This window comes from Delphinapterus leucas, chromosome 19 (genome assembly GCF_059928025.1).
Source record: "Delphinapterus leucas isolate spDelLeu-1000000601 "Yukka" chromosome 19, BTC_Dleu_Yukka2, whole genome shotgun sequence".
Lineage (NCBI taxonomy): Eukaryota > Metazoa > Chordata > Mammalia > Artiodactyla > Monodontidae > Delphinapterus > Delphinapterus leucas.
This window is the reverse complement of record NC_143147.1, coordinates 43,421,167-43,561,620: the sequence shown is the minus strand read 5'-3', so window position 1 is coordinate 43,561,620 and position 140,454 is coordinate 43,421,167. Positions and strand designations below refer to the sequence as shown.

Below are 140,454 nucleotides of genomic sequence, written 5' to 3'. Positions count from 1 at the left end.
TGCTGCCACTCCCGACAGCTGCAGGGCCAGCCGGGAACAGCCCCTGTGCCCCCCCCTTGCTGTCTTTTATCATCATTTGCCACGAAACGGAGCCCAGGAGGATGGTGATAAATAAGGGCCACTTAAAATACGAGACAATCACTCTGACTTTGGGGAATATTTCTTCTGTGGAGCAGCTGGTGCCGCCTCTGTCCTCGTGGAAAGGGGTCCCAGGGGCCGCCAGCCCCTGCCCAGCTTCCTCAGGCTTCCTCAGTCTCCCTCCTATCTACTCCCTCCCCCACCTCTGCCCCAGCAGCTCTGGTCTTGGAGGGTTTGGGAAGCCTAGAAAGTGGGGTAGAGGGGGGTCCACCCCAAAGGCCACTGCAGGCAAGGCAAGGTGGCCCTCAGTTTGCCCTTCTTGGGTGCTCTGTGGAAGATTGGGTGTCAGACTGAGAGGGGATTGGAGGCTACAGAGCCTCCACCCTGTGGGGTTCCCCTTCTAATTCCCTCTCCCTTCTAAGCTCCGGTGAGGAGACGGACAGTTGGGGTGGCTCCAGAGAACTGACACACGTGGACACACAACCCAGTCACACAATTTTCAACACCTACTATGTGCCAAGCCCTAAGACAAAGACACAAAGACACACATCCTGTGAAGAGAGAACAATGTACACGCACTATACTTGCTACATAAAGACACAAGCAGAAGTGCAAAAACACTTGCATATAAGACTTGTTCTGGGAAGAGATGAATTCTGGGAAGAGAAGGAGGAAGAGAAAGGGATTGAAGGAGCCCAGAAAAGGAAAGAAATATTTAAAAATACAAAAACATGGATGTGAAGGATGAGCAACGGCACCAGGATAGATGGAGCCCCTAGGTGGGAGGGAGGGGTGGGACTAGGGGTGGAGGACCGCCCCATATGGGAGTACAGGTTGTTCACTGCCCAAGGGGGCCGGCGACGGCTAAAGTCCAGCCTTCGTTCTACTTGCCAAGACACACCTGGTATGAGGCCGTGTCCACCAGGAGGAAGGAGGCCTTTGATTGTTCACAGAAAGCGCCTTCCACCAGTCTTGCCCTGTACCCACAGGGCTGGGCCCTCCCGAGGGGTCACCTTTTCCTAATTCTTACAGAGGCACCTCATGGGCTAGCCAGGACCTGAGGGAGGGGCTCTTCAACTGTGTGTAGGAGACATTATTTCCTTAAAAATGAAAAAAGAAAGGAAAAAGAGGAAGGGAAATAGAAATTGAGACAGAGGAGAAAAAGGAAGGGAAAGAGAAAGAGGGAGAGAAGGGAAGGAAAAAAGAAAGAAGAGGAAGAAGGGGGGGATCAAACCATGGAGGCTTTTCTAATCAAAGGACTTGTCACTGTCACTCTGCTAGTTGAGATGCCAGGACGGATTTGGGTCCGCCAGCATTCAGGGTTGGGGGCGAGGAGTGAATCAGGATTAACAGGTCACACACACACATACACACACACCCATCCCCTGCCCACCCTGTCTCCCTTCTCAGCCCATCCCAGGTGGCCAGGGACCTGTCATGTCTCATTTCCTTCTCCCAGAACTAGTGATGAGAGCTGGGGAGAGGTAGGGGGAGCCCCCCGGAGCTGACCTTTGCACCTTCAATTTCCCTCCCAAGCTCCTCAGCCGTCGGCTACGGGCGCGCTGACACCCTCATATCCATGACCCCCCAACACACACAAAGCCGTGTCAGCCCCCAACAGGGGCTGTCTGGGAGAAGGTAGGGCAGGGCAGAGCTGGCATCCTTTATCTGGGACTTTCAACCCCCGAGCTTCCCCAGATGGGTGCTCTGGGGCCACCCACAGACCCCCCAGAGCTTCAGATCTTTGATCCCCCCCTCGACACCCCCTGACACCCCAATACCCTCCCCCCACCAGTCTTCCCAAACATTCTCCAAGTCTCTGAAACACCTTTAGGGCTTGCCCCCGCTGTGGAAGGGAAAGTGGAGGAGAGCCGACCCTTACTGAGTACCCACTGGGTGCCAGGGACCCTGAGCCCCGGCTGTATCATTTGATGCTCACAAGAGCTCTTTGAGTTTTAACTCAGAATCTCCAATTTATAGATGGGAAAGCCTCACAGCTTCCCCAGGAAGCAGGACAAGCAACCCTGGTCTCTCGACTTAAATCCTGCTCTTTCCACTACAGCATCAAGACACTTTCCTTGAAATCTCTCTCTACCCAGTCTTCTCAGTTTGATCCTTGAGGGCCTAACCTGTGCCAGGCACTGTGCTAAACAAGTTACCTCATTCAACCTCACACTCACCCATAAGGAGGAGCTATTAGTATCCCCATTCCACAGATGAGGAAATCGAGGCTCAGAGAGGTTGAGCGACTTGCCCAAGGTTACACAGCATGGGAATGGCAGAGCCACGACTCAAACTGGGTCTCCTGCCACCTAATGAATACGCTTTGCCAAATATGATGATAACATGAATTCTGCCACTACTGCCTGCAGCCCGGGGCCAGCAGCCGGGACTCCCAATACAGGTCCCTCCACTCCCCAGGGCCAGCAGAGAGAGATTAAAGAGTCGAGGGTGGGGTGCTCGGACCTCGGCAGACAAAGAGGAAGGAGGTATCAGGGTCGAGCACTACGCGTCCTCTATCTTCCCTGGAGCGCCGGCCCCATTGTCCCCACAAGTGCCCTCAGATTGTCAGAGCCAGAGCCTCATCTGGCCCTCAGAATATATGGCCACGGAATAATATGACGGTTGGGGGAGGAGGGGTGGGAGCCTCGGGTGGAGGGGCAAATGAAGAAGGATCCACACAGCCCCCAGAAGAAAACTTAATAGTCTGGGGGCTCCCTTGGGTCCTTCTCATTAAAAAAAAAAAAATCTCTATTTAAATGCAAATTTGTGCTGGAGCTGGAATGGATTGGCGGGAGGCAGAGAAGCATCCAGACGCTGATACAGACCAGCCATTGGACCTGCTCCCCAAGCTCGCCTTGCAATCTGGGGCCCTGTGCCCAGAAGTTAGCTCCATCCCCAAAGATCACACACCCCCCACCTCCCAGGGAAGCCTGGTTCAGCTTAACCCCTCACCACCTCGCTGTCTCTGTGTCTGTCTGTCTGTCTGACACACACACACACACACACACTCCCTCTAAGCTCTAAATAGAAATGTGTCGCGCACAGGGAATTACACCCAATATCTTATAATAACCTAAAATGGAATATAATCTACAAAAAAATGGAATCACTATGCTGTACTCCTGAAACTAACACAATATTGTATATCAACTTCAATTAAAAAAAAAAAAAAGAAAGACGTGTCATGGGGGTGAGGGTGGCAAGCTGTCAGCCTAGATTACAGTTTTCCTCCTAAATCCAGGAACGGGGTAGGGGGTCTTACACCCCTCCACCCCTCCTCCACACACCTTCCTCCAAGGAAAGAACTTCGGTGTGAAGAGAAGGAGGAGAACCTAACACAATACTCTTTTTTTTTTTTTTTTTCCGGTACGCGGGCCTCTGGCTCGTGGGCCCAGTCGCTCTGCGGCATGTGGGATCTTCCCGGACCGGGGCACGAACCCGATGCACGTATCCCCTGCATCGGCAGGCGGACTCTCAACCACTGCGCCACCAGGGAAGCCCCACAATACTCTTGTACCTAGTTTTGGCCCACTCCTCTATTTCTCCTACGGCTCCCCAAACTAGAAAGCCTTGAATCTCTCTCTCTCTCTCTCTCTCTCTCTGTCTCTCTCACACACACACACACACACACACACACACACACACACACACACCAGGTTTCCAGCTAGACAATAGAAGACAAACCCAATCCTCAAATCCAATTCTTCTGGGAAATGCAGACATGGGGTGGGGGATGGGGAGTTGGCAGCTGGGACCCACACCTGCCCAGCACCCACATCCTGTCCCCATCCACCTCCCACGGAGGGGGAGATCCCTCTGCTCCCCCAGCTTCAACATACCCCTCATCCTGAGCTCTACCCCCCCACCCCCGCCTCTCCAAGCCCATTACCTCCAGGGATAATTATGTGGGTGATTCGCTGGCCATGGAGAGCTCTTCAGCAGCATTAACTCAGGATGAGGGAGGGAGAGGAGGGTTGCCCCTGGCTACCACCCTGCTCTCCCCTCTTCCTCCCCACTAACCACTGAGGGTATTAATTTAGGGGGAGATAAGGAGATGCTATGTAAATCCATCTAGAACACATATACCTGACTGCAAACTTTTTTACTTCCATTTCTGGCTTTGTCAGGGGAAACTGAGTCAAGAGCCTCGCCCTAGGGGAGGCACAGGTGTCCTCGGGGTAGAAAATCTCCAATATTCTCTACCAGCATCGCCTCCTCTGCAGCCTCCCTCTTCCACCTTCCTGCTTCTCCCCGTCTGCCACCCCATCCCCTCAGCCTTTGCTCCGTTGCTGCTCCAAGTTGGCTGGGATGAGCTGTCCTTGCCATGACACTGCATGGAGATGCGCAGGGAAGAAAGGTTCAGGATTGGGGTGGGGGCACCCAGGAGACCCCGTACAGCTTCCCAGCCAGACCCAGATTTCAGGCTTATCTGGTCACGCCCTTGACAGTCAGCTATTGAGGGGAGAGCCATGGTCAGTCCACCCACTGCCTACTTTCCCGTGCTTGTGGCCCACACTGGGCTCTCCTCTGGACACCATGGGGCTCTTGATGTGGGGAGGAAAGGCCTCTGGGACCAAGAGTGGTCAGAGGAAGTGTGGGTACCTTGAGTTCACGAGACAGAGCAGGGGTTGGAGGTCAGGGATGGGGAGAGACCCCTCCTGCCTCCTTCTGAGAAAAAAACCTGAGTGAGAGATAAGCAAACAAGCACGAGGAGAGGAGGACTTACAGAGAGCTGGGGCCGGTAGATCTTCTACTGAGAGAGAGCAGGGCCCAGAGAGGGGAAGGAAGGAGTTGCCTTAAGTTACACAGAGTCACAGCTGGGAGAAGGCTGGAACCTGGTCTCTTGACTCTGAAACCACAGGCTGACTTCAGTTTGATGGAAAGAGTTTTATGTATACAGTTTGCACACCCACGAGTGCCAGCAGTGCCCACCACGTGCAAAAGCCTGCATGCATTCGTTCACACAGTTGAGTTGGCGTCTGCATGTGGCGGTTTGTCTACCTACACATTTGCGATGTTTGTGGGTGTGAGCATGTCTGCGCACGTGGGGCTGGCTCACATGCGCATGTGCGTGCAGGAGGGCAAGGCACATGCCCGCGCCTGCGGGTTGAAGAGCAGCGGCTTCCGCGGTCCCACCGGCAGGGGTCCCTGTGCGCAGAGCTTCTCCCAGGGCTGTCCCCGGGAGCCGGCTGGGCCTGGGCAGACTAACCCAGCCTCAAGCCTGCGCGGACCTCTGCGGTTCAGCTGCTTCCTTCCAGAGGACCCTCCTGGAGGCCGGACTGCTCTTCCGAGCTCATGATATGATGGTAGAAACAATTAAGTGAAAGAGATGGCTAATACCCAAAGGAAAACATTTCTAGATATGATATTACAGCCTCTACCTCAAAAATAGGACTTTACCATGAGGAAAGACAGTTTATTAGAGGACACATTTTTTAATTTAATTATATAATCTTTGGGGTTTTTCTTTAAAGTGGTATGGAGTGGGGGAGGGGCTGAGATGTTGAAATCAATTCTTTGCCTTTCCTGTGTGCACGCCGACCACCCGGACACAGCGCACGGGTGTAAGTGAGGAGGTGACTGTGGAAGTTCTGGGAACGGGGCAGACCCAAATCTATCCTAGAGCCCCCAGTAAAACACTGAGCCGGCTTCAGGAAACGCTGGGAAGTGAGGTCATAGGCCAAGTCCACGGCCACCTTGGGGGACAGCGAGAGCCCAGGCCTAACACAGGCGCTCCATCTCACCCGCCACATCAGGCCATGGCACACTCCTCCTGCCCTCTGCCTGACACGCCCATACACACAGACTCACACACGCACTCACACACACACAGAAACTTACACCGCGCAGGAAACAGGCAGGCCAGGCAGACACCCAAATCAGACCCCCACCCCTTAAATAGTCCCAGGAGAAGGAAAATAAAGCTCCTCCTCTTGACCGTCAACAGGCTCATTGGCTTTGGGCAAGTTGCTGACCCCGCCCAGGCTTCAGTTTCCCCATCTTTGGGGAGGCAGTTAAGATGGTTTCTAAGAGTCTTCCCAGCTTTAACTCCCCTGCCTTAAATCACCATCCTTGGTACATGCCTCCTTCCTCCTGGGCTTTCCCAAGTGGTAAGTAGCAGGCTCTGGTGTCAGGCAGTCATCAGCTTCAATCCCCACCCACCACTTGCTCAATTTGTGACCCAAGGCAAGCGACCGTGTGTCTCCATGGCACCATTCGCCCGATTGGAAAGTGGGGAGAGCAACTATGCTATAAGATGTCAGCCAAACCTTCTGTCTACGGTAAGTGTGGGACTCAGGGTCTCCGTCATGCTCATTAGTCCCCAGGGGAAACCATGAAAGGCCCATGAATGCTCCGTAGGGATGAATCCAGCAAATGCTGGCAGGAAGTAGACAAATGAACAGGGTCGCCCTCTTTGGGGACCTCATTCCCCTCTTCATTCTACTGCCCAGCTGTGGCCTCTTCCACCCTCAACCCCATGACTGCTGACCTTTCCTCCCCACCCCGCCCCCCGCCGGCCAACCCTAACCACCCCCTCCATCGTCCATCCCCCTCCCCAGGTCCAGGGTCCTCAAGGCACAGAAACTTAGGTGCCTGTGTCTTCAGGCCAAAGTGCCGGGTGCTGCCCAGATGGGGCGGCCCCAGGCAGCAGGGCAGCAGCAAATCTCCCCACTTAGGTACTAATGTAGGAAGTCCCATCAACACACAGTGAAACGGGGCGTAATTTTTGCAGAAAACAATGCAGGTGATGTATGCCCGAGACTGGCACACAATAAAACTGTAGTGGAACGCAGGAAAAATGCGCCTAGTCAAAACAATAAAATCAGCACAAATACACCCATGTCAAGCAAATAAATCTCCCAATCCAAACATTTTACAGCACGCGCACCACAAAGAGGAAGGTGGAGAAGTGTGTATGTCTGCGCGGTTCGAGTTTTTCCCAGAAATCTCTGGGGGAAATAAAACGACCACCCCCTCCATAATAAATAAATAAATAAATACACAGGACTTGGGGGCTGGTTTGCATTTCTGGCCTCAGATGACACGTCAACCGGCGAGGCGACTGGGAGATGGAGGCCCCCAAATTACCATTCATCTGGCCTTGTTGTGGAAATTTTCAAGGGATTTGCAGTAATTATATGACAAAATGCTTGCAAATCTCACTCATTGCTGAACAGAAACAGGCGGGTCAGGGATTGAACACTTTCAGCGGGGTAATTTGTAAATGTCAATCAGGCAACAGGGCACAGAGAGAGAGAGAGGAGAGAGAAAGGGGCCAGGAAAATACTGTAGTAACCTCAGTGTAAGAGGCTTCTTCACCCTCCTGGAACCCGGGAATGAAAGGCCCAGGCCAGAGGCAAGGCAGGAGGATTGGGGGAGGGGAACGGGGGAGGGGAATGGGGGAGGGGAGGAGGAGGAGAAAGAAGAAGATGGGAAAGGAAGGAGGAAAGCGACAGAGCCCAGAAACAGACACAAAAAAGAGGCTGGGATGAGAGGGGAGGGGGGGTTGTGGATGGAGAATGAAGAGAGTGAATCAGGAAAAACAGTTTAAATAAAACCAGGGGAGATTAAATTAACTGATACATACATTCCAAGAGGTAGGTCGCGGGAGCAGCCATAAATACCAGCTCCCTATCTCCCCTGCTCAAGACAGCGGGGAGAGCAAAATAAAATTAAAAGATGTAACAATAAAAATTACAAATGCATCTTGAGGGCCCTGTACCCGAGGTCTGTAATGGAGGCCCCTAGCAGGGTGAGCCTGGGGCACAGCCTTCACTCAAGACAGGGGAACTTCAAGGTGGGAGCCGGAGGAACATTTTATTTTCTGTGTGGCTGGTCATGCTGTGTCTCCTATTTCGTCTGGCACTTGAGGAGTGCCCACTGCATGCACGTTAAGGACCTGAAGGGTGGTGGTGACTGCCATGACAACGGATTTGGCACTTTATAAGGTTTTTCCTGGTCATTGCCACCCCTTGAGGGAACTGGGTTTTTATTCCACCTATTTTATAGGTGAGGAAACTGAGGCTTGGAGAGGCTGTGATTTGGCTCAAGATGACTTGCTAGCTAACAAGCAGAGCATGGATTTGAACCCAGGCTCCCTGACTCACACCCTTCCCACCACTCCTTCAGGGAGCTTGTTCCTGCCAGTTTTATTTGAGAAATTGAACACACTTTCTGAGCAGACACCTGTCACACCACCACCGTGCCACGTGAGTGGTAAACCTGACGGGTTGTAAACTGAACAAGATAGCATCCTCTGAAGCAGAAGTGTCCAACTCTCCAGATTCCAAGGATCTTTTTTAGCATCCCAAAGTTACTCGACACTCCACCAACCCAGGCACTCGCAAGCGCACTAGTGGTTTCTACTTCTAAACATCTGTAAATTGAGAAAAGTGCCCAATGACCCAACGCTACAATAAATGCAAGCACACTTTTAAAGGAATTTAATTTTTCATCACCATATTCTTGGGAAAGAATTAAAACACAGACAAGACAGAGTCGCTATTGGTGGCAATGGGAGGCACACTTGGGGGTCAGAAGAGCCCCTTGCAAGAACTACAGGGTTCCTTTCCAACCAGGGTCCACAGCCTCAGGGGTCCAGGAGCCTCTGAATGGGACGGGGCCTTTAAGCAACAGGGTCTGGAGGTTATGGGTTGGCAAAGTCAGCCCAGGAAGACTCCCTGCGGGGGCAGATCCTAAGAAGGGCTGGGAAGGAAAGCAGTGTGGCAGCACCAAGGTGACATGGGGCAAGAGGTGGGAGGGAGGAGAGTAGGATGACCACAGCACTCTGGCCCTACAGCCACCAAAGGCTGCAATTTACACTTTTGTTATGATCTCCAAATGGGGTTATGTTGACAGCCACAGGGCCACTCCAGCAGTGTTGAAATGTGTTTCTCTTACAGCTTTAAACCGGAGTCTCATCTGCCTGCACTGCCGGGAGTGCACCATTCACTCCTCAGAGGAGCAGCAAAGGCTCTCAGGCTCCTACCGTGTGCCAAGCACCGCTCTAGAGGCTGCAGCTACAGCAGGGAACAAAACTGGGGACAAAAAGCCTGCTGTGTGGAGCTTATCTTACATTCACAGTTTTCTCAGTCTTGAAATGATTTTGTGAGAGGCACAATTATACGCATTGTCTTTTGTGAGTTAAAAGTGTTAACTTGTGGAATGTAAATCAGATGACACTTCTGCGATCCTTTCTGGCATTTCTTCCTTTTCAAATGTATTGGAACCTCAGAAATAGAAGAGGCCAATAGGGAGAGTCTGAGCAGGGCAGGGGACTAGCACTCAAAGGCATCCATCTAACAAAGAGTAGCTGCTACCCTCCTGGATGTCAGAGGTGGCCAGGGTGACACAGACACTTGGGGGAAGGCACTGGTACCCACCAACCTCTCCACCCACAGCTGACCCACCTCTTCTTCTGCCTTCCCATCCCTTCCCTCAACCAAGATCCTGGTTCTGGAATTGAGAACCCCTACTCTGATTGGTTCATCCTCCAGACTATTTGCTCTTCCTACCCACCACCTCCCAACAGAAAGGATTCCTGGAGACGGAAGGCATCAGGAAAATTTGCAAATAATCCACTTAGCTTTGACTGCATGGATGAGGTCACTACAAACTATAAAAGCCTTGAGTCTCTCCACCCCAGCGCAGCCGCATGTTGTGCAAACCTGAGCAAATGTTTTAATCTCATTGCGCCTCTGTTGCCTCATCTGTAAAATGGAGATAAATACTAACAGCTGCTCTAGCAGGGCTGTTGTGAAGATTAAAGGACATAATGCATGTGCTCTGTAAATGTTAACTACTATGATTATTGTCTCCCTCTGAGGTTCTTAACAGGACATAAAATCTGGGGGCAGGAGGGAAACTGGGGGCAAAGCTAAAGAGTGTCCAAAGCTCTTGCTAGGAATCAGCAGAGAGCAGTAGAAAGAGGCCGCGATTGGGAGTAAGGAGATGTGGCTCTGCCTGTCCCTAGTTCTGTAACGGCCCCTCTCTGAGTCTCAGTTTCCCCATCTGTTCAATGAAGAGGTTGGACATCTGGGCTGGAAGTGTCTCTGGCTCTAGGAATTAGTGTTGGAAAGAATGAGAGAGGGCCCAGGATAAGTCCACATCAGACGCAGTACATGACCAAAGGTGGGACGACTCTGGATGGGGCTTTGTCTCTCTGGCAGATTCTCTTGGAAATCTCAGGTCTCAGAGGAGTAAATTAAGCCAAGATGACCCCACAGACCCATCACCACGACCACCAGTCAGCAAAATGCTGACTGCCTGAGGGGTGCAGGGGATGGGGAGGGTGGCACCCTACCTGCTCACCTGCCGTCTTGGAATCTGGTACCTGCTCCTGTCATTAGCTCCACCCTCAGCTGGATTTAATGAATCTGAGAAAAATTATGAAGTCCCATAAAGCCACAAGTATCATAAAAAGTATAATAAAATTGAGAAAAGCTATTAAGTTATAAATACAACCAAGGCATGCAACATCACTCAGTCGGGGAGGAAGTAGCTATAAAATAAAGTCATTCCACAAGTGACTAAATCTCTTAATTCACAAGGCACAGGCTTCCCTTTATGGCGCCCAACTCGATTGTCCCCGCCAGGAGTTTATGTAACAGGAACTTTCCTTGGCAGAGAACGGTGGGTGGGAAAACAAAGAAAAAGAGACCGGATAACAGAATAACAGAGAGTGGGAGGGAAGGAGAGAACCGAGGCGGCCGGGAAGACCTAGGTGGAGTCCTGGGAAGTAGGAAGCCCTGCGGAGTCCGCACTGTGCGGTGCGGCCGTCTCTAGATCCCCAATCCCCCACTAGAGATCAATACTTCGCCAAGTAGCCAAGGTGAAAGAAAAGGAAAGGAAAAAGAAAGGAAAAGAAAAGAAGAAACAGCACGGGAGGGAAGGTTGTAGCTGGTGTTTTGATTTGTGGGCTCCGAGGACCTCTTGATTCCGGCTGGGGGCCCCAATCCCACCCATCCTCTTGGTTCGGCGGTCCTCAGGACCAGAGCAGCACCCCGGGTCGCCCGGGACCAGCGCCCCACCCCACCCCCGCCTCCCCCGGCGCCCAGTCCCCCGGGCGCATCTCCCCAAGGCGTCCCCCAGCCCAGAGCCGCCCCCGCTCTATGAATATTCATAGCTGTAATTAGAGAGCGCGCCTGGCGCCCATTATGGTTATTGTGCGTCCAATAAAAACAAACACGCTAATAAGCAGCTTTAATGCGGGGTGGGCAGCGCGAGTGGTGAGGACCCGAGCGCACCCTTCGTGGCCCGGAGTAGGAGGGGGGAGCAGGAAGAGGGCGCTGGGGGTGGGGGCAGCGACCCCCCTGAGAGGGGGCGACAGGGGAAGGAGAGGGGGAGCAAAGGAGACCGAAGGGCGAGGGGCGAGAGCCGAGGCACCCGGGCAGTGGAGCGCGCCAGTGGAAGCCGAGAGGGTGCCCTAGGGGGCGCCCTAAGGGACGTCGTCCCGGGCGGGCGGGACGCTGGCTGCTTTCACACAGCGGAGAGAATGGGACACTCTCACATTCGGCGAGGGAGTCTGGGCATCGAGGAGGGGCTCCTGAAACACCGGGCAGTTGGGGGTACACAGGCCCCGCCCCAGGATGGGATGCGGACGCGGCGGGTACGCCCTGGGCCCGGCCTCATTGGACCCGTTGGTTCCAAAAGACCTAGCTTTTTTTTTTTCCTCATTTAGTCTTTTTTCTTTTTAATATAATTTTATTTATTTTTTTATACATCAGGTTCTTATTAGTTATCGCTTTTATACATATTAGTGTATACATGTCAATCCCAATCTCCCAGTTCATCCCACCACCACCACCACCACCACCACCACCACTTTCCCCCCTTGGTGTCCATCAAAAGGCCTTGCATTTTTAAAGATTTTTGCAGATAGCCCAGGGCCTAAGGCTCCCCAGGCCTGGTCCTCCTGGGAAGCGGGACCCACTCCTGGGAAGGGTGGGAAGGAAAGCCTGGAGCGCTCTGGGCCTTGGCCCGGGACTGGGCGGTATTGGAGGCGGGCTGCGGAAACAGTGGGGAAGAGGGGGCAGTGGGTTCCAGGAAGGGAAGGCAGCCCTGGTGAGGAGCCAGTGACAGGGCAGGATGTAGAAATGAGAGGGATCTAAAGACGACCGAGTCACCTACTGGGTGCCCTTAATCAGTAGAAAAGGGGCGGGGGTAGAGGGTAGGGAGCCCTATTCACCGGGCAGAACTGCACCATCCAGTGATGCTCTGGGGATCCCTGAGGGCCAGCAATACAACCACTTTACCAGCCGAGAAAGTGAGAGGTTAAGGAAGGGTCCACGGTCACGCTCCCGGCAAGTAGCTTAGATGGGAAGGACGGTGAGAAGCACGAGTACTCTGACCTCTTGTTAGCCCTCGAGTCCACCATAACCTGGACATGGCACACACAGTATGTGCTGCGTTAATGTTTGTTCAAGGAATGAAAGAAGGTAGAGACAGACTGGACACACGGGGCTTGACGTGGGAAGATGGAGAGGGAGGGAACAATCGAGAAGAGAGATGGGGGATGAAGCCCAGACCAGTGGTCCTCAAGTTTAGCACGATCAGATTCAAATAAGGATTTCTTATGTTTATGCACACAGAAATTTTTGAACAGAAGTTTCATAGCATTATTATGATAGCCAAAAAGTGGCAACAACACAAATGTCCATCAAGTGGTGAATGGATAAACAAAATACGGCATATCCATACAATGGAATACTGTTCAGCAATAAAAGGACTGAACTGCTTTTACACTGTTACAACACGGATGAACCTGGAAAACAGTATACTAAGTGAAAGAAGCCAATCACAAAGGATCACATGTTATATGAAAGTAGATTAGTAGTTGCCCAGGGCTTGGGGGTGGGGGGGAGGGGAATTAACTGTAAACAGACATGATGGATCTCATTGGGGTGGTAGAAATGTTCTATAACTGGGTTGTGGTGATGGTTGCACGGCTCCATAAATTTACTAAAAAAAAAATCATTGAATAGCATGCTTTCAAAGGGTGGGTTTTATGGTATGTGAATTATACCTCAATAAAGTTGTTTTGTAAAAACACAGAGAGCTGAAGCCTACCCGCAGAGTTTCTGATTCAGTAGTTCTGGGATGGTTGGAGAATCTGAATCTGTACTAAGTTCCTTGGCGATGCTGATGCTGCTGGTCCTGGGGACCACAGTGGGAGGACCACTGGCCTAGAGGTGAAAGGCCAAAGCCAAGAAGGGGAGGGGCCTGTTAAAAAAAACCCAACAACACCACCACCTTGGGGACCACCTCTTCACGGCCACCCGCCCACCCAGCACAACCCCAGCGGATAACCGGGAGGGGCTGTCATGGGCGGCAGGGAGCCTGCTGTTCTACGCGCCTTGCAGACGTTCCTCCGCAGCAGACAGCGGCAGAGTTAATTTCAAGGCAGCCTCTCCACCCTCGGCCGAAATTGGCAGCGTACATAGGAACCGCTGTTTATTTGCCACTTACCTCTGTCTCGTTCCGCTTAAATACTGAGGGGAAACCGGAGCCATTAGGGTCAGAAGAAAATTACAAACACGCAGCGTCGCTGTGGGTGGGTGAAAATGATATTAGAGATTTGGGGGGGGGGTTGAAAAAATAAATAGAGGAAGGAAGGAGGGAGGGTGGGGAGAGGAGGGGAAGCTGCCTTGCACCAACAGAGCATGAAATAAAATAAAATTAAAATTAAATAAAGATCTGTTTGGTGGGTGGGGAATCTTCGTCCCGGGAAGCATGGGTGGAGTTTGGGGGAGGGGAGAATTCTGGGCCGAGGAGACTAAGTTCTGATTTCTGTTTTCTGGGCTGATTGGACCAGTTCAGCGTAATCCTTTTTCTCTGGGTCACCAGGAAACGGGCCCAGGGAGGGGACAAAAGCCAGAAACAACCATCGCCTCCACCTTGGGGTAACCGTCCTCACCTCTGTGGATTCTACGCTTCTCTCCTCCGGGGCTTCACACCCTGAGGCGGCCCCCTTCTCCCCCAGCGGCCCCCACCCCCTGGCGGCATTAATTGGAGGCCAGAGCAGCACCACATTTATTACCTCCCCTCCCGCTCCGCACTAAATCTTGTGGCAATGCTTCTGAAAGTCAATAAAACGAGAAGGAAGATGCGATAAAATTAAGGTGGAAAGTGTGATGGGGAGAGGAAATGGGAATCTTCTTTTTAATTTAGCTTTAATTTTAATTTTTTGTCACCTCTCCAAACAGCCTGCGTGCTGCCGAAGTGGGCTGGGGGCTGAGGGTTGGGGGAGGGGCTGGCCTGGCTTTCTAAGGTCGGGAGGAAGCTGCGCTCTAGGCTGGGTCTTGGCGGGGACTGGCTACATGTTGTAGGAGCCACTGCTGGAAGCAGGCAGGAAGTGGGGTTGGGGGAAGCTCGCCAAAGTCTTACCCAGGAGGCGCTCCCTTCTCTGTGCTCCCAGAGCACCCTGTCCGTACCTAAGGGCTTCCTGCAGCTGATTTTGTGCTCCCTGAGAGCAGGTCCTGGGTCTCAGTGATTTCAGTCATCCCCTTACCCCGTACCTGACACATAACAGGAGTCGTATAGTGAGGGTGACGACGGTGATGATGATGTTAGCTAAGAGTTACTGAGCACTATGTTCCAGCATTGTTCTAAGCACAATTTACATTTACAATTTCATCTTATTCCTCCCATCAACGTTATGAGATAGGGACCGTTATAATAGCCCCATTTTACAGATAAGGAGATTGAGGACAGAGAGGTGAAGCCCTTTGTCCATGGTCACAAAGCGTGTTGGTAGCAGGAGTGTTATTCAGGAAACAGATGTGGATAATTCTCATTTATCAAGTGGATGAATAAATGAGTGAATGAACATTTCGGAAGAATACTGACAAAGCCACAAGTATGGAAGTGCCAATGGTCCTGTAGCCCCACACACACACACTCAGTCTATGAACACTGGGTGTGCCGAGCATGGCAGAGGCAGAGGCAGCCGGCCTCTGAGCTCTATGGAGCTGAGGCTTCTTGGGGTCCGTGGGCAAGCCCTTGAGCTCAGGTCAACACTCGCTATCATGTGATTTCTTTCCCATTTTTAGGAAGGGTGAAATCACACTCAATCCCTCATCTCTATCAAACCAGAAGATGTTCTCTTCACAGAAGTCCAGCCATGAGACAGAGGGTCTATGGCTCCAGCTGTAAGCTCTTCCCAAGAACAGGGCCCCCGAGGCAGCAGCATCATTGACCCTCCTCTACCCTGGCACCAGCCAGGTGTCTAGAAGGTCCACAGCAGGACCCAGTGTAGCCTATCAGAGGAAGTCGGAGTGCAGAACTGAAGGCTCTAAGGATGCTAGAGACTGCCAGGTGCAGCTCGGCAATTTACACGTGAGGAAAGTCAGCCCCGAGGAGAGGACGGACTTCCCTCAGTTTACACAGGTGGTCCCCCCTCTATACCCAGAGGTTTGCTCTGTCTCTTTCCATTTGATGGGAGCCCCGGAGTCAATATTCTTCCACATCCCAAGTGGGCTTGTGTCTCAGGTCTTGGTGATAGCCCTCCAGGAGGCGGGTGGGAGGTAAGGGCTGTTTCCTCTACATACAGATGGCGAAGCTGAGGCTCTGAGGGACAAATGTCTCCAGGACCACATAATAACACTGGCATCAATACCCGATGGAGGATTCTGGCTGTTGTCTATCCTCAACTGAGTATGAAAGAAAACTATGTTTTCAGAAGATACTTTCCTCCATCAAGCCCAGGTTCTGAAGCAGCCCTGCCCCCATCTTGCCCCACTTCCCCATCCACTGGGCCCACTGAGTGACCCTGCCCCACCCCTGTACCACCCTCCTGTAGCTCTGAAGAACCCCAGCCTCTCCAACTGGAGGAGGCTGGAAAGGATGGGCTTCTTGTCTAATGGGCCCCCCCTTGCCCAAAATATATTTCCCTCATGAAAAAAGCATACTTTCAAAGCCTATTTGACAGCATGGAAAGTTCAGAAGTATTTGTAAGTTAAAAAAAAAATCAAGTTATCAAATATTGTGCAGAGTATAATCCTATTTATGTTTTGTTCTACATGTAGCTTGTGGCTATATTTGTGCATACATAGAAGACTGGAAGGATGTACACCGAGATATTTATAGTGCTTTTGTTTCCTTCCTTAATATTTCTGTATTTTCCAAATTTTCTGCTGAGAACGTTTTAAGTGAATTTTGGAATTTGCCTTATTAGCTTCAATTTTTTTAAATATTGATACACCCTAAGCTTGCTGGCTCTGTGGCCTCACAAGCAGCAACAAAGAACAGATCACGTGTGTGTGTGTGTGTGTGTGTGTGTGTGTGTGTGTGTGTTCGGGGGTCCCAACTCCCCCACCCTCTCCCAGTGACTGCTATTCATCATAACCAGGACAATTAACCATCCCTTATTATTCACACGTCATGATTACTAATCACCCTTATTAATATCCATGCTTTGCAAAACCAGGAGGCAGCTTGGCTCGGAGGCTAGAACTCCACAGGAGTCCAATTCTGACCCCAGGCACGTCCCTTCCTGCTCTGTGCCTTCACCTCCCCCTGAATTGGGATGATCTGCCCCTTCCTCATCCCTCTGCAGTGACCAATGCCCTCTGCTTCCCTCCTTTGCCAGCTCATAAGAGCCTCACACCCTGGGAGGGCCATCTAAGTTCCCAAACCCATTCACCACCTGAACCACCGACCTCCCTTCCACTGGAACTGAAATAAGGGTCTCTTCCTGTAGCTGATTCCACTTTCTCATACTACCTACTTTGTTCATAAAATGTATGCTCTACCCCAAACGTGTAGACGTGTTACGGCTAAAGCCTGAGCTTTATGGTTCTACCACTTACCCATGCTCGGGCTCTAAGTCTCACTACCTGTTTGGGGAAATGCATTAGCAGTTCCGTGTTAATCCGGCTATTGATGACCTTGGCTATTTGGCTAACATTCAATTCCCCGGCCAATGTTTGAGGCAGATTTATTCTCTGGGTCACTTCAGCTCTTGGTTTTTGATGCGGTGGTGGCTACGTAGTGATGAAGTAATCCAGACCGTGCCGTGTGTGCACATACGGAATTTACACTGCACCAGTATACCGGCTCCCAAAGGGGTGGTGTAACCTATTCTGGGTGGAGGTGAATCTAAATCCACCACAAGAGGTGCTTGGATCCTTCTCTGCATCGATCATGCTCTGAGTCAAGATACCAAGGACTGACAACCAGTGCGACCCCAACTGGGAGGCAGAGCCAGGGTGCCCCACCTGAGCCTAGTCATGGAACATACTGGGGATGAAGGCGACAGTGCAAGTAATTTGAGCAAAATACTCACGGCAGCTGCATTTATTACAGTAAGAAATTAGACATCCCTCACATACCCAACAAACGAGGGAGTGACCAAACCAGGTGATGATCCATCAACATGATGGGACACCATGTGGTCATTAAAATGACAAGACAGTGGGCTCTGCCACCCTGAAGATATCTGCATGAGTGGATGTTAGGTGAAAGCAGGAAATCCAGAGGGAGTGAGCCCTGCACCAGCGCAGGGGAGAACTGGGTTCAAATCCGACCTCATCGGTTAATGCTGTTCATAAGCCTCGGTTGTTGCATTTGTAAAAGGTGATCCGCGCCCCTGCTCGCGGTGTCGTGGGAGGGTTAAATCAGGTCCCAAACCTCCAGACCTTTCAGGTAACAAAAAACACCCCCGAAGGAAGTAAAAATCCAGAAAGAACTGACCAGAATGTGACCGTTTAGAAATTAAAGTTCTTGGAATTCCCTGGTGGTCCAGTGGTTAGGACGCTGCACTCTCACTGCCTAGGGCCCAGGTTCAATCCCTGGTCCCTGGCTGTGGAACTAAGGTCCCACAAGCCTCACAGCGTGGCCAAAAAAAAAAAAATTAAAGTTCTTTAGATCCTTTTTGGAGTAAGTCCATTTAAGAAAAAAACACAGAAAAAAAAAAAGAATGAAAAAAGACAGGACATGGTTTGGGAGGAGGGGCTCTGGAGCTTTGAAGTTTCCCTGTGGGGGACTGGAGGCCCATGAAGGATGGGCTGGGCTCTGGAAGAAAGGAGGGAGAGAGAAGTGTGGCCTCCCCACCCACCCCCTGGGCCCCCAAAGAGGACCAAAGCCACACTCAGTGGCTGGGCATGAGCAATCCCAAGCTCCGTCTAAAATGAGAAGGAACAAAAAATCATCTCCACCCCGTGCAGCTCTCAGGAAGCACCAAGGAGCCTAAGGAGCCACCTGGGAGACAGGGGAGAGAGAGGCAGAGAGAGGGAGGGAGCTAGAGCCGGAAGCAGGGAAGGAAAAGGGCCCAGCGCATCCTCCGGTAGCCCACGTTCTGCCTCCTGCCTGCTGTCCGTTAGGGACAGGCTCTGCCAGCCTGCTCCAGAACAAGAAATAAAAAAGCAGCTCTGGGCTTCCCTGGTGGCGCAGTGGTTGAGAGTCTGCCTGCTGATGCAGGGGACGCGGGTTCGTGCCCCGGTCCGGGAAGATCCCACATGCCGCGGAGCAGCTGGGCCCGTTACGAGGCGGGGGCGGGGGGAGCAGCTCTGCCAGCTGGCCACCGCCTCCTCCCCCTCCTTCTTCCGTCTCTGCTGCCCAAACACCATCTTCTTCCTTGGGTATCCATTTAAAGAACGAAGAGGGTAGCGAGCCTGGATTAAGGTAAATCACTCGACCTGAGTATTTCTGGTAGAGAAACAGGGTCCTCCCTGATGTGTATCTGCCCTGGTGGCCCAAGGAAGAAATGTGGCCCCGGCCATCTCCAATGCTAGGCTGTCCCTCCGTATTATCTGAGGACAGCTTGGGGACCACCTGTTCCTCCCCCCCATCTCCCTCCTGCACCACCTTCTTTCTTCAAGGAGTGGGAATGGGTTTAAAGACACAATGTGAAGCTGAAGGAGACGAGGACAGAGAAGGGAAACGGATGTTCTTCGGGAGACATGTTCCTTCACTGTTGTTTTTTAAGCCTCCATTCTGGAGGGAAAGGGGAAAAAAAGGAGGCGGGTCACCTTGACGGAGCAGATTCCTCAAATGCAGGGATTTGACAGAACAGTTTAGTAAGTATCCGAATAATTCAGCCTCCTACTCTCTTCCCAAAGCATTCCGCTTCTGTTTTAATAATCCAGGAACTGGGGACAACGCCCTTTCAGCTTCATCTCACTAGCCCTCTGCCCTAGGAAAGCAGCCTACTTTGCAGTTTGGTGGATGTGTTCCCAGCTTTTCAACCTCTAGGCCTCTGCCCACGCTAATTCCCTCTGCCAGGCACCCCTTCCTTCTCCACCAGCTGGAGTTTCATAGCACTCCCTCCTTCACAAGGCCAGGTAATCTCCCAACCAGAAAAGTCCTTTTTCTTCTCTGCCATCTCAGAAAGGAAACACACTCTGGGATTTTCCGCTGCTCACACCCGACCCCCCAACTGAATGGCATCTTGCTCATTCCCCACGATGCCTTTCACCTAATCAATCCATCAATGAGCTAAGAAAAGTAATTGGGGCAGGGGGATGGGAAGCCACAAAATTGCCCAAATCCCAGTTAACTGACCCCATCAGCGAAGCTTGGATTCACAGTCTAAGGCACGTCACACAGGTTACCCCCTGAAAGTTGCATCTCCCCCTTACGGAGTAGATCCTACTGCCATCCCACCTTGCCCAGCAGGTAAAGGATTGGAACCCGGACTGGCTGACCCCAACATCCATGTTCTTCCTACTCTACCACACTGCCTCTTACAGCTCATTTCCTGGGGGAGAGGGAGCTGCCCCCAATCCTAATTCTCTCAGATGGGAGACTCCTCTCCCAGTTCTTTGCTTCTTCGGCCCCATCCAAGCTGAACCCTGACCAACTCCAGCACTCAGCCAGCTGTTGGGCAGGCGGGGTGGGCGGGGGTTCAGGAGCCCCCAGCACTAACAGCAGTAATGGAAGTGACCAGGCGCCTTCTCATCGGCACAAGGAGCTGGGAGGTGCAAACATCAAAAACCTCTGGGATAGAGCCGCACTGTATTATTGATATGTACCCCTCGGTCATTCTATAGTTTGGCAGCAAGAATTAGGCCTGGAGGGAGAAGTTAGTGGGCGGAGGGGGAGGTTCACTCAGAAGAGGATGCTCACAGAGTGGGGAGAGGACCCCCTGACCTCGGCAGACAGGCCCGCCAGGCCCCAGCCCAGAGCTGGGGCGGGGAGAGGGGTTCATCCTAACTCAGTCTCTGAGATTTCTCTCTTGACTTCCCTAGGCCTTTGGAGAAATGCTGCAATTCTGGCCCTCATCTCTACATCTCCACCCGCACCTCAGTCCCAGCCCCAAGGCTCCAGGAACAGATGTCCTGACACGAACTGCCAGGTACCACGCAGCCATCTGATGGCTTACCTGAGCTCCGGTGGCCTGCAGGATAGATAGAGCACAAATGCTGGGGTCTCTGATACACCCACCCACATACACACACACACAGTTTAAACAGACCCTTCCGGGCTTCCCTGGTGGCACAGTGGTTAAGAATCTGCCTCCCAATGCAGGGGAGACAGGTTCGAGCCCTGGTCCAGGAAGATCCCACACGCCGCGGAGGAACTAAGCCCGTGCACCACAACTACTGAGCCTGCGCTATAGAGCCCGTGAGCCACAACTACTGAGCCCTCATGCCACAACTACTGAAGCCTGCGTGCCTAGAGCCCGTGCTCCTCAGCAAGAGAAGCCACCGCAATGAGAAGCCCGCGCACCACAACGAAGAGTAGCCCCGGCTCACCACAACTAGAGAAAGCCCACGTGAAGCAACAAAGACCCATAAATAATAAACAAACTGACCCTTTCCCATGCATTATCTTAATTGGTTTAAACCTCACAACAGGGTCCTGGGAGGTGGGCAGAGCAGATGTTTTGAACCCATTTCTTAGATGAGGAAGGTTCAGGGAAGGTAAGCAATTGAATCCAGGTCACACTCTCCAGAGCTAGTGACCATGATAATACCGACAATCCCACAGTCGTTCGTATTCATTCAGTGCCCGGCCTGGTGCTCAGCACTTTCCAGGCATCTGACGTTCACACAGTCCCATGGGGAAGATGTTATTATTATCCCCATCTCCCCATTTCACAGATGATGAAACAGGCACTTAGAGATGTTAGGCATTTGGGGGAAGCCACTTGGAGCCAAGCCCCAAGCCGCCTGACTCCATGGGCCCTCCCCAGGGTGGGTCCCCTGAATCCCTAGCACCTGTGACAGTGCGTGGCCCACTAAGGGCCACTGAACATTTGCAGCATGTTCATTGACTGAATAAGTCTGCCCCCACTGCCCTTGCCCTTGGCTTCTCCGCCAGGACCGTTCCTGCCCTCTCTCCTGGCTCCTTGCACGGCTCCAGCCAGACTGTGACGCATCTCCCCCAGGAGGTTAGGGTCACAGAACCCATAGGCCCCCCCAGGGCGGCTGGGAAGTTGATCCGCCACCTCCCTCTCCACACCTACCAGCTTTCAGGGATTTGTGGTTTGATCCAATGGCTCCCCCTTGCCTCAGTTTCCCCACCTGTGCCAGAGCTGAGGAAAGGAGGCAACCAGACTACCAGAAAGGAGGCCCCTTTACTTCCTTCTACCCCAAGGGGGATTGCTGGGGATCCCCTTTCTCGCTAGATCCCACAGAGCCCCAGACACGCAGTGAGGGGCCTGCAAGGGGAGAGACACAGGACAGGTATGTGGAGCAGTCAGGCCCAGCTCTAAGGTGTGCATTCCTAAACAGGCAAGATGCTAAAATCTGCGGGCAGGGGTCTCTCGGGGGCGGTCCCCCGAGGGGTAAGGTTTGAAGGCCCCTTTGGAACACTGCCAACTCCAGCTGCCTCCAACCCCAGGCGTTAATCAACCAACATCACTGAGAATTTACTGGGCCTTCAGACAAGGAAAGGATGCAAGTTGCCACTCCTGCAAACCGACAGCCAAGAGGGACAGCTCACCCGGGCACACTGAGCGCCTCTGTGTGCACAATCTCGTTTAAACTTCCTAACAACTGTGAGAATCATGCCCATTTCACAAAGAATGAAGCAGAGGTCTCAGTGGCCTGCCCCCAGTCCCACGGCTAGGACACAGCTAAACAGAGACCTTTGAATTCAAGGTCTTTGGTCTTGTGCCTGCAACTTGCCCTGGGAGCAAAGCTGTTACCTTGCCAAGGCTTCCTTTTTTTTTTTTTTTAAATATAAAATTATTTATTTATTTATGGCTGTGTTGGGTCTTTGTTGCTGCTCACAGGCTTTCTCTAGTTGCAAAGAGCAGGGGCTACTCTTCATTACAGTGCGTGGGCTTTTCATCGCAGTGGCTTCTCTTGCTGCAGAGCACGGGCTCTAGACGCACAGGCTTCAGTAGTTGCAGCACACGGGCTCAGTAGTTGTGGCGTACGGGCTTAGTTGCTCCGCGGCATGTGGGATCTTCCCAGACCAGGGCTCGAACCCGTGTCCCCTGCATTGGTCGGCGGATTCTCAACCACTGCACCACCAGGAATGTCTTCTCAAGGCTTCCTTTCATAGAGGCTGGAGGCCTTAAACATACTGCTTCTTCCCCAGCATCTTACCTGCCCTGGGCTCCAACGGCAAGTAAGGTGAGCAAACCCCACCTCCAGGTGGGCCCTGGGTTTAGAACCCTGGGCTTTAGTGGTCAATGACAGGACACCCAGCTCAGGGTCCCCCCTAGATGGCTGGGCTCCTCCAGCCTCACCCCCTGACCTCCATCCCCACACAGCACCTCTGGTCTCTCTGTCCCTCCCACTGCCACTGTTCCAGTCTCTACCGGTTGGGACCCCGTGGATGACCAGGAGTCACGAGTGGGAGGGACAATGCTCCTGACCCCGAGGCTGGCTTCTGACTTCTCCAGTGCCCCTCGCTTAGCCCTAACACCAGCGTCAGGTCCAGTGTGACCTGTTTCCCCCTCAAAGTCACTCCTGGCAGGCCCTCAGGCCACAGCACAGCCAGGAGCTCCGAGGATTGACCGATGTCAGAGCGCCACCTAGTGTGCCCGGCGGGCGCCCCGGCCTCGACCTGGCCCTGTCCTGTCTATTCACTTTGTCTGGAGCAGGGGCTTTCATGGGGCAGGGGTGAAGACCAGGAAGGGTCTCTACCCTGGGACTCATTTCCCAAGGGCCTCAAATCCAGCCTGCTGACATTCTGTCCTGTGACACTATTCCTCCGGTCACAGAGAGACCCCAGAGCCTAGTGAGGATGGTCCCCCTCACAATTCGAAAGTTTGCCCCATCACAGGAGAGCACTGCCCGCAAAGCCCTGATCTAATAATTACTGTAAAGCTTTAAGTGAGCTTTCCAATAGCCTAATCACGTTGCATTATTTTGTGTTCATTGGTGAAAAGTACTAGCCACCATTTTGGTAACCCCTCTTTATTTTGAACAAGAGCGTCACATAATGAACAGTGTATGGAAACCGTGTTCCACCTCTCTCTCTCTCTCTGTCTCTGTCTCTGTCTCTGTCTCTGTCTCTGTCTCTCTCGCTGATAAAGTCGAACGAGCACTGAGCATGGGCAGGGAGGTCAAGCAAATTTGGGTTTGAAGCCTTGCTCCATACCAGCTGTGTGACCTTGAAAAATTCACTTAAACTTTCTGAGCCTTACTCTTCTCACCTGTGAAATGGGGTTGTAATGAGCTTCATGTGAGATGACAAACCTGAGGCATTCGCCAGCGTCAGCCACTTACCAGAGGCTCAGTACTGGCCAGTCTCGTCTTCCTCATCTCCCACGGGGACTCAGCACCTCGAGCTGGGTCCCCGCCATTTTCTTGGTCTCAGAGCACGTGTCACATGCATGTTGCATCTCTGTTTTCTGTGGATGTGTCCATCTCTGCAGCCCGGTGGCAAGCCAATGGTGTGTATCGACCAGCAGCTGAACTGAATGTCCCCAGGCCAAACGGCCACACCTGTGAGGACAGCCCATTCTCCAGTCCAGGGGCAAGACCAACCCAGATTTCCAGCGCTGTCCAAACAAACATTTCCTCTCCCAGGGCCTCAGTCTTCTCCCCTGTGAAGCGGTACTGAAGCTCCTGGCTTGATAAGGAATAAAGAGGACATATTTGGAGGTACTTGTAAAGCGTGTAACACCCAGCAGACCCTCCATAAGTAGAATTTATTATGCTGATAGCTGGGAGGCCCGGTTGGTGTTCAAAGCTATGTCGAAGGAAAACAGAAAGAGCCGTGTCATCTCAATTCTGCAACAGAGACATCGGGGCAAGGAGGCTGAGGGCAAGCTAGGGAGGGTGAGAGATGCTTAAAACAGGAAAAATCAGAACCAAGTCAGGGTCTGGGCCAACAACTTATCTACAAATAAGGTGTCCCACAGGCCAGGGGTAACTGAGTCCGGGAGGCCTCTCTTTCCCCCAGGCTGGGAATGGGGAATGGGCCAAAGCAGGGTGGGGGACAAGGGGGCGAACAGCCTCTTTATTAACACAATTATTTTATTTGCTGAAAGGTAATCATCCTGGCCCGAGTTGGCATGGCAACGGAGGCCTACCACTTCCAGCAGCTGCAAGGGCTGGAGGTTCCTGAGGAAGGGTCCCCCCAGACCTCTCTTCTCCCCCCAGAGAAGGGCTGAACGAGACCTGCAGGTGTTTGCTCTTCCCCCTCCCAGCTCCAGTGACAAACCAAGAGTCCCTGGGAGAACATCCCAGTGCGGGTTCACAGGGGGTCCATCCTAGGGGAGAGGGGCCTCTGTGTCCATCATCTCTTTGCATCCCATAATAACCCTGCAAAGAAGTGACTAAGCATCGCCTGACCATTTCACAGATCGCTGTGGATCAGAGAGGCTAGTGACTTGTCCAAAGACACACAGCACTTGAGGATTTGGGGGCTGGAGTCAGAAGACTGAGGCACCATTTGCAGTTGCCTCAGAGACAGGGGCTGTGACATTGACAGGGAGGGATTGGACCAGAGTCTTGAATGATCGGAAAAACTGGTGTGGAGGAAAAGTTGCTAAACTAGAAATCGAAGACACCTGGGTTTGAGTTCCGGTTCCCCCCTCACAGGTCACGTTACCCTCAGCAAATTTGCTCTGAGCCTCTGTTTATCCAAAGCGTTCTGCATCTGTGACTTGTCAGACTCTGAAAGGTTAAGCAATGACCAAGACATGTTTCCCCATCTGTAAAATGGGCCAACAAAGGCCTGCCCTGGGGACCCAGGACGTCAGTGGTGCCTGGTAAACTTGTCCCAGTGTACAAACAAATTAAGAAGCTAGTTCTGTCATTTTCATCCAACTCTCAAAGGGTGTTAGCTCTGCAGAGAAGGGCACAAAACACGCCCTGCCCCCAAATCCTCCAGTCCAGGAGACAGCACAGCAGAGGTAGGCCCAAGGAGGAGTACAGCCAGGGCGGGAGGGGGCGGGGGGGGGGGGTCCATTTGGCTTGTGCCCACGGCGTCTATTGCCCCCTGGTGGAGGAGTCTGACACAGCTACAAGGGACAACTCTGCAACCAGAAGGAATTCAGATGGGGGTGGGGAAGGGACAGACAGGTTCAAAGGGAGCATCTGGGCAGGATCTGTGGGGACCAGGGGCAGTGAGACTTGAGCTGGGTCTCCCAGAAGGTGGACCCGGGGATGGCAGCAGGAAGGAAGACATTTCAGGTAGTGGAAACCGCCCGCAGTAAAAGCCTTCAGACTGTCAGGTGCCACGGGGGCTTGGGGAAGAGGGTTTGGGTAGGGGGAAGGGGTAGAGCAAAGGGACTTCAAGGGGCCCAAGAGGACGTGGGAACCAGCCTGAGGCAGATTGTGGATAGCTTTGACCTTGAGGCTAGGAAGTCTGCGCTTTCTCCTGGAGGCAAGGAGGCGCCATTGAAGGTTTCTGAGCCAGGACAGGAAAGATCTGATTTGCATTTTAGGCTTATCATTTGGACAGGAAGTGGAGGCAAGAAGGCTATGGGAGCCACCTCCTTCCATTAACAAAAGTTAACACCTCATGGCCTGACTGGAGACCTTACAAGCCCTTTTTTAACCACTGCACACAGGCCTCAAGCTGCATGGGTTCCCTTCCTGGAGGCAGGTGCTGGGGAGGGTGAAGCTCCAGGATCTGCTTCCCACTCTGGCCTCCTTCAGTCAGGGCCCCAACATTGACTGAAGAGCTATGTAAGTCCCCTGAAAGATGAAGGGGGGCAGGGAGGGATCCCCCTTTACTGAGGGTCTGCTCAGCTCCTTACCTTTTACCCCAGGTCCTCGTGACCGTGGGGCAAGTGCCCTGAAGTAATTATCTCTGTTCCAAAGAAGGAAACCAAGACCTGTCCTAGTTAGGAACAGCCCAGGACCCCCAGGGCCGGGACACAAGCCCAGGTGGGTCTGACCTCAAAGCTCCTCAGACCACAAGCAGGAAGAGAAACCAAGGCCTCAAGGAAGCAAGGCCCCCTCCTCCCGGAAGGAGGACCACTCTGGCCCAGCTACCACGGGGAGGCATTCTCAAGACCCCTGTCCCCCTCCTGCACACACCCCCAGTCTCTCCACCAGCCACGTCAGGATCCCAGCCTCCCATGGACACATGCTCACACACACTCATGCTGAGTTCTGGCGTATCGAAGACATTCACAAAGAATGTCACAGTTCACCCAACTTCCCAGTTTAGATGCGCTAACCTCGTCTGAGGCTACTGATCGGAGTCCCTGTCCTGTGCCAGATGACATTGAATAAAGGCAGGAAACAGCAGAGGGACCGCCCAGGATGGGGTCCATGCCCCACCAGCCCTGGGGGACCCCGAGTGGGGGACCTGGCAGACAGGAGAACTTCTGAGGAAAGGGTGGGCCCCCCAAGGGGGACAAGGACAGCAGGTATCAGAGAGGCATCTGGGCAGGAAACAGACTCAGAGGCAGGGAGAGAGGCAGAGAGGAAGCAGACAATTCTAGTTCATAGCTGAGCCTGGCAGCAATGCCCAGGGCGCTGGCCACACTCCAGCCGGGTAAGAGCGCCAGTTCGGGCCTAAATTTTAATCAGTGGATCTAAGCCTTGGCCACAGTCAGCGGCAAGGAAGATTAGCAGACACCTGGGAGGGAAGGAGGAGGGTGCACATGGAATCTATCTGGGGGGAAGGGGGGCTCAGCACCCCTTCCCACTCCCTCAATCTCAACAAGCCTCAAGTGAGACACCAAGAAGAACTTACCAACCAGTGAGACCCCAGGATGCCTGAGCAGGGGAGGCTCAAAGCGTTCAGGTCATCCTTAGCTGAGGAGAGAGGTCTCAGCAGAGGAGCTCCAGTGTCCCCATTGTCCCCTTTAGGCCAGGCTGTTGCAGGGGTGGAGAACACATTCCCGCCCCCCAAGTGCTCTGGAGAGAGGGTGGAAAGTAGGAGGTGACAAAGGGAATCAGCTGCCCAGCATAACTTATTAGCATCTAGGTGAGATTAATCAAGCCCAGAAACCTCGAGCACACCCCTAATTAGTTGCTACTGATAACTATATTTGTCATGCTCTCCAATTATTCCACTGTAAATTTCAGAGTTTAATTGCACCTTGTTCTTCATCGAAGTGTCACTGTTTGCACATGCTCCCCTAATTCTTTAGCAAATTTGACAAAATTCAGCATTAAATATAGATTATCTTTAGATTTCCATAATTAACACAACCAAACTGTCTTGGGCCTAAATATTTCTCCCAGCACCATAAATCTGGCCTGTCCCCGGAACCCGGAGAGCCGCTCCCAGCTCTCCCGGCAGAGGCTGTGGTGAGAACACACATGCACATCTGCGAATTCACATGACATGCCTGTGCAGGGCTGGGGCAGAGGTGGCGGGCGAGGCTTCATTGAGGGCACACACCCAGGGCACGTTCCACCCCCAAATGTGTAGGAGGCCCCATCGAGGCTGCTCGCTGGGGCATCTCAGCTATGTCCCAGGGCTTAGAAGGCCAGTCCAGCACCACGGCTGACCTCTGCCCCTGGCAGGTGGGCTAGAGGCCAATGGCCCAGCCTACAGTCAAGCCATAAGCCACTTCACCCCACGAAGGCCAAAGGGCCCCTGGGTGACCTTTATCCCCATTGAGGCCATCCTTGATGTTGGATGTTGCGCTAGGAACATGGCCCCGGCAGACAGAAATGCCCTCTGTGCCCACCCTCTCCCTGGCACCCTCCCTGCCCAACCTTCTCTCCTAATCCACTCTCTCCAGACTCACCAGGTGCATATATGTCCATTCAACTCTAAACATTTACCTGGGGCTCTTAGTTCAGGGGGAAGGGAGGGGAAGGAAGAATTCATGCACCGCCCCCTAACATCAGGCTGTGAATCTTTTCTACCAGCCCCCCAAACCGCAAATCTAACACCCCAACAAAGCCAGCAAGGTGTCCCATTTCCAAGATGACAAAGGGGCAGCAGGGGTAGGTAGGGGGCAGGGAAGCCTATGCCCGCTCCAGAGCCCTCCCAGCCCTTGGTCCCTTGGAGGATCTAGATCCATATCCTGGGTTTACCCCAAGTCAAGTCCCTTCCCCAGGCTGCCTGGTTCATGGGCAGCAGAGCATCAAGAGTTCAACTGCCAGCCAAGCATCATATCCCCTGCTGCAGTCACACACACACACACACACACACACACACACACACACACATTTAGATATATACACAGATACAGAGACAAATGGACACAAAGATGCACAGAGACACACCACCGACACCCAGGGACACACACAGACACCCAAAATCACACACTGACACACAAAGACAGACATACACAAACAGAAACACACACCCCTCTGCCCCAGCCTTGTAGGAAGATGGGGCAGCCAGACAGAGAAATTACTCCCTCCCCAGAAATCAGTGGCATATCCAGAACCTCGCTGTGCTGAAGGGCAAGAGCGGGCTGGGGGCTCTGGCGGACAGCTCTCCAGTCCTCTCACCCTCTTAAGAACCCTCAAAGTGTACTAGCAGCAAATTTGCAGGAAAATCAATGGCCTTTAATGAGATTTGATTTTTTGCCCCAATGGCGGGTGCTGGGCGGGGGGTTACATGGGGGATCTCTGGGTACAACATACAAGGAGATGGGCCCAGGCACAGCTTGCAGGGCTGGGAGGGACCAGGCAACCAGCACTGAGGAGGCGCCAGGGCCAGTAGCCATCAGGACAGGCATTGACAGAGGACCAACAGAGGGGAGATGAGGCTGCCATCCAGCCCCACCCAACCAGGCCGAGTGGGCCCCTGGGCCGGCTTGGGCGTCTCCAATGGCCAGGCTGGGTTCTGGATCTGGATCCAGGAGTGTGGATTCCCAGCCTCAGAAGGAATGAGGGGCCGAGGTCCTCCCGGGTCAGAGGGGCTGGCCAAGGCCAAGAACAGTGGGAAGCACCCGAGGGTGGTGGTCGTACAGCCCACTCAAGGTCATTGGCTTTGGAGGGTGGTGAAAGGCAATTACTGAGCACCAGACAGCCTCCAGGCACTTATCGTCATTCTGCAGAAAACCCTGCAAGAGAGGCAATGGCCCCTTGCTCAGCTGAGGAAAGTGAGGATCAGAGAAGTTAAAGAAATTGCCCACAGCCACCCAGGCTGCAAGTGCCCAAGGCAGCACCGGACCAAGGTCTGCCAGGCCCTGAAGTCTGTGTTCCCTCAATTCATTCTGCTCGCAAGCAGCACCTCGCAGGTGATGAAGGCGCCACATCTTCACCTCTCTTCTCCTCTTCCAGCCCAGGGCTCCAAGATCCTTGGGCCATCCAGGTCAGAGCTTGGATTCAGGCTCCAGGGTGACGGGAACTCAAGGAATCTCCTCCACAGCTCAACCCCAAATTACAAGACTTCCCCGGACACAGAAGAGAGGACACTTGTCACGTGGAATCCTGTCTACCCCACCCCACAGGCTGAAGTTCCCTCCTTCCTTACTGAATCATAGAAGGGATCAGAGGCCAACAACCCAACCTTAACATCCTGTGCCTGAAGCCCCTGTGCCACATCCCGCCTGAGTGGTCATCTGAATGCTTGCACTCCTCCAGTGACGGGGAGCTCACTATCTCTAAAGTACCCCATTCAACCTCTGGAATCCTGTTAGATTGAGCTGCTATCTGACTCCCCGAGCCTCCTACTGGGCCCAATCCTGCCCTCTGGGTCATTGCTTTGCTCCATGAAAGCGCTTCTGTAATTTGAATACGACGGCCACTGCTCCTACCACTACCACCCACGTGCTTCCGCTCTCCTGGCTAAACACTTCCTCATTCCCTCAACTGCTGCAAACTGTCCTTCCCTATTCCCTCCCACCCACCCACCCAAAGGTGTCAGCAGAATTGTTGACTGCAGAGAGGAGTGGCAATGGATTCTTGGATATGACACCAAAAGCACAGGCAATAAAAGAAAAAATAGATGAATGAGACTACGTCAAAATTTAAAACTCCTATAACAAACTAGTGATATTGCATAAAAGAAGCAGACTCAGATATAGAGAACAAACTAGTGGTTACCAGTGGGGGGAGATGGTAGTCTAGGAATGGGGGAGTGGGAGGTACAAACTACTGGGTGCAAAATAGGCTCAAGGATGTATCGTACAACACAGGGAATATGACACTATTTTGTAATACTCTAAAAGGAAAGTAATCTATTAAAAATTGTATAAAAATAGCATTAAAAATTTTTTAATGTAAAACTTCTGTGCATCAGAGGACACAATCAATAGAGTGAAAAGCAGCCTACAGAATGGGAGAGAATAATTGCAAATCACTATCTGATGAGGGATTAATGTTCAAAATATATGAAGAACTACAGCTCAACAACAACATCAACAAAAAAATAACACAGTTAAAAATTGGGCAAAGGACTTGAATAAACATTTCCCCAAAGATGATTTATAAATGGCAACAAGCATATGAAAAGACGCTCAGGGACTTCCCTGGCAGTCCAGTGGTTAAGACTCTGTGCTTCCAATGCAGGGGGCACGGGTTCGATCCCTGGTCGGGGAACTAAGATCTCACATGCCACCTGGTGTGGCCAAAAAAAAAAAAAAGACACTCAACATCGCTAATCATTAGGGAAACACAAATCAAACCCACAGTGGGATATCACCTCACACCCATCAGAATGGCTACTATCAAAAACAAACAAACAAACAGAAAATAACAAGTGTTGGTGAGGATCTGGAGAAACCGGAACCCTCATGCACTGTCAGGGGGATTGTAAAATGGTGCGGCCACTGTGGAAAACAGTATGATGGTTTCTCAAAAAATTAAAAACAGAACTACCATATAATCGAGCAATCATGCTTCTAGGGGTATATCCATAAGAATTAAAGACAGAACCTCAAAGAGATTTGCACACTCGTCGTGTTCATGGCAGCACTATTCAACAATAGCCAAGAGATGGAAGCAAACCAAGTGTCCATCAACCGATGAATGGATAAACAAAAGGTGGTATATACATACTATGGAATATTATTCAGCCTTTAAAAAGGAAGGAAATCCTATCACATGCTACATGGATGAACCCTGAAGACATTATGCTAAATGAAACAAGCCAGTCATAAAAAAAAATACTATATGATTCCACATATATGAGTGAAGTTGTCAAATTCACAGAAACAGAAAATAGAATGGTGGTGGGGAGAGGAATGGGGAGTTGTTTAATGGGTGTAGAGTTTCAATTCTGTGAGACGGAAAGATCCACAGATCTGTTTCACAACAATGTGAATATACCTAACTACTGAACTGTACACTTAAAAATGGTTAAGGTGGTAGGCAAAAAAGAAGGAAAAAGCAAAGATTTTGGAATTAGACAAAACTGGGTTTGAGTCCCAGCTCTGCCGTTTCCTAGCTGCATGACCCGGGGCAAGTTGCCAAATGTCTCTGAGCCTCAGTCTCCCCAACTCACCAAGGACTGAAAGATTCTTACTGAGAGGGTTGCTGTGAGCATTATCTGGTTGACAAAGGCAGTGAAGGACCTCGAACGTGGTCACCGTTGGAGGGATAAATTAGGAGGATGGGATTAACATATACACACTACTATATATAAGCTAGATAACCAACAGGACCTACTTTATAGCACAGAGAACTATACTCAATATTTTGTAATAACTTATAAGGGAAAAGAATATATACCCACACACACACATATATATGTATCACTGAACCACTGCGCTGTATACCTGAAACAAACACAATGTTGTAAACCAAGTATACTTCAGTTAAAAACCAAAACAAAAAACCGAAACATAAACAAAAAAAGAACAAAAAACCCCCCAAAACAAACAAACAAAACCTCCGGGCATGGCTGGAGCATCAGAATCATATTCTAGAAGCTACCCTTGTGTGGGAGCTGCTCGGGCCTCTCAGATTGGAGCTGGGGCAGCTGACAGCCCTGGACTGACTGTCCACCCCCAGCCATGCACGTGCCTACCCCCCCCCCATTCTCCCTCCCACCCATTTCCTCCTGCTCTCCTTATTCCTCACTCCACCACCAACCTCCTTGGGAGCCTAGAGCACACCAAGCCTGCCCCCACCAGAGGGTCTCTGCTCATACTTGGTGTTTCCACTGCCCAGAATGCTCTCAGAGGGCTCACCCCTTCTCTTTCTTCAGGTCTTTGCATAAAGGTCACCTTTTCAAGGGGGCCTATCCCTAACTACACTATTCAAAATGGAGCCTTCCCCCAAACTGTACTTCCATCCCCCTTTCCCTGCTCTATTTCTTGCATAACACACTATATAATTTTACTTATTGATTTTTGCTGACTCACTCACTGCTGTATCCCCAGCTGGCATATAGTAGATGCTCAATAAATACTTGTTAAATGACAGCATGAGCTAAGCCTTGACTGTCTGTCCTCAGAGGCCCTCTGCCCCGCCCTCTATTCCCATCCTAGCGGCAGGGTCTGCAGCTTTAAGGACTCCCACTCCCAGGTCGTGGCAGGAGAGGTGGGAGCCCTTCTTGCCTTGCAGCCCCAGGTTCTACAACTGCCACTCCATCAGCCTGGGCACCGATCCTGTCCGTCAATGTTGGCCTCCGGCAGCCACACTTGGATGCCCACCCCAATCGATAACTAGCGGCTGCCATCGATCTGCCCTACAGGGTAGAGCCAGAGGAGAGGAAAAGAGAGGGACATACAGGATGTGGAGACACAGCCCCAGAGAGGGAGCAGCAACAGGGACCCCCAGTGACAGGCAGACAGGATAGAGATCATCAGAAAACAGAGGCAGAGCTGAGAAGGAGAGAAAGAACCAGACCCTGAGCTAAGAAGGGTAAAGAAGCTGACACAGAGGGAGGCCCCCAAGAGAGACAGAAGAGGGGGGCAAGGAAGAGTTCTGAAGGCCTACCTTGTGCCCAGGGCATTTCCTCTCAAGCCCCAGCACAACCCTGGAAGAAAGCCAGTTTGGGCACCATTTTACAGGGAGGAAACTAAGCTGAGAGGTTCAGAAACTCAGCTAAGGCCTGAGCCTTTAGATGTGGGAGCAGAGCCAGGATTTAAACCCAAGTCTGGGTGTCTCTAGGACACATGCCACCCACAGCAGCCCTGGGCTGTCACTCTGGCCTCCCAGCCTGAGCATAACACCCACAACTGAGCCGGGAGCTGGTGGAGGTGCTCCCGCACTGGGATGACCCACTGAGAGCTTGTCGAGATGGTCGGGAAGAGGTGGAGTGGGGAGACAGGGTGGGGTGCTGCATGGGGGAGGGGCCTGGTGTTGGGGTGAGGGAAGGTGGCTGTGTGCAGATGTGGCTTGGCCTCCTGAGCAGCAGCCTCCTAGCGGACGCTTGGGCTGCAGGTCCTCTCCTGCCAACCCCAGCTCCCCACCCTCTCTCCCTTCCCTCCTTCCCTCCTTCCCAAACCCTTCGGACTGCCACACCAGGACCCTGGGCCAGTTACTCAACCCCTCAGGGTCCATTTCCTGTCTATAAACCAAAGGTAGTAACAGTGCCCACCCCAAAGCATCCTAAGGATTAAAGGAGATGAGGCATGTAAAACTGCTAGCGCATGGCACATACATAATAAACATTCGTCCCATCACCACCATCATCATCACCCTGCTGCCAGCACGCCGCTTGCGGGTCCCATACTCACCATGGCGAGACTGTTGTGTATGTGTATTGGTCTCAGGGCTCTGACTTAAACAAGATCCAGCCCCTGGCAGTGCCTGACCTGCAGCTAGTACCCCCATCTGAGGGAGGGGCATCTGTGCAAGGCCTGGATGCAGATGGGTCTCAGCAGGGCTGAGGGCTGAGGGGTTCTACAGAGCATCCCCTCAGCCCTCGATTAGCTTCTTTGTTTCAGAGAATCAAGAGCAGCTGTGGCTGGAGGACCATTTGCATCTTGCCTCCTCTGAAAGGTGAAAGGTCAGGACCAGCTGGAAACATGCTGAGAGATTTGCCCCCCACCCCACCATAGAGAAGAGGAGGGGGAGGCAATTAGTCTCCCATCTCAGGACCTATTTGCTTGTTCATTCATGGTTTTTAAACCCCTAGTATGTGCCTGGCCCTGTGCTGGGACCCGGGAATACAAAAGGAGTAAAGCTAACTAACTCCTGCCCCAGAGTCTAAAGGAGGGGAGTGGGTGTTCCTAGGCAGTGGGAGGGGCTTAGTGTCTGCAGAGGCCTTCGGGGAGGCCTGTGAGGCTGCTTGCAAGAAGGGACCAAGCCCACTGTCTTACTGTCTCCCTCGTTTGCTGACTTGTGTCTCATTTTCTTCTTTCTGAAGGAAACCTTTCAGCCCACTGATGTTTTTTTGAGGTGACAAACCACAAAAGGTACCACTTTTTAGAGTCTCACTTCTGACACCCACAAACCTCAGCAAAAAGCAGGGTGTCTGAGGCGGACCAGGATAGGGGCGCAGAGGTCGCAGGAGAACGCAGAAGGGGCCAAGTTCAGCCAGACTGCTGAGTCTGGGGGCGGGGGGTGGGAAGCCCGGGCCCAGCCCCTCCTCCCGACCCGCCGCAGCTGGTGAAGGGTGTCCTCTGAAATGGAATATTGTGACAGAGAGGGCACGCAGGGGGCGAAGGACAGGCATTTCCATAAGAATCCTTCTTGGAGTGTAGCGGAGGGGAACCTTGTTTAGAAGCAGCCTTCCCAGAGCCCGAGGTATAAATCTCCCTGTCCCAATTCAATGACCAGCCCGACTCCCTTTCCCAGTCTGGGGAGGAAACTGGGACAATTAACTGGGGCAAAGTTCATGCCCTTTCCTGCTTCTTTGAACCTAATGGTCCTCAGGGCTCTGGCCCTGCTCCCCTACCGCAGTTGGCTAAACAAAGTCCTGCGGTTTAAAATGATAATTCTGAGAGCAGTTGTTGTTCCCTGTAAAATAACAACAACGACTGCCATTGTAGACAGTTTAACAATTTACCAGGCTGTGAGTATCGTGTCCCCATTTTACAGAACTGAATAAATGTCCTAGAGGACGGCCACTTGCCTTAGGTCATCCAGCTAGGAAGAGGTGGGTCAGGATGCGAACCCAAGATCAAGCTATGTTCACACCGAGTCACGGGAGATTCGAGATTCAAAAGGAAGGAAGAAGCGGCCAGGCTGGGATGCAGTGGGGATGAGAGGTTGATGGGGGAGGGGAGAGGAAGGGGCAGCCTCAGGTGCTACACCCCCTGACTAAGCCCCCAGGACCTTGGGGGGAGGGGACAGTGACAGCCTCCAAGCCAGTGGACACCTCTCTCCCACATAAAACTCGCTGTATGTAGGTCTGAACACAGACCCAGGAGTGGGGAGCAGGGAGCTCTAGGAGGCACCTCCCCCAGCAGGATGAGCTGAAGACCACCAGGGAGGTGTTAATGAAACAGAGAAGCTGCGAATAGACCCAGGAGTGATTCCAATCTGACACCTCCACCCAGCCCCCACCAGTAATGAGCTGGGACCTGCCCTTCTCCCCAGAGAGGGGGACTCCTTGGGCATCTCTGTAGCCTCTAATGCCTCCTTTGATCATCATCATCATTATTCTTATCATTGTCATTACTTTCACTGACATAAAAAAGCTCACATTTATTGAGCACCTACTGTGTCGCCCGCACCATGCTAAGTCCTTTTTATACATCCAATCGTTAATGCTCACAGTGACCTCTATGATAGGTACTGTTCCTATCTCCATTTCACAGATGAAGAAACTGCGGTTCAATCAGGTTAAGTGAATGGCCTGAGGCCGATATTTGGACCCAATATTTGGACCCAGGACTGTCTGATTCAGAAGTGTGTGATTTTTTTTTTAATTGATGTAGAGTTGATTTACGATGTTGTGTTAATTCCTGCTGTACAGCAAATTCTTTCCCATATTCTTTTCCATTATGGATTATCCGAGGACATTGAATATAGTTCCCTAAGAAGTGTGTTCCTAATGCTTTCGCCACCGGGCCTCTGACCAGACCCACACAGTCCTCAGCAGGAAGGTGGGAGGGGTGTCTGGGGAGAGGCTGGGAAGCCCAATCCTTGGGGAACTGCGGACCGGCCCACACCTCCACGAAGGGAGGTATGTGTGTGTGGCCCCGGGGCTAGAGCCGGCCTGGTGAGTAAAGGCAACACCGTGTGTCCTGGAAGTTCCAGAACTGGGAAGAAAGAAGAGCAGGATCCCAGCCTCCCTGGGCGCTCTCGCTGGGTCTCCTTTCCATCTGTGTGCAGTAAGAGTTGGGCCAGGGGGCTCTGAGGAAGGACCTCCAGCTCTGCTCACTGCCTGGGGAAGGGGATGGAGAGGGGTGTTGGCTGGGGAGGCCTGAAGTAGTGGGCTGGGGGTGCTAGGAAGACCCCTGCCTCCCGGCCCAGGAGCGAGGGGCTGAGCAGCTCTGAGAGTGGAGTCCCATGTTTGTAAACATCATTAATCAGGGATTAGCAGATGGGCATGCTAACTGCACCTGTGGAAGCCAGAGACCTCAAGGTTGATTACATTTGCAAACTGTGGGGCCCCCTGGCACCTGGCCTTGCAGGAGGGGGGAGGGGGTCGAGTTTAGGACCCCAGCCTGGGGGAGGGTACTGGCCATTTAAGCTCCTGCCAAAAAAAGAAAAAGATGCCAGCCCTGGAGGGGGGCAGGGGTGCTGGCCACAACTGAGCTGCTCTGGGAACACCAACCTTCTGAGACCTGTCCGCTCTTGGCTGGGGGACCCTGACAGAGGAGGGTCCTGCAAATGTCATTTCAACCCCCGCCCCTCCCCCAACTCCCTCTGTTCTTGGCGGTAAACCATTGTGTATTGCAGCTGAAAGGGGCCCTAGAGCCTATGGGGAAATTGAGGCCAGGTTGGTAGGAGGGCAGAGCCCAGTGCCCTGACCTCTAGGTTGGCCCCCAGGTGCTGTGAGAACACCTTGAAGTCTGAGGGCATGGGGCTGAGGGCTTTACGTGCACCACCTCATAATGATCCATACCACGATCCTCCAAGGTGGACACTACTGTCCCCATTTACAGATGAGGAAAACCAAGGCTTGGAAAAGTTAAAGGACATGTCCACATTTACACCACTAGCAAGTGTCAGACTTGGAACTCAAAGCAAACACTGCTGAATAGCCAAGGTCATGTTCTCAGCCACCACTGTGCTCTCCTCTGGCTGCATCCCGTCCCTGCCGCCCTTCATACCCATGGCCACAGCCACCCCAGCTCCTGGGCTTTTAGCCGCGCTTGCTGAGCTGAGCAGCCTCTATGAAGCCAGCACCAGAGGCCACGTGAAAAGAGAAGCAGGCCTCATCCTCGGCCTTAGGGCCTCAGGTGCATTTTCTTCGTCTTGGGAGTGCCTGGTTTGCATGACATAACTACACACCTGTGTGTACCTGGCAGGTAATTAGGGCCTCAGTTCCCTTTGGTCCAAGTGAACCTGTCTTCCCAGAGGACAGCCAGCCTGCTGCCCAGGGGGTGAAGCAGGGAGGAGCCGCCTGGGCCTGGCTGTTTGCCCAGGGGAGTGGCCCTCTAGGTGGCCCAGACCACTGGGAATCAGAAAGCTGATGACAGCAGGCCCAAGGCAGGTTAGATAGGGTTCCAGACACCACGGAGGAGTCCGTGGGAAGGAGGGGGCTCTGGACCCCAAGGACACCAAACCCCAACTTCTAGGTTCCATGCTGGGTTTAGTTCTAGAGAGCAGAACTAAATTCTGTACCCACACATGCAGGGGAGCACCAGGACACCTCAGTTTGTTTTCATCAGGTCTATTGGTCTGGGTTCTCCAGAGAAACAGAACCAGTAGGATATATATATATAAACATCCACATACAGATACACACTATGTATGTTATAAGGAACTGGGTCATGTGATTATAGAGGCTGACAAGCCCCAAGTTCGGCAGGGTGGGGCTAGACACTCAGAAGAGCTGATGATGTAGTCCCCATCTGAAGGCCAGCCAGCTCGAGACCCAGGAAGAGGCCATGTTTCAGTTCCAAAAAGCAGGGAGAATCCTCTTACTTGCAGAAGGGTCAGCCTTTTTGTTCTATTCGGATCTTCAACTGATTGGATAAGGCCCATCACACTGGGGAGGGCAATCTGCTTTACTCAGTCTACCAATTTAAATGCTAATCTCATCCAAACACACCATCACAGAACCACCGAGAATAATGTTTGACCAAATATCCAGTCACCCCATGGCCCAGTCAGGTTGACACATAAACTGAACCCTCACATCCAGGTTTGTATTATCATGTGTCAGTCTTGGGGTGCACAGCCCTGTAGTTTACAGAATACTTTTTATTTTTACAACCTCCCTATTGGGGAGGGGGTAGCCGGAGCAGGTGGTGATGGCACTATCCCTATTTTACAGATGAGGAGACCAAGACACCATCCGGATAGGAAGCCACAGAGTCAGGGCTGGATCCAGCATCTTCTGAAGAACCTTGGGGACAGGTGAAAGGTTGCTCGGCCCAAACTTTCAGGCATGCACTCAAAAGCATAGGTGTGAATGATGTGGAAGCAGCTGGACACCTGCGGGTGGTTTGAGAGCCAGCGATTCTCGAACTGGTTGCACGCTGGCATCAGCTGGGGAACTCTTAAGAAATGCTGGTGCCTGACACCTTCCCCAGAGATGCCAATCTAATCAGCCTGGTGCCTCTGGGCACCTGGACTATTAAATGATGCCTCCACCCACCCACTCCCTGATCCCAGGACACTAAGGCACAGCCACAGTTAAAAACCACACTAGGCTCTTGGTCAAGAGTGCAGCAGGGATATGGGAGGTGGTGCAGTACACCCAAGATGGACACGTGCCAGCAGAGGTCAGAGCCTGTGTGGCAGTCAGGGACAGAGCTCAAGGGGGGACCCGGGCAATGGAGATCTATGGCGTTTATGAAGGGATTTCTTCCTCCTTCTTGAGAGGAATAACTTTGAATTTAAAGCCATCTAAGGCATTTTTAAAACAAATTCAAATGTCTTTCTAAACTGGCATCACCATTAGAATTCCAAGATAAATCCATCCCACAGAGAAAAGGGCAGTACTACTTACCAAGCACCTATGATATGTAAGGCACTGAGTTCCTATCACCCTCTATATCCTCCCGGCCACCCAAGAAGGTACGATTATCCCCCTTTGACGGAGAAGGGGGCTGAGGCGCAGGTGGGTAATGAAATGGCCAAGGTCACACAGCATCGGGATCCGCACCTAGGGCTGCTGTCCTCCAGATCCATGCTCCAGAGCACTGGTTCTCAACCAGGAGCGATTCTGTCCCCCAGCGGACACGTGGCAGTGTCTGGAGACATTTTTGGTTGTCACAACTAGGGGGAGAAGGCTGCTACCAGCATCTGGGCCTCTGGGCAGAGGCCAGAGATGCTGCTAAACGTCCTACAGTGCATAGGACAGGCCTTCACAACAGTTACCCAGCCCAGAACGTCAGTATTGCTGAGGCTGAGAAAACTAGTGGTTCCCAGTCTGGGCTGCACATGAAACCCATCTGGGAAGCTTTAAAAATTCAGATGTTCATGTTGCACACTGACCAATTACATCAGGCTGGGAGGGGTGGGTCCCCAGTGTCACTTGTTTTTTAAAGTTTGCCAGGTGGTTCCAATGTGCAGCCAACACTGCTCTAAGTTACTTATCCTAGTGGCCTCTGCTCCACTTGTGGGACCCTGGGGGAGGAGTACCAAAGTTGTCTGGGTTGTACAATAAACAGCAATGCTGCGAGGTCCTCACCACCTCCAGGAATCAAAGGCCAAGGCTCTGGTTCGGCGGGTCCCTCCACAGAGGCAGACTGACTGATGACTCACCATGGGGGTTACTGGTGGGCCAGTAGGGCGAGAGATATTTGTTAATCGTTCCCCTGCCTCTGGGTGGGGAGGGGGGGCGGGCGGGGAGGGCCACAGCCAGGAATCTCCCCAGGTGGCTGTGAAAGCCGCCCGAATACTATGGACCAAAGAGCGAGGCTGCCACCTAATGGAGAAATCAGATATAATGGCTCACTGGTTGAGGGCCTGCTGGATACCAGGTGATGTTTTATTGGATTCTCACAACAGCCCTGTGAGAGAGGTGGAGACAAGGGCCCCGAGACACAAAAAGATGAAGCCACGTGCGCAAGGCCCCAGTAGGGCAGGGTTTGAGCCTGGATTTGCACCTGTCTGGCCCGCAAGAGAGCCCCGGGCTTCCCTCTACATTCTCACGCTGGTCCAAGAGGAAGAGGACCCCTGGACTGGGCCGCTTGATTCCCTTCTGATGTCTGAACTTCCCCTTGACTTCCAGGCAGGGCCTGGAAAGAAAGAGACCCTCTGTCCCAGCACAGCCTGGAAATTAACAAGCTGCCATCTCCAATTGCAAGTCCAAAGCCAAAACGGGAAACTGAACTTCCTCTGGTCTCCACCACAAAGCTCCCAGCCCCGGGAGAGCGGTTTATAAACATGGGCCTGGGTGCACATACTCAGGCAAGAAGGCAAGAGACCCCAGCACATTCAAGCGTGTGGATGTGTGTGCCCCCACAGCACACACACACCTCGGACGGTCCAAGTCAGCCCCCGTCTTGCCTCTCCTTTTCTCATCCCGAGGACAGTCCTGGGTGCTGAGCCACTCTGGGCACTTCAGACGAGGCCGAGGGATCTTGGGGGCCTTGAAGAGCTTGCTCTCTCTTCCCTTCCACCGGGAAACCCGTCCTCTGGCTGCAAATGGAGTGAAGAAGAATTCCTGCACAGACAGAAGGACAACGATGGAGAAGAGGAGGGACCATGTGCCAGGCACTCCCTCACCTCATCCTCAAGAGGATGTAGGTATTTTCCTCATTTGGCACATAAAGCAACAGAGACACAGAAAGACTGAGAAACTTGTTTAGGATGAACCAGCTGTACATGTGTGATTAAAGGGAGAGAAGTAAGGGGAGTGGAGACTCACCTGCAGCCACGGAGACATTTAAGGATTCGAGTCCAGGAGGCAGCTGCCGGCCGGGTCGGATGCTAAGGAGAAGCTGGCAGGAGGCCTGCACCTCCCGGGACAGACCAGAGCCCTCGTTCCCTGCAGGGTACGGGGGCCAGAGGGTTAGGGAGGCCCCAGCTGTTCACACAGGCACTCAGAAAATGCACGTCTGAGCACAGAAAAGCAGGGGCATCCACCTACCCAGCACTAGAAGAGTAGGCCGGTCCCAGAGGAACTCCAAGCAATTAGTGATGGGGATCTCAGAAGACAGGGAGATCTCAGGCCCCGGGCAGCCCACCGTGCCAGCCACGAGCCAGCCCTGCTGGGATTTGGCCTGAAACAGGGAAGAAGAAATCATGCTCGCTCACCAAACCTTCATCAGAGCCCCGGCCTTGCCCATATATTCATTCCCTCGCTGAGCCACTAGATTCAGTCAGTAGTTATTAAGCACCTAGAACGGGCAGGTTCTGTTCTAGGCACTCGCATAAGGAAATGAACAAAACAGGCCCAAATCCCATCCTCGTAGAAGGGTGGTCAGGGAAGGCCTCACTGAAGTGACGTTTGAATGCAGACCTGAAGGAGGTGAGGGAGCACCACGTAGACATCTGGGGGAGGAATATTCTAGGCAGAGATCAGTAAGTGCAAAGGCCCAGAGGCGGGTGCTTACCTGGCATGCATGAGGAACAGCAGAACAAGGTGGCCAGTGGAAAGGGAGCCACTGAGACAGGAGAGGAAACAAAGGGCCATGTGAGGTAGGACCTCAAAAGCCACTGGAAGGCCTTTGGCTTTTACTCTGAGAGATGCAAAGGCTTTGAAAGTTTTTTGAGCAGAGAACTAGTGACATGGTCTGGCTTATGTCTCTACAGAATCACTCTGCCTATGTTGAGAGCCACTAGCAGAAACAAGCAGACCAGTTAGGTTTCTGCAATGATACATGCTAGAGATGATGGTGGCTTGGACCAGAGTGGTAACAGTGGAGATGGTGAGAAATGGTGAGAATGTGGAAATAACATCAAGGTAAAAACAAAAGGATATGCCAACAGGTGGGACATGGTGAGAGTAGGAAGAATCAAGGAGGGTGCCAAGGTTTTGGGGCGTAAACAACCGAAGGCATGGAGGAGTTGCCATCAACTGAGCTGGGTAAGTCTGCAAAAGGAACAGGAACAACATTTGGAAATCTTGTTTGAAATGACCATAAGACAGAAAAAAAGAGCTGTTGAGCAGGCAACTACATATGTAAATCTGAGGTTCAGGAGCAAGATCCAGGAGGGATCCAAGTTTGGGAGGCATTCGAATATAGATGGCATTTAAAGCCATCAGATTGGATGCGGCCAACAAGAAATGAATATATACAGAAAAGAGATCCAAGGGCTGTGACTTGGGAGCCCTGGGAGAGGATGGTCAGGGAAGCTGCTAAATACAGGGCAGTACTGCCCCCTTGTGTCCAGCAAGGGAAGCACAGCTGAAGAAAAATGTGTATGGACCAGGAGAGGGGTTTTATTAATACTTAGGTTTGCCCCTTCCTTCTTAGGTATCGAAGTGGTTTTTTTGGTGGTGGTGGTGGTTTTGAGGGTTTCTTTTGTTGCTTTGTTTCTTCGCTTGTGGGAGGGACGAGGGGAAAGGCATAGACTAGTCCCTGTTCAGGTTGCCTTTCAAGCCGCGCCCCTCCTGGAGGAACCAGGAGCCATCTGTTCCTCACAGCTGAGCATTTACTGAATACCTGCTTACTGGGCAGTGAGGCACTGCGTAAACCCGCAGGAGGCGCAAAGATGTACGCCTCGGAAGGGAGTGCAGTAAAAGTCCCTAACATCAGATTCTGCTCCGTGCGTGTGTGCTTTCCTTTTTTTTGGCCGCGCCGCGGGGCGTGTGGGATCTTAGACTCCGACCGCGGATGGAACCCGCCCCCCCTGAATTTGAAGCGCGGAGTCTTAACCACTGGACTGCCAGGGAAGTCCTACCATGTGTGGTTTTTAAAACTCCGGATCTTTCTCTTCCTAAAGGGATTTAGAAGGATGTAGGAAGCGATACAAACACGCCCTCTTCTCTCCCTTTCGTCCATCAGCTGCTAGCTGGGGGCCCTTGGAGAGACTTAACTTGGCTCATTTCTTCTCCTTTACTGACACCCCGCCTCCCCTCCTTCTCCGCGCCATTACCTGTAAAAAACCGGCCAGGTCATCAGTGGAGAACACGTCCATCACCTCCATAGCCCCGGCGCTGGCCTTGCTGACTACAGGACTGAGCGGGCAGCTGCAAGGTTTCCCCATGCCACCGTATGAGGCTGGGTGATCTCAAGCCCGGTGCCGTGCCCTCCCCCCAGCCCCCAAGAGTTAGGGGTGAGAATTTTGGCGTTGGGGAGGCCTGGCTGAGGGACCACCCAAGGGTCAAGGTGCTTAGGAACTCGGCTGCGCCTCCAAATTGGGGCACACGGGGAATAAGGGGAGGCCATGCCTGTTTCTCCGGCTGGTGATGACTTTATCCACTCCGAGAAAGTGAGCGGAGCGCAGCACGGCCCCAAGATTCCGGGGATCCTGTAGCCCCTCGAGGACAAGCCACAGCTGCTGGGGGTCGTCTCCTGGCCGAGCCTCCCCGGCCTCAGCCCAGGGCCGGGGCCGCAGCGGGCTCACTTCCATGCAGACGCCCTGGTGGACCTGGTAGCGGCACAGGACGTCCAGCTTCCGCCGACTGGGCCGCAGAACAGGGATGTCCCGCGCCTCAGCCGCGCGCAGCAGCTCGGCCCGCTCCCCCTGCAGCCTGGACCTACCGGCCTGGAGCAGGAGCCGGGCCACGCGGCGGCGGGCGGCCCGCAGAGCCAGGAGACACGGGGACAAGCCAAACAGAAGCTCCAGCCCCCCGGCCGGCCGCGGAGTCGGCGCCAGGTCATCCAGGAGCAGGCGGCTTAGCTCCTCCCCGCCGGGCCGCTCCCCACGCCCCAACGCTTGGGAGAAACGACGCGTGAGGAGGCGACCGCAGCAATGCCAGGTCGCGCCCCCGACGGCCGAGAGCAGTGCCATGGTCGATGCCCCAGCTGCGTCCTCAGGAGTGGTCAACCCCGCCGGGGCGCGCTCTCAGGCCCCGAAAGCGGGTGAAGGGGACCCGAAGGCTGCTCCCGGCCCACCCCCTCAGATACAGGAAAGGCCAGGATTCCCAGTCGTGTGCTGGCCAGAACCCGGCCGCGGAACTTAGACAGGCCCCTCCCGGCCCCGACGTGAGCCGCTCCGCTTCCGCGTTCGGACGGCCCCGCCCCCGGCCTGGAGCCGCACGGCACATGCCCACAGCGCCCCCTGCAGGGCCGGCTGAGCGACGACTTCCACCGCCCAGTCATTGGCCCGAGGGGTGCTCGCCGGGGAGCTGACCCTACTGTGGGCTGCGTTCTGTACCCTTCAAGGTCCCAGGAGGCTGGAGGACCTCATTTACCCTGGTTCCAGCAAAGGACACTTTAAGGGGATGTATTGGCTTTCCTATTCAACCTGGTTAGTCGTGGTGACTCCCTCCCCACATCCGGTCCTCCACGGGGCGCTGGTGACTTTCCTCAGAAGATTCTCCCACATCCAGCCCCTCCTCTACACCTCCATTGCCTGTCAAACCATCGGCACCAGTCAGCAGGACCCCACCAATAACTTCCTGTGCCATGGTGCTGATTCTCTAAGTGACAGCTCTGTGCCTGACCTGCACCTGCTGACAAACCAACCGATGCCCTTGGCCCACAGGTAATGGCCAGACTCCTTGCTCAGCACTCAGACCTCCGGGGGATCCAGGCAAGGAGCTACCTTTTCAACCCCACCTCACTCCTGCACTAAGTTCTGTGCTGTTCCCACAACACTGCATGCTCTTCCGGGCCTCCCCGCCTTGCAAGCCCTGTTGTCTTCTTTTCTGGCAGGCAAACTCCTACCCATTTTCAGGACCCAGCTCAAAGGTAATCCACACTCCACGAGTGATGCCCCCAATCCATCCACCTTCCCACTCTCCTGGAAGAAACTCTGAGACACAACCATTCCTGATCACAGCAAGGGGGAAGACCTGAAAGACACTTCTGAAGCCAAGGCAGGTTGTCGTAGTTTTTCTTTTTTAATGATCACAGTGAAACCACATGGGAGGCAGGCCCTGGTACTCTGCTGCCATAGAGTGGAGTGAGGACCCCACCGGAGGCTGAGAAGCCACAGTGGAGCTGGAGAACTGGGACGGGGAATAGATGGGGTGGGGGGTGGGATGCAGGGAAAGGAGGAAGCCCAGAGCCCCGAAAGCCATTCAGACGGAAGGTGAGGGCTTCCCTCTGCCGCCTCATCCTGAAGGGACGGGGGTGGGGTGCAAGAAGATAGGGGAAAGCCCCACTTTTGGCCACAGCCCCTTTCCCAGGTCAAAGGGAAGAGACCAAGGACAGCAAACAAAGGCCAAGGAGCCCAAGAAGGAGACCAAGAATGAATCAGTAGGGAAAATAATCAGGGACACCACCTCCTCTCCCCTGCCCATTTTTCAAATTTGGTGGAAACAATTTGACAAGATTATATGAAATCTCAAACAAGTTTTCTAGCCCCTGCTGGGGGTGGGGAAAGGAAGTGGAATCCAAGGGTCCAGAAATCAACACCCCAAATCCAGAGGCAGGTGCCAAGCCTTGAGGGGCAGGGAGGGAAGGAGGAGCTCCCCACAGGAAACTAGGTCACCTGCTCCGTGGGCCTCATCTGGATGTCTCCGATCTGCAGAAGGCACAAGGCTTGAGGCAGGCAGCCAGGACCCTCTCCCCACCCCCTTAAAGCCTCCCTGCTCTTCTCCTCTGGGGACGGTCGAGCTCCTCCGGGGGATGGACATCCAAGGCCAGACTCACCTGGACATGTGGCGGGGTGCTGAGGACATAGATGACAGCCTTGGCCACATCCTCAGGTTTGAGACACTGAGAGCACCAGGGGAAAGGGGTGAGATGAGGGCAGGATGGATCCAAGTCCCCTCCCACCACTGAGGTCCTCTCCAGCACCGCCATTCCCACCCCCACCCTGCAGGAGGGGCGACAGGCTGGCTAGAACGGCGAGGTCTAAAGGCCAGGGTTCCCTCTGCCTTCATTTAGGAAGTGAATGGCTTCACTGGGCCCCACCTTCATGTGTTCATAGGTGGCAGCTGCCTTCTCAGGGTCCTTGTCATGGAGTTTGAAGGCGAATTGTGTCTCCACCACTCCTGGAGAGATGCACTGGGCCAACAGAGACAGCCTGCTCAGGAGCTGAGCCCCAGGCCTTGGGGAGGTTGCAGAGAAAGGATGGAAGCCAAAGGGCCCCAGCTTCACAGTGATGGCTGCCCGATGTCCAGCAGCCACCTCCTCCCTCCAAAGCTGCCACTGGGGATTATCAGAATGATTCCTACCAGCTACAGAGCCATTCCTATAAGCTAGGTCAGTTTTACAAAGTGGTGTCCCTTAAAACCTCATAACCTGAGACGTATTATCATCTCCATTTTACAGATGAGAAGACTGAGGTTTGGGGAGGTTGAGCGAGTCACCCAAGGTCATACAGCCTTCAAGGGAAGAGCCCAGAGTCCCACTTTGCAGCCGTGGTTTCCCACAATCCCTTGCTTTCCCTCAGTCTCACCCCACCATGTTCCCTTCAGGTCACCCGCCTCCCACCTCAAAGTCTGAGAAATGCGGGAACTCAGGTACTCAGCAGGGCCATGCAAGTAGCAGCAGAGCCCAGCAGATGCGGGCCCAGTACAGACCCGGGAGCTCTAAGCAGTACAGCCAGGACATGGGCCCCCGGGCCGCGAGTGTGTGGGGTGAGCGGGCCTGTGCCTCTCAACCCCCACCAGGGTCAGGCCACCCCTCACCGTGGCTCGGATGTGGGTCTGGGCCTCCCGAAGCTCTTGCCTCAGCCCCTCTGTCAGCGCAGTGACGGCGTACTTGGTAGCACTGTAGAAATGGGCCACGGACTGGGGTGGCACTTGGTGGCCAGACATGCTGGGTGGAAGGAAGGAAGGGGAAAGGAGAGAGTGAAGCAGTGCCCCCTGCTGTACCAGCCAACCCCACCCCCTGGACGCCTTCTAAACGGGACCTCCAGAGGCCATCCTCAGGGCCACTGGCCCAGCTTCTGTAATTCAAGCAGCGTCTGTGAGTCCCACTCTTCCTAGAAGTCCTCCCTACACCGACCACAGCATTCACTCTCCAGTCCACGCAGGTTGTCAAAACTCTCTCGATTTCATCTGTGTGTTCTCTGATGTGGTTCTATTGGGAGATCTGTGGGACAGAGGCCACGTCTCCGGGGGCTCCCCAGTGACAGAGACTGTGCAGTCTTTGTGCCACGAGGTGAGGTTCATGCTGCGGCCTGAGGAATGGAGAACCTCAGTCCCAGGAGAGCCCCCAGGCTTCAGCTGCAAAGGGGCTGAGCTACCCCTTCCAGCCAGCTAGGGGCTGGCATTTGACACATACTATTCTTCCCCTCACCACAGTCGTGCCATTTGCATATTAACTGGGTGTTAAATCCCTGTTTTACCACCCAGGAAACTGATGTCCAAAGAGGTCAAATGAGCCGCAGCAGATCACCCAGCTTGGAGGGTGCGTGGTGATCCGAAGTCTAGCCCTCAGCCGCAGGCCGCACCTGTTGATGTTGATGGTGTGCCCGTCATCCACCTTCCGCTCCCTCATGGACTGGGAGGCTCCCCGTGGGCAGATGCTGAGGGCCAGCACGTTCACCCGCAGGCCAGAGGGGCAATGGGGTGTCTCCAGCTTGGGCCCCTCTGAGCAGGTGATGGAGCCACAGAGCACCCTGCGGTTGGGGGGGGGGGCTGGTGGCATCCAAAACAGAGTCCAGATCCTACCAGAGACCAATGAAGGGGACAGGGCACCTGGCTTTAGGTTCCTCCCCCTCAAGTCACCAGCCCCAGCTGACAGCAGAGGAAGCGCCTCTCCCTGGACGACGCCCCCCAAACGCACCCACGACCCAGGAACCCTCCCTGTCTTGGCCGTCTCCTGTGCAAACAGCAGGACCTCTACCTTAGGGAATCATCTCCTTTCTTCTCCAAATGCCCTACTCTTCACTGGCTCGCCTCTCTCCTAAACAGCCTAAAATCCATCCAAAAAAGACTTTAAAAATCTTTCTCCTCAGGACAGATCTTAGCCTCTCCCCACCTTACCCACTAGTCTCTGTGCCTTTCCTGTCCCTCCCTTGAGACTACAGTGGAGAGGAGAGGGCCTGATCCTCCTTCATTCCACGCCTTCCTTTAACCTCTGTTCCACCTGTAAGACTAGGCAGAGACTCTTCAGAGCGTGGGGTAACTTGTCACAGGATGGCAAGGGACGTCCCAAGGGCATGGGGGCTTCCTGCCTTCCTTGGCCCCCTCCCACTCCTGCTCTTCTGGCAGAGGTGACCCCAGATCCCCGCCCTTCCTGGAGCAGAGGCCTGAAGAAGTGTCGCTGCTCTAAAGCTCCTGCCCAGCCCCACCCCTTTAGCCTCACCCACGAGGACAAGCGGCGATAAAGCTTTCAGCAGGTCTTCGCTCTCTCCTCTGGGGAAGAGAGGAGATCAGCCGGAAGATTAGATGTTTCTCTTTATCGGGTGTCAGAGCCAGGCATCAGGACAAATACTTCGGTGTAAACCTGCCCCAGCATTCACGGCAGGACATAAGAGGTTTCCAGCCCTGCTTCTGGTCCTCTTAACAATGTGGGTTTCTGGGGCAGAGAACTGAGCTCCTGAGGGCGGATGGATGGAGTAAGAGAAACAGATCCCCTTGGGCCAGGGGAGTGGATTCTCCTAGGTACAGGGGTCAGGGGTTCCCTGTGTGTTCAATGATGTGGTTCTATTGGGAGATGCCTCATAAGACGATCCTAAGAGAATTACATAGTGTTCAAGCTGAAAGGGGTCTCAGGGATTTAATATACGTGCCTCACTTTACAGATGGGTAAGCTGAGGCCCAGGTTTAAAGACTCCCTTACTGCAGGTGACGACCACAACTCGGATCTCCCAGAAGGCTCTCTGAGGGCAAAGGCAGTGCTTCATCTCCCGTTTATTGTTTCAACTTCCATTGCATATTTCTGGGCCCAAGCACCTGTTAGGTGCTAAATCTATTGTGAGCACATGTGAAAAGGATTGTGAGGGGAAAGAAGCATCCCATTTACACAACGCTTTCAACTTCTCAGAATATTTTCATACCCCAATATTGCCTCACGATACAGTTTAGAAGTTGAAAACCCATGTCCTGAAGGCTGTGTTTGGTCCACACATGGTTTTGAAACATTTTAAAATTCACTTCCAATATGTATTGGAAGGTTTCATATATTCAAAAATTATCTGTGGAGTGTTTGCAGGCTGAGGCTATGACAGAGAGTAAAATAGACAAACCTCCTTGCCCTCCTGGAGCTGAGGTTTTGGTGAATGGGAGGAGTGAGGTTCCACGTGAAAACCTAGGTCCCCTCTGCTCTCAGAGAAGTCACAGGGTCTGCCCGCACTGCCCAGACTGCAGCGCAGCCACCCCCAGACATCCATGTGCTTTCCCATATGACCCGCCTCCCTCCTTTACAGTACCTACCCAGCCCCAGGGGACCCTGGAGTTCGTGACCCCAGATATCGATGGTCTAGGTGTGTTTCATCCCAATTAAATGTGACAAGACTGAAGCTCAGACAGCGTAACTACCTGCCTGAAGCCACGTAGTTACTGGCGGGGCTGTGAGGTCATCAGCTTCATCTCCTGTCTCTCAGTCCCTTTTCTTCCCATAAGACCACGGTCCCAAGCACTCAGCACAGTGCTGACACTTGGGGACGTTCAACCGAGCTGTTCTCTCCCCTATCCGTATCTCTTCCAATAGAAAGAAATCAGCCTAGACTTTAAGAACTGCCCCCAGGGGCTCAAAGGAAAGAAGAATGAAAAAGACATGGCCATTCATCCACTCTCTCTCCTTCAGGGGAGGAGAAGCAGGGGAGAGTGCCCCAGGTAGGAAACTGAAGGCCCCTCTCAGTAGATGTCTATCCCCAGCAGCCCCCTGGCTCCTGGCTCCCCGCTCTTCTCCCAGCCTCTCCCCCGTCCCTGTCATCCCCAGCCACAGGCCTGCAGCCCTTACATTGAACATGTCCTTCCAACCGCTGGTGCTGCCTGAGAGCAGGGTGTCAGGCCGGGCCAAGCCAGCGTTGTTGATACAGATGTCCACACCACTGTGCTGAGAGCGGACCGCCGAGAACATGGAGAGGATGTCCTCCTCATTTGACAGGTCACATCTGTAGGGCGTCAAAGTCCCGGGGTAGCCTGCACTCTTACATTTGGCAGCCAGCTCCTATGAAACCCAACAGGGGTCTAACTGAGGTAGCCGCTCACTCCACGCCTCCCCACCCAGAGATAACCTCCCACCGGTGTCACTGCTCACAGAACTCTCGCCTTTGGTGGCCAACTTGCAGCCACAGAGATGTTGGGACTGCCCATCCCCAAAGCGTGTCCTCTTTGGTCAAAGTCCCGGGGGTGGGGGGTGGTGAGAGCACTCCCTGAGGGAGGGAGGGGAGGCTGAGACCATCCATGGAGGAACCTGAGGGATAAACTCGAGTCTTCAGGTCTAAAAGGGGAGAAGGGCTGAGGCTGTGAGTGTGTCAGGGAAGGGGCCCAGGGATCCTGGGAATGGAGTGATATCTCTTTTCTGACTCCCAATAGGAACACACCTCCGCTCGTAGGGGAGATGCAAGCCTCCCCCAACCCCCTGCTGCTTCTGCCGGTGCCAAGAGTCACTGAGCTGGTTACACCAGGGCCTCGATTCTCTTCTCTCCCTTCACTCCATCCAGTCCCTCCCAGAAGGGCTTATATCTAAACTATCGCCCGCCCTCCACAAACTGCAGCCAGTTGGCTCAGAGTCCTCACACGTACTTTTCAGTTGAGCCCAACTGCCAGTCTCCCCTCACTCCGTCTATAGAAAGGGTCAGGAAGTCGGGACGGATTCTTTCTCTCCGACCCACGGTGCACCACCCTCCACCCCAAAGTTTCTCTGGATACTATGAGCCAAGCCAGGTGGCAGGTGACATTGGGTACCCCTGTGCATTGCCAGGGTCCTCAAGACACTGAGGATCCCTGAGAGAGAAAGATCTGAGAAAGACGGGCCATTGAGAGATGGCTACGAGGGAAGCTGCCATTCAGAATCAGGAAGAAAACAAGCTATGTGGTAGCCTTGGAGGCCAGTGACCGGGCACCCGAGCCTTGTGAAGGTGAATATGTACATGTGTGGGAGGGAGAGGGTTGGCGGGTGCAGGGTGCCCTAGAGGAAGGCCGGCTTGGCCAGCCGCCCTGGAACACCTTCCTTCTCCCAGACCAAGCTGAGAGTAAAGGGCCGGGTCAGGTGACCTAGGAAATTCTTTTCTGCTTTAACTTTCCAAGAGCTTAAGAGGTACAGTCCTCAGGGACCCAGAAGTCCCCTTTCACCTGATTTCACCTACTCACGACCACCTCAGGAAATAGGGCTTCTCGCTGTAGGAGGCCAGAGCTCAAATTTTGTTTTAGTATCGCTGAATGAGTGAATCAACCAATCCATAGAAGCAGACCGTGGCCAAAGAAGCCTGGAATTCTCCCCTCCCCTGGCATTCAACTTCTCCCTTCCTCCTCCGGACTCAAAGCCCTGCAGGAAAGCCAGAATGGAGGGACTCCCTGTCACTGCCTTCTATGCTCTACCTGTCCTCACCTATCCTCAAAAATGACCCGAAATCATGTCAGTCCCGTCACAGCAGAACCATCCTTCCCTCATTAAAGGAGATACCCTGGGGCTGAGTGATCAGCCTGGGGATCTCCTTTGGGCTCAGGGACCCCTTTCCTGGCTGGTTTGGGGTCGGGGGGTGGTAGGAAGAGAAGGCAAGAGTGGCTTTAGAATTAGGGAATCAAGTGGTCTAATCCCTGGTCTGATCCTCTAGGCTCCAAAGTGTGGGCTGGGCCCTGAGCGCCTCAGGAAAGGAGAAAGGGAGGGGCAGAGTGGGGCAACAGTATAGCTAGGTGACCTTGGGACTATCTAGGAGGCTATAAAGTGCACCTTTGGTCAGCAGCAGGGCGGCGGGGGGGGGGGGGGAACCGGGGGGGAACCGTCCTCCTTCCGGTACACCTTCCCGCTCTGCCCCCACCCAAGGCCTCCTCACCCTCTCCCAGCCCAGGGACTTTGAGCAAGGGTGGAGAGAAAGCTAAGCACTAGCTCAATCCCTGAGAGGAGTCTTGCCAGGGGCAAATCCAAAGTGATCCTATGATGGAAATTGCTTGTATTCTTCCTCCCTGCTCCAACATAGCCAACTTCATTTCAGTTTTCTCTGAGCTCTTATCGCTCACAACTCTTGGGGCTCCCAACCCATGTTAAGAGAAAAACCAGGAGGTTCAGTTCCACAATGCTTTGTCCCCCAGGGCTCACATGTTCAATGCCCCATTTCACCTAGTCAGTCCCACCTGGGACAGTGAGATTGCAGAAAGGTCTACCTATATATCCCATTTGTCCCTTATGTCCATCGGGTAGGAGCTAACCCTCACATTTCGGGGGAAGATGGAGCTGAGCCTCTTCGGAAAAGTTCCACTCCCACCCCAACCCCACTCGCAGTCCTGGGTGAAAATGATCATGATCAAAACCTGCTCACTTTGCTTGGCTTTGTGGGCTAGGTCTGGGGACCAGAGGAAGCAATCCAGTAGCCAACTTAGCCACTGAGGCGGGAAAGCTTTCTTTCCTTCTCCCTGGCTTAGCCCCTGATCTCTGGCTTCTCCCTTCCTCAGCCAACCCGGGCATGCAGGTCGGAGAGAAGGAGAAAGATGCCAGTGAGTCAGAGATTTGGTGACTGGAGTAGAGGCTGTCAGGAGAAAAGGCTCCTTAAAAGACTGGACTTTGAAAAGCGAAGGTGGAGTCCTGCCCTGAGGGATCCAAAAGCACCTAGGTCCCCTCCACCTAGGCATCCGTCTCTCTTGCCCCTGAGCCTGCTGCAAGTGACCCTGGGGTGGCGGGCAAGTGAGGGCAGCGTGACAGCTTGGCTCCGACCACTCCCCATCCCCCACCTGGACCCTAGCGCGGCCTAAACGACGCCACCCAGAGCGACCCTTTCCCCAGCAGGGCCTTACCTCGATGTTGCTCACGGTGCGGGCACGACCCACCACCTTCAGTCCCTGCTGGACCAGGGCTCGGGCCACGGCCGCGCCGACGCCCCCCGAGGCTCCCGTCACCAGTGCCAGCCGGTCACGCCACCGCTCCATGCCGGCCCTGGCCAGGGTCCCGAGCCGCCCGCCCACTTCGCTTGGGGAGCAGAGCACTTGGATCGCAGAGCTCCGCCCCGGGTCGTAGGGACCCGGCCACTCTCTTGTCACCACCGCGGCAACCGCCCCCGACCTGCCCCAGTCAGAGCTGCGCCTGGACCTGCCTCCACTCTGGCCTGCCTCCGCCCCCGGCTCCACCCTCCGCTGCTCCGCAAATGGCCACATCCCGCCGGAGGACCAACAGCGGCCTGGCCACCCCGCCCCCTGCGCGTGCATTGAGGGCACGACCCCGCCCCCTCCGGCCCCGCCGGGAGGAAACCGCTCTTCGCGGGACAGGGCCGGAGGGTGCTGGGAGCTCGCGGTCCTGCTTTCCTGGTGAGCTCCCACCCTCCGGAGAGGAAAACGAAGTTTCGCGGGGGCTTGCACCAGGCCCGAGAACGCACGTACTTCTGCCTCCTGCTCGGTCTGCCTTCCCTGTTCCTGACCCCTAAGGCCAGGAAGAGAAATTAAGGGCACTTAAGGTGACTCCAACGCCTTCCTAAACCAGCCGGTGGCTGATGGGAAGGATTCAGCTCAGAAAGGGCTGAGTGTCTCAGCTATCAACGCTGGGTGACCTTGGGAGGGGCTTTCAACGCTACCTGACCCCTTGGCCTTACTAACCACGGAGAACTGATGGTTAAAAATGCAAAGACCCCCAAGTACACGGGTATTGGGGGGGTTGTGTCCCTAATGGCCTACAGTCTACAACTTTCCTAAACCTTCCCACTCCCACTGGAGCAAATGTATCACGGTGTATGTAAGAGATTAAAGCAATAGCTAACATTTATTGAGCGCTTACTGTGTGACAGGCACTTTTATAAGCACTTTAAATATATTAATATGCCCAAGAGCCATATGAGATAGTACCTATTAACACTTTCATTTTATAGACTATACTGAGACAAATGTGAAGCCTGGCTTGGATGGCAAGCAGTCCAGTATTAGGCCAGGGGATGTGCTCCTTAACTGCCTTCACTCCACTCTCCTTTGTCTCTTCTTAGGTTGTTGGTTCTGTCCAAAGTAGAACTCACTTTTCTGACCACTAAGGATATTCCATCAAAGCATGAAAACTGCCTCACTTCTGCATTCTTTATATAGCCATCCTTCCAAAGAGAAAACATCTCTTCATAACTACTGGAATCCTGTTACTGCAAGCAATGGAATAATCAGTGAACGTGGCTGGTTTATTCATTCAACAAGCACTCCTGTGTTTGGCCCCAGAGGCAAAGATTAAAACAAAATAAAACTAGCCCTTGCTTAATTTAGGGATCTCAAGAGAACCTGACTGCGACAGGGTGGTGGAGAGGGGTTTGGGCTCAGAGCCAAGGGCTGTGGGAGACCCTTAGTCATTTTTTATGGATTCCAGGATGAAAGCAAACACGAGTCAGAAAGGAATGACTCACTTTATCTGCCCCAATCCCTATACAACACTGATTTGAAAAGACAACTCAGGGGTGGATCAAAAAAACGCCACCAACTACAAAAGTTCAATCTCACTAAGCGTCTGCTGTTGCCCACTTGAAATCTGATTAGCAGTCTGATTAAGTGGTAGAAAGCCTGTAAAATTCACTCCATCCCCACCGCACAGAGGTACTGACCGTCCCACTATTTGTCTGCTGCCCACCAAGTATCAACCTGTAGACACAAAACTCTAAGCACATGAGTTTACTGAATTATTGACTCAACCTTTTAAATGGCAGCCAAATGCTACTCCTAGGGGAATCTCTCCTTCTTTAGTACTCAGACAGCTTGTGAAAGCAGTAAACTGTAATGCCATAGTGACCTTATTGTTGGAAACCAGATAAGGAACAGGCACTTATACAGACTGCAGTGTGGTTAGCCCTCAGTGCAGCCTTCTGCTCTCAGTTCTCTACATGCTGAGCAATTACTTATCAGCAAACCTTTGGTTGAAATTCTGCCAAGTTTTGTTCTCATTCTTCTAGTTCAATATGAACCTCTGAATTTAAGGTGCTTTGTGTTATGTATCAGGGAACTTTATTAATAACAGCAATTAAAAGTCTCATGAGGAAGTAAGATGCTAGCCAGTATTTAAAGGTATCGCAGCAAACTTATTCTTTCAAAACAGAAGCCTGGAAACTGCTTTTCTCCGTTGTCAACTCTGATGAAGGGAAGAATTTGTCTTCAGCAATCTGTATCTCTCTCCTCATTTGCTCCTCATCCTCTCTAACATCAACACTGGCCAAGTACCAAGACCACAGGTGGCAAATTAAAATACTGCCACACATTAAGCAGAAACATGTACACCAAATTTTACTATGCGTATTAATAAATATTCTTTATTTTAAATTTTGCACATTGCGCTTTAACATTACATCCAAACATTTCGCAAGTGGATGTCTACTTTGTAAAACCATATATTCAGCTCATTGTCATTTCTGTACAGAAGTATAAGTACAACATTACTTTTTGCCACTAAGTTGCTTTTTAGTAAGTCTCACAGGAAGAGAAACATTTAATGAAAAGGGATGGCTTAAATCATACGGCAGGCCTGCGCAGCCACACAACTAAAGACACAAGCCTGAAGAAAGAACAAACTAAGGAGGTTACCTCCACCGTCTCCCAAAACAAGAAAGAATCACATTGATTTAAGATAAAATTCTGCCATAAGTCACTAAGAGTTTTTTTTGAAAGAGAAGGCGCAGTAGTCATCTTGAGTGTTTCAATGAAAGACAGAGCTATTTTATTTATTTAATTTGCTCCAGCTGTTGTCAACCAACCACTACAAATGGGGCTCTTGTGATCATTTAAGCGGCAGTATTTATTAAATTTCTCCTTCAGATGCTGTCGGTATTGTTCTCTATTGCTGTAGAAAGACTGGTTATTAGCCATAAATGACTGTATTTCATCTTGTGAGATAAAGATTTCCTCATCTGAAGTACATTCAGACTCATCCTGCAAATTAAAGCAGTAGTTAAGACTATGACTTAAATTAAGAATGCAAAATGCTATGGTGATGGAGGACAGAGAAAAATTAAAGCAGTCTAACCTTTAGTTTAATTGGAATGCTTACAGGATAAGCATAATGTCATTCTGTCTTAGAAAGTACTAAGTAAGAATAAAAGGCAACTCAACTTGGTTTAAAACTCTGGATCTGTAATTTGTCCTAGAAGCCTACAAGCAGACTCCCAACACACTTCAGCCTTCAAAAGTGATTAGGGATGGTTACAAATAGCTACCAAACTTTAAATAACCTGACTTATCTCTGGCTGGTTCTATGTTGAAACTTTTATCTCTACACATTAAGTAAAATATAACCTTTTTTAAACTCATGAAATACATAGCATCACCATTAAACTTTACAACCATATAAAAAAGAAAAAACCTAATATTCTAAAGGATTTGGTTCCCTTGGGATCCCATAATGACTACAGAAAAGATACCACCCTTCTCCCTCTTTGCCCCTCCTCCAAGTCCCACACAAACTATGCACTGGGTCACTTGCAATCAGGTATAATTCATCTAAAGTATCAAGAACTGGAGTCAGTAATAAAAGATTTTCCAGGTTCAGTTATATGCTTTTATCCTACATGACACCTAAAGGAAGTAGCCTAGAAAGTGGGCTCTAGTTCAGATTCTATATTCTTTCCTGGTCTGGAAGGGTAGCTACCATAAATTGCCACTCAGAAAGGCAGTTTGCTTATAATAACCCTCGTCAAGGAGTCAGACTCCTGGACATAATGCTAACTCTATCCCCGTCTCCCAAGTAATCTTTTCTACCTCTGAGACAAAGGAAGACGAGGAGATGTGCTCCAGAGTAGTTAAGTGGTAGAGCAGGAATGAAGTCACCAAAAAATAATGAAATACTGCCCTTAACTGCTTAAAAGCCTCCTGCCATTCCCAACATTAAACCCTCAAATACGTTCCCTCCCACATCTACCCCGTGAACAATCAGTTATCCACAAAAAGATAATCATGGCTTACTTACAAGGAGTTCAACTAAGCTCTTGGCACCTTTTCCGGAATCAGGACCAAACGACGTTTCTGTATGTTCTGCAAACTGTGGTACATTTTTCCTATGCTCAAACCAAGGCAGTGGCTGCCCACCCTTTTCAGAGGTGCAACAGCTTTCAGGATGTGTATCTTTGGTCTTGTCACGGTGAAACACTGTGTGCACGGTATTTCCTGAGGCCTCTCGATTACCTGGATCTGTAATACAGCTTCCAAGCTTTTGGATCTGAAACCACAGAAAAAGGACTTCTCAGGTAACAAGGCAGGGAATAATAGCAATTACTATTTTTTAAAGAAAAAAAGTACCCTGAGAGTGTGTTAAGATTTTAGCAGGAACACTGAATAACAGCAACAGCTGGCAGTTACTAGGCATTTACTGCACACCAAACACTATGCTAACCCACCAATATAATTTCACTTCATCTTCACAGAGCCTAATCTCACAGGGACTATTATCTACATTTCACAGATGGGAAAACAGATCAGGCAAACTGCTCAAGATTACAGAGCTAAGGGGCTTCCCTGATGGCGCAGTGGTTAAGAATCCGCCTGCCAGTGCAGGGACACGGGTTTGAGCCCTGCTCTGGGAAGATCCCACATGCCACGGGGCAACTAAGACCGTGTGCCACAACTACTGAGCCTGTGCTCTAGAGCCCGTGAACCACAGCTACCGAAGCCCACGCACGCAGACCCCATGGTCAGCAACAAAGAGAAGCCACCACAATGAGAAGCCCGCGCAGTGCAACAAGGAGTAGCCCCCGCTCACTGCAACTAGAGAAAGCCCGCGCATAGCAACAAAGAGCCAATGCAGCCAAAAATAAATAAATAAATTTTTAAAAAAAGATTACAGAGCTAAAAGATTAAAAACTATTATGAAAAGAATGAATTGGATTTATGACTCACATCGACTGTTGGACAAATGACCACATCAGACATACACATGCATATAAATTCACAAGATGAGCAACCAATGGAACTGCATAGGTACTCATTCTTAAAAAAAATCCTAGCAGCTAAGCTGCACACTTTCCACTCCAAGGAAAAGAACAAAGGTTTAAGGATTCCAGGTTATGACACTTACATGTTCATCACATTTCAACATCTTGCTTTTCTTTTTCTTCTTTTTATTTTTTCCTTTGGTGGTGTTCTCTTCAGAATTTGCCCAACATTCAACACAACTATCGCCATCATCCTCTTTATCTTCACAGTGATGGACACAGGAGTCATCACCTGCAGAAATCAATAATCTCTTATTTGGGTGTTTAAATCAGCCATGTAGCAGAAATAATTGGGAAGCTTAATCTGAACCTACCGTGTTCGTCATGATTACAAATGCCTTCAGTGCAGGCAACGTCCGAACCCTCCCGAGAACCAGTTTCACTCCCTTCCATGCTAGATGAATATCCACAATCACTACCATTACAGTGTGGCGATAAGCCTGAGAATAAATCAAGTGAGAGTTACAATTAACATGCCAATAAATATATTAAGACAAAGAATGAACCAACTGGGGACCACAGAAAAATTTCAAAATTGATGGCTTACTGAAAGTAAAAAGTGCATTAAATAATGAAAATATGATTGGAACTTTACAATTTTTTATTTTGTTATTATTTAACAAATCAAACACCATAAAGAAAAAGGAAATACTAAGTGTCTGACTAAATTTTATGATATTCTTAGGGCTGTAAAGCAGTTCCTAAGTTCTAGGTTACAGGATCTCTAAAAGCTCTTATATTTAAAAAAAAAAAAAGAATAAAGAGTTAATTTTTTAAAACTATTTACTTACCTTTCTTTATTTTAGGAGACCCCAAAAGATTGCCACTGCTAGGACAGGTACATGATGTATTTTCATTGGTAACAATTACTTCTACACAACTATTACCATCTTCAGTGCTGCCACAGGCTTTGCAGCTGTTTTCTATGAAGTCTGTTTCCTTTAAGGATCAATATTAAGAGATAGTAAAAAGCTTTACCTCCATAATGGCTATATTTTAATTTTCTTAACCTAAGATAGGAGTTACAAGGTTAAAAATTGAAAAAAATTATTCTCATGAAAAATCACTAATTCATTTCAAGACCAAGAGCCAACAAAAGTAAGTTAAGACTTAATGGTATCAGGGAAGTCTAGGAGAGCTATTCTCAAAGTGCAGTCTGCTAACCCCAGGTCAAAACCATTCCCTAGGTCAAAACCATTTTCATCATAACACTGAGATGTGATTTGCCTTTTTCATTGTCTTGACACTTACACTGATAATATAAAAGCAATGGTGGGAAAAGTTTCTTTAGCACAAACCAAGGCAGAGGCAACCAAGTATGTACTAACAGTCACCGTATTCTTCACTTGTCAAGCACTCTCATCAGGAAATAAATAGATAAAACGATATTTCACTTATGAATGTCTTTGATGAAGCAGTAAAAATGCGAATTTTATTAAATACGAACTCATGGCGTAGAGGTCTTTTTATTACTCTGTGATAAATGGGAAGAATGCTTAAAGCACTTTTGATGCATACCAATGTATAATAGTTGTCTCAAGTAAAAGTACTTGTGCAACTGTTTAAGTTGCAAGCTAAACTAGCTGCTTTTTCCTGGAACATCAATTTCACTTAAAAGAAAGAATAAGAGACAAATTATGGTTATTCAGACTTGGATATTTAAAAGACATTTTCTCAAAAATGAATGAAATCAGCCTATCTCTTCAAGGAAAAAAATGGACAGTCAATGATACAATTCAAACTTTCAAACTACAATCAGAATTTTGAAAACTTGCATACACAAGCACAATGATCTTGAAGCTTCCCAATACTTAAAAGACCTTTCTGATCAGATGAGTAGTGGTTTTAAGATGATTATATGATATTATATAATGAATGTCAGTATCTGGAAAGATCTGCATAACTCAGTGAACCATTATCTTTCAAATGACCAATGCATGATGTTACAGAATCATGCATAAATAAAATCTATTCAAAGTGCCAAGACAGACCAATGGGTTTTAATTTAAAAGTATGAAAAGGTCACTGATAAGGTGTCAGGTTCCACATTGCAACTAATCTTTAAGAAACTACCACCTGTCAAGTTATAATGCCAAAGAAGAATATCCACAACTATCTGAAAAGGTTTATATTAAAATACTCCTCCCTTTTCCTACTATATATATCTGGGCGAAGTCAGACTTTCTTCACATGCTATAACCAAGCAACATATGCTAACAGACTGAATGAGAATTTACCTGATTCCTTTTAAGCCAAATATTAAAGAGATTTACAAAAATATAAATTAATGCCACCCTTCTCAAATTTTTCTAGTTATTTTTAAAAAAATGTTCATTTTAACATATAGTGGGCTTATTATTTTTAAAAGAATAATAAATAACTTTAAATTTGTCCATTTTAATTTCTAATACACTAAATGCTGATAAGTATAACCCACATAAACAAAAGCTCACTGGGCTCCCTAATTTTTAAGAATGCAAAGAAGGGAATTCCCTGGCGGTCCAGTGGTTGGGACTCCACACTTCCAATGCAGGGGGCATGGGTTCGATCCCTGGTAGGGGAATTAGGATCCCGCATGCTGCGTGGCACGGCCAAAAAAACAAAAACAAAACAAAACAGAAAAATGCAAAGGCGTCCTGAGACTGAAAGTTGAGAACTGCTCTAGGTCATGCATGGAGTTAACTTTTCACATTTGGACTATGATCTAGCAGAATACTAAGGTCATGTAATAAGTTAACTAGCCAACATTGTCTCTAGAAAACAAACACACGACATTAAAGATTTTGGTTTATACAGATTAGAGTAAGAAAAAAAGCCAATAAAGAAGCCAAAGGAGCCACATTCTGGGAAAGCACAGTAAAAGTGCTGAAATCTAGAAATAAGCTATATATTTATGAGTCAATATCAAGAAATACTACCTTCTCTTGGCTTACTTCCTTTTCATCTGCTGTTTGTAAGGGAGTAGGAATATCACATACACATTTATTTTTTCGTCTATTCTTCCGTTTTTGGCGCTTCTTTTCTTGCTTGAGTTCTCTTACTCGTTCCTCCTCTGAAAATTCTTCACAAAGTTGTTCCAATCGACTGATACCCTGTACTTTTTCCACAGTCATCTATTATAAAACAAAGCTGAGACTGAATACTGGCCCAAACTTCCCTTTATTTTCCATGGAAATTCTCACTTGTTAATTTTAAATGATATCACACACATAGAAACTGGTATTTCATGCTGCAATTTTGTCAGGTTAGTTTTCTCATTGTATGAAGAAATGGATGAATATTTACTTTGCTGTGTCTTGTCAGGCAGTCCCCACAAAGAATTCTAAATTTTAATACCTTAAATGATGACAGTCTTAAAATCTACTCAGGAAATGAATATACAACTAATTCCTACGGGAAAGGTAGACTTACACATACTCCAATTTCAAACCAGAAATATTCTAGTTTCAAATTTCAGAATTTTAACACAGCAAAGTAAATATTCATCTATTTCTTCATACAATGAGAAGACTAACCTGATTAAATGATCTAGTTTCTGAAGACACAAACATTCGAAGAGAAAAGGAATAAGAAATCTGTTCAGCAAAAACTAGCACAAACCTCCTCAGACTCCCCAGAAGAGTGTTTAAAGTTCATGGATGGGCTTTTGAAAAAGGGTTTATAGCTTTCATACCATTTTCAAAAAGGACTGGTGACCAGTTAAAGAGTTACAACCATGCCCTAGAATATAACAAAATATTCACTAGCCAAAACTTTATGTTCTACAGAGTATAACTGAAAATAATGTTACCAAATGACAAACATGAAACCCAATACCAGCATTATAAAGAGCCTTCAGTGTGCTTCTAAAAAGTAGCTCTTATATCATGGCATTCAGACACCATTTACTCCATATGATTGGAAAGAAGCAGGCAAACTGGGACTCATTAAATGTTTCTAATTTTGATGCTTATTTTTGGGTTGCTTTTAACTTGTCAACAGTTATGTTTCATAGCAGCTTCTCATTAAATAATCATCAATTTCAGTTTTCTACTTTCAGAATGTCTAAAAATCAAGGCTGGCAGAGGAACAGGATTAAAAAACAAAGAAAAAAATCCATAAACAACTTCTAAATTTCAGTTCCCCAGCAAACTCCTCTCCTAACCCCCCAAAAGCCATGACCAGTAGATCACAGCTAAGGCAAGGTAAGAGTGGTGATTAACATTAAGATTCAGTCCAATAACTTAACTAAGCAATCTGGACACTGAAGCAGTCCACTGTTCTTACCTCAAAACTCTTGCGTAAAGCATCAACACCAAGATAGAAAAGCATCTGCCACGTCTGCTCTTCTGCCCGTAGTTTTTGCCAGATTCGATGCAGTCTTTCATAAAGATGAATTCCCAAGCAGGTCAGAACTTCTTCTTGAGCTATATCTATTGTCTTAGCATGCCTTTCTCTTCTCCTATAAAGGAGAATAAATCACACATATTTCCTAATACCCTTAAGCTGAAACAGTAAAAGATGGATAACACCTGTGCAAGTTCAGGTTTTAAACACAGTCTGCATGCCTAGTAACAAACTAATAACAAGATAGTTATACATTCAAACTCAATGTATATATAAATACACGAGCTCACATGTATAAAACCAATGAGAAATACACATGCAGGTAGAACTCAGCCTTAATATTGCTAAACATAAGGTAATTCAGGAACTGGCCCTAAAGAGATGTTTTCTGGAGCACAGAGAAGTCATCATATGTTAAGTGTCCAGCTCAAGTAGGCATGACAGTTCATCTTCCAATTACCGCAAATGCCTGTTTGGTTTTTGTTCCTTTTTTTGAGGAGAAAGACAATACCACCAAAGTGATTCAATCATGGGCAAAAGCCCTCTAGGCCAGTCTTCAGTAGAAGTGTTCATGAACTTCAGTGATCAAAGGAGTGCTTGTATTCTGAACGCCTAGCAGAAAGTAGGCACTCAAATGAGGGTTGATACACAAAACACAAGGGGAGGTGGGTTCAATTTACTGTGAATAACTTTTTTGATTTTCTTTTTACAACAAAGCCAGAGATAAAATTTTAGCTTCCTATATAATTTAGTAATAATATACACAGTTCATGAATTACATTCAATGAAGTATTTCTTAACCCCCTGCTGCAAAGATCTCACTTCCTATGCAAAAACCATCATTATAAACAAAATTTAAACATGGAAACGCATGGATGGAGGGGGAAAAAAATCCCTTCTAATCATTTTCAAATGAAAATGATAAGCTATAATAATGAAAGCCAAAAAAAGCCTGCCTACTTCAAGCAACAAGGAGAAGACAACTGATCGACATTTTCTCCCTGTTTTTACTCAGTCAACTAAACGCATATTTTAAAGAAAGCAAAATCTTTACAGGCACACTGTAATTTATACATATATCATATGTACTGAGGCAGAAGGATAAAATGAAGCAAAGCGCTAGATAGCCCATTCTAGCAAATTACATACTCATACCCTCCTGCGAACTCTGGCTCAGCACGACCCAAAAGATGTGCAATGAAGTCTGTCTCACAGCAAACATGTATGTGTCGCTCATGTGGACAGCACCGCAAGCCTTCATAAAGTGCAGCACAGTAGCCCTTCTCTTTGCTGCAATCAAGTTCACCAATAAGGATATTGTATGCTCGGAGGACTTTATTTTTGCAATCAGTGCAAAACCTGTTGAAAAGAAAAACCTCAAAATTAAGAACTGGCTGTGTAATTATTTCATGAGGTATATAACAGTGTACTAGACAATGACACTCCCCTCCCATATAGAGCATTAAAAAAAGCCTCCATACACACATTGAAAACATACACATATAAGGTAAATACACATTTAGGGATTACATGGGTATAGCTAGATCTCCATTTGCAAATGCTTTTTAAACTAGAGAAACACATGGGCCTAAAAGAATGAGGCAGATAAATACCTGTTAGTGCATAAAATACATGGCCAGAAAATATTAGTTGCCAAGGACTAGCTTATCTTCACTTCAAGAGCTATTTGTGCAGGTCAGAAAATAAAACAACAGAGGCTACCAACCAATGACTCTAGGATCCCTCTCCTTTTCAGCCTCTGAAGATAGTTGGTATCTTCAGCCAGTAAACCTTGATTCAAATTTTTACATTTTAATACATCACTAGCTAAGTATGTGGGGTGGGAAGGGCAAGAAGAATGGGAAAGTGGTACATGTAATTTTTACTTTACTGGTAATTTCCAAAATGTCAAATTCTTTCCTCCAAAAGAAAATGCATGTTTCTCAACACTCAGTCATAATATAGACAACATATGTGTAGAAATGTGGTTTAAACTTGACTGTACAAAATGTGGTAAAAGTACAGAAGAGCATGTGAATGTAGAAAAGTTTTCTTTTAGAAACCATTTTTTTTAAAAATACAACTTTATAAACAATTGAAAATAACTCACAAATAATAGAATTATGACTACGACCGAGCAATTTACAGAGAAGTAACTTAAGGTGGTGGGCAATATATTCCACTATAAAGAGCATCAATAGTAATCAAAGAAATGCAAATAAAATCAACAGTAACATATCATATACATATAATTCACTATTCAATCAGAAAGAAAAAAGAATAAAGCCTGGTTTCTTTATTTTTGAATTCCTGAAATAAGGAAGAATTCGGTCTGGCGAAAAAGGCAGGCTCACAATATTCATAACTCTGAGAAGATCAGCTGTGGTGGAATGAGGAAATTTTGCTCTCTTTGATTTAGATTCATCTACCCACATGAGCTCATCTATTCCCATAGCTTCAGTCAACATGTCTGACTCTCGACTCTACAGCTCTGCTCAAGTCTCTGTCCTTGCCTGAGGACCAGACCCATATAGAAAAAATGGGCAGCAACACAGATGTCCAAAAGGCAACACATTAAATTTGTTGTCCAAAACCAAGGGCAACACGGTTCCCTTCTTATGTTCCCTTCCATCTGTGTTAAGAAATCACCATTCAATATGGGGATATATGTATACATATAGCTGATTAACTTTGTTATAAAGCAGAAACTAACACACCATTGTAAAGCAATTATACTCCAATAAAGATGTTAAAAAATAAATAAATAAAATAAAATGCAATACAAAAAAAAGAAATCACCATTCACACAGTCACCCAGGATGAAACCTCAGTTAATTCCAACTCCTCCGTAGGTCCTGCTTTTAGGGGTGGAGACAACTGGTATCAATTCTTTCTAAAATTCCCTTGAAGGTCAATTCTTTTCAATTGCCTAGACAGTTTTTAAAAATGCTTAACAGGTTTCCCTGCTTCCACTCTTACTAGCTCTAATGCATCTCTCATACCAAAATAATTTTTTTAAACAAATCTCATTACCTCAATCTCAGCTTAAAAAACTCCCCACTGTTTATGAATAAAGTTCAAACCCATTAAGGCCTTCAATGACTTCTCTTACCCAATCTACTATTTCCAGCCTTATTTCCCAAGATTCACCTCTCCCTTCATGGCCCCTCTACTCTACCCCGCCCCCCTATACACACCAGATATATAATGGACTTTTTTTTTTTTAAATTGAAGTACAGTTGACTTACAATGTTGTGTTAGCTTCTGGTGTACAGCAAAGTGATTCAGATATATAAATATATATATATTCTTTTTCATATTATTTTCCATTATGGTTTATTACAGAATATTGAATACTGTTCCCTGTGCTAGACAGTAGGACCTTGTTTATCTATTTTATATATAGTAGTTTGTATCTGCTAATCCCAAACTCCCAATTTATCCCTCCTCTATTCCCTTCACCCTTCGGTAACCATAAATTTGTCTACGTCTGTGAGCCTGTTTCTGTTTTCTACGTCTGTGAGCCTGTTTCTGTTCTGTAAATGTTTCACTGTATCATATTTTAGATTCCACATACAAGTGATATCATATGGTATTTGTCTTTCTGACTTACTTCACTTAGTATGATAATCTCTAGGTCCATCCATGTTGCTGCAAATGGCGTTATTTCATTCTTTTCTATGACTGAGTAGTAGTCCACTGTGTGCGTGCATGCGTGTGTGGGTGTGTGTGCATGCACGCACACAGGAAAGTTGAATTCTAGTTATGGGAACTGCAGAAGGCTTCTTTAAGGATGGACGTGAAATGAAATGAATATATGTTAAAACAGAAGCTCTAAGCCCATTTTGTAAACAGAGGCAATAATGTTGACAAGTAAAGTTAAATCATTATGTTTCACTAATGCTTAAAAAATAGACACATAAATATACAAAAATTAACTCAAAATGGGTTAAAGACCTAAACATTAAGACCTGAAACTATAAAAGCCCTAGAAGAAAACATAATAATGGAATAGATGATGGTTTCTTGGATATGGCATCAAAAGCAAAAATAGACAAATGAGACTATATCAAACTTAAAAACTTCTGTGTAGCAAAGGAAACAATGAATAGAGTGAAGGACAACCTATGGAATGGAGAAATATTTACAAACCATATACTGGATAAGGGGTTAACATCCAGAATAAATAAAGAACTCTTACAACTCAATAACAAAACAAACAAAAAAAGAACCTGATTAAAAAATGGACAAAGGACATGAATAGACATTTCTCCAAAGAAGATATACAAATAACTAATAAGCATATGACAAAATGCTCAACATCACTAATCATCAGGGAAATGCAAATCAAAATCACACAATATCACCTCAAACCCACTGTATGGCCACTATCAAAAAATTAGAAAATAACAAGTGTTGGCAAGGATCTGGAGAAACTGGAACCCTTGCACACTGTTGATGGGATTGTAAAATGGTGCTGCCAGCATGGCAAATATTATATTGGGTTGGCCAAAAAGTTCGTTTGGGTTTTTCCGTGACATTGTACAGAAAAACCAGAATGAACCTTTTGGCCAATCCAATAGTATAGCATTTCTTCAAAAAATTAAACAGAGCTATCATATAATCAAGCAATCCTAGTTCTGGGAATATATACAAAAGAATTAAAAACAGGATCTCGAAGAGCTTTTTGCACACACTCATGTTCACTGCAGCACTGTTCACAATAGCCAAGATGTGGGAACAACCTAAATGTCCACTGACAGGTGAATGTGGTGTATACATACAATGGAACATTATTCATCCTCAAAAAGAAGAAAATTCTATCATCTGTTACAACATGGATGAACCTTATGGACATTATGCTAAGTGAAATAAGTCAGACACAAAAAGACAAATACTGCATGATTCCACTCACGTGAGTTATATAAAGTAACTGAACTGAAAGTAACCAAAAAACAGAATGGTGGCTTGCAGTGGGTGAGGGGAGGGGTAAATGAGGAGTTATTGTTCAATGGATGTGGTATAGCTTCAGTCATGCTACATGAAAAAATTCTAGAGATCCACTGTACAACAATGAGCAAATAGTTAACAATACTGTACTGAACACTTAAAAACTGTTAAGAGGGCAAGTATAAGTTATGTTTTTTTATCACAATTTAAAAAAATCTTCCCCTTGGTGGGAGAAATGGTCACGGACACAGAAATAAAAATACTTCCGCGTTTTCAAGCTATAATGTAAGTTTAGATTTTTGAGTAAATAAATGATTAAATGTCATACAGTACCAATAATGAAACTTGAAATATTTTCCCCATATCTTACTGCTTTAAATCCTCAGTCTAATATGTTTGTACGTAATCATAAGTAACATAAGTAAACAGCAATTTAAAAATTTATATGTAAGCCACAAGAATGAAAGTGATTTTTCCTGTTTCCAAAAGTAACCTTGCACACAAATTTAAAAAACATTTTCTTAATTCAGAGGTTTCAGTTTCCTAACACCTCATTTCTAATAATGTACTATCATAAAATTTAACTGGCTAAATAGTGTTATAAAATCTTTATTATAAAGTGCTCAGAAAAGTCCCCTAAATAAAGTAGGAGTGCCAAGAAGGTCCATTATTCAGACGTTTAGAAACCATTTTCAACTGACTGTACCTCAAAAACTCAACCTGTACCTAAAACAACTAGATACACAAGATTAACAAGGACTTGCAAATCTGGCATGCAAAGGTTCACTGATGCGCTTACTGTGTGCCAGATACTGTTCTAAGTAAGTCTTATTATGTATCATCAATCCTCACAACAAATTTAATCTTATAATAAATCCTATTAAGACCATTTCTATCATTATTTCTGTCTTAAAAAAGAAAAACACTGAGGCACAGAAAAGGAACTTGTACAAAGTTATAATCAGTAGAACCCAGATTCAATGCAATCTCCCTTAATTGCTCTCTTAATTGTACTTCTCCCCTCATCCTTAACATATTTATAAAATGGACTCCACCTTTCTTATAAATTACTGCCCCCTAAACACAGGAAATATCTAAAACCAATATAGGAAATTCCAAAACATTAGCTATAGTAACTAGTAATTTATCACCCAAAAAAGCTATCTTTTGGGGACCAATTCATATTGAATACAAGGATCAATTCATATTGAAAGAGAAAGGAATCTATAACAGACCTATACATTTATGTTTTACGGTTAAAAATCCCCCTCCCAAACTCCAAATAATTGACATATTCTCTACTCTCTTGGGTATAATCAACTAAGGCAAAAAACAAGAAAGTTTGTAATTCTAAAAAAAAAAACTTAATAAACTTAGTATGCAGGTAAAGTCATTAGCTCATTGCCATATAAACATCAGTCTTGATAATGCCAGTTTTTATTATTTACACATTTTCTAGAAGTATCCCCAAAGTAATTGCGTATATCTCTCCCAAAGTCAAAGAACACACAACTACAAACCCAACATGTGACAAATTTATATGAAAACAGTACAACTCCCCCCCAAGAACGCCATCTCTAGATGGCTCCCTTACCAGTTTCCTTTCCTACTGCACTCTCCCTCCCTATGAATTTCCAAATGTTAATGACACTTAGAAAATTCCTTTGTAAAGTAGTATTCTAAAAAGAAAAATCTGAAGTTACTTTTATAGTACAGGAAGCACATGAATTCCAACTCTATTTTTAGGTCTTGACAATTAAAGAAAAATAATTCAAAATATTACTAAGTAAAAGCTGCTATTTTACCTTTAATTTTGAAAAATGACATCATGAAATGCTTCTATCATAAAAACAAGGAGTACTAGAATTTCCACAGTGATTAAGTACACTTTACTTGATTTACAGTTATTGTGCGTTTCTTGAAAGGCTGGCCTGGAGCCAACAGGTAGAAATTACAAAAAATGGAAATGCTGGCCTAACACAAGTCAGCCAACACTGAGAGTCATCCTATAAAGGAACTGCCTACCCTAACATTAAACTCCGCCTCATGTCAGGTATTAACGGGAAGGCTGGAGTACTATTATGTGAAGAAGGTCAGTGACAGGTCAGTCTGGAAAACTGACAGCTAAGGCGCCTTCCAACTACACCATGATGATCTTTGGACTTACCTGTGTTTTCGCAGATACGTTTCTAGTGTTTCCAAAAGACAACTAGAGTCAATTAAAACTACTTCATCCCTGCATTCTTGGGACATTAGTTCCCATACGTCCATCCAACAACCTCTGCAGAAAGAATCAAATCTTAGTGAGAAGAAGGAATATACAAGGGTAAAACATTTTAAAAAGGTGAGTAAAGGATTGCTTGATTTTACCTGGCTGTTCCCTGGAAAGGTCCATAATGGAAAATGATCCTACACTTGCTGTCCTTCCTGTGGTCTTCACTACTTCTCTTATATGTACTTAACTTCTCTGAACTGAAACTGCTACTGCTCCCTTCACTGTAGTACAGTACAGTACAAAGCTTAGTGACACTGACATAATCTGAAGAAATAATTTCTATAGTCTAAATTAAAATCATGAACTCTTTAATACATTAAGATATTAGTACGATAAGTTTGCAAATTTGTATATAATTACATATTTAACCATATTAAAATGTTACTTAGACAGGTGCTCATATCTTTATACAAAAACTTCTGCTCAACTATTAAGTTTACCTGATATAATTTAACAACATTTACACTTATCAAGATAGTAACTGGTTAAAATACTAAGCATTTTATGAGCAAATCTACTTGGAATGTTTTAAAGTCAAAAGGGCTGAAAAAAAATAAAATATTTTCACCTATAAACATGGATCAATCTTCCACAAATTGAAAATACTAAAAAGTGTTGATCTACTTAATGTGATTTTATAGCTAGCCCATGGCAACAAAATTCTTATCTACCTCCACATTTACAAGTAACTGGGAAAGTCACAGATTAGTCTAATTATAGTAAATAAATTTTTATTTTTACTAAAATAAAGATAGCATACTAAGATGAACACTTTACACAGCCTAAATTAGTAGTAAGTACTATACAAATAATTTTTTGAAAACTTACTAAAAACTTCCCAGACTCTCCCTCCCCCACAGGTTGCAATGTGGCACTGGTCATGCATTTTGCTTGGCTGCAGATGTGCATTCCAAGAGAAATATGTTTCTGTATTCCATTCAATGATAGTCTTCTTGATTTTTCATGATTCTGAACAACTGGCTCCTGCCTGTTCTTCTGCAGGGTCTCACTACAGTCCTAGAAATTCATTACCTGGGATGCTTGAGATGGAAAAACTTCTGAGTCTTTACTTAACCTACTCTATATACCTAAATAAGTATTTCTCAACCCCCTGCCCACCCTATAAGGTCATACGTACAATTCAGCTCCCTACTCCCATCTCACAAGGGCTCAGGCCAAGGATCAATGTTCCTTATTCTTGAAACAAAAACCTCAACTCCTGCTCTGCCCTGCATCTTATATCCTTCTATTCTCATCTCCCAAATTTGCAATTTTCTATGCCTGAGTGATCCATAATCTAAAACTGAGTAACTCTCAAACTCAAGTTCTCATTATTGAGGAAAAGGTTCATGAAATCAGAGCTGGGGAATGATTATTATACCATCAGAATGTGAAAGCATTATTCTAAAAAAAGCTTGAAAAAACATTCTACAGCTCAAATCAAGATTTTATCCATAATCTCTCCAGACCAAATGTCTTTATATCACTCCTTCCTTTCAAGATCAAGCTCTCTAAAAAAGGAAGTCTTTTCACTTCTTGTTCTACTCCCACACCTTCCACTCACAGTTTAACCCATTACAACCTTGCATTGCATGCACTTTTCTACCCATGCTGATCTAGATTGTTTCCATTCAACCACAGATCTGCTCATCAAAATCACCAATTATCTCAGTGTTGCTATATCCAACAGACACTTTTGGGTCCTTGATAACTCAGCAACCTTCAACACAGCTTACCAACCACCGCCCGCCCCCCGCCGCCCCACACTCTTTTCCCTTGGCTTCCTCCTACCTCTCTGGCAATTCTTTCTCGAGTTTCTTTAGGCTTATTCTTTCTACCATTAAACTGAATTCCTCAGCATTCTTTTCTACTACTCTACTCTTCCTCTAGGTGATCTTATACAGTTGAACAACATGAGGCTGAATTGCGCAGGTCCACTTATGCACGGATTTTTTTCAGTAGTAAATACCACAGTACTACACAATTTGCATTTCGTGGAATCTGAGGATATGAAGGAACCATGTATACAAAGGGCCAACTAGAAGTTACACAAATTTTCCATTGCGTGGAGGGTCGGTGCTCCTAACCCCTGCACTGTTCCAGTCAACTGTAGGGACTTCCCTGGTGGTCCAGTGGTTAAGAATCTGCTTTCCAATGCAGGGGATGCGGGTTCGATCCCTGGTCGGAGAACTAAGATTCCCACATGCTGCAAGGCAACTAAGCCCGCGCACCACAACTACTGAGCCCAGGCGCTCTGAAGCCTGCGTGCTGCAACGAAGATCCCACATGCCCCAACGAAGATCCCACGCGCCGCAACCAAGACCCGACGCAGCCAAAGAAATAAATTAATTTTTTTAAAAAGGAGTCAACTGTATATCATTCATCAGCTACAGGCCTACAACTCTGGCCTAGACCTTTCTTTCAGACCTTGCACTTACTCCCAGACAGACAATAACTTGGGTTTACTTGCATGAATGTGAGAATACTCTCAAGAAAACTGAACTAGATTGTTACTACTGATTAGGCTAAAAGCTAATTAACTGTATTACACTTTCCCCTGAAGAAAATCTAGAGAGAGAAAGGGGGGAGCAACACAGGGAAAATATAAAAAGAAAAGTCACGGTAGCATAGAATGGCAGTGACCATCCAAAGTGGAGGAGAAGTCTTGGCTAAGCAGACTAAACTCTCTGGCCTGCTATCTACATGGCTTGTGGGAATAACTGAAGCTACCTTAGGAGGTGTTGCTTAACTAACTCCACTCACACTGACTGCATAACTCAGCAAACAACCTTGCAAAACATTTGTCTTCCCATGTGGTGGGGCTAGAGCTGAAGCAGGATGTGAAGTCTGTGGAGGGCTGTTTTTTGTTTTTAAGCTGAAATATAGGAAAACATAGCTGTACGTCAATTTAATAAAAGTAGATAACTGATGAAGCAGTCAGAGAGAAAAAGAGAAGAGGTGGAATCCGGAGCAAAAGTGGAAGGACTGGTCTTTGAAGGAAGGTGGCAATGAGCACAGATGTTTAAGATGTTGGGGTAGCTGTTGCTTTTCAGCTCCTCAATGAAGAATATTCATAACAAAAACACAGAAGGCAGCCTTTGTATTATATCATACTACTCTGTGGCTTTAGTCAACAGGTTATTCAGAAAAGGTTACTGTCTAATGAGAAAATTAGAATGGATTCTGCATTCAGAAAGTCAGGAATTCTTTAAAGATATTGGTAAATCAGGTATATGAAATAATTATCCTTAGATAAGCACTTTAGGTCGTGTAGTGCTTTACTGGGTTCAGAGCTCTCACACTTAGAAATCATATAATGTGTGGTTCTTGTTTAGATCTTGATTCTAACAAATCAGTGTAAGAAGACACTTTTAGAGAGAGTTGGGGAAATCTGAATATGAACTGGGTATTAGATTATTATAGTTAAAAGTTTTGTTAGGTGTTACAATGGCACTGTCATGAAAGAAAATATCACTGCATTCAGAGATGAATGTGGAAATATGTAGTAGTAAAATAACATGATGCCTGGAACTTGCTTTAAAATACTTCAGCAGGGCTTGCCTGGTGGCGCAGTGGTTGAGAGTCCACCTGCTGATGCAGGGGACATGGGTTCGTGCCCCGGTCTGGGAAGATCCCACATGCCGCGGAGCGGCTGGGCCCGTGAGCCACGGCCACTGAGCCTGTGTGTCCGGAGCCTGTGCTCCGCAACAGGAGAGGCCATGGCAGTGAGAGGCCCACGTACCGAGGGAAAAAAAAAAAAAAAAAAAAAAAAACCTTCAGCAAAGGAAAAGGTGAACAAATGAAATAAATGTGGCAAATCTTGATAACTACTGAGTCTGGGTGAAGGTATTTGGGGGTAAGAGGGTCCTTGTATAGTCTCTCTACTTTTCTATGTGTTTGACAGTTTTCATAATAAAAGTTTAAAAACTTTTTTCTTCCTGAGTATAGAAAAAAAAAAGGATTATTAACTATTTACACACCACCACCTGGTCATCTAGGTCTTTTTACCAGAGCGGAAAATGTCAATTTAACAATGGTGTCAACACTACTAATGAGATATCCAAAATAAACTAATTTTTAAAATTAATTCAGAAGTATAGTTTTACATCATCTCATTCTCTCCCCAAACAAAAGTTACTTCTTAGAAACTCTCTTCAAATTCCACTGCTTCTCCTTACCACCCCCAACTCCAAACAATTTTGAAGGGGCAACTGTGACACTGTGCTAGGAGATGGGGGCAGAAGCAGCCTTGGACACTGTAGCTCCTAACCAAGAAGAAAACTGCAAGTTAGTTACATAAATTCACATTGCTATAACTGATTCAAGATTTTTTTAAAAATCCTTGATAAATTATTAGGGAGACCTAGAGACAAGGAAGACAAGAAAAATAATTTATACATTATGACTATTACATAGATTAAAAAAACGATACCACGACTTTGAAAAATTCAATATTGGCTACATAAATTTCCACAAAGATCTCAACCTCCTTTCTCTGAAACATATTTAACACAAGGAAAAAAAAAACTTAAAAAAAAAAATCAAACCTATGTAGTCCCAATGCAAAAAGGCCTACAGAACCAGGAGACATTTATTTTGACCAATTAAATGGTTTTTATGTTACAGTGTAAACAATTAATGAAATAAAACTAGCAGGGCTTCTTTTCTTTTTACCAAATGTGATCAACATTTATAATCTTAACACCGACAAAGCATCCTGATAATCATTTCTACTTACCCCAAAGGTTTTGGTTTGTGCGTATCTAAGGAGTGCAACTGACATCTCTTGTTCTTTTTACTTTTTGGAATAGCATCTATCATGTCATTTAGTTTGGACCTAATTAAAAATAAAACATTAAAGGTTTGATTAATATTAACTTTTCTTTAGAATTTTCAAAATCTCTATGCCTTTTAGTGAGAAGTATATTTAAAGTATTAGACACATCACTTACTTTGAAAATTTCTCATCAAACTCTAACCCAAGAGTCAGTACATTTATATTCCCTTTCCATTCCCAGCCTATCGAAACATTGAAGACCTGCCCTATTCAACATACTCTTGCCCCTAGACTACATGTGTCTCATTCATCCCTGCATCTGCATTGTATCTAGCAGTGTGCCTGGCACTCAAATATTTTATGACTGATTGCTACCTGACTCTCAGCCATACTCCCTTGTCCAAACATTAGATGTCTAAACATATACTATCCTTGGGAATTCCCTGGCGGTCCAGTGGTTAGGACTCCGTGCTCTCACTGCTAACAGCCCGGGTTCAATCCCTGGTCGGGGAACTATTATAAAATCCCACAAGCCACGTAGTGCGGCCAAAAAAAAAAAAGGAAACAATAAAAGATACACTATATACACTAAAAAATACACTATAAACAATAAAAGATACAGTATATACACTATCCCTGATGAGGAGCCTTCAACAGAAATTTTATGCAAATATAGAAATACATAAGGCTAACTATCCAAACCCTGCATCCAATCAGCAAAGCTTGTCAACTCTAACTTTTAAATATATTCAGAATCAAATCATGTCTCATCACCTCCACCGTTACTACCCTTGTCCAACTCGCCTCTCTAGCTTAATCAACTGCAACAGCTGGCCTCCCAAATGGTCTCTTTGCTCCTACAGTTTGCCTTTACACACTATGTTTCACTTAGCAGCTGGAGTCATCTTTTCAAAACAAAAATCACATTATGTTATTTCTCGATTCAAAAACCCTCCAAGGCTTCTTTTCTGAGGGAGAGTAAAAATCCAAAGTCTCTACCACCACTTCAAAGTAGGTTTGGTCTCCAGACCTCTTCTCTTTTCCTATTTACACTTACCCTTTGGTGATCACATCTCATCTCATGGGTTTAAATATACATATAAATACTATATATATGTTGATGACACAAATTTGTATCTCTAGGCCAGAACTCTCTGAACTCTACCTGGACGTCCAACTGCTATCTCAAATTAACACATCCAAAAGTGAGTTCTGCAAAAGTGCTCCTCTCTCCTCCAGGCCTACCCACTTCAGGAAATGGAAACCATCTGTCCTGCTCTTTAGACCCCAAATCTGGGAATCATCCTTGATGCCCTCCTCCATATCCAATCTACCCAAAAATCCTGTTGGCTCATTCCTCAAAATATATCCAGGATCCAACCATTCCTCATTATCTCCGTGGCTACTATACTGGTCACTATTATTTCTTGCATGGACTATATTAAACAAGCCTGTTTCTCCACCCTTCCATGACCCTTCTACTTATTCTCAACACAGAGGTGACAGTAAGCAAAACTTCAAGGGAGACCATGTATTCCTCTGCTCAAAACCTTCCCAAATCTTCCTATCTCAGAGTTAAAAATACAAAAGACCTCAAGATGGCACTCCATAATTAGGCCTTTTAGTACTCCTGTGACCTCATCTTTTATTACCATTCCCTTCATTCATCTGGCTCCAGCCACAATGGCTCCCTTGCTGTTCTTCAAACATTCCAGGAAAACTCCAACCTCTGAACCTTTACACTTGCTGCTCCTTCTTTGCCTTCCCCCAGATATCTACATGGTTCACTCACTTCATTCAAGTCTATATTCAATGTCATTTTATCAGAGAGGCCTTCCCTGACCACTCTCCATATGAATTCTACCCACTCATTGTCTATCTCCCTTACTGGTTTGTCTTTGTAACTTAACATCCTTGACAAATTATGTATTTGTTTACTGCCTGCCTCTCCCCACATGAGAAAAGAAACTTTACAGTCACTGGCACATAGGAGTTACTCAATAAAAGTGTTGAATCTGGACTCAAGCTCTGCCCCAACCAAATTTAGAAAAAAAGCTGCCACTGTCACCAAGTTTAAAAATTTAACAAACTCATTGTTTCCTAATTGATTATACTCACCCATGTACATAAAATAATGTATAAAGCTTCTTTGCATCAGTCATGCAGCTTCGAGTTACAGATAGGACTCCCTTGGGCCCCACAGTCAGGGGTTCAAGGGCAGGATTTCCAGACTCTACAAGCTGGGAAAAGAGGCGCTCCACACTTCGACGACAACCAACACATGGGACAAGCTGAGAAAGTGCGCTCAAGACTTCACGTGATGTCACCACCATGGCAATACTTAGATCTTGCTGCTTAAGCATACTATGTCGCTGAGAGAAGAGGGAAAGAAAAATAGAGTTTGTAAGAAAGACATGAAATGACTCTTTCACCACTCTTTCTGGTTCCTATCCTTGTGCAGTGAGTACAGCCTGGGCAGGGCTTGCCATCTCTATCTGCAACTGAGTCAGTAAGGCAAGGCAGTCGGCCTTGTCCATGCTGTACTGAGTTTGCTCCACAAATCCCCCTGTTCTAGAATCTAGGGTATAAAAAACTCCACTTAGGATGCCAGGGCTATGCAGTATGAGACCCAGCATAGCAAAAAGAAGCCCTGCATGTGGAAATTTAGTGCCTGTCAAATGTGCATTAAGCTTAGTACTCTCACTTAAAATAAAAAATTTCAGAAAGGAAAGAAAGAAAAGAGAAAAGAATAAAGACACAAAGCAGCTTTACCATGTCTTTTTCTCAACCTTTAGCAACATACTACATTTAGCTATACAAGTCAAGTCAGGATAGTGATCATGTAATGCAGCAATTCTCAACCTGGAGGTATGGGCAGGTGTGTCATGGATTAGTGGGAGAGAACAAGGCCTATCTTACCTATGTAGGAGCCTGCAGTGAGTAACTAAAATGCTGGTGCATATGAATGTTATCTGTTGGTTATGACAAGGAAGAGAAATGACTGAGAACCACAGCTGTAGAGAAATGGGCAAAACTCATAAATAACTTCTACTTAGATGGAGTTATAGTTATACTACAAGTAATACCTCCAGTTTACAAAAAAAAAACAGATGAGAAAGTAAGATAACTCCCACAAAGGATATTCTCACACTTACTATTAACCTTTAATTCAAAGTTTTCTCCAAAAGTTGAAATAGAATTTTGAAATAAAGTAACCATTTATCTTCCTTTATCTTGATCATATATAGTGTATTTACAAAGTATCACACTGTTTAATAATGAAGTAAGACTGGGAGTTTTGGGTTAGTAGATGCAAACTATTACATTTAGAATGGATAAACAACAAGGTCCTACTGTAAAGCACAGGGAACTATATTCAATCTCCTGGGATAAACCATAATGCAAAAGGATATAAAGAACATATATAGGTGTATAACTGAGTCACTGTGCTGTACAGCAGAAATTAGCACAACATTGTAAATCAACTACACTCCAATAAAAAATTAAATTAAATTAAAAAACAATTAAATAAAAATCAGAAAATTCACTATACTAGATTAATTTTTTTTACTGAACAAAACAATTACTACAGAAAAAAACGAAGTTCTCAATGAAAAGCTGTCTGCCCTACCTTCTAAAAACAGGGAAATTAAATTTAAACTAAATTTAAACTGGTGAAATTAAAGCCTTACAGACATGTAAAATGATAACACACCACCACCAAATCTTTCACATCACAGGTATCTAAATATGCCTGGAACAACAGTAAAAGAAAGCAACTTCACTGCAATCTTAAAACCTAAAGAGTCCTAGGTAAAACAAAATTAATACTTACAGGTAAAATTTTAAATGACTCTTTAAAACACACATACATACACACACACACATGCGCACACGCACACACACACACCATTTAAAACATTAATTTTTAAAACTATTACCTGAATGAACTGCTTTAGTTGTGCACCATTATTTTGATGCCCATCGAGATTTAACACATTGTCAGGAAATTCCATCACCATCTTAATATGCAAAAAAATAAAAATCAATTATTTTATCCTCTTTGAGCACATGATACAGACTATTTTATAGTCTCCTAGGATAGAAATAGACCCCTAAAGCCCAATTTGCTCCCTCCCACTTCCATCAAAAAGTTAAAAAAAAATCCAAGTTACAGTTTCTAAAGCTAGAAATGGTATAGTCATTAAAATCAAGGGCACTGAAGTCAGGCAGACTTGAATTCAAATCCCAGCTCTATCACTTACAATTTATGTCATAATTCTGGGCAAGTTATTTAACCTGATTTTCAGCTTCCTCATTTGTAAAATGAGATTAAATAATAATTTTTCGTATCTCTCATCAAATGGGTTGTGAGGATTAAATTATATTTTAAAATGTTTGTTGCAGTGGCTAATAATAGCATTTAATAAGTGAAATAACCTGATATCTTACATTAAATATCCTGATATTTTCAGTTATTCCTCAACTACAGAATATAATAAATCTTACCATGTAAATGACTATATAATGACTTCACTACACACACACACACACACACACACACACACACTCAGAATAATACCCAGCACATAGTAAATATTTGCTCTAATCATGAACCGAAAAAAATACACTGAGATATTTATTCAATTATCAAAATTCACTACCAGAGGAAGAGGGATACATAAAGCTTAAGGATGTCGCAGGATGTCAGATAATGGGAATTAGTAATCAGCACATTTCACTGATTTGTGACATCACCGAAGTACCTTAGTTATGTACCACTAGAAAAGAGCCATTATAACTGGAAAATGTCACCAAACGAAAGAAGCATACCAATTTCAGAGATGTTAAATGTGAAAAAAAAGTATGCCTTCAAAACAATGAAATAAAGTAACACATTTGTATCTTAACTAAAACACTGTTAAACATATCAAACATACTGTGCTAGAACAAACTTCTATTTCCAGATGACAAGGGGCACAAACTCCTACACACCCAAAGAGTGAAGTCAGGATAAAGAGACCATTTGAGTCAAAACCAAAAAACTAAAAAACCCCACCCACCTGAATGTGATCTTAAAAAGATTCCTCCCTTCACCAACCAGCACCACAAAGACCTGCTTCTTCAATCAAGTGACCATTCTTTCCCCTCCACATTAGAAATGAGAGCCTAAAAACATGCTTGTTCTAGCAGTAAACTGAGGACTAAACAAGTAAGGCAAATATAAGCAACAGATATAAGACCTTTTCTTTATTAAGAAGGGACTACTGGATATGTGAACTAGAAAGACAAGTGGATACTAAGGATGGACAATGACGCCAACACCAATTCAACAATCCAGAGGACTTCAGTGTATTTCATAGGCTCAAAAACTGCATGTACAATATGACTCAAATTTTTATGTGTATATTTTCTTACAGAAAAAGAAAATACATAATATATTAGATGTGGCTATCTCTAGGTAGTGAAAAGATACATGACTTTTTTCTTTCCCAAATGTATTATAATACACATATACCACTTATTACCGGGGAAAGAGCTACTGTTCCTTGTTTCCAATTCTATATTCATTATACCATGTTCAGAGACATGCTTCCATTTCAATAGCTTTTACTATTCTGGAAGTTTCTTCTTCCATACATACAGACTACATGTCCTTATCTCACAATTTTAGGATCAATTATCCAGTTTTCGGGTTAATCAACTTCTCTCCAGTTTTCCCTCTCAGAGTTGTCTTATCTCCAAAGAGTGGTGGTGATAATAATAAAGACATTTAATGTAGCTTTATGCATACTAGCCATTGCTCTAAACACTGTCATATATTAACTTTGCCAACAGTACAAAGTAAAACTGGTCATCTAGTCATCTTAATAATCCTGGTATTAGAAATCCTGACCCATGAAGACTGAAAAAAGAATAGTGCAATTAACTCACATTATGTTTTCTGGAATCACCACATGGTTTAAAACACAAAGAAATTAACTGTCAAGTCATAAAAAAGGTATAGGATAAACTTTTAAAGCCACATGGCTCAACAGAACACTGCAGGTCACTCCACATCTACCATTTAAGCAACTAATACCTTGATTTGCATTTCCACTTGCTTTATACAAATATACACCATTTCACCACATATTAATTGCCACCATAAAAAAAACTGAGACAATTACCTATACTACTTTAAGATCAAAGCTACTCAATTTACCAAATCAAGGTCTCTCCAGTCCAGTTCATAGGTGAAATCCTAAATTGACTCTGTGTAAGTGAATTATTTTTATTCTGATCAACTATATTTTATTGTTTTAATAATTAAAGCAGGGGCTTCCCTGTTGTCGCAGTGGTTAAGAATCTGCCTGCCAATGCAAGGGACACGGGTTCGAGCCCTGGTTCAGGAAGATGCCACATGCCGCAGAGCATCTAAGCCAGTGCGCCACAACTACTGAGCCTGAGCTCTAGAGCCCGTGAGCCACAACTACTGAGCCCACGTGCCACAACTACTGAAGCCTGCGCGTCTAGAGCCCGTGCTCCGCAACAAAGAGAAGCCACCGCAATGAGAAGCCCGCGCACCGCAACGAAGAGTAGCCCCCACTCACCGCAACTAGAGAAAGCCCGCGCACAGCAACGAAGACCCAACACAGCCAAAAATAAATAAATTTATAGGAAAAAAAAAATTAAAGCAGAGGTCAAAGAATACACCTAACATACTGAGACCTACCAGCTGACCTTTAAAATATATATGTATGGGGCTTCCCTGGTGGTGCAGTGGTTGCGAGTCCGCCTGCTGATGCAGGGGACACGGGTTTGTGCCCCGGTCTGGGAAGATCCCACATGCCGCGGAGCGGCTGGGCCTGTGAGCCATGGCTGCTGGGCCTGGGCATCTGGAGCCTGTGCTCCGCAACGGGAGAGGCCACAACAGTGAGAGGCCCGTGTACCGCAAAAAAAAAAAAAATATATATATATATATATATATGTATATAAATTTTAATGGATAATACCTACTTTAGGAATCCTTTTTAAAAAGTCTATAAACAGGGTTAAAATTTAAAAAAAAAACCCTCATTTCCAATCATTTTTCATCTAACTAGTACAGATAAATGTCAAGATCATGTCTATTACTGCATCTTTCCTGGGTTTCACTGGCTTGGATAATACTAAATTTTCTCTTGTACATACTCAATACCACTGGGTTAGAAACTTTGCACTCACACTAAGTAATTACTGTCCTTGCCTTTCACTTAGGACAATGGCTTTTTACCTTGCTGTTTACTGGCCAATCACTATATGCTCTTCAGTGATGACACCACAATAAGAAAAAGGGAAAAAAGAAAAAGAGGAAGATAGAGGATAGAAGCACTATTTTTCCCCATTCTTTAAAACCACTTCCTTGACTTAATCTTCAGATTCTAGGTTACCTAAAGGAAGACGGTCATGTAAAGTATTTCAGGTGTGGTCTCACAGAGGAATCATTAGTGTCTGGCTTCATGATGAGGTTGCCTATCCCTAGCAAGCCAAAGATAGAACAAGTCATTGTCCTGCAATTACTGCTTTATAAAGTGTATTGAATCCATTACCCACTTTCACTCTTAAGTATCTGTCCTGGTTTCTCCTGACCACAAATAATCTGTTCTTAGTACATTCTCACAAGCTCTAACCCAACAATACTAAGCTTGTATTTATTAAAAATCATTGTCCCTTTAGTTTTCGTTTTTTACTTCCTTATCCTCACAGCCACCTGCAACATCTATCACCTTTGGTAAATTAGTTAAATATTTAATCAAGAGTTGAAAGCAAACAATAAATACTAAACTTCTAACTGATGCTAAATACCTAATCCCCAAAAGGATATGCTACATTTTAAAATCTTTTTTAAGTCTCAATCAAAAAACCTTTATCAGAGTTTCTAGTCCCTTTTAGATTGGTTTGAATTAGAAGGGTAAACTGTGTTCCAGAAATATTGTAGCAATCTGACAGTATGCATCAAGAATTTTATAAAAGGTTTTTATGCTTTGACACGTAATTTTCCTCCAAAACCCTGAAAAAAAATTGTTAATGCAAAGATTTATGCATTATTTATATTCTTAGAGTATTATTCATAGTAAAAACTAGAACCACCTCTATGTCCAACAAAGGGAGAATGATTACATTATGGAATGTCACACAACAAAGTATTACATGGCCACTAAAGCTGTTTAAGAATGACAAGAGAAAATGTTCTCAATATTACATTTAGTGAGAAAAAAGCAAGATATAAAGTGTTACAGAAAACGATACATCTCAACTCTGCATCTGTGTGTGTCTATGATGGGAACTACACCAAATGCTGCTATATTCTTAGCTATCTCTTGGAAGTAGGGTTAAGGATAATTTGTTTTGCAATTATTTTTCAAGATTATTTTATAAGGAGTATATATTTTGACTATTAATTCCTTTAAAAATACTTTAAAAATCTTAATTCTTCAAAGATGTCTTTAAAATAAAATCTGTATTCTGTCCATCTGCTATTCTATAATTCTAATAACACTGAAAAGCATTTTGGCTACATAGCGTACCACTTTCCTGAATATTCCACCAGTTTACTTATTGGAGATTTTCTGAAATACACCTACATCAGCACTGTACTCAAGTATTCAAACCCACTAAACTGCCATATGAATCTTTTAAATGTGGCTACAACACACCACATAAAAGAGGAGGCTACTTCCTCACATACAAGCTTGTTAATTTCATTTTACAAATCCAACTTAAAATCGCCCAGTTTACCTAAGTAGAGGTTTCAGCTTCTGTTACTAAAACGACAAATATTTGTAACTGATTGTAAACATTACAACCAGACTTAACATCTAGAAGCTAACAAGATTCTAAGACTACTTGAAATAATGATCACACAATGTTTCCTTAGTGCACTACCTACGGACCCTAGGAACAAAGACCAAACCAAAAGTTAACTTCAGGGTGGCAATGCCATCACACTAACAATGGACCCGTGCATAACCCTCTGCTGCAGGCTTCTCCCCTCCCTCTTCCCCAACAGGTGTTTGCTCTACATTATTCCTTTAAGTAGCGTTTGGTAGAATGGTTCTGAAACTTGTTTCCCTAAATATGATGCATTCTTGACAAGATTTTTCACTAACCAGCATTCAATGACCGTGCATAAGTTCCATAACAAAGCAATAAATAGTCTCACTCATTTCCTAGTGATAAAAACCCTTCCACAGTAAAGAAAAACTGCACCTTTTCCTAAATAAAACCCTATTTTAAGATATTTAAGTTGAGTAAGCCTAAATTTTATTTGCCTGGGTCACAAGTCCACAATACAATAAAAATGAAACTCAACTACCAGGTCAGTCCAATCCCAACTTCTCTAGAGAAATAAGTACAATAACAAATCACAGGGCAGGTTACCTCTTTTTCTTTGGAAAATTTTGGAAATTCATCATTGTATAGAGAATAGAGTATAAAACCCCCCAAGCTGACTATTTTAAAGCACTACATGATGGATGTATCAATGCTACATTCACATTAAAGGTGATTATGTGAGCATAAGGAGAATCAGTGTCTTTTAAATTTTTGTAAATACTCAAACTTATGTTTGATTTCCCCTGTTTTGATAGTATACACTCAATAGTAATCTTATGTCCAAACACACAGAACTTTTTTTTTTTTAACTTCAAAGGCTTTCTGGGACAATAAACATAAAAGGTTGATACCAAACTATGTGCTCTAGAAAAGTGTCTGTGTTGGAGGGAGAGAGAAGAAAGAAAATATCAACACATGAACTCATATTAGTTTTCAAACTGAGAAATGCATCATTTAATTTGATCAGTGTTAGTTTTTTAAAAAACTACTTAAAATACAAGTCCATTATACTTTTAATGCAAAAAGTGCAGAAATCATGACCACGGCATACAAGTACACTTTCTAATTCAACAACACAAATTCTATTTACCTTATATCAGCCCAAATCATTCTACCTTTTTCCATGAAAAAAAAATGCTCTTGGATAATTATAGATGCTTTCACTTAAAAAGTTCTAACAAATTAAGTCATTCAATAGCTCTTCTAATCCTTTTAAAGGTACCGCAGCTCAATCAAGTCTTAACTGAGACTGGCAAACAGAAAGGCATAGACTGGCATCTCTACAATGACTTGCATTTTATACAAAATTTGAAAAAAGTTCAGTAGATATTTGCAAAAAAGAAATTCAGGAACAAAACAGATCAACTGCCTTTGAAAAGGAAAAAAGCTAAAGGTGTTACGATGAAGACACAACACCTTATCAAAGCAGGCAAATGTATAATCCAAAGCTTCAGCATCATCAAAACGCAGATTTCAAGATATTCAGAAAAGGTTCATTTCATTTCGTAAGAAATTGTGGCAAGCAACTGCACTCATTTCCTGTTCAGATTCAATTCAAATTTCTACCATTTCCTTTTAAAGGAAATACTACAGCAACACAGGGCAGAGGGTCTGTAATGCTGTACCACGCTAAAAAGGAAAACTGCTCAGAACTGGGTTTTGACATTCAAGATGAGCAATCAGCTTTTTACAATGCTCTTACACATTCAATCACTTTGCTTCCTTTGAAAAGGCTACCTGTAAAGAATAACTAATGACAAGAAAGCCCATTTTGAAGAGTCATGGCCTAGCAATACAATCATTTCGAACAGTTTTAATGGACGGGCATATTGAGACTATAACGAAATCAGATCATTTTAGTGGAATCTTTACTGTGCAAGAGCATGTCACTCTACCCTCAGTAATTATGCTTATGAAGAGCTGTAGTATTAAGATAGAAAATAGATAGGTAGCAGTGCAGCTGCGACATTTCCAGATAATTAAGCCTCCCCGAGGGTAGATGGTTTCTGTAAGGGATAGGCCCTTGACGCCCAATATCCTTCAACCCGTATCCGAGGCGCGTGCTTTGGCAAAAGCACCGTCTGCTAATGGGAAAGGGTGAAGCTAGAGGGTTGAAAAAAGAAGGGAGAGCTGGGGTGAGGGGCTCAAAGTGCGTACGGAGCGCTAGCCTGGGGCCCCGCAAAGGTTAGCGAGCCACCCACTGCAAAGGCGAGTTTGCGGGGCCTGCCGGAGAGAAGGCCTCGCCTAGGAGTTGCAACACTCTTTCTCCAGTGCGCAGCGCTCGGCCTGGGGGAGGGGGAGGAGGGGAAACAGCTGCCAGGGGAGCGGCGAGCCTGGCCCGGCCCGGCCCGCTCACCGTGAGGGTGTCGTCTATGTAGAGGGGAATCTGCCTCCTCTCGAAGGGGAACTCCTCCTCCCCGTCCCTGCACACTGCCACCAGTCGCGCCATCGTCCCCGACGCTGCCGTTGCCACCGTCACCACCTCCTCCCAGCTGCTGCCGCCCCCGCCGCTCCTGCCGCTGCCGCCTCCTCCCAGCTCCTGCCTGCAACAGCCAAACCCCGCGAGCGTAAGCACCCGCCGCCGCGCAGCACATTCGCCACGGGGGGGAGGGAGAGGAGCAGGAGAGACGGGAGATCTGAGCTGCGTTTCCCATCACCCGATTCCACACGCACTCAGCCAATCAGCGCCGAGCAACGCCGGGACCCGCCCCCTCGCGCCGCTCTCCCTCCCCACCCCCCACCCCCACCCCGCCGGCCTCCAGTCAGGGTCCAAAGGAGAGGCGGAGGGGACCCGCCGGCCCTGGGGCTTCCCTAGCCCGTCAGCGGAGTCCCGGCTCTAGGACCCCACCCCCGGCCTCCGCTCCGCTGCCCGGGGGCCCTCAGCGTCCAGCTGACCCCTTCTCCCCCTTTAAGGGCGAGCCCCGCCCAGTGAGTCCCCTGGGCTGCAGTTGCCCAGCGCGACCCCGCCCCTGGGAGGGGTCGACCCCGCCTCAGCTCTGCGGAGTCCGAGGTGGGAGGCTCAGACCGTTTCCTAGCCCTTCTCGGAGGAGCCTCCCGGTTCTGACCTTCACCGTTTTCGTGGTCGCCTCCCTGACCCCCACCTCGGCTCCCCGTTACCGGCTGACAAGGCCCGTGTCAGGGCCGGCCTGGGCGGGAGCGCGGCTCCGAATACCGTTTCCTCTCCAGGATCAGTCAGCCGCTGGCGCCACGGGGAGTGGGGGAGGGAAGGCGGGGGACGTGGGGAGGGTGGGGCAGGGAGGGGCCGAGAGCGCCGGGCGGGGGGCCCCGCCTCCTCTCGCGAGACTCCAGACCCACGCTCCTGAGTCGCGTTTTTCGAAGCCCTAGCGGAGGCGGTGGGTTGCTCCCCCGGCTGTCTCCAACGCGTTACCGGCACCCTCCACTGAGTCTAGCTACTCAAATAAATACGAAATAGGGCTGCTATGAGGGATGAGTAGGCCTAAACTCAGTCCTCCGCTGCGCGAGCCTGGAAACCGCTCTCCCGAGGGCCGAGGGGCGAAGGGAGCAGAGCCGAGGTGACTCAGGGCCGATCCGAGGGTCGGGGCCCAGTGAGGACTTGGGTAAGTGGGCAGGAGCTGAGGCTTTCCAAATCAGTGAGAGCAAAAGGTGGGAGTGAGGGAGTGGAGACGTGCATCTGGGGGCTAAGGGACAAACTCTGGGTCCTTGACGCCGCTTTCCCTGACCCCCTGATCTACCAGGAGCCCCCCGCATTACTGCTTCCCAGACTCGAGTCGCGATCTCGCCGAGGGGGCAGAAAATATTTAAGTGCTGACAGCTTTTCGTTGTCGTTGTTACACTAGAGACAAATAGAAGACTATGTGGAGAGTGGCTTGTGTATGCGTCCTGGGCAGAGAAACTTCTTGGACTGGGTTAATATTAACTTAGAGGCTCAGAAAGGACACTGGTTCCCTTGGGCAAAGTGCTAGTGCTGGCCAAAGGCCCTTCCCTCTGACCCTCTCCTGAGAAGCAGAGCTGCTGACAAGCCACAGCGTGCCATCATGTACTCGGTTCCTACCCTGAAGGCTTTGGAGGCCAATATAGTTGTTGGAAAGTATTGTGCCTATGAAAGTCTTCACGATTTTAAGGATCAATACATTTGCTGCTCTTACAACTAACTAATGCTGGTAGAATAGGCTAGAGTTGTGATACTGATCTTTAAAAAGTATTTTGGTCACCACATGAAACCGTAGAGATTCGCAACCAAAAACCTCATACTGCATGCAACCCCTTAGCCACGTTGACTTACGACATTGTGTGGTCACTGTTAGGTTAGGTAACATAGTAAACTGGAAGAACCATTGTTCAGTCCCAAAGGTGTGATTATCCAGTAAGTATTTATGTCTTTGGCCATGTTAGGAGAGCAGAACAGTGTATGGTCCTTAGCTTAAATTCAATAGGCATATAGGATGTGCATGTAGGTTCTGACAAGTTAGACTACATGGCCAAAACCTGCACATTTTTAGAGAATCTTGTGTTTTATGTAAAACGCTCCCAAGGAAAAAAGGAATACTGTGGCTTTTAAGATCTGTAGGTGCTCCTCTAAAGACTATGTCGGTTAATGTGCCTACTTTATACCTTTTAAACTTACTTTGGATGACGGTTGGTAAAGGACATTGAAAATGACAAGTTCAATATATAGGTGCTAACTTTAATAACTTTCATTACTGAGTACACACTGGGTACTAGCAAAGAAAGAGTATTCACCCTGGGGGTTTAAATCTAAGTTAGAAAAGGCATTAAAACCCAGATATAAAACGTAACAAAACGAGGAGAGCAGAACAGTCTCTTTCCATCTGAGATTACTTTCCCTGATTTGGATTTGTCTTTTAGATCCACTGAGCACACTGCTTAGTATCTTTGGACAATGTTTCACATACTATAGGTATTTAATAAGTACTTATTGTAAGGTTAAAAAGCTAATTTTGCTTGATAAATTGCTCTTTCTCAAGGAGGTAGCCTGGGCGCTACAACTGTGATAAAACCAACATTTGAGGGGAAAATGCTTAGAAAGTTACTTCCCTGTAAAACAGTTTTTAGACGTTTTAACTATGTATCTTCATTTTAGAGCAGGCACTCTTTTTCGCTATTGGTCTATTTTCAACTAAGCAAATATAATATTTAGTGCTGCAGCAAATATTTCATGACTAAGTATCTGCCTCAGAGAGCTTACCTTTAATTAACAAAATAAATGATTGCATAAAAAAGCCAGGGGCTTCCCTGGTGGCGCAGTGGTTGAGAGTCTGCCTGCCGATGCCGGGGACACGGGTTCGTGCCCCGGTCCGGGAAGATCCCACATGCTGCTGAGCCTGCGCGTCTGGAGCCTGTGCTCCGCAACGGGAGAGGGCACAACAGTGAGAGGCCTGCGTACCGCAAAAAAAAAAAAAGCCAGTTGTTGCCTCTTTTAAATTTCGATATTGGCAATGTGAAGGGCAAGGCTAAAGAATTTTAAAGGCCAAGAAAGAGCGGGCAATCAACAGCAGAAGACATTTTGCTGGTACCTCGTAAAGAACAGTTGGTGTGATGGAGATGTGGTAAATTATCAGCAAAATACCATTCTTTTTCTTCTCTGGGAGGTCAACAATGTGTGAGAAGCCAAGCACAAAACTCAGACATAAATGAGATATGACTAGTCTCCAAGCTACCTGAGTTTAAAAGAAAAGAAGAATATTGATTTGTTCCTTATACTCCTATCTTCATAGACTATACACAAATTCCTAGGGAGCAAAGTATGTTTTTGTATAATTTATACAACCTATTGGACAAGGTGCTCAATAAAAATTGTCATTTTCTGAACACAAAGCTATTAATATATATGTGGTAGACATCCCCAGTTTCTAATTGTGTAAAATTAAAGGCATGGGAATGAGTCACTTACTGAAGGTCATAGGATAAGGTCCTAGACTGGATTATATTCTTCCTTTCTTCTCTTTCCCCCTCGCTTCTCTGTCCTCAAAATTGACAGCTGAAAATTCATTAGAATACATACTGTTGTTTTCACTGTAATAACCACATTGTTTTATGTGGTAGCAAAATCAACAGCAGGATGTTATTTAAATTGCCACAGTTGTCCAGATCTGAGTATCTGTGAATTGGGTTTTCTTTTTCATGACCTGACAGTGGGAAGTTGTGTTCTATCTGTCAAAAACAGAGGTACATTTTCCCCACTAAACAAATTTTAAAGGAAAAATAAGATCCACAAGTTAAAATGTAAGCTCCTTGAGGGCTGGATCTTATTTTCTTTTGTCTCCCCCGGGACCTATATCTGGCCTACTGGAACTCTGTAAATCTTTATTGAATGATCTCTTTCTCTTCTATAAAATCAAGTCAGAATGGTCTTTTTTTTCCTTATTAATTTCTGTTTCTATTAATGCAATTTCATTAGCTTTCTCTTACATGACTTCCCTAACTGGAGGTGGAATAAACACAGTACATTTCATTCTTAGTTGTGATTCAATGTCTGTAACTGGGAGACAAACTTACTGAGAGATATTTAAGACCTAGGACAAGAAGCAGCAGACCAATTAGACACATGCTCATTGTCATCAAATACTTTAAATTACTATTTTTTTAATGAGAGGACAATATGGTTAGAGCCTCTCAGCCTCCTATGAATGCTTTGAACAGGTAAGTTGTAGGATATTAGCACTGTGACATAGCAGGAAAACCAGTCACCTTTCCTAGTCATGCTTAATTTACACACTATAATCTTATTGATTAAATTTCAAGGTTTTTTTTTTTCAGTCTTTATTGAATTCGTTACAATATTGCTTCTGTTTTGCATTTTTGTTTTTTTGGCCCTGAGGCATGTGGGATCCTAACTCCCTGACCAGGGACTGAACCCACACCCACTGCATTGAAATTCGAAGACTTAACCATCGGACTGCCAGGGAAGTCCCTCAAGTTTTCTTTTTTTTTTTTTTTTTTTTGCGGTAAGCGGGCCTCTCACTGTTGTGGCCTCTCTCATTGCGGAGCACAGGCTCCGGACGCGCAGGCCCAGCGGCCAAGGCTCACGGGCCCAGCTGCTCCGCTGCATGTGGGATCTTCCCGGACCGGGGCACGAACCCGTGTCCCCTGCATCGGCAGGCAGACTCTCAACCACTGCGCCACCGGGGAAGCCCCAAGTCTTCCTCTTTAATTGAAAATAAAACCTGACTTTTGTTTTTATAGCTATATAACTATTCAAAAGACTGATTTTTTTAGGGGGAAACTTCTTTTAATAATAGATTACCTCCAAATATAACTGATTGTAGTCAGCAAGGATAAAATGCCACATAAATACCAAATTAGCCATCATCAATGTAACAAATTGAAGTAAACTAATTAGTATAATAGTCATATTTGCTGTTTACCCCCACCCTCACCAGCATATGCCCCTCTACTCCGTAGACACACAAACACTAACTCCTCGTCCCATCCATCAGCTCTAGCTCAAAAAATACCATCTGTGGGGAAAACTTTCTTGACTCTACTGTAAAGTCAATTCTTGATTTGACACTCTTGGCAACCTATACTTCATGACTTAACATAGTTTATAACAGTTGTTTAATGTGTTTCCCCCATTAGATTGCAGGATCCAAGATATCAGGAAATTTTTGCTTATCATCCCTAGCAGAGAGTAGGCTAAAAAAATGACTAGTTTTGCCTTGAGACAACAGCTTTGTCTCAAGGCAAAACTATTGTCTCATTAATTATTAAGTATATAAACCACAACAAATAATTCCATCTATTCTATGGAGGATTTAACTGTTTTCTGACTTTATAAGTATTTGATTTTAAACATTTGCTTTCTTATACTGAGATTTCTTAAAGACTAAAATTGAGCAGTAGTGTTGACAGTTCCACAACTGAGATTTTAATGTAAATGTTATAAAATACATACAATAAAAAATACACAATAATAGGTGATATAAGATGGAAAGTAGGGGCTTCCCTGGGGGCGCAGTGGTTAGGAATCTGTCTGCCAATGCAGGGGACACGGGTTCAAGCCCTGGTCCAGAAAGATCCCACATGCCACGGAGCAACTAAGCCCGTGCACCACAACTACTGAGCCTGCGCTCTAGAGCCCGCGTGCCACAACTACTGAGCCCGTGAGCCACACAACTACTGAAGCCTGTGCGCCTAGAGCCTGTGCTCCACAACAAGGGAAGCCACCGCAATGAGAAGCCTGCACACCACAACGAAGAGTAGCCCCCGCTCACCGCAACTAGAGAAAGCCCGTGTGCAACAATGAAGACCCAACACAGCCCAAAATAAAATAAATAAATTTATTTAAAAAAAAAAAAGATGGAAAGTAAAAATCCTCCTCCTCACCCTCCAATCTTCCAGTATCACAACTGTAAACACAACAGTTTCTTTAAAATACTGAAATTTATAAATATTCTAACAAGTCAAGAGGCTTTGTTTCTTCTGTATTGGTTTGTTTTACATGGTGTTGAGATATATTTAAAATATTAAGCATCACTACTGTTAGAGTAGGAATGAAAATTTTATAATAAAATACACTTAACACTGAGTTGCCAAAAGCCCATTTTATATTTATTCTTCCTCATCAAAATAATATTGCTCAAAACATATACTACCTGTACTGATCACCAAAATTTTACCGTCTTATCTTGCAAGTGCAGCACATATATAACTAAGCAGTTGGTAAACATGTAGAGATTGAGTACAAATAAGGCCCACAAGGTACTGCTGTGTAATGTATCTACCAACAGGTTGACTAGGCCAGTTGTTACATTTGACAGCAAGAAAAAAATTAACTGGTTTCTGTTCATTGCTGTGATTAAACAAAGAGTGGGTTCCTTTCTTTCAGTTTCAGAGACTAGAGATTCTGAATACTTTCTATTTGCAGCAGGTGACTGGATAATTTTCCAAGAACATGGTACTGTTGCCCCTTTAATTAGAAATTTGGCAAAATTCAAAATTATATCACCCAGTAATAAACTGCTAAGAAGGATCAAGCAAGAAGCAACTATCCAAATACAAAAGGCTAAATTGGCCATTCTTCGAGATGCTACTTCTACATTTGCCTGAACTATGTAAAGAGATATGAAGAAGCCAATAGCTGTCAATAGAATACAACATGCTACTTTTATCCAGTCTTTGATATGTGATCTTTTTTTAAGTACGTATGATCCTGTTTGAACACCAGCCATGTGTATTGCCACATACCCCAAGGTAGAGATTATTCCTTCTCGGTTGGCATTTAATAAACCAACCCTTGTGCCACTGCCATCACTGCCATACAAAATTAACCTTCTCAGTGGGGTAAAATCAAGGGCTAACTGGTAGAATACAGTAATGCTGATAGCCACAATCCAGGATTTATTTAGGGGAAAAATAATCAAAAGCAGTGATGTTATCAATTTCACAACTATTAAGGTAAAGAAAAAATTCCAGTGAACTCCATACTCAGTTAAATGTTCCTGATAGCCTATGGATTTTATAATGACTAATCGTCCCACTCCTAGGAAGACTAATGGCCAAACAGAGTACAATAACTTTGTAAGATAAAGTCTGGAACCTTTTGTGTATTTTCTCCTAACCTCTGGACAAACCATTGCAGTCCCAAAAATAAAGCCTCCTACTCCAAAATCCATTGCTCCTGTCCCATAGAGCTCGGTTTTGGCAAATCTTCTGGGAAAAAGAGGGAAGTCCACAGCCAAAATGGCAACAGCAGTAAATGCACTGTTAATTACACGGAAACAGGAGATGGCTGGAATGTATTCTGATTCTATACTGATTTTCAAGAATTTTTCAAGGATTTTCCCGACAGGCATTCTGGCATAGCAAGTTCTCCTGCAGTATGTTTCATAGAGCAGCCCTGCCCCAAAGATAATTACAATGAGATACTCAAGGAGGACAAATGAAGCGAAAATGGTCAAAGTGGTCACCAGGGGAACTATTAGGAAAGCAAAGTCAATGAAGAATCGAGTTCTCCAGGTATGTGAAGAACAACATAAGTGCTGTGAGACAATGATCAGGAGCCCTCTACACAGGATACAGAGTGCAGGTAAGCACAAGCCCTCGGTGATTTCCAGCACGCTCGTTCCATTGTGGTTACTGACAAAAGCTTCCTTCATCTGCTTTTGAGACATTTTTTCTTCTTCCTGTGAAAACAAGAGCAAAGGGATGGGGCTAATGTGGCAGTCCAGTAGTTAAGACTCTTTGCTTCCACTGCAAGGGGCACGGGTTCGATCCCTGGTAGGAGAACTAAGATGCATTTGTGGAAAGCAACGTTCCTGTGGAACTGGCATATATATGTACATGACTTGGTAATTTGCATAAATATGCACCTGACTTGATTTTACTCTTATTCCTGAGTTTCGGAGCAGAACCTAGGACTCGCGATTCCCCTTACAAGGACTGCTGGGAGAAGCCTAACACTAATATATGAGGATAAGAATGTCATACTAATAGTATGAAATTACTGGTTAAAATGCTTTAGCTATTCTCAGTATAAGGCAGACTCACAAAGAAAGTGAATTTGAGATACATAACCTGAGAGTGGACTCACGGTAGGATAGAAATTCCTACTACAAAGCATGTAAAGGTCATGAAGATAATATAATGAAAATTGAATATACCTCACTAATGATTTAGAGTCAAATCTGAGACGGGAGGAGAAGAGGGACAGGGACGGAGAAGGTATTTAAGTATACTTTGGAGTTGGGGGCCCTGGTTTCTGTCCTGAGCCTCTCTGAACCTCCTGCCTCTAGTACAAAATGCGAATCCTCCAGTGATCTGCTGAGCCCCAGGGTACTCCTTACTTCATTTACAGGTTAAGGTGTAGGTAGGTAGAATGGATGCTAATCGTGGAGGAGGAGTAGGGGCCGTAAAGTACACACTAGTGTTAATTGTTTTAAAGGGATATAAAACACCTCTCTGCCACATATCCATGTCTGAAACGTGGCACCTGGGAAGAACACATTTGTTGGCCAAACAAGAACCATATTGAATAAAAGAATACATGCATGCGTAATGGCCTATCTGGGCCCAGCAGCATTACCTCCCGAGAACAAATCGATCCAAACCTGCTGGCCTTTAAAAATAAAAGAGCCCTTTTCCCGACAGACACGCGCCCCGGCCGCGCCGGCCGTTATACCTCACGTGTTCCTGGTGGTCTCTGCGCCCAGAGGTAGAGGGACCCGTAAGAGTGCCGGGGCACGGGATACCCCCGCAAGGGCGGGACACGCGCGAGCCAGCCGCTTCCGCCTCCCGAACAGCGCTTCCGGCCGACGCCGGGCGGCCTGCGCTTCTGGGCCGGCCCCCCGGGCGCGTCCCCGCCCACGAGGGTGCGCGTTTCCCACGCCCTGCAGGCTCCCCATGCGCGTCCTTCCCTGTCAAGGGCTTGCCTAGCCCAGGTGCTCTCGGGCCTTGGCCTCCAGCAGGTCGGTAAGAGGAGCTCGGGCGGGAAAGGCGCTTCCCGCACCTCACTACTGGCCCTCAGACCCCAAGGCGAGGCCTCGTCAGTGGGGGGTGGGGGTGGCCAGGGCGCCTGGTCTCCCTACGGAGAGACCCACAGCCCCGTGAGGGCCCGGAGGCCCTGAAGCCCTCCCTCCCTTCTCTTCTGCATCTTACCCCAGGTTCTCAGAATATTTTGTCCCGGAGCGAGCCCCCAACTCCGGATGCCGGCGCCCCGGACGAGCCACGTGCGCCCCGCCCCAAGGGAGGAGCGTGCCGGCTCCCAGGCACTTGGCCCCAGCTGCAGCCCGCGGCTGCGACCCGGCGTTCCCTGCTTTTCCTCCTCTCCAGCTGGCTTCTGACCCCGCCTCCGCCCTCCCCTCCCCGGGCTCTTCCCGCCGCCTCACCCGGCCCGCCCGTCTGCCTTTCCAGTCTGGCCGGCGGGGGCCGCACGCTGGGCGGCTCAGGCCGTGGGACCGGTGAGTGTCACCCCCAGTCGGGTCCGAAGCCCTTTGCGTGCCCGAAGGGACAGGGGAGGCCGGTGGGCCCCCGCGGCGCTGGGGAAGAAGGGGGGCGTCTCTCCCTCCCCTTTCCAAAGCGCCGTTTCCCTTCCTGTTGCCTTTTCTTTTTGACCCTCTCGTATCCCAGGAAGAGGTAGCCCAGCTCTTTGCCTTTTTCCAGAACAAGAACCTTTCATAGTCACTCACCACCGAGCCGGCAGGGGGCGGCCCGGGGTGGGGGAAAGGTCCCGCTCCTCTCCTCTCCTTGGCTAGGGACCTGGGAGAGGGCGGCTGGCCCCGGGAGGCGTCGGGGCAGCCGCGCCCTTGGCTGGGGTCACGTCCACCTTCCCAGGAAGGACATACTGTCCCCGTGCCAGGTGCTTCCGGAGCGGCATCCCAGCCCTGGGCCCGGCAGGCACCTCGCGGGGACAAGGAGTGTCCGTTCCCGCCGGGAACCTGGGGGCGGGGCTCCCAGGACCCTTACCCTGCTCTTCTCGTCTGCCCTCCCACTGTCGTCTGAGCCGAGGAGAACCGGAGGCTGGAGGGGAGGAGGGAGGGGGAGAGCTGTTGTTCAGGTTGCCACCTGCCCTGACTAGGGGTTTTCATCTCTTCATTACCGTCTTCCTCGTGCCCACAGTGGTCAGTCCTTTACCAGAAATTCTTGGCTGGTTATCGCGAAGCCGACAGGGAGCAAGAGCTGGGAGAACTGGAGAAAACCGCTCTAATCTGACTTGATTCTGGCAAGAAGTGGACCCTGCGTCATAATAACCAGCATTTGCAAAGCGGTCTCAGAGGTACTGTCCCATTTGATCCTTAACTCAGCATTGTGAGGTCTGGGTATTAGTAGTCCTTTTTGCAAATGAGGGAATGGAATAAGGCTTAGAGGGGTCTTGTGAACTGCTTTTGAGGGGTTGTGGGCTTTGGATTCTAACCCTACAACCTGTTGTGTTCCCCTCTGATCCTCTCTCTTAAGATGAGCTTCTAGTTGAGGGAACTTTGTTGACCTTGAGTCTCTGGAGCCCTCTGCATGGCTGTCCCCTGGATGGGGTCCAGTCAGTGTCCAGGGTGAATGTGTCCACCACAGTCCTGATGCCCTCTTCTGCCTGAATTGTCATTTTTCCAGTTTCCATGGCAGCCCCTATCCCTGAGGTCTTTCAAAGGCTGGATGTATTCAGGGGCTCAAGAAAGTCTCCACCAAGGTCAATTCATTACTGACACCCCTCATTCTCATCCTTCCTTGCTGGGGAGGTGTGAAGCCTGGGAAATTCCAAGTCTGTGAGTCACTTACAGTTTTTCAGAGATTGGCCTAAGCCCAGCTTGACAACACCGGCTCTCTCGGACGGGTTCCCCTCCTCTGAAATCTTCACCTTCTTAAAGTTGACACTGAACTGTTTCACTTGATTAGTGCTCCCAAATGGATTCTCCATCCTTAGTACTAACAATATTTCCCCTCTGAATGAATATTCAGAGTTGTACTTTATAGGGTGCTTTCACCTGGTTGCCCTTCACAGCCACTCCTTGTGAGGTAGACAAGATGAGGAATGAAGGTGGGTGGGGAAGGTGTGATGGCTTACCAGTGAAGGACTGAGCTGTGGCTTCCGTCCCACACAGCAACTTTCCTGGAACATCAAAAGTTGACTCCAGCCTCCCTGCCCCACTGACTACTGACTGTACTAAGATAGGACATTTCTGTGTGCTGGAGAGGATAGGGCACGAGGCATCTCAGTCTTCCGGTGTCCTCATCCTGCATGGCACGCTGACTCAGAAGATTTGCAGCCCCACCTCACACCCCGTAGTAAAACTGGCCCTGAAGGAGCCCAGGGCGCCTCTGGAGGCTCCTGTAAGTTTCCCGTGTTCCCTCATCGGCAGGGGGCGTCACAGACTCTCCCTCTCTGCCCAGGCTCACCCGGGTTCTCAGTTTGGTTCTTCCTGCTTGGTGTGAGGAGCAGGAGTGAGTCACCCTGGAGAAGCCATCACCTGTGTGTGCCCCTTGTCTTCCCTCTCATGCCACAGGCTCTAGGGTGATTTGTCTCAGAGATTCCTCAAGAACTGAGCCCTTTGCAGGACTCATGCCCCAGCCTGTGCCCCCATGACCAGGTGGATAGCACTCCTTGTGCCTGCGACCCAGAACCCTGGCTGACCACATTGAAGCAGGATGCTCCAGCAGGTAAACCCTCACCCTTCGATAACCCTGGCCCTTAGGCACCTGAGGCACCTCCGCATCTTTCATTTACCTGAATGAAGCTTCCACTGCTCTGACCTGGAAAGAAGGGAAAGACCCCTTAAAGGTCTTTCTTCTTTTCTGTCTTCAGATAGTCATTCCAGTGCTTTTCACCTGTTTCCAAGAAGCTCTTCCTGATACCTAATTTGAATCTCCCCTGTTGTGGTTTTTAGCTCTTTTCCCTGGGATGGGTAAGATGGGCTGGGTGAGGGAATCCTTAGGGCATTTTGGTGATCTTACAAGCCTGAGCCGGTGAGGGAGTCCTGAGAGATGTCCCTCACAGCCTGAGTTATTAAGGCAAGTGGAAGGCCGTGGCCTCCAAGAGGAGGTGTTCCTTGAAGCTGAGCCTTAAAGAATAAGTAGGAATTGGGACTTCCCTGGCAGTCCAGTGGTTAAGACTCCGCCCTCCCACTGCAGGGGGCACGGGTTCAATCCCTGGTTGGGGAACTAAGGTCCTGCGTGACATGCAGTGTGGCAAAAAAAAAAAAAAAAAAAGGTAGGAATTAGCCAGGTGGAGAAGGAAATAAGCAGTCCAGGCCAAGAGGTCAGCCTGTGCAAAAATGTGAGAGAAGAGGACCTATGTGGAAATATACAAGAATTCTGATGAATGGATCATGGAGTCCACGGTGGGTTGCTGTAGGGACTTGAAACCTGCCCTTACTCCAGGCCTCAGCCTCTGAAAGGCTCCTATGGCCCCCGTCCTGCCCTTCACTGTGCAGCCCTGTCTCATACCCATATCATCCTTCACATGCACCTCTTGGTCCAAAGACAGTGCCGGTAGATATTTGCTGAATTTTTATTTACTGAGTGTTGCCACTGGCCGGAGGCAGATGATTCCTGCCCTTTAGGAGGTCACGGTCTAGTGGAGTCCTAGGCAGGTACGGCAGGAGAGCCGAGAGTGGCCAGCCAGCCTCAAGGGAGTCATGGCAGACTCTGCTACTTGACCTTCTCCCAGCCTTTCGGCTGATGACACAGGCTTGAAGGCTGGAGAGAAGCATGCAGGACAGTCATCTGCTCTGGGCTTTTTTTTAATTGTCCGTTTTTGACTTATTTCTTATTTAAAAAGCAGTGACATTGATCGTAACTGGACGAGCAGCTGCTCTGTGTTGAGCCCTTGCTATATAGTAGGCACTGTACTAAGCATTTTACACGTATAGTTTTGTTTAGTCCTTGAGAAAGAGACCGTGTCATACATATCGTGCTGCTATATCCCCATTTTGGAGACGAGGCTCAGAGCAGTTAAGTGGCTTATTCAAGGTCAAGCTCATTATAAGCAATGTGGGAAATATAGGTAAGCAAAAAGAACATTAAAGTTACCCATAATTGTACTGCCCAGAGATAACCGACATTTCAGAGAATATCCTAGATTTTTTTCCCTAAATGTGTATTTTTAAAATATCTAAAGGTATCATTCTCTTTGTAATCTGCTTTATTCCATTGTAAGGTTGTACTATAATTTAAGCTACTGTTTGGACATTTGGGTTATTTTCAATTGTTTTGCAGTTGTAAATGTTTCTATATATACTGAACATTTTTATGACCTTTGCATAGGATCATGTTCTAGAAGAAGAATTGCAGGCTTAAGGGACATACGTAGTTTTAAGGCCTTTAATATATTATTGCCTAATTAGAAGGACTGCTTTTAACAAAATTATAATAGCTAACTTTTGGTGGAAGAGATCAGATGCCTTTTCTAAATACTTTATGTGCTTGTTAGCATCTATGAGGTAGATGCTACCACCATTCCCACTTTACAGATGAGGAAAATTGAGGCACAAAGAGATTAAGAAACTTACACAAGATTATACAGCTAGGAAGTGGTAGAATCAGGATTCAATCTAGGCAATCTAGCTTTCAAGTCCAAGTCAAGGACCATGATACCCAGCTGCCTCTCTGGAAGGATAAGAGCTGTTCATAAATTATGGATGGGGGACTTCCCTGGTGGCTAAGAATCCGCCTGCCAGTGCAGGGGCATGGGTTCGATCCCTGGTCCAGGAAGATCCCACATGCCGTGGAGCAACTAAGCCCGTGGGCCACAACTACTGAGCCCGCGTGCTGCAACTACCGAAACCCACGCGCCTAGAGCCCGTGCTCCGCAACAAGAGAAGCCACCGCAGTGAGAAGCCCGTGCACCGTAACGAAGAGTAGCCCCCACTCACCGCAACTAGAGAAAGGCCGCGCGCAGCAACAAAGGCCCAGCGCAGCCAAAAAAAAAAAAAATTATGGATGGCTTTGTGAGTGATTTTCTTTTTTCCCCTAGAGCAGAGGGATTCGCATAGACCCAGTCATGCTCTGACCTTGGCAGTTATCCTGGAGGCCAAGAGCCTGCTTTGTACATTCATCATCGTGGGCCCAAGTTCAGAGAACAGGCAACATCTTTGGAAAGAAACTTATTACTGGGCCTCTCAAATGACACTTGCCTCCTTGGCTTGAGGGTTTGAACTCTAAGGTTAAGTAGTATCATTAGAAACCCACACATGTTATATCACGGACCCCTTCCTCCAGAAACAGATTTCAGCCAAGTTACTGTCTTCTTTTCTTACCCACACCATCTTTCCTGCAGCCCCCAGGGAGAAAAGAGGAGCAATGGGATCACAGGAGGAAAACAGGGAGAGGAAACATGTGGAAAGTGTTGGCATCGAGGACGGGCAAGGGAGAGGGAGAAAGGGCCACTTCCCCTTGGTGCTCGTTCTTGACCTCATCTGACTTCTGAGCCAGGCTTCTTCTCAAGTAGACCAGGGCAGCAGGAGCTAATTAATTAACCAGGCTAAATTTAAGCCCCAAGAGGTGGCTGCTGAAGGCATGGGGCTACCTCATAGCTGAGTTTTCATCTCAAGCTGAATGGTCTCTTTCAAAAAAGGGCCAAACCATGGTTCTTTTCCTTTGCAGTTTTCCTGTAGCAGCCCCCCACCTTGGGCCCCACCCCTGCCAGCCCAGTAATGCTGGTAGCTGGCCCGGCTAGAAGCTGGAACTCATGGCAGAGGAGAGGGGATAGCATTTATTGATTTACTGAGTACATGTTATGTGGCAGGCACTTGACTAAGTGCTTTGTATATGTCTTCTTATTTTTCTTCCAAATAGCCCTGTGAGTTGATTTTATTTTTCCTAATTTACAAATAAAGAAGCTGTGGCTCAGAGAGGTTAAGTAACTTACCGAGTCTCACAGGCCTAGTAAGTGGCAGAGCTGAAGTTTGAACAACCAGGCTATGATACTAGAGGCCTGTTCTCTTTCTGCTGTACAGGCCCCCACCCTTATGTAGCTGCCAGCTGGTCTGAGTCCCAGCTCTCCTGGCCCTGTTACTCCCTCCCAGGTTAATGGCCACAGTTCAGGCTCTGATGCCCATGGCGGGGAATCCCTCAGAGAAGACCTGCAGGAGTTCCTGGGCGGGGAGGCCCCGCTGCACCAGCTGGATGACCTCACCAAGGTGAATCCTGTGACACTGGAGACAGGTATGGGCCCCCCCTCTCCTTGAGTGTGTCGTCTCCAGTGGGTGGAGGTGTGATGAGGGTATTCAGCACTGCTGCCCCTGGCCAGACTAAGGCAGGCAGGACTCCTGACCTGGAGCCAGACCTCTGCCTGGCAGCTGCCCCCGGGCTCCCCAGTGCAGCCTTTGCTCCAGATGTGGGGCTCGGCTTAATTAGATCTTGTACCTTCTCTTCAGGGAGCTGCTGGGATCTAATGGCTCTTGGCTAATTGAAGAGGGAGCGCTGTTAGGCGGGTGTTTGTATGTGCAGTTATGTCTCCATTTGAGCCAGAGTTTGCTAAAGGCACCTCTGCCTCAGTCTTGAGGTGTCTGCAGGCCCGGTACATGGCAGACACGTTCTACACCAGCGCTGGCTGCACCCTGGTGGCTCTGAACCCCTTCAAGCCCATCCCTCAGCTCTATTCACCAGAGCTGATGCAAGAGTACCACGCTGCTCCTCAGCCCCAGGTAAGACTCACCGTTGCCTGTGGCCTCAGGGCTCCCCCTCCTCCCCTAGGCTACCCTGTCCTTATCCATGTATTCACCAGCCAGGTAGTCATTCAGAGTCTACTGGTGCCATGGCCCTGCCCACCAGGAGCTCACAGAAGTTTGGACATATACCAGTAGGTGCAAAGTTGGAGATAACTATTTGTTCAACTGATTTTGGAATTTAAAATAGGGACATAGGACAGGTGATTTTTATTTTCTTTGTAAGTTTATTAGTAGGAAAGAATTTATAAGGGTACATTTGTGTATTTAACAAACTACTTTTTTGGGAAAAGGATAAAATGACATGTGATAAGGATTGCCCTAGAAAATTCAGCACATGTTCATCTTCACTGATTGGAATGCCAAGTAACTTCTTTTTTATATAAATTTATTTTATTTATTTATTTATTTTTGGCTGTGTTGGGTCTTCGTTGCTGTGCGCGGGCTTTCTCTGGTTGCGGGAGCGGGGGCTTCTCTTTGTTGCGATGCACAGGCTTCTCATTGTGGTGGCTTCTCTTGTTGCTGAGCACGGGCTCTAGGCTCGTGGGCTCAGTAGCTGTGGCTCGCGGGCTCTAGAGCACAGGCTCAGTAGTTGTGGCGCACGGGCTTAGTTGCTCCGCGGCATGTGGGATCTTCCCGGGCCAGGGCTTGAACCCGTGTCCCCTGCATTGGCGGGCAGATTCTTAACCACTGCACCACCAGGGAAGTCTGCCAAGTAACTTCTTGTGGAGGTGAGGATGGAGCTGGTGCAGGCAGGGAATGGACCAGTTGATGTTAAAGTGCAGGGAGAAGCAAGAGCTGACTTGCTGGCCAGAGGGAGGTATTGCAGAGAGAGGCAGGAGATGAGATAAGCCAGGACTGTTGAAGGGTCTGATGCACCACAGCAGGCAGAGTGTCCACAGAGGTTCTTCATCAGGCGTGGGGGTGGGGCTGTGAACGGAGCCGACTGTGGGGATAATTACCTTGGAAGTTGGGGGAGTTGGGTTCAGGAAGGTGAGACAGGAGACAGAGAACAGTTGGAGGCTTTGTAACAGCCCAGGTGGGAGGTGGATGGGGTGAGGGCAGGGGGAGAGAGGGACGGTTCTGACACCATCCAGAGTGATGTCCTATCAGTCATTCCGGGCCAGGTGGTGCTGCGCGGGCTGTGCGTTGCGCAGGTTGCCTGGCTCACGCGTGGTTAGTGTACGAGTGGAAGCCAGGAGAGGCCTGGCCAGAGAGCCCATATCTGACCGACTGTCTGCTTCCTCAAAGGCAAAGCCATGTCCTGGTCCCCTCTGTTTCCTCAGTGCCCAGCACATTGAGGGCAATTAATACTCGTTGATGGAAAGGAGAACAGTGACTTTGGAATTCAAATCACATGGCTGCACTTATTTGCTGTGGGGACTTGAGAAGGTTATTTAACCTGTCTGAACCTCAGATTTCTCATCTATAAAATATAGTTAGCTATCCAACTAATGTACAGAGACTTCTTAGGTAATACCTTGTAAGAAAGTTCTTGCAAATTGGAAAGTACAGTAACATAAAATAATAAATAGCAGAATAAGACTGTTGAGGTAAGATAAGATGGGAGGATAAAGTGTTAATGTCATAGACTGGTCAAGGCCAGCACTGCTTCCAAACTGAGAGAAGATGAATGGGTAAAGCCCACAGTTGGGCTAACATTGTTACTTCCAGGAAATTTTTCTAGACAAAGCCTCTGCCGCTGCTGTGGGCAGGCTCCCCATCTCAGCCGTCATTGGATCAACCACTCCTTGAAGACAGGCGTTTGCTCACATGACCTTTCACCCCTTGATGTTTCAGAAACTGAAGCCCCACATCTTCACTGTGGGTGAACAGACCTACAGGAATGTCAAGAGCCTGATTGAGCCAGTCAACCAGTCTATTGTCGTCAGTGGAGAGAGTGGTGCCGGGAAGGTAAGAGGGCCTCTTTCCCACCCTGTCAACTTTGTGACTGGCTGGATGGGCAGGGAGGCAGAGGAGGTCACTCCTCTTGGATTCAGTGTGCAGCAGTGGGCGGGAGCTGGGCAGGAAGTCAAGAGGCAGGGTTCTAGTCCAGGCTCTTCCACCGGCTCTACTGTAACCCTGGGTGAGATTCTTTTTTCTCTGAGCCTTCATTTTCTCATTGAAGGACTCTCTCAGCTCTGACACCATTGGACACAAAAGTCAGCTGTTGGGGGTTCCAGCATAGTGCTTAAGAGCACATCAGAAAGATATTTAGCTTTTGCAAACCTCATTTCTTTCGCGTGTAAAATGTCAACACGTAACTCATGGTACTTCTGTGAGAGTTAAATGAACTAGTGCGCATAAGGCACTTGGTGGCATGCTGGGCACGTGACAGCACTCCTCCAAAAGTAGTTAGCATTCCAATAAGGAAGTAGCCCACCTGCATCTCTGGGTTGCCCTTGATGGCAGGGGCCGTGCATTGGGCCAGCTGTGGGGAAGGACAGAATCTCCTGATGTGGTCATGTGGTCCCTAGGTGGCAAAATCTTAATAGGTGAGACAGAATGTTGTACAAGGATGAGTGAGGAGTTGCACGGCTGCTCAGAGGAGGCTGCTAGCCCAGGCCTCGCCACCTTCTCGTCGAGCCTCACCAGCCACCCCACCCCTTCCTCAGCATTACCTTCACAAGGGATTCTTCGGACCATAAACCCCCTCTGCCTACACTCACATGTGAAAGCATTGCTGAGCGCTGAGCATCTGCCAGCTTCTAGGCTCTGGGCTAGCCAGTAAGGAGTGGCAGGAGGAGGAACAGAGGAAGAATGCAACATCTGGCTTTCAGGGGGCTCTTAGCTCACTGGGAAAGACAGACAAGGAAACAGATGGAGACAGCAAACTGTAGGGATGAGGGCTAGGACTTGGGTGAAGAGGGGATCTTTGAGAGCTATATCAAGTTCGCCGGTGTAGTGGCTGAGGCCCAGCTCCTGGATGAGCCCATTGTCCTCCAGAATTGCTCTGGGCAGCTGAGGCTGGACCTGGCCCTAGACCCGTGCAACCAGAGCTCAGTAACCCTTTATTGAACAGCCACTGTGGTCGTGGGCTGGGCCTGGTATCCTTTTCAATTTTAATTAATTTATTAATTAATTTATTATTTTTTTTGCGGTACGCGGGCCTCTTACTGTTGTGGCCTCTCCCATTGCGGAGCACAGGCTCCGGACGCGCAGGCTCGGTGGCCATGGCTCACGGGCCTAGCCGCTCCACGGCATGTGGGATTTTCCCGGACCGGGGCATGAACCCGTGTCCCCTGCATTGGCAGGCGGACTCTCAACCACTGCGCCACCAGGGAAGCCCTAACTTATTTTTGATAAATAGTAACATAGTGACATAGCTCTCAAAAATCAAGCAATACTACAAGGCTTACATAAAAAAACAGCAACCCTGCCCCATATCTCTCAGCCCTATGCTTTCACACCTTTTAGCAGTTTGTTTGGGTGTCTCCATCCATATTTCTAAACAACATGCTTATATTATTAGTTATTGATTTTTCAGTTTTGACCTTATCTGTTCATTTCCTACTTTGATGAGGATTTAGCCCTTTTTCCCTGCCCCCAAATACATACATACATATCACGATTTCTGCGTAAGCTAACATATAGTACTTGTAATTACAAGTATGTATGTATTGTTCCCAGCAGAGCCCTGTAACATACTATGATTATATTTATTTTCTTGTGTAATTTTTCTTTGCCTCTACTTAATAATTGCCCCCACTTTTTCACTTGTTTAGTTTCTATATACCTATTATTAATTCATTATCAAACTTGTCACCAAAACTGGAAAACACCTACCCAACAGGTGCTTTTTTTTTTTTTTTTTAAATCACACTGCTTCCAGGATCTTAGTTCCCCAAGCAGGGATCGAACCCGTGCCCCCTGCAGTGGAAGCACGGAGTCTCAACCACTGGACCACCAGGGAATTCCCTCAGGTGCTTTTTTTCCTTGGCGATGCCCTTCCTAGAGTTCTCACGTCTCCTACTCACATTCAGACTGGTGGCTGCCAAGGGCTGCTGCCACACAGCTATTACCTGGGAGCTGTCTGCCTCACTCTGGGGATCCAGATTGTCCTCTGTTCTGTGATAAATCTCTTATTGTTGGAGCCCAGTGGATTCCTCTTCATCCTTTACTGCCTTGTTTTTATGGAGCATATTCTTCAGTAGCTTCCCGACAAAGGTTACTTGGAGGGCATATTTTTGAGTTGTTGCACATCTGCAAATGTTTATTCTGCCTTAATTTGACATGTTGGCTGGATATTATAATTTCAAATTGGAAATCATTTTCTTTCTGAATTTATAAGTTATTTTCTTATATATTCTTTTGAGTGTTGCTGTTGAAAGTCCCAATCCATAAATGGTGATTTGTGTTTTCTTTCCGAAAGTTTTTAGGTTCGTCTTTTTTATCCATAGGTATTGAAATTCACAGTGGTGTGTCTTTTCTCACTTGCTGTTCTGGATACTTTATGTGGGTCTTTTTAACCTTGAAACTCATGTCCTTTAGTTTGGGAAAATACTATATCTGTTGATAATAATTTAATAATTTACTCCCCTTGTTTTCCCTTTCTGGAATTCATATTAGTAGGAAGTTTGATAAATTGTCTAATATTCTGTTTTCCTCATCTATTCTTCTATCTCTTAATATTTTGTCCTGTCTTCTGGGAGATATTCTCTACCCTTCAATCCTTTTGAATTTTGAATTTTTATTAAAAATTTTAATTCGAAGAGTTCTTTCTTGTTCTCTGAATATTATTCTCCCCCCAGCATCCTGGTCTTATTTCTTCTCTTATCTTTGAGGATATTTCATGGTTTTTACTTGTCTTCTGTTCCTTTCATTTCTATTTCCAAAATTCATTTCTATTTCCTTCTAGTTCCTTTTCTTCCTTTGTTGTGATATTTGTCATTCATGTAAAAGAAGTTTACCAAATAGTTAATGACCCTTGAATTTCTGGTTATACTTCAGAATAAGGCATTAAGCAACTGATTAGAATCTCACATTTATGGACAGGAGGCCTCACTATGGATAGCTTTCTAAACTGGTGGGACCCTGAATGTTCATAACTTGTCTTATGAGCTTGTCAGTATCTCCAGAAAAGATTCTTCTAATCTCTTCATGAGAGAGGTGGAAACTGTAGTTAAGTGGAAATGATAAAAGCATAAACAACTCTTTTTAGCAGACTAGACATGCAGAAGAATTCATCAGTGAACTTGAGAGTGAGTCAATAGAAATCGAAAAATAAAGAGAAATTTGGGGAATTCCCTGGTGGTCCGGTGGTTAGGGCCCGTGCTTCCACTGCAGAGGGTACGGGTTTGATCCCTGGCTGGGGAACTAAGATCCCACGTGCCACATGTTGTGGCCAAAACAAAACAAAACAAAAAAGAGAGAGGAAATTGAAAAACAAAAAGAAAAGCACATTCAGGAGCCTTGGTACAATATCAAATGGTTTACCATACTTGTAATTGATGTCCCAGGAGAAGAGAGAATGTGGGTCAGAAGTAATATCTTAGAAAATTAGCAAAAGATAACAAGCACAGATCCTAGAAGCTCAGGAAACACTAAGTAGGATGCATACAAAGAAAACACACCTAGGCACATTATAGTCAAATTGCTGAAGGCAAACATAAGGAAAAAATCTTAAAAAAAAAAAATCTTTAAGGAAGCAGGAAAATATACATAAAGAGGAACAAAGATAAGAATGATAGGGACTTCCCTGGTGGCGCAGTGGTTAAGAATCCATCTGCCAATGCAGGGGACACAGGTTCAAGCCCTGGTCCTGGAAGATCCCACATGCTGTGGAGCAGCTAAGCCCACGCACCACAACTACTGAGCCTGTGCTAGCCCGTGAGCCACAACTACTGAAGCCCGTGCACCTAGAGCCCGTGCTCTGCAACGAGAAGCCACCGCAATGAGAAGCCCGCTCACGGCAATAAAGAGTAGCCCCCGCTCGCCACAACTAAAGAAAGCCCGCGTGCAGCAATAAAGACCCAACGCAGCCAAAAAAATGAATGAATGAATGAATAAATAAATAAATTTTAAAAAATAATTCATTCTAAGGTGAAGATAGTAACAATTTATTGTAGAGGTACAATGGAATCATAGAAGTACACAATTCAACCAGAGGCAATAAAAGGAGAAAAAAGTAACAAAGATCCCATGGAACAACTCAAAAAGAAATAATAAGATGGTAGATTTAAACCCAACCATAGCGATTATTAAATGTAAGTGGACTAAACTCTTCAATTAAAGACAGAGAATGTCAGAGTGGTTTTCTTTAAAAAGGCAAGACTCAAATTATATAATGTCTTAAAGAAACCCACTATAAAGATATAGATAGGTTCAAAGTAAAAGAATAGGAAAAGATATACCATTCCAACACTAATCAAAGGAAAGCTGAAGTAACTATATTAATACACAAAGCAAAAACAATTGAAAGAAATAAAATCAAAATTAATAGTTTGATATTTGTGCATTCTTTTCAAGTACACGTGGAACTGATATGGGCTATCTTCTGAACCACAAAACAAATCTCAATTTGAAAAGATTAAAATACAAACTGTTCTCTGCCCTGAGTAGAATTGAACTAGAAGTAAATAACAAAGATACCTAGAAAATCCCAAAGCGTTTGGGAATTAATACCTTTCTAAATATCCTTTGGGTCAAAGAAGCAATCACAAGGGATATTAGAAAACACTTTGAACTGAGTGAATATTAAAGCAAAACACATCAAAATTTGTGCTTAAAAGAAAAAAGCAGTGCGTAGTTGTTGTAACGTTGAACGCTTATATTCGAAAAGAATAAACTCAAATAATTGACCTGAGCCTCTACCTTAAACTAAGGGAAAAAGAATAAAGTAAACCCAAAGTAAGCAGAAGAAGGAAATAAAGTTAAAAAAAAAACCCAGTAAAATAGAAACAAAAATAATAAAGCAAGTGAAATCTATGGTTATTTCTTTGAAATGATTAATAAAATCTAGTCAAACTTAGACAAATTACAAATGTCAGAAATGAAAGAATAGACATAACTAAAGATCCTACAGATAAGAAATTTTTATTAACTATTACAATAAATTCTACAATTTAATAAAATGGAGAAATATTTTGAAAGACACAAACTGCTGAAGCTCACATAAGAAGAAACATATAACCTGAATATCTAAATCTATGAGACAAATTTAAGTCATCGTTAAATATCTTTCCTCAGGGCTTCCCTGGTGGCACAGTGGTTAGGAACCTGCCTGCCAATGCAGGGGAAATGGGTTCAAGCCCTGGTCTGGGAAGATCCCACATGCTGCAGAGCAACGAAGCCCGTGAACCACAACTACTGAGCCTGCGCTCTAGAGCCCGCGAGCCACAACTACGGAAGCCCATGCGCCTAGAGCCCGTGCTCCGCAACAAGAGAAGCCACCACAATGGGGGCCCGCGCATCGCAACGAAGAGTAGCCCCCACTCGTAACTAGAGAAAGCCCACGTGCAGCAGCGAAGAGCCAACGCAGCCAAAAATAAATTAATAAGTTAATTGAAAGAAAAAGAACTAAGGGAATAAGACACAAAAACACAAAGGGAACAGGAGAGACATGAGGAGTGAGAAGTAACGCAGCATGGATATGCAGGGGGGGGCCTGAGTCTTCAAAAAAAAAAAAATCCTCATAGAAAGCTCCAGGCCCAGGTGCCTTCACTTTATGGATTCTACCAAGTATTTAAGGAATTGACGCTACCAGTTCTATACAAATTCTTTCAGAAAATAGCAGAGAGGGAGCACCTCCCACCTCAGAGGGAGACCTAAAAGAATTTACCAAAAAAGCTACCAAAAAGACCCAAAACCAAACAGAAACAAAGCTAAAAACTTGTAGTGAGGTGTAGGGAGTTTATCAAGGTGACAGGGTACAGTCAGTATATTAAAATCTATTGTTTCTCTGTCCTAGCAATGAACAAATGGAAATTAAAATCAAAATAGACCTCATCTCAAGTGATTAAAAACAAAACAGTGAGAATTTTGTAACTAGATTGCCTTGGTATAAATCAGAGCCCTATCATTTACTAGATATGTACTCTTCAATAAAATTAAAATTTTTTTCTATGCCTGAGTTTCATCATTTTGAAAACAGGTAGTATGTAATTGCATCTGTGTCTGTAGGGTTGGCAAGAAAATGCATGGAAAGTCTCCTTAGGTCAGTAGCCTGCTCAGGTCAGGGTGGGTTGTCCTCCTCTGCCCCAGCCCCCCTCATTTCTTAAATGCATCCTCAGGGGCTAGGAGAAGCAGAAGTAAGTGTCCCCATTTCACAGACGGGGAAGTGCCTTGCCCAAGGATACAGTTGAACTCAGCATTCACCCTTTGGTCAGCAACATACATGGTGGAAAAGAGGGCTGTATCAGGCAGGCTCAGAAGTGGGAGGGAACGTGGACACAGCTCCCACAGGGCTGTTTCTGCCACAGACATGGACGTCCCGCTGCCTTATGAAGTTCTACGCTGTGGTGGCCGCGTCACCCACATCCTGGGAAAATCACAAGATTGCAGAGAGGATCGAACAGCGAATCTTGAACTCCAACCCCGTCATGGAAGCTTTCGGTGAGCTTGGTGTCCTCGGCACAGTACCTCAGTCCCATTTCTTCTGGAATTTGCCACCTTCCAGGGAAAGGAGCAGTGTTCTCTTTAGGAGAGGGGTGGAGGATAGTTTATCATTCACTGCCATGGATCCCCAACTTCCTCCCAGGTACCCTTAGCCTCCTTCCAGTAGAGGTGACGTCACTCTGTCGTCCCCTCCCTCTAGCCTAAGCAGGTGTAGCAGTGGTGCTGGAGAGGACCTTCTGGCTCACCCAGTCCAAGCCCCATCCTTCCGAACAGCTTCCTGATGGTTCAGGGAAGGGGACTTGTCTAAGGATGCACAGCAATTAGTGTCCATGTTGGCACTCTAGACGTTGTGCCTTACCGTCTGCCTCAATAGTAACAGCTTGGTTTTGATCCTTCTTCTCCTTCAGAGAAAATAGTCCCTGACTGCCTAGATTGGCTCTTTCCACTTCATTGCCAGGAAGTTCTAACTCAGCTGAATCGCATTTGCCAAAGCCCGAGTGCCCAGTCCGTAGTCCTGTCCCTTGTGACATGGAAACCAACAAAGGGGCCTTTAGGTGACTTGAGGATAGAGACCTGGCCCCAGCAGACCTGAGGCCACCTTAGCCCCTGGGGACTCTGTAAACACAAGGTGTGATCTGTAGGGAACGCGTGCACACTGAGGAATAACAACAGTAGCCGCTTTGGGAAGTTCATCCAGCTCCAGCTGAACAGGTAATCTCTGCTGCCAGTCTCTGTGCCAGTCTGGCGCTGGGGGCGGGGGAGTGTGACAGTGTCTGGGGCAGTGCCCCGCCTGGGCCACCCCTGTGGGCAGAACTCAGCTCCTCCTGGCATGTTTTTATGTGTGATAAGTGAACCTGAGGGTGATCTTTGAAGCTGGAGAGCTCTAACTCCTCCAGCCTGAGGGACCCTGGGGCAATGTGCTTGTGCAGCCCATGTGTTCTGACTTCTACCCTTGCTCAGAGACTTCTAGCTAAACTGCCACCTCTTGGCCACACCTCTGAGCTTGAAGCTGGGGCTCTGTTCCTGCCTCGGGGTGGGGCAAAATAATGTACAGAGGCCTTGGTCCTGCCCCTGAGCTGGTTGGAGGGCAATGTCCCAGACCCCCAACCAAGGACTTGCTGAGTGGTCCCTAGTCCTCACAACCCCCATTGCCTAAGTGGAAGAGTTGGGGGAGGTTGCAGTCTGGCACACAGTAAGTGCCCAATAAACGTCCATGGGATGAACAGGCAACTAATGGGCTCCAGCCTGCTTGTACCCAGGGCCCAGCAGATGACTGGAGCTGCAGTTCAGACCTACTTGCTAGAGAAGACTCGAGTGGCCTGCCAGGCCTCCAATGAGAGGAACTTCCACATCTTCTATCAGGTCTGTACCAGGTGGGGCCCACAGCTGCCCAGATGCAGGGCGGAGATGGGTCTGTGCCCCTAAACCTTCCCCTCCCTGTCTTGCTTCATGCCTGCCTGTCCACCTGGTTTCAGCAATGCCACCACTTATTCCTACAAACTTTATGTAACACTTCCGTCACACACTGGGTCTTGGCTCCCAGGATGGCTTTGGCATGGGAACGTGCTTGCCTTCTCTGTCAGATCAGAAGGCCCTTGAGGCTGGGACTGTCTCCACAGTGGAAACTGTCACTCTCAGATGGAGGGTTGTCCTCGAACGGCAACTGGGAACAAGGACCTCCCTAGACTGTGCCTCCTCCGTCAGACTGGGGGACCCCCAAGGCATGGGTAGTACGTCTCCCTGCTCTCAGATTGGGACTGGGGGCTCCCCAGGTGGAGTTTTGCTTTCTTCATCAGACTGCAGACCCCCTCAGTGAGTTTTCTTGCATCGGGTGGACACACCCAGAACTGTTGGCTGCTGCTTTTGCCCCCCTGCCTGCCCTGGGCTCTCTGCGGAAACCTCTCAGCCTTGTGACATTGCTGCCGTTTCTCACTGCTCTCATCCCAGCCCCAGGCGTGTGCAGGCCTAGGCTTCCCCAGCACCCCCAGCTCAGCCCCCGCCCCATCCCCACAGATCTGCAAAGGAGCCAGTGCTGACGAGAGGCTCCAGTGGCACCTCCCTGAGGGAGCCGCCTTCTTCTGGCTGCCCAACCCAGAGAGGACCTTGGAAGGTAGGGGGAGCCTTACCCAGCACCCTGGGCTGGCCCGGCAGCGCCCACCCATCCCGACAGGGCCTGCCTCCCTCACCCCTCGCTGCCCCTGCTGACCTCTGGTCCTGACTCTGGGCTGTGACTTGGATTCCTTTTCAGAGGATTGTTTCGAGGTGACCAGGGAGGCCATGCTTCATTTGGGCATCGATGCCCCCACCCAGAACAACATCTTTCAGGTCAGAGGAAAAGCCACACCACTGACATGTGGCAGCGGTGATGGGCAGCCCCTTTCATAGGGCCTTTCTCTCAATGTGTGAGACTCTTTTCCTGAGGATCTAAGATGTTAGGCCCCACTGCACAATCTCCAAGGAGTCGCCCGCCTCTCTGTGAGGCTGAGCCTGGAGACCGGGGGTCAGGGTGGACGGGGGCAGAGAGGACAGTGGCAGGGCACATAGTGCTATAGAACAGGCCAGCACAGTGACCCACGGAGGTCAAAGGGCAAAGTGCCTGGGTCAGTTATTGCTCCATTAATCAGAATAGAGAAACGATGCTGCCATGTGGTTGTCTAGTGTGTTAAAAGTTTTAAAATCATGTTCACACCTCTTAGCTCACTTGGTATTTTTCAACAGACCCATGGGTATGGAGATTATTCCCATTTAATGCTTGAGAAAACTAGAGACCTGCCCACGGCCAGACAGCACTGAGTGGTGCAGATAGAGTTTGTACTGGACGTAGTAATTCCGACTTCCCACCCTCTTCCTCTTCCTCCTGGGACACAGTGCTCACCCAGAGGAGCTGGGCCCCGCTCATCCCCACTGGTGGTCTCCCTTCTCCCATCTTTCTCCTCATTCCTGCAGAGCGGCGGGAGGGGATCTGTAGGATTGGCTGGCAGCAGAGACAGGGATGCCGCTCCAGGGAGATGGCAGTGCAGTGGAAAGAGACCTCCACCTCCAGAAGGGGGCTGCTCAGGCTGTAGGGGGAGATCACAGCCAGTATGGGCACCACCAGCCAAGAGCTTGGCCAGAGGGACAGCACATAGGACAAGTTGACAACAATAGGAATCTGGACAGGAGTGCTGTCTTGAGGGTGGCATGACCTTGTGTCCCAGCCACACTGCCCATCAGCACAGTAGTCTTCTCCTGAGGTGGGTTGTGGCCTGAAAGCCAGTAGCATGTGGGCACACCCTTTCTGGGACCAGACAGGGATGGTAGGAGAGGCCCTGCTCTACCGATACCAGGTCCAAAGGTTTCCAAGTTGCTGGACCCAGGGGTCCCCTTTCTACAGCCCCTCATCCATGTGGGTCATTGAGTGCGAAGGCAAGGGAGCACCCACTGGACAGACTAAGATCACAGATCCTGCCCTAGGCCAGGCTGTCAGAAGCCAAACAGTGCTGAGAAAGAGCCAGAAGGAGCCAGAGCCGAGCCCCCACCAGCCACACAGAGGTGGGGCCAGTCCACGAGGAACAGGAGTGGCCTTCCCACACGGTCTGCTCCTGGAGTCGGGGGGGCAGGGGGACAGACTGTGGGTGACTTGGCGGCCCCAGTGGCTGCCCCGGGAGGGATCTGAAGTTGAATTGCCTGGGTTCTCATCCTGCCTTTCTCCTTTACGAAGTGCGTGGCCTCGGGCTTGTGATTTAACCTCTCCCCATCTCATCTATTATCATGGGCACCACCATAGCACATGCCTCATTGGTTGTTGAAAAGATTACAGGAAATGATGCATGTAACTTGCGTAGAATTGGGTCTGGCCGAGTCATGGAGTAAGTGGGCAGTAATTGAGAGCTGTTATTATTCTGTTATCATAATTATCATATTCAGCAGGAGAGAGACCCTCCCCAGGCTGGGCTCCAGCCCTTGAGAAGGGGCCCACTTCGTGTCCTCTCCTGCCCCCTCAGGCCCTAGCTGGACTGCTGCACCTCGGCAACACCCGGTTTGCTGACTCCGGGAACGAAGCCCAGCCCTGCCCACTGATGGACGATGCTAAGTGTGAGTGCAAGGATGGGGGGCCTGCACCTCAGGCTTTGGTCAGACACCCGGGGAGCAAGGCAGGCCCTGCCGGAAAAGAGGCAATATTTGGTGGGATCGGGTGGGAGGGAGGCCAGAAGGTGAAATTTGGAATCAGTGCCCTTGAAGCCATAAGCTATAGGGCTCTGCCCTGGAGAAGTTACTCCTCACCCCATCTCTGCTGCAGCAGATAGCATCGCCCGCATCTTACAGATGAGAAAACGAGAGTTGGAGGGTTTATAAAGCGGTTTATCCCACTCATGGCCGTGTGGACTGGCACACAGAAGCCCTGGGTTCAAGTCCTGCCTCTGCCTTGGCCAAGCCTCCTCACCCACGTGCACCTGGGTTCACTCTGCCCCATTGGGTGGGTCGTGGTTCCACTGTGATGACTTCACGGGGCCTTGTGCAGAGGGATGTTTGGATGGAGGGTGTTTGTGCCTCCCAGGCTCTGTCAGGACATCGGCCTCACTGCTGCGGCTCCCAGAAGACCCTCTGCTGGAGACACTGCGGATTCGAACCATCAGGGCAGGCAGGCAGCAGCAGGTGTTCCGGAAGCCCTGCTCCCGGGCCGAGTGTGACACCCGCAGAGACTGTCTGGCCAAACTGGTCTATGCACGGTGAGTGCTCTGGGCCCTGCCCTCCTCCCAGGCCCCCCCATCTGGAGTTGGAACAGACCCCTTAGGCAGTACGGCTGGGCCCAGGGTGAGGGCTGCCAGATAAAGCAGATGGGTTCCCTGCCTTTCTCCCCAGACCCTGGGGGGCAGGAGGGAGTGGCTCCTGGGCTTTCCCCGAGCAAGGCCCTTGGCTTGATTCCGGACTACTCTGCGTGGAGAAGTTGCCACCTGGCCTAGATTCAGCATGTTATTAAAGTACAGGAGCCTGGCTTGACCTTGGTGATAGGTGAGGAAGGCCTGCCTGCTCTGCTGGCAAGGCCAGCCCCAGAGGTGATGTGGGTCCCTCCCAGGTCCGGGTGCAGACCCATGGGTGAATAGGCTCCTCTGTCTCTGTGTGCCCTTGTACTCTTGGTAGTCACCTGGGGAATCTGATAGATGGTGGTAGAGCCAGAAGCTTTGCCCACAGTCTTGAGCAACACTGCGCAGCAGGTGGAGCCCAGAACAGGGGGAAGGCGGGGGTCCTGTCCTTTTCCTGTTGGTTCTGTGGGCATCTCTACCCTTTGGCCATGTGGTTAAGGGGTGATTTGTTACTCTGGGTTCTGAGACCCTTTGGGGTGCCATTGAGGGTGTCTGGGGGCCCAGCCTCCTCTGAAATTATGGGACAGAACACGTATGTGTGTGTGTGTGTGTGTGTGTGCGCGCGCGCGCGCACGTGCATGTGCTTATAGGAACTTGGGTACCTGTGGAGAGGGTCCCCCTGGTTTCACGAACTTCCTAAGAGCTAAGAGCCTGAGAAGCTCTGCTAAGGGGATAAGATCCTCTGAGTGAAAATGGCCCAGGGCAGCTGGGCCCAGACTGAACCCGGTTCAGCAAGGTACTCTGTTCTCACTCCCTAGAAGCGAATTTCAGGTCAGAATTTGAGGCCAAAGATTTTTAAAGCTTTTGTGTCAAATCACTGCAAAATGAGCAGGGTAAAGTGTGATGATCACAGACACAGTGAGTCTCTAATCATGGATCATTTTACACACAGCAAACAGGTCATTGTATCACTAGCTCACTCATTTTTAGTACCTCAAATGGGTATTTGAAGTCCTTGTTGCAAAAATAGGAATCATTTACTGAATTGAAAAAAAGTTGCAGAGCAATTACTTAAACGAATGGTAAGGAAGAAACCCTTATATAGTATCATATGTGTCACCATGTTGTACAGCAACCGTCCCGTCATCTCAGGGGCGACGGTTCCAGAGTGCAGGTTGCCATTGTCCACCTCGGGTGACTCAGGGCCCCCTCGTGCAGGATGGAGTAGGGGGATGTGGTGGGGCCTTGAGCGCTGGCCTCCTCAGGCTGAGGTTTGCAGGGGAGTCCAGTGAACTCAGTGCTTCACAATCCCACCCAGAGCTGCCTGTCAGCCCCTTCTCATCAAGATGCAGCTGGGTGTCGGGCCAGGGGACTGAGGCAGACCCACTCCCTGTCTAGCCCCAGAAGCTATACCGGACCTCAGTGGTATCACAGGTTCAGTTCCAGACCACCACAATAAAGTGAGTCACACGAATTTCTTGGCTTCGTGGTGCATAGCAATGTTATATTTACACCATACTGTAGACTATTAAGTGTGCAATAGCTTTATGTCCAAAAGAACAATGTACATAACTTAATTTTAAAATAACGCTGTTGGGAAAATGGCGCTGTTAGACTTGCTTGATGCAGGGTTGCCACAGACCTTCAATTTGTAAAACACGCAATAAAGCAAAGCACAATAAAAAGGGACGTGCCTGCAGTTGGTCCCGTGCTCAGTCTTGCTCGCGGACAGGCCAGGTCTTCGTGTGCCTGGGAACGTGCGTGACCACGGCCTGCATGTGTAGTAGGTCAAGACAGGATGGGCAGGACACGAGAGGAGAGTGTTCAGCCCTTGACCTGTCAGGCTCAGAAGACAGGCCCTCCAAGGTGTGGCACCCAGGCTGGAGGGACAGTCCTGCCACCCCTCAGGCTCAGCCTGACGCCTCTCACCAGAGCCCACTCCCCCCGCCCCACCCCAACAGGCTGTTTGACTGGCTGGTATCGGTGATCAACAGCAGCATCTGTGCGGACCCCGACTCCTGGACCACTTTCATAGGTAGCAGGGGCTCACCCTCCAGGAACCCTCCTTCAGAAAAAGGACAGGAGGGCCCGGCACAGAGAGCAGAGCCCTGGGTCTACTGCGGGACTCCGGGCAGCTCCTTTCCCTCCTCTGCACCCATCTCCTCACCCTCCACCAGTGTGTGGGCGAGGTGTCTGCTCTCTGGTGCCCGCATCTGACCGTCCCTAGCCCTCCAGGCAGGCTCAGCTGACGGCCGGGCCACGAGGGCCCCTCCTCTCCCCGGAGACCCAGCTCCGGTCTCAGGAGAATAGTGGGGGACGGTGAAGGAGCTAGATTAGAAGGGACATGGGGGACATGGTAACATCATTGGAACCTGCTAGGGGAGGAAGTAAAGCTCAGAAGCGTCGGTGAAGTTTGCTTACAGAATGGAATTCTAGGCACCAACTGAGCACGTGAGACTCAGGCCGTCCAAACCGCGTTGGACACACAGCGTTCCCCAGGACCTGGTTCCCTGACACCTCATTCGGCCTCTTCTTGCTCTGAGCTCTGAGGGGACGGGAGACTGCCCTGGGAACCACGCTGGGGTGGGAGGTGCTCTGCTTGCCGCTGGGGACCGTCCTCACCCCGCCTCAGCTCTGGGTTGCCAAGCATGAGGCTTTACCCTGGGCTCCTGTCGTCCCGCGGGCCCTGCCTCCTCGTGCCCTGGCCCCACGGGGTCTCCGCTTCCTGCCAGGCCTGCTGGACGTGTACGGGTTTGAGTCGTTCCCCACCAACAGTCTGGAACAGCTGTGCATCAACTATGCCAGCGAGAAGCTGCAGCAGCACTTCGTGGCTCACTACCTCAGGGCCCAGCAGGTGAGGGGGGGGCGCTCCTGCGTTCCCTCTCTCTCCCTGGCCCCCAGCCCCGTCCCTGCATCTGACCAGGCGTCTTCGGTTCCTTCTTTCACACCGCTCTGCAACGGGCTGTGGTGCTGAGGCCAGCCGTGGGATGGCCAGCTGGACCTCAGACCACAGTTGCCTTCTGCCACCCCACTCCCACCTCTGCCCCCAGGAGGAGTACACGGCTGAGGGTCTGGAGTGGTCGACTGTCAGCTACCAGGACAACCAGACCTGTTTGGATCTCATCGAGGGGAGCCCCGTCAGCATCTGCTCCCTCATAAACGAGGTCGGGGGGCCAGCTAGTGTGCAGAGCACCCGAGTGGGGCTTTGGGCTGCTCTGGGACCTTGAAGACCATCTGTGCTCTCTGTGTGCCTCTTTCTCTCCATCTGCATAATGGGTTTGCTAGCCCTATAACCCCTCCTTTTCAGGGTCACTGTGATGCTCCCATGGGTCCACGGGGTGGGGACTGTGAGGGTTGTGAGCCCCTCTCACCTTGTGGCTGACCACCTGTCCCATCCCGGCCCACACAGGAATGCCGCCTTAATCGGCCAAGCAGTGCAGCCCAGCTCCAGACACGCATTGAGAGTGCGCTGGCAGGCAGCCCCTGCCTGGGCCACAATAAGCTCAGCCGGGAGCCCAGCTTCATCGTGGTGCATTATGCGGGGTCTGTGCGGTACCACACCGCAGGCCTGGTGGAGAAGAACAAGGTGAGGGCTGGGCCGTGGCCTGTGGCCCCTGCGTGAAATGAGATGCTGAGTCATGGCTGCATGTGTGTGGAAGCTTCTGTCATGCGTCCTCCCCTCCTGAACGTCCTCCCGAGTCCAGGGTCGCCTCTTGGGCCCTCCTCTCTGAGGTCTCTGCTCATCAGGCACAACCTGCCCAGAAATGGCTGCATTTCCTGGCTTCTAGGCACCCAGTAGACCAGCTCTGAACCTCTTGGGCTCAGGCCCTGCCCTTCTTCTGGGACCTGGGTGAGCAGGGCTGGCAGCCCGTGGGCAGCACCACGCCTGCTCTCACCCTGGTCCTTTCCCCATAGGACCCCATCCCCCCTGAGCTGACCAGGCTCCTGCAGCAATCCCAGGACCCCCTGCTCAAAGTGCTGTTTCCTGCTGACCCTGAAGAGAAGTCCCAGGAGGAGCCCTCTGGCCAGAGCAGGGCCCCTGTGTTGACCGTGGTGTCCAAGTTCAAGGTGGGTCCGAGTGCTGATGCCACGTGCTTGGTTCACTCATCAATCTCCAGTGCTTACCAAGCACCTCCCAGGATCAGTGCTGTGTGCTGGGAGCACTGAGGAGTCAGGTAGCCGTGGTCCTGGTCCACGGAAGACAGAGGCCGGAAACTGACAGAGGGACTGTGTGTGTAGTTGACGTGACAGGAAGCCTAGGGGCGCGTGGGTGGCAGTGCGGCCTTTCGCCCACTGCTGATAGGATGATCGTGGAAGAGCAGTAGTTACCTGAACCTCTGTGACTGGTCCACTCCCAGTTCCCTAGCTTCCTGCTCAAACTCTGTCCTTGGCCAGAGCAGACGGGTCCCCTCCTAACGTCGCTCTGCCCTTGCACGTTCGGCTGCACCACCCCTGGGCTCCACCCTCACTCCCGCCCTCCATGCCCCTTCTCTTAGTTTATTCCTCGTCCTCTTTCCAACCGCAGCCTTCTCATCACCTCCCATGGGAGACAACCAGGGGAGCCCAGGTTTGGTTAGCCCTTTCCTGCCCAGCCTCAGACACACCACTGAGAGAGCCCAGCCCACGTCTGCAAGGCCCGTTAGGCCCCGAGCTGTGAGATGACGGCAGACGGCCATGTCGTAGCCCTGGCAAGGCTTCCAGCACACAGGACGCGCTTAGTCGCCCGAACAGCTGTCACCCAAACAAATGGCGGGGGGTTCTGAGATGCTTCTCTCCTGGAAAGGTTGCTCTGGTCGGGGGCGGCTGAGACCAGATGCAGGGAGACCAACCCGGTGGGGAGGGCCACAGGTCAAGAAGGGTCCCTGGAGGCGGAGGTGAGGAGTGTGCTCTGGGCATACCCAGTGAGAGCTGCCAGGACTCATTCAGGGCATGTGAGGATCCAGCTCTCGGGGCTGGGAGGGCTGCTTGGAGGTGTCACTAACCAGGGCCCAGCCGGTGCTCCCCCAGCAGCCTGACCCACGGTCTCTCCCCTCTGCAGGCCTCCCTGGAGCAGCTTCTGCAGGTCCTGCATAGCACCACACCCCACTACATTCGCTGCATCAAGCCCAACGGCCAGGGCCAGGCGCAGATGTTCCACCAGGAGGAGGTAATTCACACTGGGCCAGAGCTGCTTTGTGGAGGGTCCCATTCGGCCAAGACCCTGGAGGGGTAAGGGGCAGGACGTCTGCTCCAAATGGAGTGACATTAGGGAGGGCTTATCTCCCCAGCTCTGGCAGGACAGTCATGTACAGTTGTGTGGTCTGTGTACTGCATGGTGGCCCAACCACAGGAGGCAAGTAGGGGCTACAGTGCATCTTGCTCCCTGCTCACCAAGCCATGTGCCCTGACAAGAGGCTGAGGCTGCCCAGAGGAATGGGTGTCTCTTGTGATCAGCTGGAAGTCTGTGTCACCCTACAGACCAGACACAGTGCACTATTTCTGATGGATAGTTTCTAAAATTTACACAAAAGCACTCTGTGGCCAGCAGCTGCCCTTTGCCCTTTGGAGGGATGTGGTAGAGATATGAGAGCTGGACGATGCTGGAGAGCATCCCACAGTCGACTGGCAGATATGACCTTAGGGTTCATAGTCAGGACCACTGCTCTGTGGTAAAGACCTTGGTTGGGTCCCAGAAGCATCTTCACAGTATAACCTCTCCTGCCTCTTAGCTGTGACTCACTCTATTGACTGCAGAATATAAAATAAATAAAAAAGAGGAATTGGATTGGGTTGCATTGTGAGGCAAAGATGGGAGCGGTGAGACAGCCAGGACTAGCATTGGCCTCAGTTGTACCAGAAGCCAGGCTTCAGATAAGGGGACCTGGGGCCACCAGGACCCTTTCTAACAGGGAGATTTTCTCAAGGTCCCTTGATTTCTCACTGCCCCAAAGACTGCCCATCAGGAGAGCCTGCAGATCCACACCAGCAGGGCCACAGGAAGGGTGGCATTTGGGGCCTGCTGGCCCCATGCTGCAGCCCTGTCTCCCTAACCGTGCAGGTCCTGAGCCAGCTGGAGGCCTGTGGCCTCGTGGAGACCATCCACATCAGTGCCGCCGGCTTCCCCATCCGGTGAGTGGGCCAGTCCATCCAGTGCAGGGGGCAGGGCCAATGCCAGGGTGGAGCTCAGGGCGCGGGTCAGACGAGAGCCTGACCAGCCCAGAGCAGGATGTGGAGATGAAGAGAAAGAGGCAGGTCCACAGAAGTCGGCCTGGAGCTCTAGGGCTGCGCTCACTTTCTGTGGCCTGTTTTGTGGAGGCACGTTGTCTGGTGTGTATCAGTGAATAAGAAAGGTGAGTCTTGCCTTCTTGGGATGTACATCGCTGTGGAAAGGAACAAAATGTGCCATTACGTGGACAAATGGGGAAGGGGTCAGGACTGCTCAGGGAGGGGCCCTCTGAGCAGCTCAGGCCTAGGGAAGCAAAGCCAAGGGGCCAGCCTGGGAAGACTTGGAGGAGGGGAGAGTATTCGAGACCCTGGGAACAGCAACCCCAAAGCTCCCAGGTTAGGACCTGAGAGATGCTAAAGTGACCAGAGCACACACAACAGATGGGGGGAAGGGGGGAAGCTCTAGGCCACGTGAAGACTGCTGTCTTCCTGAGGGCCGTGGGAGCCGCTGGGCGTTGTAAGCAGGGCATGCTGCACGCTCGTTCGTGTTCCGTGGCTGCTGTGTGGAGGCTGCCCTAGGGTCAGGAGAGGAGGGAGATGAGCGGGCGGCTGTTACAGGTAGGACAGGTGTGATGGTGGCCCAGTGAAAAATGGAGAGAAGTGGGTAAAAGTGGAGTGTGGCTTGCCATAGAAATGGGACTGTGAATGGATAGATGGTGGGGTATGGGGCAGGGGAGCAGTCGACTTCCAGGCTTCCATCTGAGGCAAGTGGATGAATCGGGACACGGGATGGTCTGGGGGAGAGGGCAGGCGAGAGTCCGGTTTGAAATGGAGGGGCACGTGAGGGTCTGTCCTCAGTGACTTTTAACACCGTGAGCAAGGAGATCACAGGGGGAGAGGGAGGTCTGAGGCCATTCCCTGAGGAACACTCACGTTTAGAGAGGGTGGATGATGAGAAATCAACAACTTGGAGGGGGTTGGGGTGAAGGAGGAAGCCAGGACCGTGGGTGTCCTGGAGGCTGAGAGCAAGCTCTACAAGGGAGAGGGGTCAGCTGGGCACCTGCTGCTGAGAGGCTGGTCAGAGCACTGACCCCTGGAGTTGGTGGCCACGCTGGTGCAGTTTTGGGGACAGAAGCCAGACTCGGGAGTAGGAAGTACCGATGTGTAGGGAAGCGCTGCTGTGATGGGGAGCCGAGACCCCGGGCGGCAGTGGAGGGGGCCGTGGCGTCAGAGGGGAGATGTGCTGAGCCCCTGTGCACAGCAGGAGTGACCCAGGTGTTTGGGGAGAGGCTGGCGAGCCCCTTTGGGAGGGGGCAGGCTGCAGATACCCTCCTAAAAGAGCAAGGCTCCGTGTGGGTAGGACCAAGGCTGCAGGAGCAGGAGGCCCACCATGCACTGGTCTGCACTGGCTTCCCGCCAAGGGGCCTAGTAATGCCATCCGCTCAGTGGGCACAGTCAGGGCAGCACCTCGCTGGTGGTTGAACAGGTGAAACAGTGACTCCTGGCTCACGGCCAAAGTCACTTCATCTCTCCTTCCGCCTGCTTTGGCTTCCAGGGTCTCTCACCGGAACTTCCTGAAGCGGTATGAGTTACTGAGAAGGCTCCGTCCTGGTGCAGCCCCCAGCCCCCATGGCCCACCTCCAGATGAAGGGCGCTCAGGTGAGGCGCCCATTTGCCAGTCACTCGTTCACCCAGTTTCCTGAGCACTTACCTGGGCCATCTCAGGGTGAGGGGCTGGGGCTTCAGAGATGAATAAAACATAGCCCTGCCCTTGTGGCTCTTGGCTCAGTGGGGGAAACAAACTAAAAGAAGACAGACAATGGGGAAGTGGAGACACAGAGTTAGGAACAGAATGCTGTGGGTGGTGCTAGAGAGGTATGAATCGGGAAGGCTTCCTGAAGGAGGTGGTGTCTGAGGCTAGATGGGATTAGCCAGGTGAGGGGCATTCCACAGGCAGGGACAGCACTGTGTGTACGAGGAGCTCCAGGCTGTTCAGTGTTGCTGGCTCATAAGGGCAAGAACAGTAGTCGGTGAGGCTGGGGGACAAGCAGGCCCACTCGCAGAAGCTGGACTTTCTCCTCCAGGCAGATGGGAGGCACTTCGGGGGATGAAGGGAGTGGCGTCAGCCTCATGCTTTCTGGAGGCCACCGTGGGGCGCCCCGTGGTTGGCCAGAGGGGAGATAAGCTAGAGATTTGGGCACAGCCGGGAAATGGGAAGAAATTGGCCAGACTTGGCAAGCGTGTGATTCGATGTAGAGGGAGAGGAGAGGAGAGAATTAGCCACGCCCGGCCAGTGGGGAAGAGAGGTCTGGGGAGGCTGCCGAGCCCTTCCCGGCCAGTGGAGACATCCGCAAGGTACCGGCCAGCTCCCACCTCAGGGGAAAGGCCTGGTCTGCTGGGGTTGTTGCATGTGGCGTCACTGAGGCTGTGCGAGTCGGTGAGAAGGCCTGGGCACAGGTGGAGGGAGAAGAGGCCAGGACAGGACAGACAGACAGACACATACACACACACACACACACGGAGGGAGAAGAGGCTAAGGACAGGACACACACACACGTGCATACACACACACGGAGGGAGAACACGCCAAGGACAGGAGGGAGAACACGCCAAGGACAGGACACACACACAAAGGGATAAGAGGCCAAGGACAACACACACACACACACACACACACACACAAAGGGATGAGGCCAAGGACCACACACACACACAGGGATAAGAGGCCAACACACACACACACACACACACACACACACAGGGATAAGAGGCCAAGGACCCCCCCCCCCCCACACACACACACACACGACCAGCAGAGCCCAGGCACAGTACTGCTTTGTATTTCCCTCTCTTGGGGCACCATCTTGTCACTTTCTTTTCATCCTTTCTCCCCACCTCTCCCGCCCCCTTTCTCCATGGTGTGCTCTTCTGTTCTGTCTCTTGCCCAAAGCCCCTGGTTGATTTTGCTGCTGTTTCTCGTCTGCGGCGTTTCCTTTGGCAGCCTCCAGAGAGGCACTGGGCAGCTAAAGGTGCTCAGAGCCCTCAGGTAAATCCTCCCTGTACAGGAGCCGGCCCTGCCAGGTGTGGGAGGGCAGGCAGGGGGACCCGGTGGGCCTCCATGGGACTGGGATTTGTTCCCCCTTTTCCCATCAGTGGCGGGAGGGCTCAGGGGCAGAGGGAGTGGCCCGGCTGCCCTGTTTGGCCCTCAGCATGTTTGGGGCCGTAGAAACAGATGCTGGCTAAGCAGCCTGGGAGCCCACGTGGGAGTCAAGGCACCCAGTGCCCTCTGCCACCCTGCCCAAAGGGACCCACAGGAATGGAGGCTGCAGGCCAGTCCAGGGCACAGCCTCAAGTGGGATTTGGAGATTCCTCAGAACAGCCAGGGACCTGAGGAACAGTGGGAGGCCACCTCTGGCCTCCTCCCGAAAGGCAGGAGGTAGAAATGGTTAGAGGCAAGAACAGCAGGAAAGAATCCTGTGGAATGTTAGGGAGACCAGACCAGTTTCTTAAGGCCACAGAAGTGTGTAGACAATGAAGCACTTATGGGACCTCTGTCTCCGTCCCCCAGAATGGTCTCCACACTCCGAGCAGGCCACGCTGCAAGCCCTCCTCCAGGACATCCTCCACACACTGCCAGCCCTGGCTCAGGCACCAGCTGAGACCACGCCAGCCCCAGTGCACTGTGGCAGGACCAAGGTGTTCATGACTGACTCCACGGTAAGCTGGCTTGGGATGAGGAGTGGCCAGCCACATGCTGTCCTTAGCAGGACAGGGTCTGGGCCCTCCTGAGGGCAGGGGGAGGAGAGGCTGAGGACCTCAGTGGATGCCCCTTCTCCCAGCTGGAGCTTCTGGAACGCGGGCGTGCCCAGGTGCTGGAGCAGTGTGCCCGCAGCATCCAGGGTGGCTGGAGGCGACACTGGGGCCGCAAGCAGGAGAGGCAGAGGCGGGCCGCCGTGCTCATCCAGGCAGGTAGGAGAGGTGGGGCCCTGGGCCCGCAGTCATCGCTCCTGGCCAGCAGGTGGGCCCAGGTGCGGCCACTGTCTGCAGCTGCACACAGCCCACGTGATACCTGTTTCTTTGGAAATGCTGCTGCTAGAGTCCCCACAGACCAAAGCTGACTGTGTCCAGCCCCAAGAGGTTAACTGCATGTCTCTGTGGTGCGCTGGGATTCGAATTCCCTTTCCAGTTCACCCAGAGCATCTCCAGTTCAGTGCATACCAGGCCACACCACAACTAAGGATGCTTTGTAGGTAGTAGAGGCTCAAAAGTTGCCTTTAATTCCCCTTTCCCAGTCCTAGATGGCTGTTTATGCCACCTTTTTTTCCCTTTATGACAACTCTTATCATTACCTGGGCTCCCGGGCGTGCTGAGTTTAATTAAGGAGAAGGTAAAAACTGAGAAGATCTGATTAAGGAAGCAATGTATGAACCATGACAGCCTCATTTTGAAAAACAAAAATACTAGAAACAACCCAAATATCTGACAGTGGTGGAGTCATGGCTACACTAAGGATGATCCTTATCTAGCTAAGAAGTGTTTTTGAAGAATATTTTTAATTTACCAGAAAAACATTTCCAACATGTTCAAATCTGAATGCTGAACTACACATCAAGGTGATGCCACCTTCATAAGGTGCATTTGTGTGTACAGGCCTGAAAAAAAATAAGGAAATACTGTAGAACTATCTGGGTTGGTGAGATAATAGGTGACTTTTATGCATCTTTAAACGTTATAGTTTTTCAGAATCCAAATGTGTTAGTATTTAGTCGAATAGCCCATTTTCTGAATATGATTGTACCAAAAAGAATCAGAAAATGCTGAAATTTCAAAAGAAGAAAATGAAAATTGCCCCATGATCAGCTCCCCATCCAGTAGTTATTACCTTCACCAGTGCATGGGTGTATGCTGGTATCGTCTGTGGATTCATAACGCACGCAAGCAAATTCAATTAAGGGTTTCCAAAAATACAGGTGAAAGATGCAGACAATTCAGACCCCTCTTGTTCCCTGGGCATTATCTCAGACTGAGCCCGAGGTGGGAGGTGACCCCATGGCAGCTGCCCGTTTGATGTGTAGGTATCTATCTCCAAGTCTGGGCAGTCTGAGCTGTGGTTTGCAGAGCCAGGTCTGCTTCACGTGTTGACTCAGTCCCTCACCTCATGCGGTGGCACAGGTGGCCATTCATTCAAACGTTTACAGCCGCTCTGGTGTTGCTGCAGCCTGGTTACCGAGAGCTCTGACGAACATTTACTCTTATTTCCTGTTTCTGGACAAACCCCTCAGCTGTTCGTTCCTGGCTGACTCGGAAGCACATCCAGAGGCTGCACGCAGCTGCCACGGTCATCAAACGCGCGTGGCAGGAGTGGAGAGTGAGTACTGACCCGAGAAGTCAGGGTGGGCAATGATGGACGCAGGCTGGAGTGCTGGCCCCGCCACTGCAAAGCGGGCGGCCTTGTGTCCTCATGAATGAAGTGGACACAACACCGCTTACACCGCAGGACGGTTATAACACGGTAGAGTGGCACAAACAACTTTGGGAATATGCTAAAAAACATGGAACTGTACGCTTTAAAAGCATGAATCTTATGGTATTTCAATTAGATCTCAATAAGGCTATTATTTTCTTTTTAATTTGTGCTTTTATTTGCCAGTATAACTACAGTAACCTGCAAACTTTTTTATTCTAAAAAGCACATTTTACATTACAGTCCAACAGACACATATATAATGTGTATACATATACAAAAGTGAAACAAAGGTTTTGCCAAAAACGTCTACCCTGAGTGTAAATTCTTTTTAAGACTTTTTTTTTAAAACTAACGCCGAACTGCACTGACATCATAATCACCAAAGTCCCTAGTTCATCTTAGGGTTTGCTTTATGAAGTGAATAGTGTTGCACGTTCTATGGGTTTGGACGATAGTATGATGACATAAAACCATTATAGTGTCATACAAAGTATTTTCACCGCTCATAAAAATTTCTGTATTCTATGTATTCATCTTCCCTCCCCCACAAATTCCTGGCAACCACTGATCTTTTTATTGTCTCCATTGTTTTGCCTTTTCCAGAATGGCATATACACGGAATCTATTTTTCTTTTTTCCTTGAAGAGAGGGGTTCAAAGTCTTTATGCCCATAACACCACTCATGGCCCAGCCACATGTGGACCGGACAGGCTCCAGGTGGCAAACTCCCCCACTGAATACTGTAGCTTTCCTTCCAGTACTGAGCCCTGTCCCACTGGTCCTGCCCAGCAGCCACGTGCAGGTGAAGGGGGGATATGTGTTGGGTATCTGTTCATAGGAAGGCCACAAGTTTTGTGCCCCTTGTCACAATGAACCCTGATTCCTGTCGGGTGTGTTGTAAACAGACGAGCCATTTCTTCAGACCCCCTGCTCTGAGCACACCCCAAAGGCTGTTATTTTTTTTAAAGCAGCATATGTAAGGCCTCAGCACAGCTGCCTTGGGCGTAAAGTTGTGCCACATCAAACCAGGTGCCCTTCAGTTCACCTTGTTAAGCTGAATTATTAAAGAGACTTTTGGATTCTGTTTTGCATTAAGAGAAAGCTATAAAGTGGTGTTCTCTTTTTAAGATTAAAATGGCCTTCCTGGCTTCTAAAGAACTGGATGGTGTGGAAGAACAACACTCGTCTCAAGTCACCTGTTCCCCGAGCTCCTTGCCACTGCCCCAGGCACAGGCCAGGCTCCTGGGGGCAGTAACCCGCTTCTGGCCCCTGGGACTGGTCCTGGCCAACGCCGCCGTGGGTGCTCGTGGCTTCCGGAGGAAGCTGGTGGTCTTCGCCTGCCTCCCCCTCCCCGTGGGCAGCCCCAGCAGCTACACTGTCCAGACAGCACAAGAACAAGCTGGAGTCACGTCCATCCGAGCGCTGCCTCAGGTGAGCCGTGTGACGGGCTGGCCGTCCTGCCAGGACAGCTCCAGATCCCTCACGCCCCACTGTGGAGGGCAGAGGGCAGGGGGCAGAGCCCGGGAGTCACAGCAGGAGCAGGACTGAGGCTGCGAGAAGAGCCTCCTGACCCTGCTGGGGAAACCAGAAGCCCTCATGTCCCTCGCATTGTTACGAGGAGGAGTTTTCCAGAGCTCTTTCATTTTTTAAAAGCTGCCTCTAAATGATCTAGCGTCTCCTCTGAATCGCCTTTAAATTAGCCCAACTTCCAAAAAATTGTGGTTGTGATGACGGCACCATGTTCTCCCCAAGTTGTAGTCTTTGGTTTATCCTATTCCAGCCGAGGAAATGACAAGCACATGAGTCAGTGGTCCAAGAATTTATATTATGAGCAGCCAGGGAAAGAGCCAGCCAGCACAGAAAAGGGCTAATACCAACCTTTTACAAGGATTAGGTGACACTGACAAGGCAGAAGGAAGGAAACACTGAATTTCCTGCCAGAGGAATTCCTATAGGACATAATCTAGATAAAATCTCCATGACAACACACAGGCCAGCCAGAGTGTAAACAGAAGTGCAGTTCTTTGATCTTCCATCTTTAAGCAAGCATAAGAATGTGACAGGCCACACATACTCCTAGTATGGGGGAGCTCGCTCCTAGTGTTTCCTCATCTGTCTCACATTGAATGGATGTGAAATTTTATATTTTAATACTGTTTTGGACTTTGCCATTGTTTTAGAATAAGGAGAAGACAACAACATTGACTAACTCAATCGTGCTACTGCTGTGACTCTCACTTGGGTACTTACTTACATGTCCCCGCCTCCCTGCATTTCTGGCGTTCACTCTGTCAGGTACCTTTAGCCCTGGCACTCCTGGGAGCTGGAGTTAAGCTGCGTCTCTTTCCCCAGGGTTCGATAAAGTTTCACTGCAGAAAGTCTCCACTGCGCTATGCTGACATCTGCCCTGAACCTTCGCCCAACAGTGTTACTGGCTTTAATCAGATCCTGCTGGAAAGACACAGGCTGGGCCACGTGTGATCTCTCCTCACATTCCATCCTCACCTGGCTGGGCCCTCCCTGGTGCCTTTGTTTCTCCACGGCCTTTTCCTGCCAGCTGCCTTGCCAAAGACATCTAATCAACACACAGCTGCCAAACAACTCCCACAGCGACTCAGAGCACACGTCGGGAGCCGCGGCTCCAGCCTGCAGGCCAGGCCGGGGCGGCAGCTGCACCAGTGGCCCGGGGCGCCGATCTACGCCTCCAGCCCTGACAGGTGTCAGGGCTGGTAGCTACCAAACCTGGATTAAGAAACTTCAGGACCTTCATAGAACCCACTCGGTGGTGCTGGACAGCAGGCACCCCGCTCCTCCAACCCCACAGGCAAAGTCAGCTTGAAATGAGCTCTAAAATTCTGGCTGGCAGAAATTTTGCCTTTAGTTCCTTTAAAAGGAACAAAGCTTACTATTTAAATATTTGTTGTTTAATGTAATTTCAAGCAACTAGATTATGAATCAAGAATGACGAGCAATGCAATGCACCACAGAACCACCACACTTTAATTTTGAAACACTGATCAAGTTTTAACTCAACTGGGTGTGAAAACCATTTTTATGTCTTAATTGTACCGAAAATAAAACATTTAAAAACAACCATCTGAATGTCAAGTTCTCTCTCCATAAAGGGTTTGCCACCTGGAGTACCTCCATCCGCCTGCACCCCAGCAGCAATGGACATAAGGATGTGCAGAACCTACCCGAGGTCAGCCGCTCAATGTCCGGAAAGCACCGCCCCTGCCAGGGCCCCACGCGAGCTGGCCTCCTGGGAGGAGCAGGCAGCACAATAATCCACCTTAAGAATCCTCGTTCGGGGACGGTTCCACGATCCTTAAACAGCAGTCAGCAAACTCCAAAAACAAAGGCTCCTGCATGCAGGCTCGCATGAGCTTTGCCTTGTCGTCTGCCTGATCGAGGTTGACCATCAACTGTCTAAGGTGTGGACTGAGCAGTAAGCTTCTCAGCGCTGCAGACTCCCCTTAAAAATGAACAGGGAAAGAGAACCAAGCTGAGTTCAAGTGGGAATAGGCAGAGATACCTGAAAGCCAAATGTTTCAAATGTAATAAATACCAAGGATGTGGTATCCCCTTACCCTTTAAACCCACAAATTAACCCAGCACTTCACATAAGGTGAGATCAGCGTATCAGATGATTTCCAAGTTAGACGCTATCAGATTCTTATTCTTTATATCTCTGTAAATATTTTAACTTAAATTTTTCTTAGCTGAAATGGTATTATTTTACCAGCACAGATACAAAGAATAGCAGCATGTTGGCATGTTTTCTCTCTGTAAGCATGAAGGTTCTCAGCGACAAGGACAGTTACACCAAATCTCTGAATGATGTTTAAGTGTGCGCTTGATCCAGCATAAAGCAGGATGAGTAGCAGTGAACTGACACTAACGTGTATGGTGCTTTACAGTTTACAAAATCATTCACACATATACCCAGCTCAGCTCCTACCTCAGTCTAACTAATCACTCCCATGGGACTGGGTACAAAGCACCACCTCTGTGAAATGGGAAAAATGAAAATAACACCACTTTTAGGAATTACACTGGCCAGTTAATTATACACATAATAGAAATGCAGTCCTACAAAAATGCTGGGCATTATTAACACCGCGTCCCTCTGAAAAATCAAATCCTGGGATGACCCAGTCTGCATGAATGACTGGACTGTAAAGCGAGCACTGGGATCAGGAATAAACGGAGGCCCCTGACTGGTGTGAGAGACAAACTACCACAAAACGTGGGGGGTGGTATATTACAGTGCACCATGGGAAGCTGAAAAAGTACCTAATTCTGAGAGTAAGACCAAAGGTCAAGAAAAGTTTAGCTGAGGAAAGGAAATTTGAACCAAGCCTTGAAAGAGGAACAGAATTGGGCTTCCCTGGTGGCGCAGTGGTTGAGAATCCGCCTGCCAATGCAGGGGACACGGGTTCGAGCCCTGGTCCGGGAAGATCCCACATGCTGCGGAGCAACTAAGCTCGTGCGCCACAAATACTGAGCCTGCACTCTAGAGACCGTGAGCCACAACTACTGAGCCTGCATGCCACGACTACTGAACCCGCACGCCTAGAGCCCGTGCTCCCAACAAGAGAAGCCCACGCACTGCAACAAAGAGTAGCCCCCGCTCACCGCAACTAGAGAAAGCCCGCGCACAGCAACGAAGACCCAATGCAGCCAAAAATAAATAAATTTATTAAAAAAACAAAAAGAGGAGCAGAATTTTTGCCAACCCACAGTCAGTAGGATTCCAGGCCAGAGGAAGGCCTTATAGGCAGGCTGGGAGGTGTAGAAGCCCTGTGTGCCTACAGAATCACGTGGCTGGAGGAAGGGCTCTGCCCGCCATACTAAAGCGTTTAACAGCTTTAAAAAACCACATTCTGGACTTCCCTGGTGGCGCAGTGGTTAAGAATCCACCTGATGGGCTTCCCTGGTGGCGCAGTGGTTAAGAAACCACCTGATGGGCTTCCCTGGTGGCGCAGTGGTTAAGAAACCACCTGATGGGCTTCCCTGGTGGCTCAGTGGTTGAGAGTCCGCCTGCCGATGCAGGGGACACGGGTTTGTGCCCTGGCCTGGGAAGATCCCACATGCCACGGAGCGGCTGGGCCCATGAGCCATGGCTGCTGGGCCTGCGCGTCCAGAGCCTGTGCTCCGCGACGGGAGAGGCCACAACAGTGAGAGGCCCGCGTACCGCAAAAAAAAAAAAAAAAAAAAAAAAAAAAAGAATCCACCTGATAATGCAGGGGACACGGGTTCGAGCCCTGGTCCGGGAAGATCCCACATGCCGCAGAGCAACTAAGCCCGTGCACCACAACTACTGAGTCTGCGTGGCACAACTGCTGAAGCCCGCGCGCCTAGAGCCCGTGCTCAGCAACAAGCGAAGCCACCACAATGAGAAGCCCGCACACCACAACGAAGAGTAGCCCGCGCTCGCCACAACTAGAGAAAGCCTGTGCGCAGTAACAAGGACCCAATGCAACAAAAATAGATAAATTTATTTTTAAAAATTACATTCTATACAATCCAATGTATCTCAATGGTTAACAAAGAAGTAAACAAGCACAGCACAGACTTACCTAAATTCTTTAAATTCTGCAAAGAAACTCTGTCCTCTTCCTCGTCACTATTGAGAAAATCAGCTACAGAGTCGTCATCATCATCTGAGGAATATAACACAATCAACTGCTTATGACTGAAAAGGAAACCTAGGTGCCAGGTTTTAATAACTCCTCCAATAGATAAAAAATATGTGTGCACACACGCAACAGGAACAGAGATATGCAAGTGGGTACAGAGAAAAGTAACCTCTTCTCTGGAATTTGTGACTAAACCAACACTCCTTTTAGGAAAGCAAAGAACTGGTGACTAACAAATGCATCCTAGTGTTCACACGCTTACTCTATGTGTTTCCCTGTGGTCTGTGGGCTTCAGGGCCTTATTTTCCAGTTCTTGCCACCCCATCTCCCCTCACCATGGCGGCTCCAGCCCTGTCATGGCCAAAAAATTATATGCTCTGTAAAAACCCACTGACATGATTCCCCTGTGTTTTCAGTATGGGCAGAAATTTCTGAACCCAACAACAGTTTCTCAAAGGGCAGAAATGGGCCATCCCCTGGCTGTGAATGTTCAATGCCTCTTTGGTGGCACTGGGAGGGGCTGCTTCCAGAGCCTGGCATGGTGCATCGCCCGCAGGAGGCATTAAAGAAAGGCTAGATGGATGGAGAGGATGACAGCCCACTCCCGCTGTGAGCTGTGAGGGCCCAGCAGCAGCGAGACCACAGGCAGCACCCCGCCTAGGCCCAGCTCAGGCCCAGGGAGGGGGACCCGAAGCCGTGACTGGAGGAGGCTCCCGCCAGCAGTGTCCACCACTCACCCCCCAAACCACGGCGATGGCCTTTCTCCCCCTCTGCCTCCTGCCCCCATCTTTCTTCTCTTGAACCGTCAGGCTGCTCTGTAACATCACCCGTGGTGACGTGTGCCCCCAGCCCGAGTGCTCAGGGCTGAGGAAGCTGCTGCTCCCTAATGAACTTGACTCCTGGCCCCAGCCCAGTCTCCTCTCCTCTCTCCCTTCAACATATTCTATTTGAAACCCTTCTCTAGGTTTGTTTGTTTGCAGTCAACCAACCCACCTGTGTTTTCCACAGGCTTTTTAATTTTTGCAGTAAGATGCGATCTTATTTCTTTCTTGACAGGACGAGTTTCAAGGTTGCACTGCTCTGAAAAAGACACAAATCTCAGGTGCACATCGCCTCCGCTTGAGTGACAAGGCTGCACACGCCACCACCAAGCCAGCCTCTAGGGGGAAGCATATGTATGGGGTAAGGGACGTAGGTGGGGACGGGGATGAAGGAGAGGAAGTGAGAGATCCAGTGAAGGGCCAGGAGAAGCCTGAGCCCCGCAGGAGGGCTGAGGAAGCAGGCCTCGTGCACCCCTAGGGCCTGTCTCCAACCTCCCTGCCTGGCCGAATCGCACAGGGCTTTCACCACGATTCACTAGCACACTGACTTCAATCAGCATCAAACTGTGTTCTCAGCAGTTTCTGATACCAAATTTGCATGTACCACATGCCACTGGGGACACACAGCTGAAAGCCGTCAGGCCCTCGGAGGGGTTTAGTCGCACAGATGACAGAGATATGGACAAGATAAGGAGAGTCTGATCCGAGTCACCTGAGAGGGCGGGGAGATGAGAGGGGAAGGTGCTGCCAGGTGGAAAGAGCATGTGGGAAGAGGGAAAGGTCCATGGCTGGACCGGACCCTTGAAAGAGTAGGCAGATGCAAGGAGATGGTGATGAACAACCGGCAGCTGGTGGGCGGGGCAGGCCTGCATGTGGCCGGGGCACGAGAATGCCACACACAGGTCTGTCTGTCTTCCCCAGACCAGTGTCTCTCAGAGAGGGTGCTACTGTATTCAGGTTGGAAGGATCTTTAATGGTGTGGGATAACTTCACACACCCCAGGCGGTTTTTGTGAGTCAACACCAATAACCAGAAGTACCACCATCGCCTCCGCTACTGTGAGAACAAAAACACTGTGACCACGTGTCTCTAGGGAGAGCAATACCCAGGTTAAGAACCACCGCCAGAAGACCTAAATAGACAGTCCTCCAAAGAGGACATACAGATGGCCAACAGGCACATGAGAAGATGCTTAACATTGATAATTATTAGAGAAACGCAAACCAAAACCACAACAAAGTATCACCTCTCACCGGTCAGAATAGCTATCATCAAAAAGTCTACAAATAACGTGCTGCAGAGGGTGTGGAGAAAAGGGAATCCTTCTACACTGTTGGCAGGAGTGTAAGTTGGTGCGGTCACTATGGAAAACACTATGGAGGTTCCTCAGAAAACTAAAAATAGAATTACCATATGATCCAGCAATCCCACTCCTGGGCATATATCCAGACAAAACTATAATTCAGAAAGATACACACACCCCTATGTTCACAGCAGCACTATTCACAATAGCCAAGACATGGAAACAACCTAAATGTCCATCGACAGACGGATAAAGAAGATATGGTATATATATATACAATGGAATACTACTCAGCCATTAAAAAGAATGAAATTATTCCACTTGCAGCAACATGAATGCAACCAGAGATTACCATACTAAGTAAGTCAAAAAGACAAATACCATATGATACCACTTATATGTGGAATCTAAAATATGGCACAAATGAACCTATCTGCAAAACAGAAACAGACTCACAGACATAGAGAACACTTGTGGTTACCAAGGAGGATGGGGTTGGGGGAGGGATGGAGTGGGAGACTGGGGTTAGCAGATGTAAGCTATTATATATAGAACGGATAAACAACAAGGCCCGACTGTAGAGCACAGGGAACTATATTCAATATCCTGTGATAAACCATAATGGAAAAGAATATAAAGAAAAAAGAATTTTATATACACATATATATATGTATATAACTGAATCACTTCGCTGTACAGAAGTTAACAAATTGTAAGTCAACTATACTTCAATAAAAAAAACCATAAAGACCACCAGACATTATGCACCTTCTACAGTCATGCCTAAGACCACCTGTAGTTTTGCCAGAGAGACTGACCATGAGCTCTGATCCAGTCTCTGATCTGTCAATTTGTAAGAAACAGAGGATTGAGGAGTATGCCTAACTGCACCATGAGCTTGCAATCAGCAAAACCCAGACTGTGGGTAACTGTACAAGTCAAGTGGCTTGAATTCTTCAACAGAGAAATTGTAAAGAAAAAAAAAAAAAAAAAAAGAATGGAGGAGGAATTTACAGATTAAAAGAGACTTAAAAGAAATATCAGGGGCTTCCCTGGTGGCACAGTGGTTAAGAATCTGCCTGCCAATGTACAGGATGGGTTTGAGCCCTGGTCCAGGAGGATCCCACATGCCACGGAGCAACCAAGCCTGTGTTCCACAACTACTAAGGCTGCGCTCTAGAGCCAGCGTGCCACAACTACTGAGCCTGTATGCTGCAACTACTGAAGCCTGGGCACCTAGAGCCTGTGCTCCGCAACAAGAGAAGCCACCGCAATGAGAAGCCCGCGCACTGCAACTAATAGTCCACACTCTCCGCAGCTAGAGAGCCCACGCGCAGCAACGAAGACCCAATGCAGCCAAAAATAAATAAATTAATTAAATAAATTTAAAAAAAAAGAAATATCACATTTTTGGGGAATTCCCTGGTGGTCCAGTGGTTCGGACTCAGCGCTTTCACTGCTAGGCCAGGGTTCAATCCCAATCCCTGGTCAGGGAACTGAGATCCTGCAAGCTGAGCAGCATGGCCCAAAAACAACAACAAAAAAAAGAAAGAAAGAAAGAAATATCACCTTTTTTTTTTTAACGGACAAGACTAAATGATACACTTTCAGGACACGTATTTACGTAATAAAACTAAAAAAGCAAAGAAGTGATTACTATAAAAGTCAGGACAGTGGTTACTTTTTTTTTCTTAAAAAAGATTTTATTTTTTTGATGTGAACCGTTTTTTAAAGTCTTTATTGAATATGTTACAATATTGCTCTGTTTTATGTTTTGTTTTTTTGGCCACGAGGCATGTGGGATCTTAGCTCCCCGACCAGGGATTGAACCTGCACCCCCTGCATTGGAAGGCGAAGTCTTAACTACTGGACCGCCAGGGAAGTCCCAGGAGAGTGGTTATTTATAGGAAGCGAGGGCACTGGATCGGGACAGGTCATGTGGAGGGGTTCCCAGAGTGGATGGCAAAGTTCTATTTTCTTCATCTGGGTGGTGTTTGCCTTGTAATAAATAATTCAGTAGGCCAAAAAAAAAGTCTACAAATAATAAATGCTGGAGATGGTGTGGAGAAAAGGGAACCCTCCTACCACTGTTGGTGGGAATGTAAACTGGCACAGCCACTATGGTGAACAGTACGGAGGTTCCTTAAAAAACTAAAAATAGAGTTGCCATATGATCCAGTAATCCCACTCCTGGACATACATCCAGAGAAAACTCTTAATTCAAAAAGATACATACACCCCAATGTTCATAGCAGCACTATTTACAATAGCCAAGACATGGAAGCAACCTAAATATCCACAGAGGGATGAATGGATAACGAATATGAGGTATATATACACAATGGAATACTACTCAGCCAATAAAAAAAGAATGAAATAATGCCATCTGCAGCAACATGGATGGACCGAGAGATTATCGTACTGAGTGAAGTAGGTCAGAGAAAGACAAATATCGTGATACCTCTTATATGTGGAATCTAAAAAAAATGATACAAGTGAATTTATCTACAAAACAGAAACAGACTGACATAGAAAACAAATTTATGGTTACCAAAGGGGAAGGGGTGGGGGAGGAATAAATTAGGAATTTGGGATTAACAGAAACACATATATAAAATAAACAATATAGACCTACTGTATAGCATAGGGAACTATATTCATTATCTTGTAATAACTCATAATGGAAAAAAACTGAAAAAGGAATATATATATATATCACTGAATCACTTTGCTGTACACCTGAAATACTGTAAATCAACTATACTTCACTTAAAAAAAAACAAAACACTACTGCCAGAGAGACTGGAGTGTTCACCAAGGGAGTGAATTGCTCAAATCTGCATTTCAGAAAAACTACCCAGGCAGCTGCCAGGTCTCACAGTTAAGAGCTCCAGATTGCCCTACGGGGTCTTGGTGAGGCCTTACAGGGCTGCAGGACTAGAGGGAAGCGTTCCACACCCAGCTCCCCAACCCTGTTTCAGCAAAGCATTTCTACTTCTTTTCCATCTTGAGCTGACAGGTTTCTTTTGAAAATGCTCCAGAAACATTAGGGTTAAGGAACAAAAGCGGGGCGGGGAGTGGAGAGGGTGGTGCTTAAAACACACAGCTGTAAATCAGAGACTGGAGGGGATGAAACTACAGGCAAACCACCAATGAGGAACTTTAACCGAACAAGAGAGAGGTTGTGGGAAAGAGTCCCTAAGGACTAAGAGGCGCGGATTGAAGATACTTAAAAAATGCAGGCTTGACAAAGACCTTGCTCCTTAATGTAAACTGAACTACCTCCACGTTTCTATCAAGATATTATTTAAAAGAAAGAAAACGAAAAAAAAAAAAAAAAGAAAGAAAACGTCGTTAACCTCAGCCAGCGCAGCAAATGATGCGGAGCTGCGTCAGAACACTAAGAGGAAGGAACAGCTAAGGGAGACTTCTACGGCAAAACTGGTCGACTATTTTTAAAGAAGAAAAAGAGGATAACGGAATTCCCTGGCGGTTCAGTGGTTAAGACTTTGCGCTTCCAATGCAGTGGGTAGGGGTTCCATCCGTGGTCAGGGAACTAGGATCACACATGCCACGCAGCACATGCAAAAAAAAAAAAAAGAGAGAGCGAATGGTACGTAGAAGAAAAAGCAGGGCAGAAGAAAGGTTGTTTTTTTTGCGGTACTCGGGCCTCTCACTGTTGTGGCCTCTCCCGCTGCGGAGCAGAGGCTGCGGAGTCGCAGGCTCAGCGGCCGTGGCTCACGGGCCCAGCCGCTCCGCGGCATGTTGGATCCTCCCAGACCGGGGCACTAACCCGTGTCCCCTGCATCGGCAGGCGGACTCTCAACCACTGCGCCACCAGGGAAGCCCCAGAAAAAAAGGTTTTGATTGTGCAAAATGTGGAGAGACATTCGCAGTTAGAAGTATCCGCCCTCCCACCCCGCCCAGAAGGGGAAGCTCCCACACTATCAGGCGTTACAAGGGCGGGAGGGAGCAGGGGACAACGACGGGACGTGGGGGCTGCGGTGCACGAGGAGAGGGCCTTACCTTTGTGCTCCCGGAAGCAGGTCAACGAGCAGCTGTAAAAACAAAGCCACAGGCCGCGTCAGCCCCGAAGGCCGCGCGGACCCTCTCGCCACCCCGCCACCCGTCCGCACCCCACAACCCCCGGCACTCACTAGGGCACGCGGCAGGCGGGGCAGCGGTATTTGGGTTTCTCCAAACAGATAACGCAGACAGCGGTGCTGCAATTCAGCGACGCCATGGTCTCTCCCAGGACGCGCTCCGTCCCGGCGCCCAGGCCTCTCGCCGCAGGTCCCACGTGCACACCTTTTCTTCCGTTTCCTTAACCAGGACCAATCAGCGCGCAGCACTTATTGGCAGTCAAAAGCAATGGATTGATCCAGCTCATTGTTTCAGGCCTGAGAAGTAGAAAGTCGATGCACTCGATGCGCAACCAGTACCCCCACCAGAGGTTCTCTCTGATTAGGTCACGGTCTCGAAGAACTTGTTATGTAGCCCTGTCCCTGTCCCTACGCGGCCCTGTGACTTGCAGCAAGTCATTGTCACTCTCCAGCTCTGTTGCCCTGTATGTAAAAAGAATACGTGGGATTAAATGTCCTTTACCTTCTGGCTTGGACTTTCTCAGTCTTGCACCGGCATTGGGTTCTCCCCGCACATCTCATTTGCTTCTCCCTTTGCGGAGCACAGGCTCCGGACGCGCAGGCTCCGCGGCCATGGCTCACGGGCCCAGCCACTCCGCGGCATGTGGGATCTTCCCGGACCGGGGCACGAACCCGTGTCCCCTGCATCGGCAGGCGTACTCTCAACCACTGCGCCACCAGGGAAGCCCCTCATTTGCTTTTTTTAGCAAATGAGAAGTCCACACACTGGCCGTTAAGTCACATGACACACATGTGCCCTTCCCAGCCATCTTTCGCACAGGAAAGGAAGATGAGGCTTGGCCGCTGATAGATATTTATTGAGCTCCAACTGTGAGCCCCGCACTGCCCAGATGCTGGGCTGGGGACACCCAGGGATTAGCAGGCACGGTCTCTGGGACCTTAAGGCTTAGAGTGAAGGCAGGAAGGAGAATCCCTGGGTGGAATTGATTAGCCAGGGAACAGATGAGTTACCTCTGGCCCAAAGGTGGGGATCCTGGTCCAGAAAGGTGAACTGTGATGGGCCTTGAATGCCACCTCAGGCTTTAGGAATAGACAAAGTCACATTTTATTGGGAGCCCTGCTCCTCCTCAAAGCCCTGAGCATTGTCCAGCCTAACCAGGGTTCCCAGCCCACACATGTGGGGTGCCCTCTTAGGGCCATAAGTCACCCTCACCCCAAGAACCTCCCCTTTGTGTTGGTCCATCAGCCCTCAGGATCTCACTATTATAAAAGCCCTGAACCACTGTCACAGTCTGTGAGGATGAATCTGCTACAACCAAAGCAGTCATTCAAGTCTTAGCTCCAACCCCTCTCTGGCTGTGTGACTTGGACAATTGTCTACCCTACATCTATTAGAGTGGATGTTCAGGCCTACTTTCCTGAGCTATTTAAATCAGAGAGGAGACTGTAAAAAGGTTTGTGATCTGAAGTGCTACAAAAGGTTATTTATGGGATATCTAGGAAGAGTCTGCAACTCTCCTGGAGCCCTGGTCCCCACCCCATGAGCGTGGGCTCCAGGCCCCAAGTCCCTGGAGCCCAGGTTGCTGGACCTCAGGCCCCTCTAAAAGGGTTTCACTGTCAGCCTCAGTGAGCCATGCTGGGGTTGGGCTTGAGTGACTATCCATCACTCCTTTGGCTTTGCCAGCCTGTCCTGAGGGCGCTGTCCAGTCCTCAGTGCTGAAGTGGCACCGGCCCCTCCGGTTGCCTACCTGCCCCAGCATGCAGCTGCCCCTGCCTCCAGCCTCCAAACAGAACTCAGGCCAAAATCCAACGTTTCCACACTGACCTAATAATCAGCAGCGTTCCTTGTATTCCTCAACAGTTGTGACCACTGCTGGTTTGACCCAGAAGTATTCCAGAGAGCCCATGCTTAACAGGGAAGGCCAGAGGTCAGTGACTTGTCCAGGTCACATTTGAACCTCATGCCCTGTCTGGCACCAGCACAAATTCTCCTACTA

General features: G+C 48.4%; 6 protein-coding genes and 1 non-coding gene across 23 annotated transcripts; 1 reads left to right on the top strand and 6 right to left on the bottom strand.

Annotated features, from left to right (window-relative positions):
* Positions 1-40,262: 40,262 nt before the first annotated feature.
* MRM1 (mitochondrial rRNA methyltransferase 1) lies at positions 40,263-44,394 on the bottom strand. Of its 2 annotated transcripts, XM_022552644.3 has the most exons (5): positions 43,651-44,394; positions 43,356-43,449; positions 41,404-41,536; positions 41,182-41,301; positions 40,263-40,977 (listed from the first exon to the last, which is right to left on the bottom strand). In XM_022552644.3, the coding sequence occupies exons 1-5, from the start codon at positions 44,211-44,213 to the stop codon at positions 40,832-40,834; spliced, it is 1,056 nt and encodes a 351-aa protein (XP_022408352.1). In that variant the 5' UTR covers positions 44,214-44,394; the 3' UTR covers positions 40,263-40,831. The 2 variants fall into 2 exon arrangements, with proteins under 2 accessions (XP_022408352.1, XP_022408353.1); XM_022552645.3 differs by lacking the exons at positions 40,263-40,977; positions 41,182-41,301; positions 41,404-41,536 and adding an exon at positions 41,543-42,348 and having other exon boundaries at positions 43,651-44,360.
* A 131-nt stretch (positions 44,395-44,525) lies between these two features.
* Positions 44,526-55,568, bottom strand: DHRS11 (dehydrogenase/reductase 11). Its single transcript, XM_089900990.1, has 6 exons — positions 53,221-55,568; positions 50,228-50,437; positions 47,772-47,893; positions 47,005-47,134; positions 46,286-46,378; positions 44,526-46,087 (listed from the first exon to the last, which is right to left on the bottom strand). Exons 1-6 carry the CDS (start codon positions 53,626-53,628, stop codon positions 45,947-45,949), a joined length of 1,104 nt encoding a protein of 367 aa, XP_089757116.1. The 5' UTR covers positions 53,629-55,568; the 3' UTR covers positions 44,526-45,946.
* Positions 55,569-55,660: 92 nt separating this feature from the next.
* GGNBP2 (gametogenetin binding protein 2) lies at positions 55,661-86,716 on the bottom strand. 9 transcript variants are annotated; one of them, XM_022552564.2, is made up of 15 exons: positions 86,608-86,716; positions 85,899-86,085; positions 78,628-78,708; positions 76,805-77,058; positions 74,648-74,746; positions 70,005-70,130; positions 69,802-69,915; positions 63,834-64,043; positions 62,625-62,799; positions 61,292-61,471; positions 59,150-59,297; positions 58,673-58,798; positions 58,442-58,590; positions 57,338-57,586; positions 55,661-56,304 (listed from the first exon to the last, which is right to left on the bottom strand). In XM_022552564.2, the coding sequence occupies exons 2-15, from the start codon at positions 85,989-85,991 to the stop codon at positions 56,101-56,103; spliced, it is 2,208 nt and encodes a 735-aa protein (XP_022408272.1). In that variant the 5' UTR covers positions 85,992-86,085; positions 86,608-86,716; the 3' UTR covers positions 55,661-56,100. The 9 variants fall into 9 exon arrangements, with proteins under 9 accessions (XP_022408272.1, XP_022408268.1, XP_022408271.1 ...); XM_022552560.3 differs by having other exon boundaries at positions 61,277-61,471; positions 86,608-86,714; XM_022552563.3 differs by having other exon boundaries at positions 61,277-61,471; positions 63,840-64,043; positions 86,608-86,714.
* Positions 86,717-86,912: 196 nt separating this feature from the next.
* Positions 86,913-95,216, bottom strand: PIGW (phosphatidylinositol glycan anchor biosynthesis class W). Of its 2 annotated transcripts, none has more exons than XM_022552768.3 (2): positions 95,141-95,216; positions 86,913-93,669 (listed from the first exon to the last, which is right to left on the bottom strand). In XM_022552768.3, exon 2 carries the CDS (start codon positions 93,655-93,657, stop codon positions 92,149-92,151), a length of 1,509 nt encoding a protein of 502 aa, XP_022408476.1. In that variant the 5' UTR covers positions 93,658-93,669; positions 95,141-95,216; the 3' UTR covers positions 86,913-92,148. The 2 variants fall into 2 exon arrangements, with proteins under 2 accessions (XP_022408476.1, XP_022408475.1); XM_022552767.3 differs by lacking the exon at positions 95,141-95,216 and adding an exon at positions 94,665-94,831.
* Positions 94,844-136,386, top strand: MYO19 (myosin XIX). 7 transcript variants are annotated; one of them, XM_089900982.1, is made up of 28 exons: positions 94,844-94,950; positions 95,146-95,442; positions 96,101-96,257; positions 97,075-97,303; positions 97,477-97,630; positions 100,996-101,134; positions 101,468-101,616; positions 103,438-103,551; positions 110,058-110,190; positions 110,835-110,904; positions 111,453-111,555; positions 112,207-112,303; positions 112,442-112,518; positions 114,177-114,267; positions 114,731-114,902; positions 116,939-117,012; positions 117,710-117,831; positions 118,028-118,141; positions 118,387-118,563; positions 118,893-119,045; positions 120,016-120,123; positions 121,015-121,085; positions 122,677-122,780; positions 124,690-124,838; positions 124,961-125,090; positions 126,404-126,489; positions 127,717-128,019; positions 128,941-136,386. In XM_089900982.1, exons 5-28 carry the CDS (start codon positions 97,619-97,621, stop codon positions 129,067-129,069), a joined length of 2,877 nt encoding a protein of 958 aa, XP_089757108.1. In that variant the 5' UTR covers positions 94,844-94,950; positions 95,146-95,442; positions 96,101-96,257; positions 97,075-97,303; positions 97,477-97,618; the 3' UTR covers positions 129,070-136,386. The 7 variants fall into 7 exon arrangements, with proteins under 7 accessions (XP_089757108.1, XP_022408468.2, XP_089757110.1 ...); XM_022552760.3 differs by lacking the exon at positions 97,075-97,303; XM_089900981.1 differs by lacking the exon at positions 97,075-97,303 and having other exon boundaries at positions 94,848-94,954.
* LOC115803556 (small nucleolar RNA SNORA11) lies at positions 127,404-127,533 on the bottom strand. The gene has a single exon (XR_004024293.1). It is a non-coding gene; the product is annotated as a small nucleolar RNA SNORA11 (small nucleolar RNA).
* Positions 129,568-140,067, bottom strand: ZNHIT3 (zinc finger HIT-type containing 3). Its single transcript, XM_022552771.3, has 5 exons — positions 138,512-140,067; positions 138,381-138,412; positions 133,224-133,310; positions 132,171-132,254; positions 129,568-130,063 (listed from the first exon to the last, which is right to left on the bottom strand). Exons 1-5 carry the CDS (start codon positions 138,595-138,597, stop codon positions 129,882-129,884), a joined length of 471 nt encoding a protein of 156 aa, XP_022408479.1. The 5' UTR covers positions 138,598-140,067; the 3' UTR covers positions 129,568-129,881.
* Positions 140,068-140,454: the final 387 nt, after the last annotated feature.

Excerpts from the sequence above, each read along its gene's own strand:
- GGNBP2 (XM_022552560.3), bottom strand. The coding sequence starts at position 85,991 with ATGGCGCGACTGGTGGCAGTGTGCAGGGACGGGGAGGAGGAGTTCCCC. Across the intron at positions 69,916-70,004 it reads CCTTTCCAGGGAACAGCCAG|AGGTTGTTGGATGGACGTAT; the intron begins GTAAAATCAAGC and ends TTCTTTCTGCAG. Across the intron at positions 61,472-62,624 it reads CTTTACGCAAGAGTTTTGAG|ATGACTGTGGAAAAAGTACA; the intron begins GTAAGAACAGTG and ends GTTTTATAATAG.
- ZNHIT3 (XM_022552771.3), bottom strand. The coding sequence starts at position 138,597 with ATGGCGTCGCTGAATTGCAGCACCGCTGTCTGCGTTATCTGTTTGGAG. Across the intron at positions 138,413-138,511 it reads CCCGCCTGCCGCGTGCCCTA|CTGCTCGTTGACCTGCTTCC; the intron begins GTGAGTGCCGGG and ends TTGTTTTTACAG. Across the intron at positions 133,311-138,380 it reads CTGCTTCCGGGAGCACAAAG|AGCAGTGCAACCTTGAAACT; the intron begins GTAAGGCCCTCT and ends TGTCTTTTTCAG.
- DHRS11 (XM_089900990.1), bottom strand. The coding sequence starts at position 53,628 with ATGCACGCGCAGGGGGCGGGGTGGCCAGGCCGCTGTTGGTCCTCCGGC. Across the intron at positions 47,135-47,771 it reads CACACCATCAACATCAACAG|CATGTCTGGCCACCAAGTGC; the intron begins GTGCGGCCTGCG and ends CCTTCCACCCAG. Across the intron at positions 46,379-47,004 it reads AGACCCACATCCGAGCCACG|TGCATCTCTCCAGGAGTGGT; the intron begins GTGAGGGGTGGC and ends CTGTTGGCCCAG.
- MRM1 (XM_022552644.3), bottom strand. The coding sequence starts at position 44,213 with ATGGCACTGCTCTCGGCCGTCGGGGGCGCGACCTGGCATTGCTGCGGT. Across the intron at positions 41,537-43,355 it reads ACCTGGCCGGTTTTTTACAG|GCCAAATCCCAGCAGGGCTG; the intron begins GTAATGGCGCGG and ends TCCCTGTTTCAG. Across the intron at positions 41,302-41,403 it reads GCCTACTCTTCTAGTGCTGG|GGAACGAGGGCTCTGGTCTG; the intron begins GTAGGTGGATGC and ends CGTACCCTGCAG.
- PIGW (XM_022552768.3), bottom strand. The coding sequence starts at position 93,657 with ATGTCTCAAAAGCAGATGAAGGAAGCTTTTGTCAGTAACCACAATGGA.
- MYO19 (XM_089900985.1), top strand. Across the intron at positions 103,552-110,057 it reads GAGAGAGTGGTGCCGGGAAG|ACATGGACGTCCCGCTGCCT; the intron begins GTAAGAGGGCCT and ends TTTCTGCCACAG. Across the intron at positions 117,013-117,709 it reads CTCCTGGACCACTTTCATAG|GCCTGCTGGACGTGTACGGG; the intron begins GTAGCAGGGGCT and ends GCTTCCTGCCAG.